The sequence below is a fragment of the Hakea prostrata genome, chromosome 9, assembly GCF_041222555.1.
Source record: "Hakea prostrata isolate BN-2017 chromosome 9, UWA_Hpros_2, whole genome shotgun sequence".
NCBI classification, from domain to species: domain Eukaryota; kingdom Viridiplantae; phylum Streptophyta; class Magnoliopsida; order Proteales; family Proteaceae; genus Hakea; species Hakea prostrata.
In genome coordinates, this window is record NC_142608.1 from 20,666,280 (window position 1) to 20,810,458 (window position 144,179).

General features: G+C 39.2%; 2 protein-coding genes across 4 annotated transcripts; one reads left to right on the forward strand and one right to left on the reverse strand.

The window, feature by feature from the left end:
* The first annotated feature begins 20,756 nt into the window (after nucleotides 1-20,756).
* On the forward strand, nucleotides 20,757-24,219 carry LOC149004973 (glutamate receptor 2.7-like). Its single transcript, XM_089169064.1, is given in 6 exon segments — nucleotides 20,757-21,051; nucleotides 21,197-22,500; nucleotides 22,660-22,969; nucleotides 23,096-23,130; nucleotides 23,132-23,497; nucleotides 23,586-24,219. Coding segments are annotated over 6 exon segments (2,796 nt in total). The 5' UTR covers nucleotides 20,757-20,777; the 3' UTR covers nucleotides 24,093-24,219.
* A 5,487-nt stretch (nucleotides 24,220-29,706) lies between these two features.
* IPT9 (isopentenyltransferase 9) lies at nucleotides 29,707-117,052 on the reverse strand. Of its 3 annotated transcripts, none has more exons than XM_089168010.1 (12): nucleotides 116,723-117,052; nucleotides 116,539-116,592; nucleotides 108,596-108,638; nucleotides 107,594-107,702; nucleotides 81,661-81,859; nucleotides 65,845-65,896; nucleotides 49,921-50,015; nucleotides 48,567-48,661; nucleotides 40,423-40,498; nucleotides 30,713-30,852; nucleotides 30,450-30,629; nucleotides 29,707-30,361 (listed from the first exon to the last, which is right to left on the reverse strand). In XM_089168010.1, the coding sequence occupies exons 1-11, from the start codon at nucleotides 117,005-117,007 to the stop codon at nucleotides 30,521-30,523; spliced, it is 1,257 nt and encodes a 418-aa protein (XP_089024136.1). In that variant the 5' UTR covers nucleotides 117,008-117,052; the 3' UTR covers nucleotides 29,707-30,361; nucleotides 30,450-30,520. The 3 variants fall into 3 exon arrangements, with proteins under 3 accessions (XP_089024136.1, XP_089024135.1, XP_089024137.1); XM_089168009.1 differs by having other exon boundaries at nucleotides 29,711-30,361; nucleotides 65,845-66,070; XM_089168011.1 differs by lacking the exons at nucleotides 29,707-30,361; nucleotides 30,450-30,629; nucleotides 30,713-30,852 and adding an exon at nucleotides 31,340-31,461 and having other exon boundaries at nucleotides 65,845-66,070.
* Between the last annotated feature and the right edge of the window lie 27,127 nt (nucleotides 117,053-144,179).

A 144,179-nucleotide genomic window follows, 5' to 3' on the forward strand; every position in this document is an offset into this window, starting at 1 on the left:
AGCAAACTATGAATGTGGAGATGGAAGCATTAGAAAGCAATGGAACCTAGGAACTTGTGAGGTTACCAAAAGGGAAGAAACCCGTGGGGTGCAAATGGGTCTATACATTGAAGTATCAAGCAGATGGATCTTTAGAAAGGTACAAAGCAAGGTTGGTAGCCAAGGGCTACACCCAGACTTACGGGATTGACTACCTCAAAACATTTGCTCCAGTTGCCAAAATGAATACTATCAAAATCTTGCTATCCTTGGTGGGAAATTATGGTTGGGACTTACAATAGCTTGATGTTAAAAATGCATTCTTGCATTATGAACTAAAGGAAGAAATTTACATGGCGGTTCCACCGGGTTATAAGAAGGATTTAGCTACTCATACTGTATGCAAGTTAAAAAAAAAAAGGCCTTATATGCACTCAAACAGTCACCGCGGGCATGGTTTCGAAGATTTTCGAAAGTCATTATTAGTATGGATTATGAGAAAAGTCAAGGAAACCATACATTGTTCATCAAGCACTCATCATTAGGGGGAGTCACGTCACTAGCTACTTGTGTATGGTGATGATATAATAGTGACAAGAAATGAAGAAAAAGAGAAACAAAATTTGAGTCAATGCTTGGCTAAGGAATTCAAGATCAAGGCTTTAGGAAGATTAAAATACTTCCTCGGCATTGAAGTTGCTCACTCTCAATAAGGCATTTTCATCTCTCAACAAAAGTATATCACTGATATCCTTAAAGAAACAAGAATGGCCACATGTAAACCAACAAGCACTCCAATAAATCCCAACAGTAAACTTGGTAATGTAGAAGAACATGTTGTTGTGGACCGCCAGATGTATCAAAGACTAGTAGGAAGACTAATCTACTTGTCTCACACAAGGCCAGACATAGCATACGCAGTTAGTGTAATCAGCCAATTCATGCACAGTCCAAAGGAAATTCACTTGCGTGCAACTCATCGTGTGCTACAATATTTAAAAGGGACACCGGGGAGAAGCACTTTATTCAGAAGGAACAAAGGAATGATACTAGAAGCATATATCGATGTTGATTATACAGGGTCAGCAATAGATTGAAGGTCAACCATAGGATATTGCACCTTTCTTGGTGGCAATCTTGTGACAGGGAGGAGCAAGAAGCAGAATATTGTGGCTCGATCAAGTGCAAAAGCCAAGTTCCGTGCAATGGCTTAAGGAATATGTGAATTACTTTGGTTGAAGATTATTTTAGAAGACCTAAAGGTTGAATGGAATGGACCACTGAGACTCTACTATGACAACAAATCAACAATCAGTATAGCACACAACCCTGTTCAACAATGACTAAAACAAAAACATTGAGATGGACAGACACTTCATCAAAGAGAAGTTGGATAGTGAGCTGATTTGTACACCATGTGTCAACACATAGTCAACTTGCTGATGTACTTAATAAAGGATAATCTTAGAATCATATCGTAATATTTTGTTAGTATATTTAAGTCTAAGTAGATCATATTGTAATATTCTATCATAGGTATTTTTTATATTGTATTTTTCTGTTCTAGGTATTTTTCTCATTTATTCTAATCTTCTAGGTAGGATATTATTTCATATTCTGTAGATAGCAGCTGTATAGGATATTTTCCTATTCTATAGATAGCAGTTGTATAGGATATCTTCCTATTCTGTAAATAGCAATTGTATAGCTTATTTTCCTATTTCGTAGATAGCAGCTATGTATGTATTGATTGTGAAGTTCTGAATAGTACACTGAAGAATTCAATCACTTCAATTCCTATTTGGTCAGTTTCAAATGCAAGAACTCAAGATACAGGCAAGGGAAATGTGATTTTTGAGAAGATTGCTGAGATATAGGAATAGTGATACACTTATGAATGAAAGGTTAACTTTTAAGTAATATTAACTGCTTATAGTTATGTTAGTACCTAGGAGAATCACTAGATCTGAAATTTTTGAAGTTATGAATGTAAATGGACAGAAGGATATTTTGATCAATTTTAATCAAAAAGTTCTTAATTTCCCATATGTTACTCTTCCATAATGGATTAATGTTAAGCAGATGTAACTCATGTGGTATATTTCCTGAGGGTGTCCAGCTAGACTACAGTGTTTATAGGCTCCATTAGATCAAAAAGGCAACTTGGTCATGACTTATGCCTCCATCGCCCATAAAAGAAAATGGTAAACCAGGGACCACGTCTAAAACTATGCACCCTAGCATAAATCACCCACTCTATAAAGACAGCTGATGTAACAAAGCAAATTGCAAAAGCACCTACACTTCCAAGCAAATGGATATTGCCTCAAGCCATCTTTCTGCCATGAGAACGAGTATTAAATGTATATGAACTGTAGTAAAATGTATCTAGAAATAGCACTCTTCCATGATGTTCAGTTACGGATCCAAGAATCCACATTCCCTTTTAAGTACTTTAGAAATGCATTTCATATTCAATCAGTATTGTAGATGATAAATTAAAACAAAATTTTACACTCAAAAGAATCCATAGATAAACTAAAGATGAACACCTGATTTAATGATACTCACAGGTTCATTTCACATTTCCATTTACTTAATTCTTATAGTATTGGAGTTCTAGGGCTTGTATCTATTTCTTGCAGCATTTTCCAACATTTCCATCAGTTATTTTACAGCATATTCTCACTTTTCCACGAATTTAAATATATATGTAAAATGCACAAAACAATATATATTACCTAGATGCTTTCTAAAATTCTGCTAAAAAGGAATAGAAATCTCCTACGGAGCTCCTTCCCCCTTGTTCGCGACACTTTACCAAGTACACCATAGCTTGAAATCATATGATTTGTTTAGCCAAATGGGACCCTTTATCAATGATGAAAGATATATGAGCTGTAAGGGTAATCTGGTCATTTCCATTGGGTTAAGTCAGTTCAGTTGAACCGGTTGGTTCACTTATGTTGTATATGTTGTCTTGGTCTGGTTTATTCATATGCGATGCAATTCATTTTGGGGTTTTCTGATTTGGGGATTCCACGAGCTCTGGCGATTTTGTAATGGCGGTGCTTCGACTCTCTTTCTTCATCTCTGCTCATCGTTCTTGAAGGATTTCTGAGGAGCATTGAACGGATTGTGTTCAACACAAGGAGAGGGAGACTCGACGGTGGTTTGAGCATATATGGTTGCCTATTTACGATTATCCTGTGTACAATTTCGTTCCCTGATTTGTAAATCTTCTTTAATCCCATAGTGAAGATCGGACTCCATCCAGAGTCCTGGAGAATAGGTTCAATTGAACCGAACTCCGTCATCAAAGTTCTTGTCTCATCTTGCTTTCAATTTTTTGGTAAATCTAAAAGGACTGAACATGTTAGGTTAACAGATTGTGTTTTCTTGTTGACATTTGATAAATCGAATAGGAGAATCACCATCTGCGACCACAAGTTGGCATCAGAGCCTTGTGGTTGGTGATTCGGGTGACCTAATTAGGGTTTGTGTGAATTGATTTTCAATTCTGCTTGCATTTTCATATCTGTTGTTGTTGCCTATGCACTTGGGTCTTTGATTTTGATTTGTTTTTATTCAGTAATGGTATAATCTATTTATGGGATTAAATTTACATGATCTCATAGGTAATTTAGGTTAAATTATTGAATAAATTTGATTATAACATATATGCTTCTGCTTCTGCTACTATTGTTTGGAGATATATATATATATATATATATATATATATATATATATATATATATATATATATATATATATATATATATATATATATATATATATATATATATATATAATATATATATTATATATATATAAAGATTCGGCTAATGCTACTATTATTTACAGATTAGATTTTTTCTTTATACATATGTTCTGTAAGATTCGGCTGATGCTACTGTTGTTTATAGATTTGATCATATATATGTTTCTGTAAGACTTGGTTGCCGCTTCTGTAACCTAACAGTATGTATTCGGTTCATTATGTATGATTTGTTTTTTGACTCTGTAATTGGTATAACCTATGTATGAGAGTTAATTCTGATCATTTTAATTGTTTAATTAATCATTGGTTATCTTTTTTTGCTAAAATTGATACAAGACTGCATTAGTGTATTCATTTGTTAACTTGGCATTTTATTTGGTTTATATTGGCCTATTATGTTAACAATATGCTTGGTTTAATGCTGTTGAAAATTGTATATGATTAGTTAATAAATTGTGATTGATTAATTCTTGATTATTATATTTTTCAGAATTGTTTACATTAGTATTGTTTGAATTATTTCTTATATACTGATTGGTGTGGTTTATCAGTTTCAAAGTGGAGTTTAGCAAGGGACTGAGTCTACCAAGGAAGGATTCTCCTCCCAATGTGGTTACCACTAGCTCTCATAGAGCTGTAGGTCTAGGTGGAAATCCTAGGTACCTAGATTTGGGAATTCCAATGGGGATTTCCAGGGTAGACATAGAGAAATTTGATGGGATTGGGGATTTTGGAATATGGAAAAGAAAAGTCAGGGCTCTCATGGCACAACAGAAACTCCTTAGGTCTATAGATGATCCAGATGTTTTCTTTGAAAGCATTGACCCTGTGTTGAAGACTAAGGTGATGGATAATGCAATTGGCTGCATGCTCTGGAACATCACCGATAGTGTCATTAGGTGTCTAGATGAAGAGGATAACACCCCTATCAAAGTCTGGACTAAACTTGAAAAGATTTATCAGAAAAAAGAACTTAGGTAACATGATTTATTTAAAAGAAAGATTGTATGGTTTTAAAATGGATCCTGCTATCAGTCTAGACCAAAATCTAGATGTGTTTAAGAAGTTGGTTCAAGATTTGTCCAGTACAGGGGAGAAAAGTAAATTAGATGACCAAGACCTGTCTATCATCTTGTTAAATTCCCTGTATAATGATTATCTTGTTGTTAAGAATCCCATTAAATATGCTTGTTAAAACATTACCCTTGACCAATGTATTGATGCTTTAAAGAATAGGGAGTCAGAGTTGTTGGCTTCCGGTAAGACTAAGGGAAGTGGGGAAAATTTATTTGTCAAGGGCAAGGGCACTTACAAACAAGGAAAACCTAAGGGTAAGGGTAAAGGTAATGACAATCATGCTAATAGCAATAAGGATAATAATGGGGATAATATATCTAATTCTAGTACCAGGAGATGTTATTTCTATAAGAAAACGGGTCACATTAAGAAACATTGTTTTGCATACAAAAGAAAATTGAAAGAGAATGAGATGTCTAATTGTGATATGCCTTCTTCTAGTGGTGGTTAAGCAAATGTGTATGAGGTCTTTTGATGACCTAGGTGCTTTCTTTGGTAGCATAGACCTTGTTTTGAAAACCTAGTTATTTGGATTTCCATGGGGTGCACACTTTGGTATATCCTATTTTGTTCCTTTATACGAGGAGTGGTCTATTTATTTTTAAGGTGTTATGCTTGTGTAAGGAAGTTGTTTATTTAATAAATCTGAGACAACATGTTTTGTACCTGGTTTTCTATTAATATTGGTTAAGATATGCTTTATTGTGTGAGAATTCTTCACCAATTATGATAGTGTTGGCATGTTAATTATTTGTTGTTGTTTTGTACTCTCACAGATGCTCTTATTTGCATTGGTATACATGTCTGACTGAGTTTTGAAATGCTAGAGTGGTAATAGGTGGTGTTGACATGTGTGAGACTGTTTAGTACAATTGGTTGCACACATGAGGGTCCCTATTTCACTTGGTATAGCATTAGGTGTATCCCTGGTGTTTGGAGAGGTTTGGTCTCCATGTTCAGCCTGGATAGTGCTGATTTTGACACAGGTGTTGTCAAGTGTTTGGAGAGGTTTGGTCTCCATGTTCAGCCTAGATAGTGCTGGTCTTGACACAGGTTTTGTCAAGAGGGTGTGTCCTCACATTTTGTTGGGGTTCACATGAGATTCAGGGGATATGGTTCTGTCAGCTTGTATGGTTTGAGTGGGAGTAGTTATTTTTTAAATTGTCAGATTTATGGAGTTGTCTAGTAAGATGAATTGCATTAGTTTTGTTTGCTTGATTATATCATGTTAGCAGTTGGATTTTTATGGCTATTGTGCTGTGTGATTAGACATCTTCAAATTTAGTTGGAGTCTTGTTCATTATTTGTGTTTTGTGAGTTTGATCTTGTAGGATCAGAGTTGTTGAGTCTTATGGAATTTAGTTTTTTTTTTTTATTTTTTTTTTTTTATTTTTTTTTTTTTTTATTTTTTTTTATCTTTGGTTGGTATCTACTCTAGGTGACCTGGATTTGTCTAGTTGTTGACTTGTGCCATTCCTTGTGGTGAGTGGGTGGAGAGGTCCTGGTTGAATAGTAGTAGTAGACCAGTGATGGATTTAGGAGTGTGATTGTCTTTTGGGTTTGTCTTGATAATTTTCATCTTGTTGTTAAATGTAAGACTATAAGAGTGTTTGCGATCCTGAGTTACTCTCTTCATTATTTTATTGGGTAATTGAATACTTGTTGTCTTTCTTTACACTCATGTAGAAGAAAGAACTATTTTGCAACTTCTTTAGGCATTTTAACAACTGAATTGAAAATATGACTTGTTAATGAATCCTGTTGTGGTTTCATGTGTATTCCATTGGCATTGATATATAAGACTTGATGTTTGAATTTTTTGCATAGTGTTTTGCATTTAGGTTTAACAATTGCCTCTAGTTTCTCATTTCATTTTCTGTGCCTATATATGCCTTTATGTGGTTTACATATTGGTTGCATGTTGTATTCCTTTGGGGAAGTTTTAAAATCAGAATTTGAAATGGAAGTACTTGGATCTATTAGGAATTTCCTAAGTTTTGGGATCTACCTGGTTGAGGGGGAGAGATTTGTGCTTATTTGTCTGAGTTTATTCCTTGACAAATATCATTAGAATTTTAACCTGTTGGATTTTATTCAGTTAAAATTTCTTTAGCTGTCATGTGTTAAATATTCTTTGATCATTGTCATGTTCTATATATTTAAATGTTTATTGTTTAAATCTCTCTTCTCTAGTTGTTAAGTTCTCTTATGTATCATGTGATATGTTTTAGACTTGACTTGGCTTATATTGTAAGCATTTGTGTAGATTCATGGGCTATTTTGGCATTATCAATTTTGTTTGGATCCATGTTGTTCATCTATTGATGTTTGTGAGGTTCTGTTAACCTAGGTTGTCTTTGGTATCACCATGGATTTCTTTGAAGTTTACACTTGTCTCTTGTTTAAAATCTTACTTGTTTAAATCATATATTTATTATGCTTTGGCTAGCATGAGTAAGTTTATATGGTGATTTACTTCCTCTTGTGGAGATTGTATACTTTGTTTTTCATTTATCTTTGGTATGGTGATGTCTAGGTGTGTCTTATGTATTTTATCAGGTTTTGCATATGTTGCATTTTTAGGGGAGATGCTGTCCAATTTTTTTCAGCTCTTGTTTTGTTTATCTTTCTTATGAGGTACATGCCTGGTTTGTGTATGTGTACTCTCCATGTTTGTTGGTTGAGTTGTGAACTATGAGTTGTTGTTTATGGGTTTCTCTACCTGTTGCATTTGTTGCATAGTGTGCCTGCAATGAGTCCTTTGGTGTTGCATGGTTAGTTGCACATGTTTAGGTATTTTGCATATTTGTATTTGCCTTGTATTGTTCTTCTTTTCTTTCGTCTTGCAGGTACACTTGGACGATGACGGTTGAAGCCTGGTCTTCTATGGGTATTGTTTTAGGCTTACAGATTAAGGGGGAGATTTGTAAGGGTAATCTGGTCATTTCCATTGGGTTAAGTCAGTTCAGTTGAACCGGCTAGTTCACTTATGTTGTATATGTTGTCTTGGTCTGGTTTATTCATATGCAATGCAATTCGTTTTGGGGTTTTCTGATTTGAGGATTTCACGAGCTCTGGCGATTCCGTAATGGCGGTGCTTCGACTCTCTTTCTTCATCTCTGTTCATCATTCTTGAAGGATTTCTGAGGAGCATTGAACAGATTGTGTTCAACACAAGGAGAGGGAGACTCGACGAAGGTTTAAGCATATATGGTTGCCTATTTACGGTTATCTTGTGTACAATTTCATTCCCTGATTTGTAAGTCTTCTTTAATCCCATAGTGAAGATCGGACTCTATCTAGAGTCCCGGAGAGTAGGTTCAATTGAACCGAACTCCATCATCAAAGTTCTTGTCTCATCTTGCTTTCAATTTTTTGGTAAATCTAAAAAGACCGAACATGTTAGGTTAACAGATTGTGTTTTCTTGTTGAAATTTGAAAAATCGAATAGGAGAATCACCATCTGCGATCACATGAGCAAAGCATGCAGCTCCTTGGTAAAATAACGATATGACATAATATAGACCACTGATTAAATGAACTGAACAAGTATAATGAGAAGATAGTTCTACAAGAATTGTTCCCACAATAGATGTAACCACCCTCTTCCATGACTATGTGTTTATGCCTTGATTTTTTTTGATTTTGGCAATGCCCTAGCTAGTTCTTCATTTCTCATTGCTCCTGATTTGGTAGACGTTAGGATTTCAAAACCTGTAATCAACCCAGGGAGTGAAAGGGAATTTAGAAAGAGGAAGAAGAATAGAAGAAGACAATAGAAGAAGAAAAAGGAGAAGGGAAAAGAGGGGGGGTGGGGGGGGGGGGGAGCTTGCGTGTATGTCTTTTGGCTCTCCCTAGTACTTCATTTATAATGTAAAATCAAGTCTTAGTTTAAGAAAAGTGTCCTAAGTTAAGTTACAACAAAAAGGAAAATTACATATTGCATAGAACCTCCCAAATCTACTAAAAAAAACATTATCCTAGGGAGATTACTTTTTATTTTTTTTTAAAAAGATTATATTAATTTAGAAGCAGTTACATAAGTAGGATTGTAGGTTCATATCTTCATAGCCTACATTTGTCGCCAAAAAAGCCATATTTGTGAAGCATTGTTGGAGCTCAGGGGATGGGAATACATCAAACCTGATTGTTAATGTTCTGTTAGCTAGATTTAATAATTTGTCTATTACAGACAAAGGCCAAAATGTTGTTGTTGGTTTAGGTAGGAGTTGTGCTAGTATCTCCAAGTTACTCCAGACCATTTTTGCTTGAATTCCAAAATCATGCGCAACTTTGATTCCATTGAGCAGTCCCACAAGTATACCTCCTAGTGTGTCGTTAGAATTAATCTTGCTAAAATTGATGGAGATTATATGTCCACCAGCTGCTATCCCCATGCTCCATCCCACGACGTTCACCCGTTTGTTAAGAACCCCTGCACACATTAAAACTACATCAAGCAAACGCGGCATATTATTACATATGTTATCAGCCACCCATGTTATTAGTTGAACTAATAGATGGGTTGTGTGTTTCATCACCTCAAGTTTTGTTTTGTGAAGATCTAACCCACAAATTAATGCTAGACATAAATTTGTTTGGGTCAGTCATTTTATGTGAGAATATCATTGAGTTCCTCGCTTGCCATATAAAATAATAAGTAATTATGAAATTAGAGAAAAACCATTTTGCAGTTGCCCTATCTAGTTGCCTTAGGGAGATTACTTGTCAACCAAGCAAATAAAAAAAATAGAAAGTAACTAAAATTGAAACCTAAGCTAAAATAGAAAGTGATATTCTAATAGTGGAAAAATCTATATTTCTTCCTTTTCTTTTCTCTCGTCTCTTTTCCATGACTCTCTTTGTTCTCTACTCTCTCGTCTCTTCCCCAAGGCTGGGGATTTTCTCTTCCTTTCTCCCTAATTCCTCTACAATCTTCTGATAGTACTTAAGAAATATCTCTCTCTTCTTTGCCCGTCAACAACTCTTTTCCTTTTCCCTCCCAAGAATTGATATTTCAGGCATTGAATTTTTGGATCTAAATTCCTACTTATCTCTTTAGAGCTGATCCATTGACTCTCTTTCTTTCATCAACCCATCTGATCAGTCTCTCAAATTCTGGTGAATATTTGAACTTCAAGTAATACTAATTAAATTTGGCTATAGATCTCAACAATCATAACCATTAGATCCCTTCAGTAGGCAATTTCAGCCCCTGACACAGCCCTTGGAAATTGACCCCTCACCTACAGATCCATATTAATCTACCTGCATCAGATGTACGACGCACAAGGCAATGTGCATAGGAATACACCTCTTGGCTGAGGTACAAGGCCACAAGACATGACTTAATAACAATACATAGATATAGATGCAATATTACCTCATCAACATTTCTTATTTGATCAAGATAGAGAGAGGAGCAAGTCTTTCTGAATGAAAAGTAATAATCAAGTTATCCCTCCAAAGCAAAAACTATTTGATTCAGGGCACTTGCAAATCATTATAGTAGTATATTTCTAGTTGGATCAATTATATTTGCTTCCCAGTTGGGAAATATAAATGTGTCAGGTGGAAGGATAATGCGGCAACTGAATTATTGAATGTCCAAGTAAGGGTCTGGATGTTTGCATGTCAGATTTTATACAATAATTTACCCTCTCATGTGTATCTATGCATGCATTCCCAGAGTAACCAGGGATGCACCCCCTTAATAGTACCAAAATTTCTCTCCTTCCACATGACAAACTAGGTTTGTGCTCAAACCTGATGTGTGAGCAGGGGACTCTACAGCTCCATGTGACTTGCTATGTGGCAGAATAGGTCTTCCAATCGGAATTCCTCCCAGTTGGGCCAAACAGAAAACCTGCTTTATTATTTAAGTAGTGCTTCTCTGTAATGATATTTTCCTGTTTTTACAAGCTATGCAGCAAAGATGTAGAAGAAACACACTACAACGCAACTAATCAGGCAACTCAGCCTTACCCAACTAGATGGGATTGGGACATTGGGTACAAGGAGCCTAGTAGACAAAAAATTAATAACCAAAATAGATTAAGTACCCTACAAAAGATGTGATGTAACCCCCAAATTGAAGGCCAGTTATAGGATCACTCAAATTGAATTCAGCAGTGATAAGGGTTCTTAAAGTTCTGCTCTTAGGGCTTCTTAGGGCAAATCACAGATGAGCAGCAGCTAACTGGGATTGACGGCTATAGGGAATAGACTTCTAAATCCTGTGGCTAGATTTTCTTGACGTCTAGGGATGATTTAGAATTGATGGGTAAGAAGAATAGGGTTTGTCCAGGCTGAAATAGGGTTAGGAAGTAAGAGAGTTAAATCTGATTTGACAGAATTTGATCTTCAGATTTAATTCCCTAAACTAGGGTTTGTAAAATTAATCCTAAATTCTAGGTTTCTAGGCGTTGACTAGGGTTAGGGTTTGGTTAATGTCTCTGATAGAATTAGCTGCCACAGCATTAGATAGCCTTAGAATGTCTTGATTATAATCTCATTCATAGCACTCTTACAAGCAATTACCTCTATGATTCAATGTATTTCTGCGTTAGACTATATTATAATGTATGTGGAGCCTATGGTTAGAGAAGAAGCCTTCAGAGCTAAGTTGTGGCTGGAGAGGCTACTGAGACAAAACAGACAGGAGGCACAGCCCTCCGGTGGCTTTCGTACGCTTCACCCTCTTGGTTTGTCTCACCAGCAATGGATCTTTGGCCTTAACATTGCTGATGGCCATTAATGGCTGGTAAGTTTCATTCTCATGAACCTGCTGATGGCCATTAGTGGCTGGGAAGCTGCACTCCTGTGAATCTCTCTTAACTCCACGGAACAATTTTTCAGATGGAAGGTAAAAATTAATTAGACCTTTTCTCTGTGGGATTAGACTTGGAACATACCAGTATAGAGTAAGCTATACTAGATGGATCATTCTGATGGGGGTCGAATCCACCAAAGATAATCATTCTCTCAACTGAATTTGTATTAATAGTGAGTAGGGTCGAATCTACAGAGATTGGTGAAGATTTATCTCTTGATAAAAATTGGGGGATTTTGAATCAACAAATTAAATAAAAATAAACGAATGTAGTAGTTAACAAGAAAATCAGAATAATAAAACTTTCAATCAATATTTAACTTCAGTATTGATTCTCTCAATTGATCATTGACTTCAAAAATAAAAACTTTAATTTCGGGTAGATTGGTTATGGTCATTGAGGAGGATCAGTCCTCTAACAACCAATCTTTCCCTACTTTATCAATAACCTTCGGATCCGTTCTTTGAGTTATTCCCTAATTAATAAACATAACCTTCGGATCTGTCCTTTGAATTATGTCTATTAATCGCATAAAAAATTGAAAGACACAATCTCTAGTCAATAAACCCGGAAAAGCCTTGTTTATTTAAACTAGGATATACATTCTCATAGCAAACTCTTAAGGGCATTGATTACCCATTCGAGGATGCTATTTGTCACTTATATAAGAATAATAAATGATTATTCTAATTGACTAGGTATTGTATTAATCATAAAACAACAGGCCTCTTGCTTAAGGATTAATACAATAACATAATAAACATTGAAAACACATAATATTTGGCATCACTTTTTATTTTATCTTTTTGAGCTCTAGATAAATCCTTAGGTAGAGTTTTAGTAACTAAATAGTTAACTATATCTGCATACTAGGGAACCTCATTAAGAAAAAAGAGATGCTCATCTGGGAAATTGTCTTGTAGTGGAGATGGGTTTTCACTTGAAATCAATCTACTCAAGTGGTCGGCAACTAAATTTTCTGCACCTTTCTTGTCACGTATTTCCAAGTCAAATTCTTGTAACAAGAGTATCCAACGGATCAGCCTCGGTTTTGCTTCTTTCTTTGAAAACAAATATTTCAAAGCTGCATGATCAGAGTAAATAACAATTTTAGTACCCAATAAATAAGAACGGAATTTTTCTAAAGCAAATACAATAGCTAAAAGTTCTTTTTCCGTTGTTGAATAATTGCATTGGGCACTGTCAAGAGTTCTTGAAGCATAATAAATGACGTGAGACTCTCTTCCAAATTTTTGTCTAAGAACAGTTCCTATTGCATAGTTACTTGCGTCACACATGATTTCAAAAGGGTGGTTCCAATTTGGTGATCTAATAATGGGGGCTGAAGTCAACTTGTCTTTTAAAATGTCAAAAGCTTCCTTGCACACTTTATCAAAGTCAAATGCTACATCCTTTTGCAATAGTCTGCACAAAGGTTGTGTGATTTTGGAGAAGTTCTTGATAAAGCGACGATAAAATCCTGCATGCCCCAAAAAAGAACGAATCTCCCGTACAGTTATAGGATAAGGCAATGATTTTATAATATCAATTTTTGACTTATCAACCTCTATACCTTTTGTAGAAACGATATGTCCAAGAATAAGTCCTTGATCTACTATAAAGTGACATTTTTCATAATTCAAAACAAGATTAGCTTCTATACATCTCTGCAGCACTTTTGTTAGGTTAGTTAGACATACATCAAAAGAATCACCATAGACTGTAAAATCATCCATAAACACTTCTATGATGTTCTCAACATACTCAGAAAAAAATACTAACCATACATCTCTGGAATGTAGCAGGCGCATTGCAAAGTCCAAATGGCATCCGTCGGTAAGCAAAAGTACCAAAAGGACATGTAAATGTGGTTTTCTCTTGATCCTCTGGTACAACCCGAACTTGATGAAAACCTGAAAAGCCATCCAAACAACAATAATGAGATTTTCTCGCTAACCGTTCAAGCATTTGATCAATAAATGGGAAAAGAAAATGATCCTTCCTAGTTGATGCATTCAATTTACGATAATCTATACAAACTCTCCATCCGTTCTGGATTCGGGTGGGCACCAACTCACCATTCTCATTTTGAATCACAGTGATGCTAGTTTTCTTTGGAACTACTTGAACTGGACTTACCCATTTGCTATCTGAGATTGGATAGATCATACCTGCATCAAGGAGTTTTAGAATTTTCTTTTTCACTACCTTCATCATAGGTGGGTTCAAACGGCGTTGAGGTTGCCTAGAAGGTTTACAATTCTCTTCAAGCAGGATTTTGTGCATACATGTTGAGGGACTTAAACCTTTTATGTCTGCTATGGTCCATCCCATAGCCTCCTTATATTCCCGAAGCACTCTAAGCAATCTCTCTTCTTCTAATGCATTCAGCTTACTTGAAATAATTACGGGGAGACTTTTATTATCACCCAAGAATGCATATTTTAAATGATCTGGCAATGTTTTGAGTTCCAACTTGGGAGCCTGCACAATAAAGAGTAAAAGTTTTGTGTTAGAAATAGGAATATTAGCAAAAGGAACATCAACCCTCATAGGTCTAAGTGACTCTAATTCAAAAATAGTATTTTGCAATTCATCATCTATTGCAAATTCTTCTTTTGCAAGCTGCACTTCTTCAAGAGTTAAACCATTACTAAGTGCAATTTTTAACTTGTCTTCATCACAAAAATTAAATGTTTTTTGAGCTAGAGTGTCAATGGCATCAAAAGCATAAACAACATATACATCATTAAGATATCTCATGGAAGCATAGATATTAAATTTAATGATCTCGCCATCAAACTCTATTGTTAATGTTCCATCATGCACATCGATTTTAGTTCTAGCAATTTCAAGAAAGGTCTCCCCAATAAAATCAAACTTGAATTAGGAGAATAGTCTTCTTCCATATCAAGTACATAAAAATCTGCAGGAAAAACTAATCCATTTACTTGAACTAAAACATCTTCTAACACTCTTTCAGGATAAACATTTGATCTATCAGCCTATTGAATTATTACGCCAGCATTCTTCAAAGGTCCAACATTCAAAGATTTATAAACTGATAAAGGCATAACATTAATAGAAGCACCCAAATCACACATAGCCTTCTCAACTTTCACATTACCTATTTTACAAAGAATGACAAACATACCTAGATCTTTGCACTTTGAAGGTAATTTCTTTTGTAACACAGCTGAGACATTCTCCCCCACACTTATTCTCTCATTGCCTTGCAACTTTCTCTTATCAGTACATAATTCCTTAAGAAATTTCGCATAGCGAGGAATTTGTTTGATAGCATCAATTAAAGGAATATTTACCTCAACTTTGCGAAATGTCTCAAGAATTTCTTTTTCCTCTTCAAGTTTTTTTGATTGAGAAAGTCTTGTTGGAAAATGAGGGGGTGTTACCTTAGGGCTTACATGTTGTACAGGAGGTGTTACTTCTTTTTCTATCTCCTCTCTTAAATTTGAATGATGAGCAATGGTTCCTTCTAACTCTTTGCCACTTCTCAATGTCATGGCACTCACATTTTGCTTTGGATTGATAATTGTTTGTGAGGGCAATTTTCCTTGATTCTCAAGCTTACTTATTGAAGATGCGAGTTGACTGATTTGACTCTCCAAGTTTTGAATACTTGCTCTTGTATCCTGTTGGAATTGATGAGAACTAAGAGCAAGAGATTCCACTAATTGTTCAAGAGACTTACCTTGCTTAGGAGCTTGTTGATATTGTTGATCGGACTGCCTAGGCTGATATTGTTGTTGGAAATTATTAGCTCTAGGCCTATAACTCAGATTTGGGTGATCCTTCCATCCTGAATTGTATGTGTTTGAGTATGGATCATATCTTCTTTGTGGTGGACCTGGGAATCCTCCAACAATATTGGCATGTTCATGAGTCTCATCTTGAAGTGTTGGGCATGTATCTGTAGCATGATTTGTTTTGAAGCAAATACCACAAGCCTTCACTTGTTGGATATTTCCTACAACCAATTTTCCACAAGAGAAGTTAGATTATCCAAACGTTGGTCGATGGAAGAGACACTTACCTCATTAACTTTTCTTGGTGGATCATCCCGTCTAGTCCCAAATTGTTGTGTATTGGCAGCCATATTAGAAATTAAATTTCTTGCCTCAGTAGGGATTTTATGTACCAACGCACCTCCATTAGCAGCATCAATCATATTGTCGGATTCCACATATTTAATGTTGGGGACAACTAGCACACAATTGCTTAAATCTTTCCCAATACTCATGAAGAGTTTCTCCATGATATTGTCGGATTCCACATATATCTTTCTTTATAGTAGCAACCCGCGAGGCAGGAAAAAACTTTTCAAGAAACTGCCTTTTCATCTCAATCCAGATGGTTATTGAACCAGAAGGTAAGTAATATAACCAATCTTTAGCTTTTTCAGATAAAGAAAATGGAAAAGCTCATAACTTAATTTGTTCATCAGTTGCACCATGTGGCCTCATTGTGGAGCACACCACATGAAACTCCTTGAGATGTTTATGAGGATCTTCACCTGCAAGACCACGGAAAGTGGGGAGTAAATGAATCAAACCAGATTTTAATTCAAAAGCAACCTCAATATTTGGGTATTCAATACATAATGGTTGTTGGTTCAAATCTAGCATGGCTAAATCTTTTAAGGTCCTCTCATTAATATTATTAGCATCCATGATTTCTTCTTCAAACCCAAATAATCCAATTAAATCAATACTAGAAGATGAAGAAGATGATACTCCCTGAAAATGTTGTTTGGTTTCCTTCCTCAATCTACGGGCTGTTTTCTCAATCTCAGGATCAAATTGAAGTTCACCTCTATGAGTGGATCGAGGCATAAAACAAACAACCAAGAGATTAAGGAAAAAAAATTAAAATAAATAAAATAAAGCAAAAGGAATAAATCTAAAAAAAACCAATCCCCGGCAACGGCGCCAAAATTTGATGGGTGTCGAATCCACCAAAGATAATCATTCTCTCAACTTAATTTGTATTAGTAATGAATAGGGTCGAATCCACAGAGATTGGTGAAGATTTATCCCTTGATAAAAATTGGGGGATTCTGAATCGACAAATTAAATAAAAATAAACGAATGTAGTAGTTAACAAGAAAATCAGAATAATAAAACTTTCAATCAATATTTAACTTTAGTATTGATTCTCTCAATTGATCATTGACTTCAAAAACAAAAACTTTAATTTCGGGTAGATTGGTTATGGTCATTGAGGAGAATCAGTCCTCTAACAACCAATCTTTCCCTACTTTATCAATAACCTTCGGATCCGTCCTTTGAGTTATTCCTTAATTAATAAACATAACCTTCGGATCTGTCATTTGAGTTATGTCTATTAATCGCATAAAAAATTGAAAGACCCAATCTCTAGTTAATAAACCCGAAAAAGCCTTGTTTATTTAAACTAGGATATACATTCTCATAGCAAACTCTCCAGGGCATTGATTACCCATTCGATGATGCTATTTGTCACTTATATAAGAATAATAAATGATTATTCTAATTGACTAGGTATTGTATTAATCATAAAACAACAAGCCTCTTGTTTAAGGATTAATACAATAACATAATAAACATTGAAAATGCATAAATACCTGAGAATTAAAGAAAACTAATAATCCGAAGTCTCACAATTGGCGAAAATCAAACTTCCATTAATCTTGATCGAAAGATTGGAATTAACTAGACATGGAAAAGAAAAACAAAGAAATGAAAATAGAAAACATTGTGTCGTTCTTCCTCAGAATTGTGACTTCCTCTTGTTGTAGCTTGTGTGTGTTCTTCAATCTCTGAAAATATGTTCCTTCTTATAGAGGATTCTTGCCAATTCTGCATTCTTTCTAATTCTATTATTTCCATCGTTCGCTTTGGCAATGCAATTCTTCCCAATTCAGTTGTTTCCTTTCTTCATCTTTTCCAATGCAATGGTTTTCAATTTAGTTACTTTCCAATTCAGCTTCTTCCTTAGATGTCTGATCGCAAGAGAGAACGAAATATTTGCTTGTTGAATTAAGACTTTTTACGAAAATCCTTCTGATTTGGGCAAGATCAAACCTCTAGCTTTGGACATAATCAAATCTTCCATCTTAATTTGGGTGTGATTCTTTGATTTGATTTAAAAATGTGCCAATATGGTTCTAACAATTCTTTTTATAGATTTGATATCCAAATGCTATAATCTCCCCCCCCATAAAAAAAAAAAAAAATTTTTTTTTTTTATAAAAAAAAATTTTTTTTTTTTTTTTTTTTTTTTTTTTTTTTTCTTTCCTTTTTTTTTTCCCACAAATAAGAGAGAAATAATTTTACTGCTCCCCCTAAGCTTTGCATAAGTTCTTTAGATTAGGGAAAATGTTGGTTGCGCGAGGGTGAGGGAAGAGTGTTGTCTGCAAAACGTTATTTAGCTTATGGTTGGTTGTTCATAATCTATACTGTAATATGGATTGTTTGGTATTGAGATTGTGAAAATGCCGGACTTTTAGTAGTTACATATGGACTTAATTAAGATACACAGATAATCTTCTGTGAAATAATTGCTTTGCATTATTTTTTAAAGTTGAGCTGAAGAGAAGCCAGGGCAAAATGGATCAGCATAGGGCTCTGCGATCTGATTGTAGAAATTTACTTGCATGGGAGGGTGTCTATAGCCAGACTGTGTGTCTTGGACCCTTGGTAATCGTTGAATTTGAATGGGGTTCCTAAGGCTTTCAACACTCTTTGCTCAATGCAGTTCAGGTTCAGTACGATAATTTCTCTGGTTCGGTCAGCTTCCACACCACATCAACCTGGATGTGGTTGTAACGATGTTGATGTTGATGTTGTGGTGGGAAAAAAGTATTTTTGCATGCTTATCAAATCTTTGCAGGGGGATAATGGTTCAATATTTCATTTTAATATTACATGAACAAACGTATCAAATACAGCGCATCAGTGCAAGAATCCTACAAGGCTCAAGGCAACCATTGATTTCTCAGTGTAAACTACGGGTTTTGAAAGTTGTTGGGCTAAAAAGAAAAGGTAAACTACGGGTTTGAGTGTTCTTCTTTCTTTATATTCCTTTGGTGTACGACTGACTCAATTCTGCTGAAACATGCTTTCTACGGCGCGGCATGTTGGTGTAGCATTTCTTTATATCCGTTGGTGTTCCACTCAACTCTGCTGAGATGTGCTTGTTTATGGTGCGGTATGTTGGGGTAGCATCTCTGTCCACTAGGAGGCTAGAGAGCTTATGGATTGTGTAATCAGAAATGGTTCGCCCCCGGTGATAGCGAGCGTTACATGGTGCGCCACTGCCTACCGTCGGAAGATGTTTTCAACTCAATTCATTTCTTAACTTACTTGGTTGCCATTGGATTAATACCAGTAACTGGAAATCCAGACATGGACAGGATGGGTAATGACCCTGCGGGATGGAAATTGGAAAAGCTCAAAATTCAAGCTTGATGGTTTTCCTGTGGAGCACATCCCTGGATGATCTTTCTTCATCATCTTTTGTAGACCGTGCCGTCGTGTGGCTGCCGGGTGTGGAATGCAGAAATGGGAATGCACTGCACAGCCTAAATCAGTGGGGAATTATACTGAAAACAAGCTGATCGCTGACCAGAACCATGTAATTATTCCAAAAAATTTAAGTAATTATTTTTGTTTCGTCCATCTCACGCACTGAACTGTTCTATGCTTCGTTCTAATCATTGTTTTAGTTTTAATTAGTTAAAACCTTGCGACTATTCTTCAAGGAAAAATAGATGGTTCTGATGATTTCTTATCCTACTCATGATCAGTTCTGATCCGGTCACTATGGCGGTATCAAGTCCGGGTGATTATTCTGATAGTCGGCAAGGACCTAGATGATTCTTATAGTCATAACCGGTTTACTCTGATTGCCGACGGATTTGACACTCCTTCCATTGCCTATAACTAGACAACCTCATTAGGGTCATAAGTTCTCTGGCAGTTGGTTTCAGTCCTTATCTATGGGATAAAGGTTTCAGTCTCCTCCAAAGATGAGTTTGGCATAACGAGATTGCAGCAATTGTTTTAATAGTACATGGTTTCAATCACCTGACCAGATCGTATATCAAGGAGAACCTGAATCAAAACCGGATCATCCGACCGGTCTGCATCGGTACACTCATTCCATTGTCTATCACGGTATGAAACAACTTGGAGACATAAGTTACTCTGACAGTTGGAATTTAAACAGTACAAAAGCATTATGAGAAGATTGGTAAGGTTTTGTTGGCAGTCTCCATCCATAGATGAATTTGTCCTAAGATCAATTTTGCAGCCATTAGTTCAGATACATTTTGAAAATCCAATCACCTCAAGCAAATACGAATTCAAGGAGAAGCTGAATCAAAATGAGTCCATATCGTCTATTGGATTAGTCATCACACATTTATAATGGAACTGGCACATCTTTCGTATGATAAAGAATTGAAATGTCATAACATGTGATGTCAACCGGGTATGAAAACCATTTGGTGGCAGTAATATGGGATGGAATCAACTTCAATATCCGGATGAATCTCATATAACAAAAAAAATTTGTTAAAGTTGGCCAAAAAAAATATTAGAGTCTATAAAGAAATACATTGTATGGAATGTGAATTACTATAGAATTGTGTCCTGAGGTAGTTGACATTTCATCAATTGATACCTAAAATCTCATTCGATATCATGGGCATCCATAAATAGATAACATTTTTGAAAACTATACTATACCATTTTTTGGAACTATTCAACATAATATAATTTTATGCAGTCAGGTTTGAATTTTGGTATATGGTATTGTTGTTAAATTGACACCTCTAAATTTTATTTCAACCATCTATATTTTCCAATTTTTCTCAAAAAAAACGAAGAAAAAAGGATAAGAAAAATCACGAGTCCCAACTGTCGACAAGTTTCCTTGTATACGGTATACCACGTAATTAAATTATTTTGACAAAGTCAAAGTTTAAACTAATTCAACTCTGACTAATCAGATAATTCTGTAACAACGCAATTTTTGCATGCAACATATATAACGACCAGGGGAAGGAAGAGCAAATTAAACTAAAATCAACTTTGTAACACACAATGAGAATGTATTCTGCAACTCGTCTTTTATTCTTGGTTTTAATTCATCTTCTTCTTCTCTTCCATGGATCACCAACTGAGACCATCCGAAATGAAACTAGAACAGCAAATTTGAACCTTGGTGCAATCATTGGTACAAATTCGCGCAAGGGAAAGGAAGAGAAGACAGCCATGGAAATAGCTATCCAAAGCTTCAACAACTCTAGTAACCAGTATAAGCTAGCCCTCCATGTAAATGATTCAGGTGGAGATCCTCTCCGAACAGTCTCTGCTGGTAGGTAGTAATTAGTTATTTAATCAGTTAAATTGAGCATGTACTACGTAAATCTTTGTGTTTTTGGGAATTGTTGTTCTGCTCTGTCTGGTTGATTCTCTAGAATAACAAGTGTGGGTTTCTTCTTATGTATTGTTTAGTACAGCTGAAGATTTCATCACGAAACAGAAGGTGGAGGCCCTTCTTGGGATGGAAACATGGCAAGAAGCTGCCTTGGTGGCTGAAGTAGGAAACCGGGCAGAGGTACCTGTATTTTCGTTTGCCAGTGCATCTGTTGCTGCATCAGTGACGGCACAGCAATGGCCTTTCTTGGTCAGAATGACCAACGATGAAACCACACAGATGAAATGCGTGGCTGCCGTTGTTGGTGCATACAAGTGGAGAAATGTCATTGCAATCTATGAAGACGATACTTATGGAAGCAATTCAGGAATGGTTACGTTTCTCTCTGAAGCTCTTCAAGATGTTGGCTCTTGGATCGAGCACCGAATGATATTCCCACCTGTGTCGTCGATTTCTGATCCCGTAGATGAAATTTTAACGGAGCTGGGGAAGCTCAACAGTAAACAGTCAAGGGTCTTCATTCTTGTTCAACCATCAGTGTCATTTTCTGTTCATCTGTTCACACAAGCCAAAAAGATTGGGTTGATGGGGAAAGAGTCTGTTTGGATAACAACAAATTCAATTGCCAGTGTCCTTGATTCCTTTAACTCCTCTATCATCTCCTCCATGCAAGGTGTTTTAGGAATTAAAACTTATTTCTCTGAAAATAGCTTATCCTTCAAAGACTTTTCTTATAAATTCAAGAGAAACTTCCGTTCTGAGTATCCAGAAGAAGAGCACTTCGAGCCTGGAATATATGCAGTCCGAGCATATGATGCTATTTCTACTCTGACACAAGCAATGGAGAAATCAATCAACAACGGTACATCAAAGGAATTTCTCGACAGAATATTGTCAAGCAACTTCAGTGGCTTAAGTGGAATAGTTCAGTTTGAAAACGGAGAATTATCGAATTCTCTGGTTTTCCAAGTTGTTAATGTGGCAGGAAAGAGTTACAAGGAGCTTGATTTCTGGACTGCTGAGTGTGGATTCTCAGAGAGCCTCGTTGGTGATCAGTGTAATGGTGCTGATTACAACATTGAAGGACTGAAAGGAGCTGTGGATTGGCCTGGAGGGTTACAGAAAGCACCAAAAGGATCGGAATGGCCTAGTGATTTAAAGCCCCTGAAAATTGGTGTTCCAGAATTACCAGTGTTTGATGAGTTCATCAAAGTGGAAAAGAACAAGAATTCGAACCTGCCACCATTGGTTACAGCTAAAGGTTTCTGTGTTGCGGTTTTCGAAGAAGCTGTGGAGATCTTGAGGAAGACGAAGTATGCTATATCCTATGAATTTGAATCATACAGAGGACCATATGATGATCTTGTTGACAAAGTGTATCGTAAGGTTTGGCTGCTCTCTTATCTCATTGATAAAGCCTAGCTACAAGAGTGTTTTAAACTATATAAATTGCAGTGTGTCTCTGCTTTGAATTTTCTCTTACCATATCTGAATCTGATGAGAAGTGTTTCTAATTTATCTATGTTTGTTTGTGGGTGGGTCAAGGAATATGATGCTGTGGTTGGAGATATAACGATCCTGTCCTACAGATCCGACAAGGTAGAGTTCACTCAGCCCTACACAGAGTCAGGATTATCACTGGTAGTCCCTGTGAAGAAGGAATCCGGGGGTTGGATATTCATGAAGCCTTTCAAAATAACTATGTGGCTAGTTAGTGGCCTGGTCTTGCTCTATACTATGTTGGTGATATGGTTCCTGGAACATCAATCAAGAAATAAAGCCTTCACAGGCCCACGGAAGGATCAACTAGCCACTGCATTGTGGTTCACCTTCTCAACTCTCTTCTTTGCGCACAGTGAGTATATATAGAGGCCATGAAGTGAAGTTTTGCATTTCCGTTTTGCATTTCCTTCATCTCCATTGATTCATTATGCTTACATATAATATACTTACTACTCATTTGGTTAATTAATTGTTACAGGGGAAGAACTTGAGAGCAAATTCGCTCGGTTTGTCAGTGGTAATATGGCTGTTTGTGGTGCTGATTTTAACCTCCAGCTATACAGCCAATCTCACCTCTATGCTCACTGTGCAACAACTCAAACCTACTGTGTCTGAGATCGAGCAATTAAAGAGTAGTAATTCAATTGTAGGGTGTGATAACGACTCGTTCGTATATGGTTTCTTGGTAGAAACACTTGGATTCAAAGAGGGAAACATCATGAAAATCACAGATGAAGAAAGCTATGTCGCTGAATTTGAAAATGGCAACATAAAAGCTGCTTTCTTAGAGACTCCTGGTGAAAAGGTGTTCCACTCCAAGTACTGTAATAAATATACCACTGCAAATGAAACGATCCGTAGATTTCCTGGCTGGGGCTTTGTAAGTAGTTATTAACACTTTTTAACTAGCTAGTACCTACTAATGAACAGATAGATGATCATTAACTCTACTACTTTTCCTTCTACAGGTGTTTCCTTCGGGTTCAACTCTTGCTGCTGATTTTTCCAGAGCAATTCTAGAGCTATTAGAGAATGGAAAGATTGCAGAATTGGAGGAAGATTGGTTGAGTGGAGATAAAAAATGTTCAAAATCAGGAACTGAAGTTGGCAACGGAAGCTTGGGGCTTGATAGCTTTTGGGGTCTTTTCGTTTTCACTGGTGGCGTATCTACCATTACCTTTCTACTGTTTCTCATTAACCAGTGGAGGAAACATCGAAATACTAGAACTCGGTGGCACCGAGCAAAGGATTTGTTACACCAGAAAGGGCAGCAACATTATTCAGTAATGGGAGATCCAGCTTCTGCACAATCAATAGCATCCAATGGGGATTTTAAGCATCTGGGTGAGTACAATGAACCCAACTATCATCAAGTTTCAAGAATGGCTGAAATCGAAATTCAGAATACATCCATTACCAAGTATAATGTACAAAACTTCCTATACATTGTAAATTCAATCATTTTTCTTTTGTAAGTTAAATGGTGAAGGTGACTTCTCACTGTACCTAGCTCATTGTAATAGATTTCAGTATATAAGGTTAGCTCATTTGTTTTATGGAAAACCTTCAATTATATATGTAGAAAATTTCCATGCTTGTTTATCGTTGGAAACCCCTCAATTTGTCAGAGATCATTTGATTCATTTCCCTATTGATTACACCTTCCACATACTTACAGTTTGGAAGTTATAGAAGGCAACCTACTAAAGAAGAAATCACAAAATTAATATCAAATATTATCAGATGCAGAATGGAATTACTTTTCACATAGTCATGATTATTTCTTGTTATATATGTTTTTGCAAATGAGCAACAATCATCTACAGGATCAGTAGGCCTAAAGGTGACAATCTCTCAAGTTTTGAGACTCCAAGGATCGACAGAAATAGAGTCGCTAATTAAACATTTCATGTATCAACTTCTAAATGACGTTATTTCTTGTGCAGTTTTAAATTTTCATTTTTGGTCGAAAAAACATCCATCTAATACTGATCTTCACCTTATCTCTCATCTTCCCAAGTGTAAACCGTCTAAACATACCCACTTAGCTTTTGTGGATGATCTCATGATATTCTGCAAAGATGAGCCCTCTTCCATCCGTTGCCTCCATCATGTCTTCCCTCCAACTCTTTGAAACCCTCATTGGCCTCCATACCAATCTTCTTAAATGTAAAATCTTCCTTGTGGGAGTGTCTCATGCCCTCTCCTCCTCTCTTCGAATCTCTAGGTTTTCCCTTGGCTCTTTCCCTATCAAATACATTGGGCTCCCCCTCGTCCCTGCCCACCGTTGCACCCCGATGCTTGATCTTATCTGGAAAAAAAAGCTACAACTCCGGAAAAGCAAGTTTCTCTCCTATGTAGGGAGGTTTTAATTGATCAAATTAGTCCTTCAAGCCTCCTACATTTATTGGAGTAGAATCATTGCCCTCCCCAAAGCCATTATGGGCACCATTAATATATTTTTTGTAGATTTCTCTAGAAAGGTAAAAAAAATAAAAAAAAAACCTTAAGGTTCCTTCACTCCATTAGCTAGTCCAAAATTATAACATTTTTATGAGTTGACAATGTTTATTCTTACCTTTTAAAGAACAACTCCTTCTAGACTGCCTCCACCCGCTCCCCTCAAACTCCTCATGGACCTAGTAGAAACTATTCTCTGATGTAAACATAGATCTAGGGTTAGGGGTAACAAGGTAATTGCCCTAGATTTATGGTAGCTCAAGAAATTCCAGCAAAAAAAGATGAACTTTCTAGGGTTCCAAAGGGTGTTTTCACACTTTAGAAGTTATTCACAATGTGAAAAGGGTTCAGGTTATTTATAGGATTTTGATTTAGGGTTTTAGAGGGTTCAACAAGAGGGAAAGTAAGGGCTAATCCTTGCTGGTTCTAACTTGCACAGAAATTGAATTCTATTGATTTTTCTACCAATCAGATTCGGAATTGACTGAACAGACTCAACAAATCAGTTTTCAAGAACTTTAAAATTTCAGCAAAATCTCAACGGAAGAAGATGAAGCGCAGATTTTTCTAAAGTTAGGGAAGTCAAGCTGATTTGAAAAAAATAGTAGGGGGGCCGTTCCTAGGGCTCATGTTGTAACAACCCCTGTATTTCTAACCTAGGATCCGTAATGCAGGTCCGAGTACCTGAAGATCCAGCCGGAATAAGTTGTTGAGTATCTCGATTGAAGTCCACAACCTATACCCTGAGTCCATAGATCTAGATTCTACTGATGAAGAACCTGCTTTATTGGGAATCCGAAGAAGAACCCGTAGAAACCTTGACAGACTAGAAAAGCGGATCATCAGTCGGAGTCATGAAGCATTTGAAGATGTTCGGAATCAAGGTAAGAAGTCCCTCACATGTTGTATAGGGTTAGGTTTGAGTTGGAGATCAACCCTTTGAGCAAAGCACCCAAGTACTAAAAAGTACTAGGGGGAGGTTGCTTAAGGCGGTGGATTGGCTAATCAACCGCCCCATGCGACCGCTAGGTTTGCTTGTAGGATTTTGAACCCTGATTTGCTTTTGTCCACTATAAATAAGTAACTTCAACCTTTTTACTCATTCTTATATTCGGGATTACTGTTGTGGACGGTTAGGAGGTAGAAAACACGTGCTGGAAGGTGAGAAAAGCGTGATTGGTGAAGAAGATCCAATCCTTCGTCAGTTTAACGCATCAATCGGAGGTAAGTTGATCCCACACTCTCTATATTCTTTCCTCATCTCTTTGATTGTTATGGATCTATTCTTGTTGATGTGATGGTCAGTTGTTTGTGATGGTTCTATTCTCCAATTTGTGATCTTGATTAGATCATGTCCGAAAACGGATCCTTGCATCCGAATAAAGGATAGATCTGATTGAAGTAAATGATGTGAATATTGAATCATTAGAATTTTAGGGTTTTGGTTGTGCTTGTGTTGTAGGCTCCGTAAAGATGAAATTCGGATTAAGATCATCCCAAAATTGGATTAAAATTGGGGGATCAAAATTCGGATTTTCAAACTTAAAAGTAGTCTAGAATAGGGGCGGTTGCTTATGGCAATCACTTGGCCAACCAACCTCCCCAAGCAACCGGCTGGGTCACAGTAGCTCTGTGAGGTTGGTTATTGCTCTTATTTGACTCATGTACTTAATGTAACTTTGTAATCTATATTTAGGTGATCTCTGAGGTATACTAGAATTGTTGTCGGTGAAGTCTAATTGCAAATTTTTACGTGTCTACAAGTAAGGACACACTCTTATATATATGCGATGATATGAACTATGATGAACTGTTTAATCTTTACATGCATCATTGTTCTTATAACTTGCTGTAATAGTATGATTTAATGATTGGTAGTTGAATATATATTGTGGATCATGTTTAGATGTATTTTAATTACTTTATGATGTTGAATGACTCATTATGCAATGATGAGTTATGATCTGTTGTTGGGCGAGACCGATATTGATAGGTGGGGTGTGACACATGTGATCCTAAGAGAGGTGAAAGAAGCTTGAAAGGGGCTGGGATTGAGAGTTTCCTAGTGGGAGTAGGATGGGCTGCCGTGAGGAAGAGGGGGAAAATGGGAGGGTCATGACGACTAGGGAAGGGGCTAGGGCTTGAAGAAAATTTAAAGGGGAAAGGGCAAGGGGTATTTGTGATTCAATGGGGATGGTTTCCTAGGTCTAACAAGAGAGGAGGGGGATAAGGAGGATATGATGGTGAGGGGTGGTACTCTAGAGTTGCATAGGGAAAGTGAAGGGGTGGGGAGGCTGTAGATGCTATGAACAAGGAGGGGAAGGTTGAGGCTCGGGTTGGGGTTGGGAGTCTTCTACTTACTCGGATGTTGGTGACACTCATTGGGATTAATGCTTTGAATGCTCTTGAAGGCTGAAGGCAAAAGATTAGAATGCTTCGCTAGACAATTGCCTTGCTACCTCTTAGCAGAATACTCAATTCTAATCGACCCAATCTAAAAATATCATTAAATAAAGAAGCTATTTATAGACTGAAAATAAAATACTCCAACTTAACTTGGAAGTGGGACTGAACTCTTAATGATAACGTAACTCTTAATAGATAGATAAAGAATCTTATATTATCTCAACTAACTAATTTCCATTCACTTAGGACTCATTCAAAACAATCTTAATTCAAATTATAATTCTCCAAACAAACCAAACTTAACTCAAATTAACAAATTGGACTCAATGAAAATTCTGAAAAATTCTAAAAATAATTTAAAAAATAAAATAAGGGCCAAAATACGCAAAACACCCCCCAAAAAGGGTTCGGCCAGCTTAAGGTGGCTTCTTGGAGCCATCATGGGGGCCCACTTGAGGTTTTGGCTAGGGGGTCCCACTTGAGGTTTTGGCTAGGGGGTCCTTGTTTTCACACCACTCTCTCTGCCCCCTTGCCCCCTTGCCCTCTTCACGCTATCTTTCTCAATAGCATATGGCTTCAACATTTCTTTTTGGCTTTTTACTTGGCACCCTCTTGGTATTCTCTACCACTTGGCACTAGACGCTCTATTGATCTAGCATTCCCAAGTTTTGCCCCCTCTCTCACTTCCCCCGTGCTAGAGCTTGGTCCCCACTCCCCCTTCCCTTAGGAGCTTGACCTAGGTGTGGTCCCTTCTCCCCCTCGCAACCAACTTCTTTAGCTTCCCTTGAAAAACTTCCTCTTCTCCATTGCTTTTGCTTGGAACCATATGTGTAGCCGTTACCCTCTTGTTTCTTGGGCCAAGCTTCCTTAGTTTAAAGGCAATATCCCCGGCCAAGCTTTCATTGGTTGGAGACCTCTCCCTTTGTCTCCCTACCCAAGCCCTTCTTATCCACCGATCCATCCCTATCAGCCCCTAATGTATATTTTGTGTCGAGGAGGAGACCACCCCACACCTTTTCTTTCCCTGCCCTTTCACTCGCCCCATTTAGATCCGTACCCTCTCCTCTATTTGGCTAGATCTAGGGTCCCTTAGCCTCTGGATGTTGAGTGCCGCTAGTTAAGCTCTACTTTGGAGGTTCTTCAATCACCGACACTATCGAGAAGCCTCTTTTGGGGGCTTGAAGACGCACATTTGGATGGAGCATTTAGTTGGACCTCCAAATCCCTATCTACGAACCGAATTTGGAAAATCATCTGTAATAATATCGATACGGAAGATTTCTACCCGACCGGGTCTGACCCAAATGGGGCTCCACATGCTAGTTAATCGAGAAAGATGCCGATCATCCATGACCAAAAGCATAACATATGCCACATATATAGCAATCATCTTTGATATAGAAGGTCAACTCAGCAGCTGATTGAATGGGACCAACGACAAGGAAGCATGATCCTAGGAGAAACAATAGCCCTTGTCGAGATAACTTACCAAATACATAAAAGGTAACACTTACAATATAAAAGCATAGACATACCCCTCCGGTAAGCAACCAATACACTCTGAGTATAATCTTGTGTAGCTTTTGCATTAGACTTCACTCTGTTCATTATCTGACTTTGCCATCGGAGGCGGTTGCCCGGCACACAAGCCGCCCCGCATCTAACCTTTCTTGTAGGACTCATCGTCCCGGATACGAGAGAAGGCTCAGTCGGATCCATAAGTATAATTGATCTGCATCAAATATTTGCACTAGAATTTCCCTTTTGCCCCACAAATCTCTTGTAGATACCCAAGGAACACGCTCATTGTTGTTACCTAGGCTTGTGATTTCTTCCATGCCTTCTTAGCCCTAGTTGCCCCCCCCCTTTCTTACCCCCTAGTTCTCTTCTTCCCTTCGGTGTTTATATAAAAGAGAGTCACAATGATTTCCTACTATAACATTATGGTCGATCCTATGCTATAGGAATACAAGTCTAGAAGGTGATAATTTTTTGAGTCATAAGACTCGTACGATCAATAGAAGGCCACCAACTAAGGAAGAAAGCCTGAAATTTCTAACGATTGACACGCAGGATGATTTTTGGAATTCCTAATGATGGACATGTTGGATGATTTTTTCTTTTTTCCAACAACGGCACTTAATTTCTATTATAATTTGCTTCGTCACCATTTTTGTGTAATTGTTAAGAAATAAATTAAGTTTTCTGTGTGTGTACTTGTTCCAGAAGGGGTTTATAGATAGGGATGGGTTAGAAGACAGATGTTTTTCATAATCAGTTGTTCGTAAGGGAGAAGGAAGACTTTCAGAGGCAAAAGGGTGGGGGAGTTTTGATAGACGTTTGATTTTGATTTTGTTTGAAGCAGCGGCATCGGATGATACGATCAACCTCAGACATGCTGTAATAGAAGGGGGCTCTGAAGTCGATGACCAATTTCTGGTACGCAGGGTTGATTGGGTAAAGAAAAGGGGTTTGAAGAGAAAACCCCTCTTTGTATTATTACACATGAAGGACCTAAGGCATTTTCTTGGACTTAAAAATTGTCTTATGCCAAAGAAATCACACACACACACATTCAACATGCCAAATCCCTCTCTCTCTTTCTCTTTAGGGGTTTAGTTTTAACTCGATGATCCTCTGAATGCATGTAGAATAAGAGTTCATCAGATGCACTTTATAATTTAGTAAGTAAAAAAGTTGTTCATATGCCAGCAAATAAGTACTATGAATTGAATTAATATTTTACACCGTCTCTCTCTCTCTCTCTCTCTCTCTTACTTCTAATTCTATGGTTCCCTCGAGTGCATTTAGAATAAGACTTCATTGTCAGATACATTTGATAATTAATAAAAAAAAGTGGCAGTTCTTTTCTACAAACCTGCAAGGAATGAAGAATCATCAGATAGAAAAGATGCATCATACAGCTACACACTTGAAACAAACAGAATGAAGTGCTGCATTGTTACCATTTCACTGCAAAAACTAATGTCCTGCTTCTCAGCATGCGTCTGTGCATCTCCATCAGACTAGCAACCTCTCAGGCTAAGGTCTGAAAGGGTTTAGTGGTGCTTGGAAGACAATCCTCTCTTTGTGTTTTCAGAATCCAATCCAAGATATCAGAACAGTCTTCACGACTAATAAAATGTCTGCAATCACTAACAAACATTAGATGCTTGAAATGAACATTCGCTATCAATACAAATTGCTGAAAACATCCACTACTTTCTACCGATTTTTTGTGCGGTAAGCCTTAAGCAAAGAGGCTTCCCTGTGACTGGATTTGTCTTTCTTCATTTTAAGTGAATCCGGCACCATCACCTTTTGACTTTGCTGATGATATGCATCATATATGAAGTTGAGTACCTCTTCCTGCAAAATGCATATGCATCAGTCCAGCATAAGGCAGATAACTGCGGTACCAAATTTTCTTTTTACAGCCAAATGCTGTTTATATTTTGATAAGTAACACTCTTAAACCATAAAGGTCAAATCCTTTCCTAAATAAGTGTAAACATGTACACTAGATTTTTCAAAATATTAGCTTGCATAACAGTTTTTCTGAAAAATATAATTTAACTTCAATTCATGCTTCAAAGCTGTGAAGGATAAGCCTCTAAATTCAAATTCAAATTCAAATCCACCATAACCAACTCTATCCTCAACTGATCTTACCTCCAACCAATCAAGAAGAGTTTGAGTTATGGTAAAAATGTCAATAAGTTGTAGAGTTCTGATTGTAAACAAGTTGTATTTCAAATTCAAATATTCAAATTGTAATTCAAATAATATTAATATACATCTCCCACTCACAGATTTGAGTGTGGAAGAATTCTCTCTCAATTGAGTTCTCCTTCAAACGAAATTCTAACTTGGTATCAGTTTCTCAGCATTTGACCACCATGCACGATCGACCTTCTCTTCTCACCACAACGAGCTTGCTTGCTTCCTCCAGGCCATGTATTTTTCTTTGGTTATGACCTTATAAGAAAAACAAGCTCGAATATCACTCCAGGCAATGTATTTTTCTTGGATATAGCAACTCACACAAGGGTTATGTATAGTATGATCCAACTCTTGGCCGATTCTACATCTCTAGACATGTAATTTTTTATGAAACCAAGTTTACCTTTACAACTGTTGAAATCTTAAGAGAATACTGACTTATGTCAATGTGACATAGCAAGGTTTTATTTATAATAATTGTTTGAATGAACAAATACAATGATACCCGATGTGGGACTAAAGACATAAATAATAAAGACTTTAATAGACCAAATTCCCAACTGGACTCAACTTATGACTTAGAACACTCCCTCTCAAATTGGTGCATGGATATCTATCAAGCCCAATTGCTAAGAATGTTACTGAATGACTTTACACTCAAGCTCTCGGTGAAGATGTTAGCTTGTTGATTATTAGATGTGACAAATGAAATCTAAATCAATCTAGACCCGACCTTCTCCTTGTTAAAATGCCTATTAATCTCTACATGTTTGGTCCTGTCATACTGAACTAGGTTATGTGCTATACTTATAGCTGAATTGCTGTCAAATTTGCTGTCAAAAAACAGTCTCATAAGTCCTTCTAGATCTGCCCCAAGTTCTTGGAGAAGGCCCTTCAACCGTAATGCTTCACAAATGCCTTGAGCTAGAGATCTAAACTCGGCTTCAACATTGGATTGAGCAACTATTGCTTGTTTCTTGCTCCTCCATGACACAAGGTTACGCCTACATTGCCCAATTTGCATCTGTATATGCTTCCACTCTAAGATATTCATGAGAAGAAATCAAGATGCCCTTACCAAAAGAGGCCTTTAAGTACCTTAAGATACGGTATATTGCACCTAAATGTGAAGAGTAAGGGTCATGCATGTATTGACTAACAATGCTAATTGTGAAGGTGATATTGGGTCTGGTGTGTAACAGATAAATTAGCTTCCCAACCAGTTTTTGATAGCTGGTCTTATCAACATTTCTCCTTCCTTTGACTTCAAATGTTGATTCAATTCAGAAGGGGGTTTCTTCTTTCTTTGGTAGGTCTTCAGAGGCCTATGTCTATGTTCCCCCTGCATATCATCCACCAGTTGTTATTGCCCGGTCACTCCATATTCTAAAGAAAAATATGGGGGACTCAACAGTAGGAACTTCAAGAGAAATCTCAAGAAATACTGGAGCTTCTTCACTAACACTCTCCCCTTGAAGAAGAGGAGGGGAACAAAAGAGACCTGCTCCTGAAAAACCACATCCACAAAGACAAAAAAACTTATGAGATTCACAGTGATAATATTTATTGCCCTTCTATGTAGGTGGATAACCTAAGAAGACACATCGTAATCCATGGGGATCAAGCTTACCATGTCTATGATGGTTACGAACAAAAGCAACGCATCAAAAGACCTTAGATGGGACTGTAAAGTTGGCAGTGCGTAAGAGAACCTCAAGAGGACAGCGCTGGTCTAGGATGCGAGAGGGTATTCTGTTAATCAAATAGGTCGCAATTTGAATGGCATCACCCAAAAAATGAGGAGGCACATTCATTGTAAACATAAGGAATCTTGCCACCTCTACAAGAAGTCGATTTTCGCGCTCAGCCACACCATTGGGAGGAGTATCCACACAATTGGTTTGATGGATAAATCCCATGAGCAAAAATAGGAGGGAAAAGGCCCTCCCGAGTATTCAGTCCCATTATCGGTCCTGAGAATTTTCACAACAGCACCAAACTAGGTCCTAACCATATTATGAAAGGGTAAGTGTAGGGGAACAGAAAATGGAATCCTTTCTAGAGATAAAGGAAGAGATCCATCAGCAGGTCCATTAGTTGTTTTAACATTTTGACCAAACGGAATAGATGAATAAGTATGAAAACGAGGATGCACTTATCAAGTGGTCGGTTGCCCCATAATCAATTATCTAGGAGGGATACATGGAGTTGACATTGTGATAACCGAAAATACCTAGGGTTGCTGGGTATCTGATATAGAAGGGATGGCAGATGCTACACTTGCATTGGGAGTCAGTCTAGAAGAGGTTCTGTCAAGCTTGGTCATAATTTGACGAAATAGAGTTAGGATCTCATCTGCAAAAGGAGATGTTGATGTACTTTGGGTGTTTGAAACAACTTGATTAGTAGATGATTGCTGCCCCTACTACTGCTCTTTCCTACTCCACGGGAACTAGTTGGACGTCCATGTAATTTCCAACATTTATCCTTTGTATGACGTTCCTTCCCACAATACACTTCACTAGTGGTCAAAAGTCACCAAAACTAGACTTAGGATTACCAAAACCAGCAGCTAACGCAGACCTATCAGCAATTTTGTGTATGTACCATAGCTATCCGTTGATTGTCCTCTGCATCTACCATGGCATAGGCTTGAACCAAGAGAAGGCAAAGGCTCTTTAGAAAGGTTTTGTGTGCGAATTTGATCAAATTTTATATTCAATCCTGCCAAAAATTCATAAACTCTCTGTTTTGTCTTCCCATTGTAGATATGCAATTGCACCTTTAGCATTCTTTGGTGTAAACTTCCCATAGAAATCTAAAGTCTGGTAATATCCCCGAAATGTGTTACAGTACTGAGAAAGAGTAAGGTCCTTCTGCTGTAATTGATTAAACTTCCATCTAATTTCAAAGCATTTTGCATCATTGCCTATTATGAAGTATGTATCATCAGCAACTTTCTAAACAGTTGCCACATCAGGAAGGAGGAGATAACTCTCTGCTATGCTTGATTCAATGGAGTTGATGAGAAAATCCATAACCTAGCATTCATCTATATACCACTTGGAAAGTTGCAAACCAGGTGTAGAAGGCTTGGTAGAAGTCCCATCAAGATGGCAGTAAGACCACAAGCACCAACATCAAGGAAAACTGAATGAGACCATCTATGATAATTTGTCCCATATTTGTCCCATTGAGTCTCATAGTGGTCATCTGAAGCGGAGAAAACTTATGATCCCTATTAAAAGACATGGGAGACTCTTCAGATGTACTAGACAAGGGAGATGTGGTGGAATCACTCATCGTAGGAATAAGAAATCACTCATATTTACAAACAGCTCCCTGAAACTATTTGAATGTACAAAAAGCTCCACAAAACTATTTGAATTTGCAAAAAGAGCCCTATAGAACTATTCAAATTAACAAAACAACCCCCTATGAATTCTTAGAGCCACGATCCATCTCCAATAGGTAAAAAATAGGATTTTTCAGAGAAGAAAAAAATTATAATCATGGAAGGAAGTCTACAATGGTGCTAGAAACACCCTCAACAGACATCGATGGTTCTAGGAACATTCACAAGATCAAGTTAGGTCAAGCGGAAGGTTCTAAAGGGACTTTTCTAGCAATTATCGAAGGTAAGAAGGGAGACAACCGAGAGGTATTTTTGCTTAAATAGGATGTTGATCATCCTAGGAGAGTTGTAGCATCACAGGAGAGTTAGAGTCAATTGCTAACTGTAGGAAGGGTAATTGGTTTATCAATTTAGGTTGGAATGGGGTTGAAGGTTAGGCAATGGCTATTATTAGTGGTGAAGGGCTATCAGAGGTGTCGATGATGGTAGGTGTGGAGATTCAAAGGCGGAAGCTTTTTTAGAAATTTTCTGACTTACCAGGAATCTACGATGTAGTGTTGATACTCTAGATTTGGCATGGCTTTGATACCATGTTGAAATCTTGAGAGAATCCTGACTTATGTCAATATGCAGGGTTTTATTTATAATAATAGTTATGAATGAACAAATACAACGATATCTAATGTGCAACTAAAAACAAAAATAATAAAGATCTCTTTAATAGACCAAACTCTCAACTGAACTCAACTTATGACTTACAACAACAACTCAACCTCCCAACCACCATTCCCCCTCTCACTCCAATCCCACCATAGTTACAGCTGATAATCTCATTTCAAATTCAAATTCAAATTTTGAAATCTCCCATTCCACCTGAAATTCCACTCCAAATTCAAATTTAAAATTTCCCACCCCACCCAAACTTCTAATACAAATTCAAATTTTGAGCTCTCCAATCCCACCCGAAATTCAAATTCAAAATTTGAAATTTTCATAACTCCATCTCAACCATAGAAGAAAATTCGACCAAAAATTGTCGAAATGTCTGCATTTTTCAAAAACGAAACAAAATTTCAATTATATCGGAAAAGTGTCAATTTTTGACCGAAATTTCGGAGATTTCGACCGAAATTCAACTATTTCAACATTCCAACTTGTTTTTCCTTAGTTTTTGTTGATTTCAATCCCATTTTCACCTAATTTCCACGACTCATTTGCCTTCAAACACCTCTTTTGCCTCCAAACACCTCAGCCCCAATAGCTACAAAGGAAACTCCGGCAACAATAGAATGTGAAGCCTGGGCCATACCCAACATTTCCAAACTTCCCTTTTTTTATTTTTGTTTTGTTCATGCCTTAAATGATCTTGCATTGCTTTGAAATTAATATATGTTTAGCCTAGGACTATGATTTATGAATGTGTTTTGTTAAACTTATCCTTTTATTATTTGCCACCATTTTTTTCATTTTCTGATTTTAATAATTATTTTCTAAAATTATGTTTTTGTATTTTATGTATATATGATATATAAGCTTCAACTTAATATATGTGAGACACCATCACTTGATCTAGTCGGTCATTTTATTTTGTTGACTTGTTGTATATGTAACCATTCTACCAAACAATTCATGTATGCTGATGATTTTATGCATGTATGCAATACATTTTGCACTTGTCGAAACCAATAATTTGTTAGTATACTTGAATGATAAATTTTCTTTTTTTTTTGGCAAAATACTAGTTCCATTTTGTTTATTATGCTTGAAATAGGTAGTATGCAAGAATCCAAATCACTTTGAGTCCATATGAAGCCCAAAATTGAAATTCCAATTTCCAGAAAAAAATGTCCAGTTTCGACCGAAACATCAAAATTTCGGCCTTTTTGTAAGGTCAAAATTCCTATTTCGGTCGAATTTTCTTTCTTGATCTCAACCTCCCACCGTACCCGAGACCCTAGCTATAAGCCACTTGAAACCCTAGCCCATAACCCACCTCCACCATCCCAACCAACTTGACCTGAACCTTGCCATGTGCAAACCAGATCCAAAACGGGTCATCTCAAAGCTATCTCTAAACTGAACCTCCTAGCCACCTCCCCTGAAGCTAATCCTTAAACCAAACCCACTTTATATACCACTGCCAGTAAAGTTTCCAAATGAAGGCTTGCTATGAGCGAAGAATTTGATGCTCTCTTATGTAATAGTACTTAGAGTCTAGCATAGTTGTCAAAGCGTCCGTCTAGGCGCGCCTAGGTGGCAAAACGGTTTTTCAACTGCTTTGTTTTGAACCGCTTAATTGACATCCAATCTGCGAAAGAACTCCAAGGCCCAAAGTGACATAGAACCTATTTTTTGCTTCGGGGGAGCTGCCCACACACCCCAGCTGGGGCGGCCTCCCTGGACCCCCGCCCACTCATCGGGGAGTGGGACCCCATGCCCGTTGGCAACAAAATGTATTGAAAAGTAGTTGCATTGAAAACATTTGACCCAACCGCTTTGGTCACCTTATTGCCCCCTAGGAGCCGCTTTGTCGCCTAATTGCCTCACTTGAGCCCCAATCGCTTTGGTTGCCTTGCAGCCTTGACAACCATGGAGTCTAGTTCCTCATCAGCTCCACATGAATTTGGATGAAAATAAATGGGTTTACAGAATCAAACAAAACATTGATGGCTCTGCTTCACGTTATAAGACTCGTTTGGTCACCAAGGGATTTAATTAGCATAAAGGAATTGATTATTTTGACATTTTTAGTGCCATTGTCCAACCTCCTACGATCCACTTGATTCTATCTCTAGCAGTTCCCAAGGATGGACTCTTCACCAATTGGATGTTCAAAATGCATTTTTAAATGGTGAATTATTTGAACAGATTTACATGGTTCAATTACAGGGTTTTATCGGAAGCCAACTTATGTATGTACCTTCAGAAAGCTTGGTATGGTTTAAAACAAGTCCTAGGGCGTGGTCTTATCTGCTTGGCAATTATTTACTCACTCTGGGATTCTCACAGTCTTCTTCTAACAAGCACTATATTTTCGACTTCATCACGTCAAACTATCTATCTTCTTCTATGGACGACATTGTCCTCACTGTTCTATGGACGACATTGTCCTCACTGGATCTAGTTCTTTTGAGGTTAATTATGTTATTAAAGCCATTGGCAAAGAATTCGCCATCAAAGATCTCAGTTAAACTATTTTTTTAGGGGTGGAAGTTAGTTGCTCACCTCAAGATCTACATCTTTGCCAGTCGAAGTATTCTTTAGATCTTTTGCGAAAGAAAAAAATATGCATAAAGCCATCACCAAAACAACCTTCAAGGAACCTCCCCTCTATGATGATCCATCCAAGTATAGAAGTACAGTGGGTTCCCTTTAGTATTTGACTCTCACACGCCTTGATATAGCATTTGTTGTCAATAGGGTTTGTCAATATATGCATCAACCTACAACTGATCACTGGGATGCGGTCAAACGAATTCTTCATTATATAAGAATGACCCCATGCGATGGAATTCTATTTCGGCCCACAACTAATCTCTCTCTCATTGCCTTTAGTGACGCGGACTGAGCCTGTTCAACTACTGATCGACTTAGGCCCTACCATGATCTCTTAGAATTCCAAGAAACAACCCACTATGGTCCGCTCCTCTATAGAGTCCGAATACAAAAGGGTTGCTAATGCTATTGTTGAGTTCATATGGTTATGTCAATTACTACGTGAACTTGGGGTTGTTACTTCTGTACCAACTCTATACTGCGATAATATTGGAGCCACTTACCTTGCTGCTAATCCGGTCTTCGATGCACAAACCAAACACATCGAGATCGACTATCATTTTGTTTGCAATCAAGTTGCCACATCTGTCAATCTGGTTCGTTCCCATAGGAGACCAAGTCGCATACATTCTCACCAAAGGCTTATTTGCTTTGAGAAGAGTTTGAGTTATGGTTAAAGTGTCAACAAGTTGTAGAGTTCTGATTGTAAACAAGTTGTAATTCAAATTCAGATATTCACATTATAATTTAAATAATATTAGTATACATCTCCCACTCACAAATTTGAGTGGGGAAGAATTCTCTCTCAAACAAAATTCTAACTAAAGCTTTGTTTTAGGTTTTATGGTGGTCATCCATCCCATTCTCTTATTGTCAATGATTTGGAATAAACCTCTCACACAAATTAAGCAATTCAAAATTTGATGCTTCGAAAATTTGGAGGATGTTAGCCACCTTCCCACATATCTCGTCTCGACTTGAGGTAATCCTACATTTAAACACCTGTTTGAACCAAAATCTCGGTCAAACCAAGCTCTCGACTCAACCGAGATCTTGATCAAGATATTATGTTCTCTAGATTCCCTTTCGAGTCTCCTCTTAAGGTCTCACGAAATAGAGATCTTGCCAAGATCTCGCGAGACCTCGAACCATGCTATGGGGGAGTGTTAGAAGTACATCTCACGAGAGAGATCTTGGAATTAGCACCGGGTGTTAATCTCAAGATCACTTAATGAAGGACCTTTCAGCCCTTTTGGTACTTGTCCCTATTTTTCCATCCCTACTTATGTATCTCCTTTTAGTTCTTGAGCCTATCGTTCCATCCCTATCTAATAAATCGAATTGTAAGTACCGCTGGTCCAGTTCTTTTTCTCTCCCTATGTTATTTTATTCACATTAAAGGATACTCAAGACTCCAGTTAGACCCAATTTCAACCACCAAAATTCATTATAGTCTTCGGAATGACTATAGAAAGGACAGGCATAACAAATAGCTTGTGCCATTCTCAGTTTTCATGTACAAAAGTCTCAATCATTTAAACTTAAGGAAGTCCACATTATAATCATCTCTATTTCTTTGTTCACAAGATAAAATTTTCATCAGAGTTAATATGGTGAAGACTGCATATAGGACTTCAATGTGGGATAATTAGCACACAATTTAGAAAAAACAAGAACACCAAGAGTAATTGCGAGTAACAGTCCTTAAGTCCAGTTCCTTGATTCTGTAACTGCTGCATAGTTGTCAAGGCGTCGCCTAGGTGTCGCTTAATCGTCGCCTCGGCGTCTGGGCTCCTTCGGAGCGCCTCAAATTGGCGTCGCCTTATTTTTAGGCAATAAGGCGTCCGCTTTTTTTTCTTTCTTTTTTAAATCACGAGAAAGATGCCTAATCGAAGGCATATATTGAAATACTTATTAGATTCCGATTGTAAAGTATCTATTGTTTGAACCTATATGCATATGTATAATGACGCTACATGTGATCAAATGTTAAAATAAAAATAAAACAAACAAAATTGAAAGAGAATAAGTTCTTGACTCAAGTCTCACACTCTCACTCTCACTCTAATCCCTAAGCTCTTTCTCTCTTCCTCTCTTATTCTCTTCCATTCCCGCAGCGACACTCCGGCAAGCAGTGGCCAGTGACAAGCAACTTCTTCTCTTCCTTTCTTCTTGCGACTTTTTATTTAGGACCTATTATGTGTGGTTTGTAGTATGTTGGATGACTTGAGGTAGTCTGATATTAGTTTTTTTATTATATAAGATATGATAGATTTAGAGTGAATGAGATGTACACTAAAAATTTCACTTAAAAAGCCTCAACCGCCTTAAAAGCGCCTCAGAGGGCGCCTCGTCAACTCATCGCTTCAATTAGCCTAAACCGCCTTGCATCGCCTCGTCGCCGTGACAACTATGAACTACTGTCCATGCATGCCATCACAAATATGAAAATACACTTGTCACAACTCGTATATGCACATGCTGGTATGCATATGCAAGCAAATGCATTGAGCTAACAACTCCCCCAAGCTCTAGCAAAATAATCCATAGTAGAAGACCTGCCAACCAAAAGCAAAGTGACATACCATTGGCTGTGAAGCGTCAAGCCAGTCATAAAGAAGCTCATTCCTGAACCATGTCAATTGCCTTTTTGCAAAGTTTCTGTACAAAAGGACAATAAACTGTAAGTGCAAGAGGTATTCTAATGGATATAATAGCAGAAGTAAGTTTTGAAAGCAGAGAGGATATGTACAGAAATTCATTCTGTCAATTGCACACAAGCATACCATTAAATGAAAACAGTAAATTACACTTTGAGGAACCAGATATTTTAAGAACTGCATTTTGGGTAAACAAGCACAGTGCTGATAAGTAGGTGTCAACATATGACGATGAAATGTATATATGTGGCATTTGTTTCACTTTTTTCACCTTTCATTAGGCGTACATCATTTTAGATCAAGGCACAGTCTGATTTATTATCAATCAATCGGTTGAGAAAATTGTACCTAAAATGATATGATTCAAAAAATAACATGTTGATATTTTAAACATTTCTTTTGGATTCTGACCATTCAATTAGCATTTTAAATCTTTTAAATAGATAAGAGGAACATGGGGCTTTTTTTGGTCATCATCATGTTCACATCGCATTAACAACATTTCTGCTTGGTACGCCAAATGTAGCTTTTAAATGTCAGGTATTTCAGACGTAGCTTCCTTTAATGGTGAATACATCATGTGCAATTTAAAAAAGATCTAACAAAAAATGGAAAATGGAGCACACTAAGGGAGAGCATAGGAATATAAAAAAATAATAATAATAATAAATAAATAAACTTCTAACAATAGATCCCACCACCATAAAGGCGGAAGAACAAGATGTGTGTAACACAGCATGGCATGGCTAAGAGTGGATTAGTGAAAAAGAATAGCATACTTGACAAGGTGCTTAGGTGAACCAAGACTTTGGACTAAGAACTAAAGCAAAAAGGCGCCAACTACGCACCCTACCACAGAAACAACATTACAAATAGAATCTGTGTTCACTAATTCGCGATTACATCTAGCAAAATCAGTACTTGAAAGTTGAAACCCTTATGAATATATAGTACTATTGGCAACAAAGTTACAAAAATATCAAACCCAATAAAAATGAATGAACACATGCTCCTATTAGCACTAACAACATCAACGAAAGGAAAACAAGACCAATAAGAGAAAATAGAGAGAAGACTTCAGGGGATGACACATGGAACAAAATTCGACCGAAATCAACAAAATTTTGGGTCGAAATGCCTGCATTTTTTCAAATCGAAACAAAATACAAGGATAGATACGAAAAGTGTCCTATATCATATCGTATCAATTGAAATTTCGGTGATACAATATGAAATTTTGACCCGATACTGTACCGAAACGACACAAAGCTATGTTATAAAGTATCCATCTTTGACCCATTTTTCGACCTATTGCCATTTTCAAGCATACCGAGCGATATCGCCAAGACATTTCGACCCTTTTTATTTTTTATTTTTTTTATTTCTCTTGCTTTCGTCCCTCCTTTCACCTAACTTCTACAACTCCATTTCATTCAAACACTAGATTTGCTCCTTCATTTGTGCATTTTCTCAAATCTTGCAAGGTGAGTAACCAACTTCCACATTTTTTTATTTTTGTTTTGTTTGTCCCTTAAATCTTCTTGGATTGCTTCCAAATTTAGGTACGTTTACTTTAGAGTGTTGATCTATGAATTTGTAGTGTCAAAATTAATTTTTTATTCTTCCTACTATTTTTTTATTTTTCTGTTATTAAAAAGTATTTAGTAAATTATGTATATTGCTAAAAATGTATATGTATAGTAGATGTATGAGCTTTAAATTAATGTATGTGAGTGTTGAGACACCAAATTGCTGTGATGGTGTTGAATCAATTTTTTTCTGGTAATTATGTAATTTTACTGTATTTAATATATATTTAAATAATTAAAAAATATTAAATATTAAAAAAACTAATTAGTTTCTTTTTTAAATTTAAAAATAGGAGAGTATTAGTGGAAGCATGTATGCAATTTTTGGAGCATCTTGTGGAGCTTTTTAAGATAGTGTGTATTTTATATATTTTTAAATGATTTATATATATTAAAAATACTTATATATATTATATTTAAAAATAAGAGGTTATTATTAGAAGCATGTATGTAATTTTGGAGCATATTATGGAGCTTTTCAAGATACTTAGTGTGTATTTCTTGTATCAGGCACTCTCTTTCAAATATGTCAGACATGGCTTGGCAATACGGGAGGCCACTGACAGTTGATAGGAGGAAGAGCAAGTGTAATTACTACAAGAAACAAATAGGAGGAGGTGGGGCAACTAGATTGAATGTGCATCTAGCTGGTGGAAACAGGGATGTAGTAGGGTGTCAAAAGGTGCCTGTAGAGGTCAAGAAGGCAATGGCCTCATATATTAGTGGGGGGAGCAAAAGAGGAAAGAGAAGAGAACACAGAGGGAGGAGTTCGAGGATGCATGCTTAGATGACATTTTAGATCCCAAGGATTATGGTCTAGATGAGCCAAGAGAGTATGGATGTGACCTTGAACTAGAGGCCGAACAGATCAGGAGGGCAATAATGATGAGTAGGGAGCAACAGAGGGTTGATGACATAAGGAGGCAACAAAGGTCTCTAGGTTGTGGGTCCTCTAGAGAGCCAGCAGGTATGGGAGGCACAGGCAGCTCCCCATTCGACTCCCATGATAGACAAGGCATTTGCCGGTGAAAGTAAAAGAACTGGGCAATCCAAACAGCAAAACATAGACAATCTACGGTGTACCTACTGCAAGAAAGCTCGTCACACAGTGGAAAGATGCTGGAAACTTCATGGTAAACCTCCTAGCCTAGAGTGGGGGCACAAAATAAAGCAATCTGGAAATAACGGTTAGGTGCATGTTACATTTGCACAGCAACCTGAAGCCACTAATAAAAAGGTTGCTAGCCTTAATCAGGAGGATATAGACTGTGTAAAAACTCTTTTGAGCAACCTTAACAAAAAACCAGGTATTTTGGCATATTCAGGTGAGTTTCCACTTTCTATTGGATTAATTATCTTTGGTAATTCTCTTCCAAGCCCCGAGATCATAGATTTAGATGCAACTAACCACATGACACACTCACTAACTCTATTCACCAAATATTCTCCCTATCCAAGTAGTAGGAAGATAGCTACTCTAATGACTCATTAACCACTGTGGCGGGAATTGGCAATATTGAGCTCCACTCATCCCTAACCTTGAAAATGTCCTACATGTACCTAGACTATCTACAAATCTCGTTTCTGTAAAGAAACTCACAAAATTTACATTGTAATGTAGTCTTTCACCATAGTCATTGTGTATTTTAGGATAAGGAATCAGGAAGGACGATTGGACATGCTAGAGAAAGGGATGGAGTCTACTACCTTGAGGCACCAAGCCAATCACATGCTACTATGGCAGTCCTCCTCAAACCAGTAAAGAAAAAAATTTGGCTTTACCATCACAGTCTTGGACATCCTTCCTTTAGGGTACTCAACCTTTTGTTTCCTTCTTTGTTTCAAGGCATACGTGTTAATGAGTTTCACTGTGATGTGTGTGAGCTAGCGTGTACCATTTCCTTTAAGCAAGAAAAGAAGTTTCATTCCCTTTTATCTCATTCATAGTGATATTTGGGGTCCTTCTAGAGTTCCTAATGTGTTTGAGGAGGTGGTTCGTGTCATTCATTGATGATTGCACTCGTGTCTCATGGATTTTTCTACTTCAGAAAAATCAAACATTAGTTTTATTCTTCCCAACTTCCATTCCATGGTTAAAAACCAATTTGGAGTTAATATAAAAATATGTATATTTTAATAATGCTAGAGACTATTTCAATCAAATTCTAACTCCATTCTCTTAAAGGGAGGGATTATACATGAGTCATCGTGCATTAATACCCCACAACATGTGTGGTCGATTAGACTCGATTGGAGTTGCCGCATCCACATCTTCTCGGCCAGTGTTTTTTTTTGTGTCACCCAGGTGCTTGTCCAGATAAGAAAGCCATACGCTTAGTTAAACGCAAGCAATTCAATTTCTTTATCAACTAGGAAATTGCTTTATCTTAGCACCCTTTCTTTTCTCTTAGCTTGTCATAGCTTACTTCTAAAAAAATCATGTAGCCTCAGTGATGACTGAATAAGCCAAAAATTATCATTATTGAGGCGAGGTCCCCATAACATAAGAAAGTCGTGGAGTGCATAAGCCCCCTGTGAGATTGGGGCTACTTTGTTGCTTGACAAAGAAAAACAGCCGGTTAAAAGATAGCAAATCATTTTTTATCTTTTTTTTCTTAAAAAAAAAAAAACATAGAGGCCAGCTTGATAAGCTACCCTTCCTCTTGATCTTAGGAGCGAAGAGAAACATCTCTCTTTAATGACTTCCACTTCTTGATCCCGGCTCGGAAGAGTGACTGAACAGGTCCCTATTGATGAACGAACGGGGTAGTTGAGTGGAAAAATGGCCACCTTCTTGTTGTAACTAGAGCCTCCCTATTCCAATACAATGTGCCTAAGTCATTTTGGGGGGAAGCAATCCTCACAACAACTCATATCATAAATCAACTGCCTTCAACAGTCTTAGGATTCAAGAGTCCAATGGATGTCCTTTCCCAGTTCTACACAAACCTACAAACGACAAAGAAACCTTGTTCCTTGAATTTTTGGGGAGCGGGGTAAATTAGATCCTAGAGCACTCAAATGTTTATTCATAGGATATTTCTCCACTCAAAAAGGCTATAAGTGTTATCATCCTCCTTAAAAAAGGTTCTATGTTTCCATTGATATTACTTTCATGAACATAAGTCTTATTTTTCCACACCTCATCTTCAAGGGGAGAATTCAATATGGAAGATAAGGATGGAAACTTCTTACTTAACTTAGAGTTCACTCCCAAATACTTCCCTGTGTCACTTGTGTCAAACTGTGAACAACCTGAACTTGTGTCAAACTCTATATATGTCAAACTTTGAAATGGAAGAGCCTATTTCTAATCTTGAGCATGTGAGATTTGGCAAAGGAAAGGCGTTCCCAAGGAAGAAGAATCTTTCCCAAGGAAGAAGAATCTTGTGCCACAATCAATGCAAGTTCAAAACTCCAACCCAAATTTTGAAAATGAGGTTCAAATGACTAATCCTTCACTACAAAGTACAAACCGAATCTGATGTGCCCATAGATTGTAATGATCAAGACCTTCCTATTGCCATTAGAAAAGGAACTAGAGAATGCACAAAGAAACCCATGTACCCGCTTGCCCAATTCTTGTCCTTCAAACACTTTTCCCCATCTCATAAAGCCTTCCTTGTAAGTTTAAACATCATTGTCATTCCTAACACCTTATCCAAGGCTTTATCCAATAAGGAGTGGAAGCAAGCAATGAATGTGGAGATGGAAGCATTAGAAAGCAATGGAACCCAAGAGAACTTGTGAGGTTATCAGAAGAGAAGAAACCCGTGGAGTGCAAATGGGTCTATACATTGAAGTATTGAGCAGATAGATCTTTAGAAAGGTACAAAGCAAGGTTGGTAACCAAGGGCTACACCCAGACTTACGGGATTGACTACCTTGAAACATTTGCTCCAGTTGCCAAAATGAATACTGTTAAAATCTTGCTATCCTTGGTGGGATTATATGGTTGGGACTTACAACAGTTTGATGTTAAAAATGCATTCTTGCATGGTAAACTAAAGGAAGAAATTTACATGGAGGTTCCACTGGGTTATAATAAGGATTTAGCTGCTAATATTGTATGCAAGTTAAAAAATGCCTCATATGGACTCAAAAAGTCACCGCGGGCATGGTTTGGCAGATTTACGGAAGTCACAATTAGTATGGGTTACAAGCAAAGTCAAGGAAACCATACATTGTTCATCAAGCACTCATCATCAGGGGGAGTCATGGCACTACTTGTGTATGGTGATGACATAATAGTGACAAGAAATGAATAAAAAGAGAAACAAAATTTGAGTCAATGTTTTTCGAGATCAAGGCTTTAGGAAGATTAAAATACTTCCTTGGAAATTTCTAGCTGCTCACTCTCAACAAGGCATTTTCATCTCTCAACAAAAGTATATCACTAATCTCCTTAAAGAAACAAGAATGGCCGCATGTAAACCAACAAGCACTCCAATAGATCCCAACAGTAAACTTGGGAATGCAGAAGAAGATGTTGTTGTGGACCGAGAGATGTATCAAAGACTAGTAGGAAGACTAATCTACTTGTCTCACACAAGGCCAAACATAGCATATGCAATTAATGTAATCAGCCAATTCGTGCACAATTCAAAGGAAATTCACTTGCATGCAACTCACCGTGTGCTACAATATTTAAAAGGGACACCGGGGAGAGGCATTTTATTCAGAAGGAACAAAGGAATGATACTAAAAGCATACACCGATGTTGATTATGCAAGGTTAGCGGTAGACGAAAGGTCAACCACAGGATATTGCACCTTTCTTGGTGGCAATCTTGTGACACGGAGGAGCAAGAAGCAGAATGTTGTGGCTTGATCAAGTGCAAAAGCTGAGTTTTGTGCAATGGCTCAAGGAATATGTGAATTACTTTGGTTGAAGATTATTTTAGAAGACCTAAAGGTTGAAAGGAATGGACCAATGAGACTCTACTATGACAACAAATCAGCAATCAATATAGCACACAACCCTGTTCAACAATGACTAAACCAAGCACATTGAGATGGACAGACACTTCATCAAAGAGAAGCTGGATAGTGGGCTGATTTGTACACCATATGTGTCAACACATAGTCAACTTGCTGATGTACTCACTAAAGGATTGAGCAGCTCAGCATTTCAGAATTGCATATATAAGCTGGGAATGGAGAATGCCTATTCGGCAGCTTGAGGGGGAGTGTGGAAAATCTTAGAAACGTATCGTAATATTCTATTAGTATATTCTAGTCTAAGTAGATCATATTGTAACATTCTATCATAGGTATTTTTCTTATTGTATTTTTCTGTTCTAGGTAGGTTTCTCATTTATTGTAATCTTCTATTCTAATTTCTAAGTAGATTTCTCATTTATTATGATCTTCTAGGTAGGATATTATTTTATATTCTATAGATAGCAGCTGTATAGGATATCTTCATATTCTGTAGATAGTAGCTGTATAGCTTATTTTCCTATTTCTAGATAGCAGCTGTGGATACATTGATTGTGAAGTTCTGAATAGTACACTGGAGAATTCAAACACTTCAATTCCTATTTCATCAGTTTCAGATGCAAGAACTCAGGATATAGGCAAGGGAAATGTGATTTTCGAGAAGATTGCCGAGATATAGGAATAGTGACACACTTATGAATGAAAGGTTAACTTTTTAGTAATATCAAACGCTTATAGTTATGTTAGTACCTAGGAGAATCACTAGATCTGAAATTTTTGGAGTCATGAATGTAAATGGACAGAAGGATATTTTGATCAATTTTAATCGAAAAGTTCTTAATTTCCCATCTGTTACTCTTCCACAATGGATTAATGTTAAGCATATGTAACTCATGTTGTATATTTCGTGAGAGTGTCCAGCTAGACTACAGTGTTATAGGCTCCAGTAGATCAAAAAGGTAACCAGGTCATGACTTATGCCTCCATCACTCATAAAAGAAAATGGTCAACCAGGGACTACGTCTAAAACTATGCAGCCTAGCATAAATCACCCGCTCTATAAAGACGGCTGATGTAACAGTAAACTGCAAAAGCAGCTACACTTCCGAGCGGATGGACATTGCCTCAAGCCATCTTTCTGCCATGAGAACGAGTATTAAATGTATATGAACTGTAGTAAAATATATCTACAAATAGCACTCTTCCATGATGTCAGTTATGGATCCCAGAATGCACATCCCCTTTTAAGTACTTTAGAAATGCATTTCATATTCAATCATTATTGCGATGGTAAATTGAAACAAAATTTTACACTCAAAAGAATCCATAGATAAACTGAAGATGAACACCTGAATTAATGATACTCACAGGTTCATTTCACATTTCCATTTTTACTTTATTCTTACAGTATTGGAGTTCTAGGGCTCATATCTATTTCTTGCAGCATTTTCCAACATTTCCATCAGTTATTGTACAGCATATTCTCACCTTTCCACGAATTTAAATATATATGTAAGATGCACAAACAAAAATATATTACCTAGATGCTTTCTGAAATTCTGCTAAAAAGGAATAGAAATCTCCTGTGGAGCTCCTTCCCCCTTGTTCGCGACACTTTACCAGGTACTCCATAGCCTGAAATCATACGATTTGTTTAGCCAAATGGGACCCTTTATCACTGATGAAAGATATATGAGAAAAGCATGCAGCTCCTTGGTAAAATAACAATATGACATAATATAGACCACTGATCAGATGAACTGTAGATGTATAATGAGAAGATAGTTCTACAAGAATTGTTCCCACAACGGATGTAACCACCCTCTTCTATGACCATGTGTTAATGCCTTGATTTTATTTTATTTTGGCTATGCCCTAGCTAGTTCTTCACTTCTCACTGCTCATGATTTGGTAGACGTTAGGATTTCAAAACCTGTAATCAACCCAGGGACTGAAAGGAAATTCAGAAAGAGGAAGAAGAATAGAAGAAGACTTAAGAAGAAGAAAAAGGAGAAGAGAAAAGAAAAGGAGGGGGGGGGGGGGGAGCTTGTGTGTACGTCTTTTGGCTCTCCCTGGTACTTCATTTATAATGTAAATCAAGTCTTAGTGTAGGAAAATTTCCTAAATTGAGTTACAGCAAAAAGGAAAATTACATATTGCATAGAGCCTCCCAAATCTACTAAAAAAGACACTATCCTACGGAGATTACTTGTCAACCAAGCAAAAAAGAAAAATAGAAAGTAACTAAAATTGAAACCTAAGCTAAAATAGAAAGTGACATTCTAACAGTGGAAAAATCTCTATTTCTTCCTTTTCTTTTCTCTTGTCTCTTTTCCATGACTCTCTTTGTTCTCTACTCTCCCGTCTCTTCCCCAAGGCTGGGGATTTTCTCATCCTTTCTCCCTAATTCCTCTACAATCTTCTGATAGTACTTAAGAGATATATCTCTCTTCTTTGCCCCTCAACAACTCTTTTCCTTTTCCCTCCCAAGAATTGATATTTCAGGTCTAGAATTGTTGGATCTAAATTCCTACTTATCTCTTTAGAGCTGACCCATTGAGACTCTTTCTTTCATCAACCCATCATATCAGTCTCTCAAATTCTGGTGGATATTTGAACTTCAGGTAATACTAATTAACTTTGGCTATAGATCTCAACAATCATAACCATTAGATCCCTTCAGTAGGCAATTTCAGCCCCTGACACATTGGAAATTGGCCCCTCACCTACAGATCCATATTAATCTACCTGCATCAGAGGTACCATGCACAAGGCAATGTGCATCCACACCTCTTGGCTGAGGTACAAGGGAACAAGACATGAATTAATAACAATAGAGGTAATAAATTGAAAATAATAATAATAATAATAAACACAAAGAATCTGAGGCATACTTGTCTATAACCTATTGCTCGAGTGGCAGAGTTTGAATTTGGAAGTAGACCCATATCGAGAAGCCATCTAGCCTCAGACAGTATTCCATCGCTTCCTGCAGTCAAGAAGTGCTGTCAACAAAAACAAGTTTCAAATACTTTTTTTCCCTAAAATGACTCAAGTCTCTACAACAAAGAAACTTGATTGTTTCAAGAAACATCAAAATTTTCACAGGGCACATCAATCTTTGGGAGGGTTTTAGGTTCATGACCATCCAGAACTGACATTTTCAGCTAATATGCAGTCAGATTGGTCACATAAATGTGTCCTTGCAATCAACTAAAAGGTGGAACATATGGTTGGAATTATCAGCTAGGGAAGTACTGGACCATATTTTTCTAATGTATTTTAGGGGCATTTCCCCCTCTAAGCTTGCATTAGAACTTCCATGTATAAAAGTATAAATAGGAGGGGCATGATTTTATTTCGACTTGATCAGGGATCTCTGTTTCTCAACAGCTATTTTATTTCACTTGTCTCCCTCCCCTGTTCTTTCATCAAGTAGATATGATCTTTCCCCATTCTCAACTCAGATCATATGTGCATGGAAACATGTGGATGTGAGTTATGAGTACATAATGACCTGAAGTCAAACAATACATAGATATAGATGCAATATTACCTCATCAACATTTCTTATTTGATCAAGATAGAGAGCAAGTCTTTCTGAATGAAAAGTAATAATCAAGTTATCCCTCCAAAGCAAAAACTATTTAATTCAGGGCACTTGCAAATCATTATCGTAATGTAGTTCTAGTTAGATCAACTATATTTGCTTCCCAGTTGGGCAAATATAAACGTGTCAGGTGGAAGGATAATGAAGTAATTGGATTATTGAATGTCCAAGTAAGGGTCTGGATGTTTGCATGCCAGATTTTATACAATAATTTACCCTCTCATGTGTATCTATGCATTCATTCCCAGAGTAACCAGGGATGCACCCCCTTGATAGTACCAGAATTTCTATCTTTCCACATGACAAACTATGTTTGTGCTGAAACCTGATGTGTGAGCAGGGGACTCTGCAGCTCCATGCGACTTGCTATGTGGCAGAATAGGTCTTCCAATCAGAATTCCTCCTAGGTGGGCCAACCAGAAAACCTGCTTTCTTATTTAAGTAGTGCTTCTCTGTTATGATAGTTTCCATTTTTTTACAAGCTATGCAACAAAGATGTAGAGGAAACACACTACAACACAACTACTCAGGCAACTCAGCCTTATCCAACTAGATGGGACTGGGACATTGGGTACAAGGAGCCTAGCAGACACAAAAAATTAATACCAAAAAAGTAGAAGAAAAGACAAACTCGAGGATGTTTGATCAAATTGTAGCTAAGAACAAAACTATAGCCGCTCAACATTTGCCTTTGTCCTCAAGAAGAAAGTGTAACACAAAACCAGTGTCTTAGCAACAAAGTCCAACTAAGTGCGGTTAGTCAAGTGGATCTTTAGATTCTTTGCTCTCCAATCAACTCAACTTGAAGTTATCGAGGGAGCAAGACCTAATCTAAGCATGTCTATACCACTTCCCCTGTGGTTATTCTAGGCCTAATTAAGCACTTGTGGTTCCCTGAATCTGAATCAGTTTTCTCCTTCAAATTGGGGCATTCAAAGGCCTTGGTTGAACATGCCCATTTCACCTCAAGTGACTCTCTCTGAGTTCATCATGGATTAGAGCTACTCTGGTCTAGCTTTGATATGCTCACTCCTTAATTTATCCTTTCTAATTTTGCACACATCCTTCTCAACATCCTCATCTCTAGACACAAGTTATCTACTGGCACTTTTTGATTGCCAAGAATTCTGCACCATACATAATACCTGGCCTAATGACAATCCTAAAAAAATTTCAGCAGACCACAAAAAAACTCTCAGACGCACTTCTCCAAGTAGGTCCCAAAATAAAATAAAAAGAATCACGCAAGCCTTGGTGATGAATATTACAACTTCTTTTGTGTAAGGTATACAGCACTAATACACCTGATCACCTGACACTAAGAGAGGTAGCAGGTAAACATATATATGCCCCTACAGATTAGGAACCATCATGGATACCGTGCCACTCCAACATAATTTCAACCAAGATATCACTAAAATGCAATATTGAGACATCTCAAGTATTCAGAGTGGATTTTCAGTAGGGATGTAATTGGATAAACCACAACCTGTTTCCGAATTGACGTTCGTATCCATTTAGCAGAATCTGAACCCTTCCAACACTAATTGAATATGGATATGGTAATCCCCCTTTCTGACCAATTATTATCTGATTCATTTAGCACCCAACTAACTTACATATCTGCTTAGTATCCAATTGTTCCATTGCTGTAACATCTAATCATAACTTTAAAAGAGAGAAAAAAAAGAAAAAAAGAGAGAGAGAGAGAGACCTTCAAAGAAAATCAAACATTAAAAGAAGAGCAGAAGAAAATGTAATTGCTAAACTCTCAAGTCTCAACCCCAACTTTCATCAAAAGAATAGTAAAGACATGAAAAGACAGTAAAAGAATTTATACTCTGTATTTATATCCATATAGGAGAGTCTGTATTAAAACAATACTATTAGATTACTGTCAGAATCCGTCTGAAATCTGATAGGATATTTTTTGAATTCGGCCAAATTTAATTGGATATGAATATCGGTACTATGGTAGTACCACTCTCCAAGCCAAATCTGATCCATTAGATCCCTATTTGTCAGACAGGTCAATCAGGATTGCAATCAGTCAACCCCGAACCATCCTATAGCTGCTAATACCTCACAGTGGCAGTCAGCGATTATGCCGGAGAGGCACATCCTGATCTCATCTCCGATACCAAGCTTTAAATTTTCTGGCATAATGCCTTCTCAGCTGTATAGCTTCTCAAGTTGACTGAACTCAAAAGGCTTAAACCACTCTCAAGTTGACTGAACTCAAAAGGCTTAAACCACTGCACAAGTCAAAAGGCACGCCCTACAACTCAATATCTTCACTGCCTCATTCTCTATTTGCCTACAACCAGGTCCCATACTTTCTTTGTAGTTATTTAAAAGTTAAAACCAATAACTTACTACTTTAATAGTCCTAGAATACCATCACAAGCAAATGACAGAAAAGGGAAATTTTATGGAGAATTTGATTTAGAATCCCACAAAATAACATGGCTGGAAATTCTCATTAGACATTCTTATACAAGATCAGCTAATATAAGTTCCAATGTCAAAACAGTGTGGACCGTGGAATGATGTAGGCCGTCCTAAGAGTACCCACAAAATTTAACATTTGCAAGAAAGGGATAAAAACAAAAACATAAAGTCAAAGTCTGGACAGGTTGAAATTTTTTTACCACTAGATTAGCTGTCTTTTTCGGCAGGTATTTCCTTTAAAACATCATCCATTTAAACATTTACTGCAGAAGAATAAATTCAAGTAACAGGAAGTAGCCGTATGCTCAAGCACCCAAAAAATCTTAGAAGGAAAAGACGGCAAAGATTCCCACATCTCAAATTCCATGAAGGAAACAGACAATGCATTAATGCTACAACATGGTATTTTAATGTACAAAAGCAACAAGTTCAATAAGATATTATTGTAATACCCAAAATTAGGAAACCTGGATGTTTTTTAATTATATAAATTTTCACATTAGGGATGTTTAGTGATTTTCAGGGGTATCATTTTAATTATTCACCCTAGGGACAGATCTATACTTTCATAAACATTATTCTTACCATCAAGTGTATTGGAGGTTATAATTGTAAACAAGAGATTTAAAAAATAGAGTATCTTTGTTTTATAATTTAAATATTAGTTGCGAACTTAGCAAGCAAAATGAACATTTGGCCTAGTGGTTGAGGCTTAACACTAATTTATTAAGATGTCCCAATTTTAGGTCTCATAAAAATCGAAATTGACTATTTTTAATTATTCTCCTAGACGGCTTTTATAAACAAGAAAATAAATGAAATACAAGAAGAAATGGGAGAAAATTAAATAAAAAGAGGGGTAAAATAATATAACATTAAACGAGTAGGATAGGATAAGGAGTACAACTTAATAGGAGTTAGGTGTCCTAAATGACAGGAATAAGAGTAGCGAATGAGTTGGGATGCTTCATTTTTTTTTTTTTTTTTTTTTTTTTTTTTTTTTTTTTTTTTTTGGGGGGGGGGTCTACTCAAACCATTCCCATCCCCCCCCCTCAGGTTGAGTAATAACCAAGTGTTTTACCCCTTTCCCCAATGAATTTGCTCGTTTCAACAAGTACCCGATGTTGGTTATGCCCGGAAGAGAGAAAACAAAACAACAACAACCACCCTTGTCTTAACTAAATGGGGTCGGCTACATGGATTCTTGTCTTCCAATCAACTCTATTTAAGGCCATACTAGATACGAGGCCTAAGCTACACATATCCTTTCTCACCACTATTCTTAAGGTTATCTTAGGCCTAGCCCTAACTCTTCTAATTCCTTCAATCTGGATTATATCACTTCTCAACACAGGGGAATTTACAGGCTTCTATTGAACGTGGCCGTGCAACCTCAAACGACTTTCTCATAGCTTACCACTTATTGGAGCTACCCTCAGACAAACTCTAATATGATCATTTTTTATCTTATCCTTCCTAGTTTTGCCACTCATTTATTATAGCATCCTCATTTTTGCTACACTGAGTATTCCTATATGATTATTTTTAACAGCCCAATACTCTGCACCATACATCATAGCTGGTCGAGCGACGGTCCTATATAATTTTCATCTGAAATTTGAAGGAATACGTTGATCACCCGTGTCGCTGAATGCACTCTCTACTTCATCCACCATATTTTAATTCTTTGGGAAACAATATCCTCTATATCACCTTTTTAATTATGATTGAACCAAGGTACCTGAAATAGCTACTTTGAGGAATCTCCTTAGCATCAAGTTTCACCACCTCATCGTCTGCCCGATCATGACCAATTTACGAACTAGATATCATGTCTTCATTCTAGTTACTTTTAAGCCTTTTAATTCCAAAGCTGCCCTCTAGGATTCTAACTTGGTGTTAATCCCTACTTGAGTCTCATCTATTAACACAATATCATAAGTAAAAATCATACACTAAGGAAACCCGTCTTGAATGACTTTGGTTAATTCATCCATTATATGTGCAAATAAATATGGGCTTAAAGTTAATCCTTGATATAGCCTAACTGTAATTGGGAATTCGTTACATTGTCCCCCCCCCCCATTGTTCTTACACTTGTGACTGAACCATCATACATATCCTTAGCTATGTCCAGATAGTTACTTGTAACATTTCTTTTCCCTAGTGCTTGCCAAATCAACACTCTAGGGACTATCATAAGCTTTTTCTAGGTCAATAAAGACCATATGAAGATCTTTCCTACATTCTCTATACCTTTTCATAAGATTCCTAATAAGGTAAATAGCTTCCATTGTAGATCTTCATGGCATAAACCCAAATTGGTTCTTCATAGTTGTGGTTACTTGTTTCAAACAAGTGTCAATTACTCTCTCCCAGCATTTCATAGTGTGACTCATCAGTTTGATGCCTCTATTGTTATTACAACCCTGAATATCTCCTTTATTTTTGTAAATTGGAAACCACGATGCTTCTCCTCCTTTCATTTGGCATATTCTTTGTGCCCATAATCTTATTAAGCAACTTGGTCAGCAAAGCTAGCCCGAAGTTCCTAATTCCATTCATCTATTGGGGTTTCATCGGGACCTTGCGTCTTGCCTACTTTCATCCTCCTTAAAGCTTCCTTTACTTCAAACATCAAAATTCTCTGCATATATGTTTGAAAATTGGTCCCTAGGTGATGGATTCCCATATAGATTAGGATCCACCACATAATCTCAACCCTTGAAATAAAAATAAAACATGTAATGGACCATAAGAGTCACATGCTGAAATAGAACTTTAAAAGTAACTTAAACTCTAATAAGCACATGCTTAAATTCCATTTTAATACTCTAACTGCCACATCTACTAGAGTTTAAAACTGTTGTAAGTCAAGAGTTTAAGTGAGAAGGGTAGTTTTGTTTGTTAGGATGCTTTATTATTTTAGTCCTATCGGGTATTGTTGTATTCTTTTGTGCATCTACTGTTATAAATAAAAGGCATGCTATGCCACGAAGACATAGGTCAGTTTTGTCTAACTCTTCCAACATAGTATCAAAGCCAATTCTGATCCATCATCATGCACTATTCTCCTTCTCATCTTCCCTCTAAATCACAGAGCACCAAAAAAAAAAAAAAAAAAAAAAAAAAAAAAAAAGAGGAAAAAATCCTCTGCAAAAGGAAAATATTTATCACACAGGGAAAATATTTATCACACAGAAGAGTTCACTGCTTCTTCTTCTCCTCTACCCCCTGCTACTCCAGTCTTGCCTAATTCCACCTACAACCTAGATTCGACCCCCTGCAACCCATCACTGCAACTTCCCTGCTTTCCATTCAACCTACGGCAACACGATGCACCTGCAACTCCTTCTCTACATTGACCAGAACCATTACTGCCTTCCTCTTCTTCTTCTTCTTCTCCCTTTTTTTATTGCAACTCAAGCATTATGGTTTCCTCAGTCAAAAGAAGAAGATAATAAATAGTATTGTTACAAAATTACCCTTAACCAAAACCCAACCAAACCAGACCCATAACCAACCAAACCATGGTCAGACCACCCAAACCTCAAACCATGATCATTTTCACCCTTCTAGGCTCCCTTTTACCGTAATACAAAAATAAATAAATAAAAATAGAGACTTATTTTTGGTAGTGAGTATTTTTTTTCCCTCCCCTACCAAAAAATGTTTCCTTCATCCTTGCTTGATTAATGGTTCCTGCAATGGCTGATCAAACTACACCCAACTCTAGTATATCTAATGATTTTTTCGTTTCCTCTATTCCTTGGGATCATAACTTTCCTCTGCTTAAGATGACAATTGTCAAACTGAATGGGACCAAATTCTCTACAGTGGTCTCGTTATGTTTCTCTTGTAGTTGGTGCTCATGGCCTTATTAGCCATTTTGATGGAACCTCTTCCAAATTTTTTTCTTTAGGTCCACAATAAACAAAGTGGTAACAGATGATTGTTTGGTTAAGGGATTTCTTCTAAATTCTATTAAACAAAGCATAGCAGAGAGCTATCTTTTTCTCCCCCATGTTGCTAATATTTGGAAGGTTGCTCAGGATACATATTCCAAAGTAGGTAATGATGCACAGTGTTTTGAGATCCAAAGAAAGATCCATCAATTGCAATAGAAGGACCTTTCTCTCTGTATTGTAATACACTTAGAGGGTACTATCAGACATTGGATTTCTATGGGAAATTTACACTAACAAATGTTGTGGATGCCACTTCTCAAAAGTGGGAGGACAAGCTTCGAGTTTATAATTTTCTGGCAGGTTTAAACATAGAATATGATCAGATTCAGTTACAAATTCTTTCTCAAGAGCCTTTTCCTTCTCTAGAACAAGCCTATAACATGGTTGATACAAAGGATAGTCGGCAAATAACTATGGTGCATACATAGACTCTTGATAGGTCCGCATTATCTATTGGTTTTGGCAATAATAAGCCTAGATCCAATGATTCATGACCACCTGTGAAGCGTGAATATTGTGGGAAGAACAACATACAAAGGAGAAGTATTGGAAGTTACATGGACGCTCAGCAAGTTCCCTCAAAGGAGGTAAAAGTGGAAATCGGGGCAGCAATCCAGCATATGCAAATCAGGCTATTCCGAACACCCAGAGTACTCCAGCACCTCTTTCCTCAGACAATATCCAAAATCTTTTATGTCAATTGATGACCAGGCTTGACGAGTCCTCTTCTGGGTCAAATCCCAGCACAAGTGTAGCCTCTGCCTACATCTACCACTGTCCCAACATCCCACATGTATTTTTGGCTATCATAGTGTCAATTCCATTTATCCCTCCTATATAATTGACTATGGGGCAACCGACCACATGACAGGCTCATCTTCTTTATTTCATACTTGCTATTTTATTCCTTTTGCTCAGGATGTTCAAAAAGTTGATGGATCTGTCTCTTATTTCTAGAAAGGGTTCCATTATATGTTCACCTACCCTCACCTTTTTCTCTATATTTTGCATGTTCCAAAATTTTTGGTTAACCTATTGTCTATTAGTATTCTTACCCGTTATATGAACAACAAAATAATTTTTTTCCACCTCATTGTGTTTTTTAGGATCTAAAAATCGGGCGTATGATTGGCAGTGGTAAACAAAAGGAGGGGGGGCTCTACTTATTGGACGGCCCTCCATCTACAGTCTCTACATCATCCTCTCTTGCGTAAGTGTCCTTATTGTAGTGGCATAATCGTCTTGGCCACATTGCTTTACTGGTTTTGTCTATACTATTTCCTAACATAGTTAAAAAATGTAATCTTCAATGATTTTCGATGTGATGCTTGCAATTTAGGCAAGCAAACTAAACTTAATTATCCCATTTCTTATAATAGAAGTAAAGTTCCATTTTCTGTTATTCATTTTGATGTGTAGGGTCCCTCTTAGTTGTGTCTATATGTGGTCATAAATGGTTTGTTACATTCATTGATTGTTGCCTAGGACTCTATGGGTTTATCTTTTACACCAAAAAATTGATGTGTTTTCCTGCTTTCAGAATTTCCTTAATATGGTTAAGACCTAGTTTAGGGCTATCCTAAAATCCTTAGGATTGATAACAGGACGGAATACTCAAGTGGGTCCTTTCACTTTTATCTAGTTAATCATGGAATTATACATTAGACTAGTTGTGTCGATACTCCACCTCAAAATGGGGTTGCTAAACGCAAGAATCAACATCTTCTTCAAGTGGCATGATCTATTATATTCACTATGAATGTGCCCCCTTGATTTTGGGGTGATGCAGTCCAAACCGCCTCCTATCTAATTAATAGGATGCCTTCCTGAGTATTAGATCAGTGTTGTCCACTTGAAGTTCTTTTAGGGACAACCAACTTTAGAGTTCCTCCTAAGGTCTTTGGGTGTGTTGCCTTTGTCTGGAACCACCATAGTCATGGTAAGTTAGATCCTCGTGGGTTACGGTTTATATTCTTGGGTTACCCCTCTACACAAAAGGGGTATAAGTGTTACCATCTTGGCTCGCGTCGGTTTTCTATTTCTATTGATGTTGTCTTTTATGAACAAGTTCCTTTCTTTTTCCTTACTCTTTTTTAGGGAGAGAGTGTTAGTGAAGAAGCTCTAGTGTTCCTTAAGATTCCTCCTAAGGTTCCTAATGTTGAATTTCCTTTGGCCGATTCTCCTTTGGAAGATGGTGACAAAAACAACTAGTGGATGATGTGCAGGGGGAGACTAGACCTCCTCTGAAGACCTATCAAAGAAAGCAGAAAGTACACCCTTTTGAGCCACGCCAATTGGAAGCACCGGCTCCTAGTCTTGACTCCTCCTTGTGAGCCTGTCTCTAACCTTGATTTACCTACTGCATTGAGAAAGCAGCCACGTGCTTGCACTATACACTCCATTTCTGATTAAAAGCTTTATTTCCTCTTTGTCCTCCACCTCTATTCCTAACTCATGGCTCAAGGCATTTGCGAGGTATTATGATTGAAGGGCCTTCTTCAGGAACTTGGGGCAGATTAAGAAGAACCTATAAGGTTGTATTCTGACAGCAAGTTAGCCATCAGTATAGCCCATAATCCAGTCCAGCATGATAGGACTAAACATATAGAGATTGACAAGCATTTTATTAAGGAAAAGGTTGAGTCAGGGCTGGTTTAGATTACTTTTGTCACATCTGATAATCAGTGTGTTGATGCATTCAAAAAGAGTTTTGAGTGTCAAGTTGTTTAGTGGCATTGTTAGCAAGTTGGGAATGATAGACATATTTGCACCAACTTGAGGGGCAGTGTTGTAAGTCAAGAGTTTAAGTGAGAAGGGTAGTTTTGTCTGTTAGGATGCTTTATTATTTTAGTCCCACATCGGGTATTATTGTATTCTTCTTTGCATTCTACTATTATAAATAAAAGTCATGTTATGTCACAAAGACATAGATCAGGATTTCTCCAACTATTCCAACACAAAAACAACTAAGGATTCAATAACCGACTCAACTACTAACTTAACATAAACTTCCAAACCAAATTGGACTTTGTAATTAAATTGGAATTAAATTCCAGCAATCAAATAGGGCTTAAAATGCCTAAAATACCCCTCCTAGGCAGTCCGGCCATCCTAGGGAGGCTACTTGGAGCTATCTAGTGGGCCCACTTTGGGTTTCGGCTAGGGGTAAGATTCGTGGTCATATCAGCTCTCCCCCGCTTGAAGACATTCATCCCCCATGAATGGTTGATTACTGTTGGGACTATCTTCACACTAGGCCTCTGTGGAGCTTTGCTTGACTGGTTATCATGACTAATTGGATCTTATCTAGGATTTTGCTAGCTGGTGCGCATGGTCTGTCTCTTCTGGCATCTTCAACTAGAGGGATAGGAGTATGATCTTCTATCCTTCATACTCAAAGATGCACTTGTTCTCTCGGCAAGGGATAGTTACGTCTTCATCATAAAACCATGGCCTTCTTATGATGATGTCAGTTGTCTTATTGGTGATGACACCAAACCAAGTTTCATCAAAGTAGGAGTGTAGAGTGACTGGGATGAGGTATCTAGTAACCACATCCAACTTCAAATTGTTAAGTAATGCTACCTCGTAGGGTTTGGGATGCTTCTTCGGTTGGAGTCCTGCCTTCTCTATGAAACTCTTTGACATTGCCTTGGGCTAGTGCAATGAGTCCTCCTGCTCTCAGTCTTGTGTGAAAGATAGAGTTCCTCTTTCAATCTTCCTTTTCAATAGTAGTCATTAGGATCCTAGAGACCAGATTGCAATGGACTTCTGGATGTAACTTATTTGCATTGTACTTCTCCTCCTCAACTCTAGTGGTGGACATTCTTGGATCTCTTAAAAAATTGACTCTGACTGGGGTAACTCTAAGACTGCAAGCCCTCTTCTCTTAGGCCACTCTCTAAAGAAGTGACCTCTTTCATTACAATAGAAAGACTCGCTAAGGTTGTTGCTGAAGACTATCCCACAATTTTTTGTTCTAAAAGGATTTGTTACCTTGAGTGTTACAGTTGTAGTGGGACTGTAGGGTTTGGCGACAAGTGGATCTCTTTTTTAGTTTTGACCTCCCTACTTCTTTTGTGCTGAGAGGACTCTACATGGAGAGCCTTATCAAATAGGTCTCTCAGAACTACTATGTTAGTGACTTCCAAGACTAACTGGACCTTAGACTTTACTCCAAGTTTGAACAGGGTCATGGTCTAGAGCTTGCTTTCTTCGGTGCATGTTCTAGAAGCTAGGGAATCAAACTATTGGATGTAATCAGCAACAAACAGTGTACCTTATTTGAATGTGTGGAATTGCTCTTGCAACCTAGCTTTGTGGCACTCGCGAAGGTATGTTTATGTAAGCTCTCTGCACATCTGATGCCATGCAGTGGGTTATTTGCCTTTGTAGTCTCTTTCCATCATACTCCACCAATCTTGGGCGGCTTCAACAAGTTTGGTTTTGTCTAGCTGCATTTTCCTATCCTCAGAGAGATTGTACCAATCAAAGTAATCATCTAGGGTTACCCTCAAGTTATAGAAAACCTGTGGATCAAGAGATCCATTGAACTCCTTCAGTTCTAACTTTATCTTGTGCTGATCTGCACCTCTACTCTATTCATGACCTCCATTAAGAAGTAGGCCCTCAAGTATTCTTCCAGTGAGGGTAGTGCTACAAGTGGCCTCCTTTGTTGCCCATCGTCATTCTTATAACGATCAAAAATAGAGTTTTTCATACCTTGATTCTCTAGTGTGGCCGTTTCTATCTCTGGACTACATAGGGTGATATGGTTATGGTCCTTATGGATCATCATCTATGTACCTTCTTATGCCACTTTCTCCTCCATGGGGCTTACATAGACTTGTGAGTTAACTCTAGGTGGTTTTTTTTTTTTTTTTGGGGGGGGGTGGGAGAGGGGTTTGGGTGTTAGCATAGGATCTCCAGTTATGGCCCATTCTAGATTGATGACCCTTAAATTCATCTCTGTCATCTATGTAAGTATCTCTTGTTGGGCCTTAAGAATTTGCAGCAACTTTGTATCAATGCTTAGCTCATCCATAGTGACTTAAGACTTCTAGAAGTTGCTGGCAACTACAATTAATATCAATTGATGTGAATCCAATTCTAGGACTAGGGTTTCTTGAAAAGATTCCCTAAAATTAAGGATCCGCCTAGAATCTTCTAGCAAATAACTCAGTAATTGTATGGGATACCAACAGGTTGCTCTGAAATAGATGGGAGTTGGATGGAAATACTAGGGAATAATAGATGGGTTCTCATGAGATGATGGAAATAACCTAAATTTTTAACAAACCTAATGGGTTGGGACCAATCGGAAAAAGGACTTAGGGTTTCGAAATAGAATTGGATTTGAGAAAGGATCCTAAGGATGGATATGGGTTGAAGGGAAAAACTAGGAAATTGACAGGGAAACAGTTCAAGAATCTGAAAATCTTGGGCAACTTGATTCTTTCTCTTCTCTTTTCCTACCTTTTTTCTTTCTTCTTCTTCTTTTCTGTTTTTCTGTTGCCGCAAGGAGGGACAGAGAGAGGGGCCAGAGAGGATTGGGAGGGACAAAGGTGGGGTCATAGGGCAGGGGCAGGGTAAGGGAGGGGCCTAACAGGGTTGTAGGGGGCAGGGGGGAGACGGAATAGTGGTGTAGTGGGGGTCTGGGTATGCTGCTGCCCAGGTCCACCAGCAGCGGAAGCGGTGGGAAGGTTTGGCCAGGACAGGGGAGAGGCAGGGGTGACTTGCGTGGGCCTGGGGAGGGAAGGGCCTAGGGGAAGGAGTAGGTGCTGCTGTGAATGCAGGGAATGGGTGGGAAGGGGCTGCAATGGGGTGGCTGTGTTTTCTAGAAGCTGTGCAAGAGTGCACGGGAAAGGGGAGAGGGGAAGGGTGTGATCGCCTAAGAGTGCAGGGGAAAGGGCTGGGACTTGTGTATACTTACTTGGAAGCTTGCTGTGAAGATTAATGGCTGCTGTTGAACATGACTTTTCTGCAATTATCAATAGGTGTTGATCCTTGAACAAATCTTACTTAACCATGGCCCCCTCAACAAGGAACCATGATCCTTAAATCAAACTCAATTTTATTCAATAATCAGACTTGAGTTCCAAAGAAAGAATAGGCTCTTATTTATAGCCTACTAAAAGACTCTTAACACTAAGTGGGAATCCTTTATAGATTAGGATCCCACCACATAATCTCAACCCTCGAAATAAAACAAAACATCTAATGGACCATGTCACAAAAAGCTGATCCACTTACTTATGCTCGATGGTTCGACCACAGTCAATTCGGGAACACTCAAGCCGACCAAAAGTACCAAATGAATCATGGTCCAACTCTCCAAATAAAAGGATAAGAATTCCATTCTCAGTAAACCAAGATAACTGACTCGAAGTTCATGTTCCAATCGAATTCTACAATCACAGTTCAACAAATACTCTAAATCAATAGAAGAGTTCCATTCGAACTATGACACTGGACAGGAAAAGGAACCTCTCTAGAAAACCTATAAATACTACTGCATCTATCAGTCGAAGGTAAGTATTCTGGAGTAATTATTTCAGACTTTAAGAAGTACATGGACTTCTCGCTCTCTCAGACTCTGCTCCTCACTAACTAGCTTGTCGGAGACGATATTTGACCAACACAAGTCGAGCACGTTTTTTGCAGGTTCATACGTTCGATCGGTCGAGCAGGATTCTGCATCAAGAGAACATTATAGTCACATGCTGAAATAAAACTTCAAAATAACTTCAACTCTAATAAGCACATACGTAAATTCTATTTTAATTAGAACTCTAATTGCCACATGTGCCAGAGTTTAAAACAACCAAAGACTCAATAACCAACTCAACTGCTAACTCAAAACAAACTTCCTAACTAAACTGGACTCTGTAATTAAACTGGAAATTAAATTCTAGCAATAAAACAGGGCAGAAAATGTACAAAATACCCCTCCTAGGTGCTTCAGCCAGCCTAGCAAGGCTTCTTGGAGCTATCTAGTGGCCCCACTTAGGGTTTTGGCCAGAGGTAAGACTTGTGGTCACATCACTCTCAATTGGATTGAAGCATTCCTTTTGATTCACCTAGGACATCCTTAGTCACCTTCCTAATACATATAGCCATCTCGTTCCACATTGCATTGGTGTCCCCCTCACATTCCCACTTTCCTTGTTTGACTACTTTATTATTGAAGGATTCAAGCAATCTCCTTTTATATTCCACCATCTTATCCTAGGATAGTTAACCCCACACCTTTTATATGTTTGAGGAGTTAGGCACATATCTAATACCACTAGTCTATGTTGTGCGGTTACGCTTTCCCTAGGTATCACCTTGCAATCCTTGCACAACAATCTATCACACCTTCTAGTTAGGAAGAAATCTATTTAGCTTCTGATGTCCACTTTTGAAGTTAATTAATTACTCCTTTATAGTTTTAGATAGAGAGAGAGGTTAAAAATAAAAATAAAAAGAGAATCTTGAAGGATGAAGAAGAGTTGACTAAGGAAAGAGATGTAAAGTCAGGATAAATCTCAAATAAATAAGAAGGAAGAATCACGAAACAAGAGAAGAAGAGGAGAAGTTGTAAGTAAGCGTACATCATATTTGTATGGTTTGTTGATTTGGGTGTTACTTGGTATACTTATCATCGTCAAATTATGTAAAATTGCAATAAATTATTATAAACATGAGTGGCATGTGATTAATCATGTGTAAAATGCATCTTGTTTTACGTGATGGATAATTGTCAAAGCTGCCTAAACGCTCTTGATTACTGATTGGATATTTTGGCATGAGGGTAGATATATTATGCTTAGGCATGTGTTGCTCAAATGTGGAATCAGCTAGAGAGTTTGAGGATAAATAGACTGCACCGTACCACTGTAGAGTTCTAGCCAAAGAGATAAAGTGTTTCATAGGGCCGTGGAACATCCATTGTCACACAGTGGGTGGCAAAAGGGTATACATACTAGTCCGAGTGGATGACTTAATGTACACTCAGTCATAGAGTGGGTGACAACAGAGAGTGAATGGTCACAGAGTGGGTTACAACAGATTGGAACGATGTTTCTCCCATGTTATGGCAGTGACAGCCTAATTCCCTCAGTGCTGGCTTAGATTATAAAGAGTAGTTATGACCAAAAGTTTTTTGTGAAAGTGCTGTTTTGGGAAAACCAAAAGTATCTTGTGGACAAATTTGAGAAAATCGAAAAGTGTTTTGTTTATTCATCTGTGCTTCTTGGCTGTTGTTTCTGTGGTGTACTCTTATTATATTATGCCTTACTGGGCTATTCAATTTTACATGAAAATTTATTGAGATAAAAGCATGCTTTGGTGGAAGGTTCAAGGGTGATTCAAAAATTTATTTTTGTTTTGTTATATGGATGTAATAAGGAGCAATTTGAAAGGTAACTTTGATAAATTGAATTTGGAGAATCTGAGTTGGATAAACATTAGACTGCCACCAGTAAGAATCATTTGAAAAAGTTATTCTTTGATATTTAAATTAGCTTATTATTTGATATTTAAATTGGCGACTCAAATTTTATGATATGTTTTGGATGCTTCCATTTGGTATTGCTGATCTCAGGTTCATGTCCATGAGGGTCAACCCTACCTTTATTCTGGTTTGGGTCACCATACATATGGACCCACCAAAAGTAATACCCTAACAGGTGTGATCGATTATTGTAGAATTGACTGACCCAAATTGAACTGAAACTTCTAAAGCATTAAACATACAACAATAAATGTTTCCAATGAATGCAGCTTTATGGAATGGAACTAAATACCTGTAAGCATGTCCTCACAGCGCCAATCAATCATTCTATAAAGATCCAATCTCTGAGTTGAAAGGAAAAAGCAAATGAAGTCATAATCCAAATCCTTTGAAAGATTTTCTCCAACCCCATCAGCAGAATTATTTCCAACCCAAGATGTTTCTGACATTCTAGAATCAAAACGTTCCTTGAAAGAATCATATGGCACTTGGAAAGTAGATGGGGGTGATCCACTAGACTGACGCACAAAAAGAAAAAACAAACAAATGTCAGAAATTTAAAGAGGTACCCTCCATATTCGAGAAGTACATACCTAGCACAAAGTAAATTTAGGGAATGAAACTCAAGTGGGCAGGGAAAGGTGCCTCAATGTGAAACCGAGGAGCCATTTGAAGTCATTTAACCTCATTCAAAGTCTGGCTTTGGCTAACCTCAGGCTGGAAAATCTGAACCCCAAACCCACCCTGGCCTGGACTGTGAAACAATAGTTTGGTATTTATAAAATTTTGAATATTCCAGTGTCGAAGTGGCTAAATGAAATGGTTTGCCATACATAAATATGTTTCAGCTGAATTCCAGTCTAATATTTCGTTTCATCAATATCTCTGTTCCAAATATTCTTACATATCTGATTTAAAAGCATAGTTTCAAATAAATCCATTTATTTTGGTAGTTTAGACAGAGAACAGGGATAAAGCCAATTTTTATTTAGTTTTTCTATTTTGACCAATCAATGAAATGTAGGGTTGGAATGAGTACTTGGGTAGCAAAGGAAAACACAATGTTTTGCTGTCTTGTTACAATATTTCTTTGTTTAAATGCATTGAACCAGATACTCCTTGTTGAATGCACTGAACGAGTACTTAAACCAAACCCGTAAATATTTTGACTGAATTTTCAGTTTCAGGTCGAGACATTTTGGCTGGGCTAAAAACAGAAATCCTGAACCTTGTGTAAAATCCATGCCAAAATATAAATAAATAATTACCACAAAGAGATGCATTACCTCAAGTTTGGAGATGGTAGTTAATATGGCTTAACACAGGAGAGCTTTGTACATAGTTATCTGGTTATAAATGTTAACAGTACCGTGATTGCAGATAAATCAGGAATGGGAAAGCCCAGGCTTTGGCTTTGACATAACCCGACAGGCTGCAATTTGTTAACCTTAAGCCAGCTCACGGGCCAGAAAAACCACCCCAAGCACAAAAAGATTGGACAGGGCCTGGGTTTCGGATCCCAGTTGCAACGACATTATATCAAGGGAAATTTTCTTTCTCCTTGATGTTATACTCTAGTTACTTTAAATTTCACATCAAAAGTTCAACCGCTGATTCCCCTCCTTCACCTCCCCACCCCACCAAAAAAAAAAAAAGTGAACTCTTACCGTCTTACATCTCCCCTACTCTTTCTAAATGTCCAAATTACCCTCCACCCACACCCTGACCCTATCACCCCACCCCCGACCCTACCTTACCCACCCCTGCTGCAATGCCTCCCACTCTACAAATCCCCACTACCCACACCCTGACTCTACCTTACCCTCCTCTATGAATCATCCCCCTGACTCTACCTTACCCTCCTCTATGAATCATCCCCCTGCCTCTCCTCTCTCACACTCGCCTCCCCCAGCAACCTTCCCCAGCGCTGTTACACATCCAACCCAACAAGGTCCCACCTCTCTCCTTAGTCCTCTTCTCACCGTGCCCCCACCCAAACCTGCCATAGACCCTGCTACCACTCCCACTGCACCATACAAATCCCACCGCAATCCACCTCGTAAATACCTCCTCACTCCATAAACTGAAGGCTGTAAAGAAACATACATGTAGTTTCAAATCTATATGAATGAAATTGCTTTCTGAGAGCACTTCCATTCACTCATGTGAGGGAGAAATAAATTATAAGAGATGCAAATGTGTAAGAGACTTGTTTTCAATAATACCAGCATATCCTTATAGATTATCCAAAATTGGGTATGTTATGAATCTCGAAAAAAATGAATAGTGGTCTAATTGGCAACTATAAGGTGAACAAGAATCGTCTCAAGGAGGTTTTAAATATCTGTAACATTAGGCACCTCAGCATTATTCATTTTCATGAAATAATTGAATGTAAGACTGAGTAACTTTTCTCTTTTTTCCTCCCTTCTTTTCATTCAACTTGGTTTTCAACTTTTTGGTGGTACATGTGTGTAACTCATATTTTGCATTGCAGTGATTGAAGAAGTTGTTAGATCTTCAAACTGCAGACAAAAGTTATCTTGCTCCGGGGAACAGGCATAGTGGGGATCTTGCTTCTTACATTCATTGTCAGTTTGTCACTGAAAATTTTGGATGCCTGGTAAGCATATCCCAGGCAACTGGTCATGGTCTTCATCACTAATCTAGAGTTTCTTATTTTGGATGGGGGCAGGGGTAGTAATCACAGGATTGCAAAAGGGGGTGGTAATGCAAAGAGAAATTGGTTCACAATGTTCTATCTCAGAACCAGGTCAATTGTTGGTCCAAGATCAACACCAAGCAATGACGCAAAAAGCATGCAGATAGCCTGGCCAGGACCTACCCTGTTGTTTAATATGGAGTTCTATTTCTTTTCCCTCTATGTTCAGTTATCTTGAACCAGCTACTGGAGAAGATTTTTGGTATTGCTAATGTGTCTTTTAGATGTCCATAGAGTCACCAACTTGCTTGGTTTATGATTTCTATATATTGGGGGTCGATGTCCAATGCAATGGGTTTTACTTTCCTAGGTAGTATCAATTAGTCTTATAGTTTTCCTAGCTAAGTAGTGATTCTTGCTTGGCTGCAGCTTTCTACTTCTTGTTTTTGTTTCCTATGTCTAATGGTTTGTTAACAACATACGGGTTTCAGTTTCTAGGTGTGGGAATCCAAACTTGTCTTGAGAAATCAACAGTCTTTTAATTCAAGAGGCTATTTGTACCTCCTCCTGAGCTATATAATTGCATCATGGGATGCTATCCTAACACCCAGACTTTTTTTTTTTTTTTTTTGGTGGGGGGGTTGGGGTTGGTCTAGTGTGGGTGGGTTAGGAGTTGGGGGTGCAGTTGGGTTTTTTTTTCCCTACCCCCCCCCCTTTTTTTTATTATTTTGGGGGGGGGGGGGGGTTGGTTTGGGAGTTCGCAGTTTTTTGAGAACCCAAGATACAACAGTGAGACTCAACAACCCAAGTGGCAGACCTACAGATTGGCCTAGGTGGAACTCTCAACACTAATAATCTGGTGGAGCTCCATGATGTATCCAGCCCCCAATGAGCCCAAAAGAGCCAATAAAGGGGCCCAAGTGGCGAAGCCCATTTGGATGTTGGGCCAAACCAACGGGGGCTGAATTCTATCCAAGGGTAGAATGGTCAATTTCCTACCCTTGGATCAAACTTAATTAGTTGACTAAATCCACTTTTATTTCTGAATTTTAATTCTATTTTTATTTTTGATTTGGAGTCTTGGTAGTTGAGTTAAAGTAGGCATTTTCTTGTTAGTTTTATAGGGTTTTTATTTTAGGAAGTCCAGTTTTAGTAAGTAGTTTGATTCCTATTAAGTAGAGAATTCATTAGTTGAGTCTCGGTTACTTGGGAACCAAGTTTCATTGTTTGAGTCTATTTGGGTTAAGTGGCTATAAATAGCCTAGGCTTATTGTAGTTTGACAGATTGAATGGTTAATGAATTGATTAAGTGAAAACTTGGCTTGAGAAGTCGTGGGATCCCTGGGAGGGTGACCTGTGGCTGGGTATGAGTTATTGTTTCTGCATAGTTCAAGTTGTTTCTTCTTCTTCCAGCACTCAAGCAACAATCACAGCAATCTTTCTCAACATACAAGTATAGCCCCTTTCTCAAACCCTAGAAACCATCCTCCTTTCTCCTTCTTCCCACATTTTCAGATCCCAACCCAACTAGAACTATCTCATTTACCCCAAAACACCTCATTATACTCTCCCTAGAGTCTCCGAAGCCAATAGTTACAAGTCCTAACCTCTATTTCCCCAAACCTGTCCTATTTTCTGAGTTCTGAAATTTCTGCACTTCATCTTCTTCAATTGAAGTCAAGGAATTTTAAGAAATTCCAGAAATTTTCTAAAACATCATAAACTCCTTCCTACATACCTAAACCTGATTCTGAACTGCAAAATAGTCCTTCACTAGTGCTAAACTGCAGAACAACAGCCCAATTCCCCAAACCCTAACCCTAGCCGAATCCCAATTCAACTAGGATTGTAATAGTTCCATTTTAAAACAAAAAGGGAGAAGAAAACGGATCGGTTTACTTTTGACAAGGGAATCTAAGCAATTTAAGTTTAGGGGAATGAGAAATTTTCTCATATATGTATATTTTTAAGATATGCATGATTTACCACTTCAGTGGTAATCACATTATGCGGGGTCCACCATAGATTCAATTAGATTTTATGTGGGGTCCACATTTTCTATTTATGTAGATTGAAGGAACTAGAAGAGTTAGGGGCAGACTTAAGATAATCTTAAGAGAAGTGGTGAGAAAGGATATGCACAACTTAGGCCTTGCATCTAACATGGCCTCAAACAAAACTGATTGGAAGGCAAGAATCCATGTAGCAGACCCCATTAGTTGGGACGAGGCTTCTTGTTGTTGTATTTGAGATTTGGTTATTAATTGCCATATGAAACGCTATACGTGAAAGGGAGATTCAAGGCTTCATTTACTCAAGGCATGTATCTAAAGATGGTATTCTACAGCAACAATATCTACCTACTTGGTCTGTAGTAACCCATATTGTTTTTTATCTATCTACTTGGTCCACAATAACTTATAATGCCTTTAGGGCCTGTTTGGTTACGCGAATCCAGAGATTTGAAATCTCTGGATTCACAAATGGGAGATTTATACCTATTTGGCTGTGTGAATCTCTAGATTCATGAAATCTGAGATTCACATTTTTACACTAAAAACGTGAATCCGTAGATTTATGGGTATGAGGTGAAATCCAGAGATTTCACCCATACTATCAAAGCGTTCCAGATTTGAACCATAATTCAATAAAAAATTTTAAGATAAATCGATTCTCCAAAATTCAAACTAACCATTTATTCACCTTTTTGGTCAGCAATAATGTAGCCACGAGATTTGGTTGATTTGAAATCTCTAATTCAATCTCTGTAACTGTCCTTTTACGGTTTATCCTTTTACCTACCTACCTACTTGTTCCACGATGTCCCCACACTACCTTTTATTCACCTTTTTGGTCAGCAATAATGTAGACTGTCATTTTACGGTTTTACCTACCTACTTGGTCTACAGTAACCCATACTGCTTTTTACCTACCTACTTGGACCATAGTAACCCATACTTTTTTTTTTTACCTACCTACTTGGTCCACATTAGTCAATATTGTTTTCTACCTACCCATACTTTTACCTACCACTTGCCTTTTTGCAATAACTTATGTGTCGACATCCCTACTATCGGCATTATTTGGATAGTGCCTTTGATGCTACTACTTGCCTTTTTGCAATAACTTATGTGCCAACATCCCTACTATTGGCATTATTTGAATAGTGCCTTTGATGCTACTATACTTATGGAGTTTGTTCATCTTCAACAATGCCAATTGTTCTCATTATTGGATGGTTCGTTCGACATGAAGAATTAAAGATTAATTTTGTAAATTGCAGTTGATTATCTCTTGGGTGAAGTTCTCTTGGTGTTGATTATCTCCTGGGTGAAGTTCTTCTAGTGTTTATTGGCATCTACTATTGCTACTTGTGTTCAAAATGATGGAGTTTTTAATATATGTTCCTGTTATTCCAAGCATGGTATGAGATCTCGCGAGATATCTCAGTTTCTTGCATAGTTGTTAAGGCGTCGCCTAAGCATCGCCTCGGCGTCCGGGTGCCTTCGAAGCGCCTCAAATTGGCGTCGCCTTATTTTTAGACAATAAGGCAACCGCCTTAGGGTATGAGGTGTCGCCTCAGGTGCCTCGGACGCCTTATACCTCAAGGCGTCCGCTTTTTTTTTTTTTTTTTTTCCTTTTTTTGAATCACATGAAAGATGCCAGATTGAAGGCATATATTGAATTACTTATTAGATTCCGATTGTAAAGTATCTATTGTTTGAACCTATATGCATATTTATAACGGAAGCTACAGGTGATCAAATGTTAAAATAAAAATAAAAACAAACAAAACTCGAAAGAGAATAAGTTCTTGACTTGAGTCTCACACTCTCACTCTCACTCTAATCCTAATCTCTTTCTCTCTTCCTCTCTTCTTCTCTTCCATTCCCGTGACGATACTCCAGCAAGCAGTGGCCAGCGACAGGCGACTTCTTCTCTTGGTTTCTTCCCACGACTTTTTATTTAGGACCTAATATGTGTGGTTTGTAGTATGTTGGATGACATAAGGTAGGCTAATATTAGTTTTTTTATTATATAAGATATGATAGATTTCTAATGAATTAGAGTGAATGAGATGTACACTAAAAATTTCACTTAAAACGCCTCAACCGCCTTAAAAGCGCCTCGGAGGGCGCCTCGTTGACTCATCGCCTCGACTAGCCTATACCACCTCGTATCGCCTCGCCGCCGTGACAACTATGGTTTTTTGGTGTAGTGAGACATGATGGGCAGTGATTCTAGAGGTTCCCAAATCTCACTACGAGATCTTGCCATCTCGCGAGATCCCACCCTTATAGCTCTCGAGATGGTGAGATGGTTCCTTTTTTTGTCCAACCTTTTGGTTCAAGGAGTTTTAAAGCCACAATCTCATACGAGAGAGGCCTATCTCACCTCTCTCTCGCTACTCTCGCCTCCGTCCCGCTAATATCTCGCCCATCTTGTCGGAAAGTTGAGTTTTGGCAGGATTTTTTTGGGGATTCAGTTGGTATTCAACTTCCAAGCACCTTTAACACATATCTACAGCTTCAAATTAGCAACATTTAAGCTCATTTCAGCTTTCATCTTCAACAAATGTAAGATTATTGCCCAAAACTTGAAATTTGCAAATGCTATGTTGTACAATAGGTGTATGCATGTGATGTAAATATATGTTGATCTACTAGTGCAGATCTACACTTTATATGAAAAAATTTAACTTTCTGATATTAATTTAATTTCTGTATTTTAATATTTAAAAAATATAATTTCTAAAAAACTAATTAAAATTAAAAAATATAGAAAAATACTTATGATATGAGTGTGATTCTAACTTATGTTGGACTACATTGAGAAGGCTAAAACCCCATGTAGTTCTATTTTTTATTTACATGCTTGCTGTATTTTTTATTTAAATAATTAAATAAAAAATTATTAAAAAAATAATATCTATTGAAAAATTATCTCTTTTTTTTCAAAATGATGTTTATGTTATGAAGTTTATTTTAAAATACAAACACGTCTGTTTGGGCATTGTATGTATGTTATCTTAGAACAAAGTGTGTCTTGTTATTCTATAAATTGTTTTTACATGCTTTTAATTATGTATAAATGGCAACTAGTGGAAGTGGCACTGGCAGAGGGGCCCAGGACACTGCTTGGCAACATGGGGATCCAATGATTGCCGACAAGAAAAAATCCCAATGCAAGTACTATTATCTCAAGACCTTGATCTAGTGGTTCAACCAGATTGAAGCAACACTTGGTTGGTGGCTACAAAGATGTTGCCAAGTGTGCCAAAGTTCCTTATGAAATGTAAACAAGCAATTGCAGCAAGTCTAAAGGGAGGGAGACAAAGAAAGGATGAGAGGGCATAAAAGCAAAGGGAATTTGAGGATGCAGTGCTACAGAGACCTTTTGTTGATGTTGATGAGGAGTCAGATGACAATGAGGAGATGAGGAATATGGGTATTGAATCAAAGTCCAAATGGAGACACATGAAGGCTGCAATGGAAGCTAGCAAACAGTCTTGACAATTTGAGAATATGAGGCAATATGAATAGTCAAGAGGAGTAGGTGGTTCAAGGTCAAGGTCATCCATGCCAGCTAGACATAGTTTTCAAGAAAGTGGGGGAAGTGAGAGAACTCAAAGGAGGAGGAAGACTGCACATTTGGATGCCACATTTCACCAAGACTCCACCCTCTTCAGGCATCAAGACACCTATCAAAGAAGCATCCCATATATGTTTGCTAGAGGTAAAGAAGGCGGTAAGGAGGAGGAAGCTAGGGTGGCAATCTAGAAATTCATGCTCTACAGCAACATTGCAGCCAATGTAGCCAACACACCACACTACCAGGTGATGATCAATGTAGTTACTAGGGCAGGTGTAGGGGTTAAAGGCCCAACAGCTTGGGAAGTGATGCATAAATATTTACCAAAGGCAAAGAAGGAGGCGGAGGACTACAGTGGTTCATTGAAGGAACAATACGCAACATATGGCGTTACTATGATGGTTGATGAATTGACTGGACCTACTAGACAGTCCATCATTAATTTCATGGTGAACTACAATGGAAAGACAACCTTTCCTTAAGTCAATGGATGTGATGCCCCGCATCTTTTTATGTTATTATTTTATTATTGGGTATGAATGCTTCAATCTTTATGATTATTAAAGGAGCATGATGATTGGTTTAATGGTTTAATCAAATGGTTCGAGTGCAGTTAAAGAATAGCTTAAATGAGACTAGATTCCAATTGATATTTTGGTTGAGGTCAAACACCGCTTGTGGGTCCTACAACAGTGGAATTAGACTGAACTAAAAACGAGGAATCAATATTCGCACCTCAAAGTGGGCCCTGCGTAAGATAATATAGTGGGCCCACAAGCCCATAAAGGAGCCCACTATTTAATTAAAAATATATATACATATAAATAATATGCTTTATATAATATAATATATATATATATAGTTAAGGTTGATAAAGTAAACAAGAGAAAGGTATTATGTGTGGAAACAGAAGTGAGTTAAGAGAGAGAGAATGAATAGAAAGGTTTATGCGTACAGAGAAAAGACAGAAGAAGAATTAAGGAGAGAGAAGAGACTTTATGTACAGAGACGTGTAGAAGAAAGTTGGGGAGAAGAGAGAAGAGAGGACGCAACACAAACATACCAGGGAGAGATTGAGAGGAGAGGAAAGAGAAAGTAAAGAGAGAGAAAGGTTGCGAAAGTTTTGGCTGCATATCCTAAAATAGCCGATAATTATTTGGATCAAGACACACACATGGAACAAGAACATGTAGGTGATAGAGCAACCTATGTATGTTATAAGTGGGTGATTCCACTAAGTAAACAGGTAGCATTCACATGTTAATATAGAATTGATTTTATTTACTCTTACACAATTTATGGAAATGCATGATATATTGCTATGTGAATGAAATAGAAATGCATGGGATCAGATGACAACTTAATGACTTGATTGAACTACTTGAATTGAAATGTCAATAGTATTCTTGAGATGTTGAATTATAAATTGAAATGACGCTTATGCTTGTTAAATGTAGAATTATCATGCTCTCGTATTTAAATGATTGGATTGTATGAATTGTGTCTAGTTTTATTCAGATAAGACTAAGTGATGATTGAAATACAAAAGGTATGTTGAAATGAACAGAGCATAGTAATGCAATATTGAAATCAAATGTAAAAAGAGTAAAAGAAAAAGAAATAAAATGTTAATGGCTTATGTAAGTCCTAGTACTTAACGTACACAAATGGGAGGGCATGAAGCGGCTTCTGTAAGTCCTGGTACTTAGTGTACCCAAATGGGAGGGCATGAAGCAAGACTGAAAAGTGGAAAGATATACTAGATTGATGATGGCTTTCTGTAGAGAACACCTAGCCTTGTGCCAAAAGACTGAAAAGAGAATCTTAATGAGAACCTCTAAGACTGAGACTGATGCCACTTGTGTGGTTTAGACTAATGGTGCTCTATCTATAGGTAGCGCTTAGGTGTGGTTTAATAATGAAAAAGGAAAAGGAAAATGAAAAGAAAATTGGAATGCATGATTTTATATGACTTTGAAGTGATAATTGATGCATGATGAACTGCTAGACTTACTTACATGGTTGTCTATATTGCTTACTTGATGCAAAGCTCACTATTGTAAATGTTGACGGGTCCTCAGATACATGATAAGGGCAAGGGTGCTGCCACCTGACAATGCCTTTAAAGTGGAAGATGGAAACTCTTTTTCTTTTTTGTTGCAACTGATGTTTGTTTAACTAGACTGCGGATGTATATATTCCTTCGAGACTGTATGTACTTAACTAGATATTGTTGAAAGGTCAAATGTAAACATAACAGAACTTTAAGATGTATACATATGTTTATGAGTCAAACTGTCAAACAGGTTGTCTGTTCCTTGAAAATGTTTAGTTTAGCATCTTGTTTTAGTGATTATGAACAGGCTAATAATGTAAGGAACTGTCACGTGCCCTAGTTGAATGTCCGTAATGTGGGCCCCACCAAGCCTGTGAAAACTGGGGTCGTGATAGTGGATGCCTCAGATAAAGTTAAAGATGTTGACTACTTTCACAAGCTTCTTAAGCAAGTGGTCCTCGAGGTAGGGCAAAGAAACGTTACCCAAATTTTCATATATAACGGTGCTAACTTCAAGAAAGCTGGTGAAATGTTGATGAAAAAGAAGAGCAGCAAGATCCACCTCTTTTGGACACCATGTGCAGCAAACTCAATTGATCTCATGTTGATGGACTTGGGGAAGAAGAAGTCGATCAGTGGTGTGGTTGAGAGGACGAGAAGGGTTAGTAATTTTATTTATAACAATGGTTATCTGCTGAAGATGATGATGAACTACTGTAAAGGTGATCTAGTTAGACCTGGATTGACTAGATTCACCACCAACTATGTGACTTTGAAAAGCTTCCAGAAGAAAGTGGTGGGTCTTCGACACATGTTTGCAAGTGAGAAGTGGTTTAGTTGCCCCGGATCTAACCACTCTGATACAGTAGCAGTCCAACGAACCATTGCTGATGATTCCTTATGGAGGGAGCTGAATAGGACAGTAGGCATTTTAGAGCCTATTGTGTTGTTTTGATGATGGTGGATGCGGAGAAGAAGCCCACGTTGCTCGTTGCCCTCCAACAAATGAGGGAGTTGGCTAGAGCTACTGCCTCTAGCTCCTACAAATCCTACTCGAGGATCATTAATGATAGATGGGAAATGCACTTAATGCATCCTTTGCACTTAACTGGTGAGTCACTTTAATTTTTTGTTATATACTTTAATTTACATTGTTATAAACAACTTGCACTAACCAAATTTTTTATTTCCACAATACAAGCTTACTACCTCAACCCAAAGTACCACTACAAGAATAATCTGGGGCATGGAATAAATTTCGATCGAAACGGTTGAAATTTTGACCGAAATCACTGCATTTTTGGAAATCAAAATGAAACCTTCAAGATTTTATTGAGATCAGCAAATTTCAACATTTTGCAAGTTTCGACCAAAATTTTTTAAGTTTTGACACTCCAACTTTTTTTCCATGGTTTTTGTTGATTTCTATCCCATTTTTACCTAATTTCTATAACTTCTTTGGCTTCAAACACCTCTTTTGCCTCCAAACTTCCCATTTTTCTATTTTGTTTTTTCATGTCTTGAATGATCTTACATTGCCTTGAAATTAATTTATGTTTAATCTAGGACTATGATCTATGATTGTGTGTTGTTAAACTTATTTTTTTTATTATTTGCAACCATTTCTTTTTTAATTTTCTGATTTTAGAAAATATTTTTAAAATTATGTATCTTTCAAAAAAATACATATGTATACATGATATATGGCTTCAACTTAATATATGTGAGACACCATCACTTGATTAAGTTGGTCATTGTATTTTGTTGACTTCTTGTATATATAACCATCTATCAAACAATTCATTTGTTAGGATAGTGTACAGATCGGGGTGAGTGTGAGTTAACGTACTCGTACTCCTAGCTTCTCCGATCTGTGATGAATCTTCCCCAAAGCAAAGGTCTTCCATCACGTGCCACCCAACCGAGCTCCAGGATTTAGCCTTAGTGGCGGGTGGACCAGTCTTCTTAATGAGGTTAACATAGTCGGGCCAGCTAGTAAAGGCATCACTTAAATGATAAATTTTCAGTGGTTTTTTTTTTGGCAAAATATTGTCTATTGTGTTTATTATGCTTTAAATAGGTAGGACGCAAGAAATCAGATGAAATGGAGGTAATATAAGGCCCAAAACCTAGGGTCGAAATTTTAAGAAAAAGTACCAAGTTTCAACAAAATTTTCCATTGAAACCTAGAGATTTCGGTTTCTGCCTGACCAAAATTTGCACCATGTATGGGGCTTAATGCCAAGTTGATGAATGTGATGAAAGACATGGTGGAGAAATTTGTGCCAGATCCCATCATGCAAGGAACAACTAATGGAGAGGTGAGACAAGACGTGGTGGAGAAGTTCGTGCGAGATCCCATCATGCAAGGAACAATTAATGGAGAGGTGAGAATTTATTCAATTGTTTCTTCAACTTCTTGCATACATAATACAATAATTAAACAATTGGTGCACAAATTAGGGAGTTCAATGATGCCTCTAGGAGTTTTGGAAAGCCTTTTGTGGTTGCAACTTGGCATAAAACTGATCCTAGTAAGTAGTTCATTACTATAAGCGATAAGTCTATAAAACTATAACCTAAAAGTATTAAGTATTAAGATTTACTTGCCTAATGCATTATTATATTTGGTTATGTAGCTGACTGATGGGGTTATATGGATCTAGTGTGCCAAATCTTAAGGACATAGCTATTAAGGTCCTCTCGCAGACTTTCTCATCCTCTAATTACAAGAGGAACTAGAGCACATTCTCACTCATCCATAGTAATGTACAAAACAAATTGGGGAGTAAGAGGCTCAAGGACTTAGTGTATGGGCTTTACAACAAGATGTTAGAGTAGGGCACATACAAGATGATATGGATGACGACACTCGGGACCCAATCGAGTTGACTTGTATATTCCAGGAGCCCCCCACAAAGGATGAGGAGGATGATGTCATATATCAATGGCTTAGGGATCGGGATGCCCCAGTGTTGGATTGGCCAGGAGAGCAACTAGATCCTACTATTGTTGCTGCCATGGGCCAGATGCTGTGGTTAAGAGTATGTCTTCTGATGAGGGTCAGGTTGTTGTAGCTGCAGCAGCAGGACCAAGCATCCTATTTGTGGAGCCACCTAGTCGACTTGATACAACTGATGTGAGGTATAGTAATGGGAGTTCAGATGATGTCGATAATACCATCCCTCCAAGTCCAAGTGGACCAAGTCGGCCTTTGAGTCATGGAGGCAGTCAAGCTGGTGGTGTTGCTGGTGAAAGTCATTCATGCTAGTCAGCAAAGGGGGTCACCACCAAGTCCAACACATGCGACACAGGACACGGGTCACAGTTCTCCTACTGCCAAGACTTATACTAGGAGTAGGAAGACTAGATCAAACTGAGGACAGAGGAATGATGATGCGAGCATGCAGGATCTTGTATTGAACATAGGGAACATGAGCGCAAATTATAGCCACAGTGGTTCACAACAAAGAGTTGGCAATCATTAGGTACCTATACAGGGATTACACCACTGGGTCAGATTACACTAGCTACTATTTTTATGGAGGTCATGCTATTCCTCAAGACCCTACACCTAGAGAGTATGCATATGAGAGTGAATGTGGGCTATTGACTGAATGGTCTAAAAATCCCTACCCATATATTCAGCATCAACACGAACTGCAAGAATAGCAGTGGCTCTTTCAACCACCCACGACTGATGGTTACCCCAGATCCTATTCCTCCAGTATTCTGACATAGAGAAATATCAAAGCCACATAAACCTATATGCAATATACTACAGTGATGAGTTCACTTGGGAGTCATATGTGGCCACCGTTCAGAATCAGTTGATGGCTAATGCTGAGTGATACCAACCAGTAAACCAGTCATCAAGTTTCAATATTCAAACTTTAGACGTTTACATGTGCAATTGTGTTACTTGTATACAACTATTTAGTACAAGTCCTTACCATTGATTTCAATTGAATATGCGGCTTTATATTTCTATTTATATGCATGGAGGACAATGATGTTGTGTGGCGACATGGTGTCCTCGCGAATCCACAGGGCCAAAGGATCACATGCAACTACTATGGAAGAGCCCTCTATGGAGAAAAATGTCGATTCAAACAACACTTGGCTGGTGGGTATTGTGATACACCCATGTGTTGCACTATCCCTACTCCTATGAGGGAATATATGGTGGCCCACCTCATGGAGATGGAGGGCTGACGTGTAGCTGTCAGTATAAATCGTGGTTGTGGACCTTGTAGTCATGGTGCTACTAGAGCTGGTGGTGGAGTTGATGCTCGAGAGCCTGGAGTTGGTGGTGGAGGTTAGGATCTTGATTGAAATTTTATGATTTGATCTCATTTCATGATTGTCTTGTGCTCTTGAGAACTTATGACTTAAAGATTATGACTTACTAACACTTCCAATGGTTGTAAAATTTTGAAGACATTTAAGTTCTTTGATGTATTTGATAGTTGATACACTAACTTTTCATTTATATACCTTAAATGTTCTACATTACATGTTGTCATACCTTGCATTCTTCAATCCTGCAACACTTCGATTTGACACATAGGTCGACTTAGAAGACATACTTAGGGTTATTTTATCACAAATCCAAGGCCCCCAGTGTGTTCAAAAGGCCTCAAATGGGCCAAAAACCAAGATTTAGCCTAATCGGGACCCTAAAACCCATCGAGATGTGACACCGAGTTGACGCAAAAAAAAAACCCACATCTCGGTCAAGATCTTGGGTTTTTAGTGTAGCGAGATCTTCTACCATGATTCCAAGCTGGATACTCCAGCTTGAGGGGGAGTGTTAAGATATGCATGATTTACTACTCGAGTGATAACAATCCATCATAGATTGGATTAGATATTATTTTATTTCATTTGTTCCTATTTATCAGATTGGATATTACTTTCTATTTTTATGTAGCTTGACTAGCAAGCAATACTTAGGGAGATTTGTTTCCTTTCCTTCTTGTTGCTTGGGTATCGAGCAAGTCTATTTTAGGAAAATAATATTTGAAGATCTTGTAACCAGATTTAGGGATATTTTGAAGAGCTCTCTAATCTGGAAACTTTTCAATAATAAATACACTGTTGAGGGGGAGAGCTGCATCCTACCCAACTCTGCATTCCCTCCACCACTTCTCTCTTCTTTCAGCTCTCTATTATTTCTAGTTATTTTAATTTTAGTTTTGTTACAAAAATAAATGACTAAATACTTCACATTGCAACAACAATGACTCAACCATCAACATCCAAGCCTTAAGAAAAAATATGCACACTAGACAAAAGCATCTTTTTAGTAGTGTGGTAATAGTTGTCAAGCCAAAAGGCAAATCAAGGAGGTCGAGATGTGTCAAAACTTAAGTCAACACCAACCAAGGCACCCTTGAAGAAAACACTTGGATGCCTAGAAGACGCATTGACAACCAGTGGAACTATTATTATTTTCAAAAGCATCTTTTTAGTAGTGTGGTAATAGTTGTCAAGCCAAAAGGGAAATCAAGGAGGTCGAGATGTGTCAAAACTTAAGGCAACACCAACCAAGGCACCCTTGAAGAAACCACCTGTATGCCTCGGAGACACATTGACAACCAGTGGACCTATAATTATTTTCAAAGGGGGAAAAAATAATAATTTGTTAGTGTCAACCACATGAATAAATCAGCATGCAACACAGTCACACTGAGAAGATCCTTCCAAAATGTAAACTGTGAAAAACTAGTACGATAGATAACAAAGACTAAAATTCATCCCACAAAAAAATAAATAAATAAATAACAAAGACTAACCATGATAATCTCAAGGCTGCGCCTTAGGCGATACCAATCATTGGCAGCCAAATACTGAACCTTTGGATCACCAGCTTTAACTACCAATTGCACAGCAGCATCCCAATTCCCATTTTCCTGAAAATCCATGAGCTCCAAATGTGCTTTAGAAGCGATCTCTGGAGAAGCTTTTGGAACTTCTGGCTTTCCATATACATACCTTCCAGTTAATAAAAGATTTGTCAACTTCATGCATCAAAGGACTAGCGTCCTGATGAAAAATAGATCAATAATTTAAATTTAATTTTATAAATGCTTCAGAGTTAAAATCACACTGAAGTTCCAAATATATCCATACTCAGTAGTGAAAATCCACGACAACCAATAGCAAAAGTGGAATCTTTTTTAAAAGTAGCGAAGTAAAGCATCACACTAAAAGAACTACACTGGAATTAAATAAACTAATGAAGTCTGACTTAAACAAAAATAACAATTAAAATAAAATTTAGATCTCCTCAGCTGGTTTGTTAATGGAAGAGTAAGTCTATGTTTTTTCTTTCCTTTTCGAGTCATTCAGGATTGACTTTAGTCCCCCTTCTGAGTCAGATGCTATCTTAGTCAAACTCTATGAGTATATAATAGGGGTTACAGCCTGAAGTTGACAAATGACGAGGATGTATATAATAGGGGTTACAGCCTGAAGTTGACAAATGACGAGGATGCTTTCCTGCTAGTAAGATTACGGGTTTCAGGCTACCTTGTGTGGATCCTAAGAGGTTCTGCAGTAAATTCAGTAGCATGGTTCAAGTGGATTCCTGATTGGAATCTTCTCTCTTTTCTAGTTTGTGTTCTTTATCTAGTTTGAGGTCAGCTTTCAAGTTAATGCTATCTTTGGCTGAATTTTATTTTCAAATTGATTTGTTAAAAGAAGTCAATAATTAGACATTTGGCCAAAGAATTGAAATTGTTTGGTTGCATCATTTAAAGTATATCCATTTATAATAAATTTAAATTTAATTCTTCAAATTCAATCTGCTGGAGGGTCTGGGAAGAAAGGAGATAGCGGAGGGAGCTGACTCAGGGGATGGTAGTGCTGCTGAAGGCAGCAAGGAGGGAGGGATGAAATGTACTGAGAGTGGAAGGAGTCGTCTGAAGCTGCTCATTTTGTAGGCAACGATGACATTGGTAGCTCTAAACGAGGCATTGCCTGGAGTGCTCTCTTATTGGATGGTACAGCAGATTACTCAAGTGAGGTGGTGTGCTTAAAGTACATTGAGCCTGGCAGCAGTGAGGATTTGATAGGAGCTGCATATGACCTTGCTACTGTCAACAAAGAGAAGTAATGGAGGAGACACTTATCGGTGGCCAGCCAAATGTTCTCTATGCAAAGGAGATGCTATTGAAACAATAAAAGGGAGGGTTTGATAGGAGCTGGATATGACCCAGCATATCACCCTTGTGGGACACTTATTGGTGGCCAGCCAAATTTTCTATATGCAGAGGAGATGCTACTGAAACAATAAAAGACCTCTAGGCACAATTGCACACTCGTTAGAGAGTGGATCATTTGTATTCAAATTTAATCTGGAGGCAAAATTGTTGGGAGGTTTTAGGGCATGTTTTATCCAGAAGCAAACATTGTTAGAAGCTAAAACCCAGTGGAGGTGTTGGAGAAAATTGACCTCCATTCTGTGCCAATATGGGTTTCTTTTCCAAAATTGTTCCTTCAGATCAGTTAGTTTAATATTAAGAAAGGAATATTACATAGAAAGGCCTTCTCCTAGAACACCCCACCCCCAAAAAGGCATTCCTTCCTAGCTAGTATACCAAGTAGGAAATCAAGCCAATTACAATCTGTAATAAACATGTGCTTCCACATCCTTCTGTAGTAGGTCTTTCAGTTCCCTAGGAATTTTTGTGGCTCCCATTGCAGCTAATTGTGCCTCATGTGTTCCCTTGCCATGTGATATGCTAGATGGTTTTGTTATTTCTAAACATGATTAAATTCCTTGTCGTGAAGCATAGCTGCCACCTACTTTATTCTCTCCCCTTTGTTGCCTGAATTCTTCACGGTTGTTGAGTGATCCCATTGATAATATCAATTGCCAACTTTGAGTCAGATCTTGTAGAGTGATTTGAAAAATCCTTACTTATGTCCAAGTGACATGGCAGGCCTTTATATATATTAGTAGCTTTTAAAGAAGGAAACAAATATTCCCGATGTGGGACTACTACAATAAAATATCCAAACAAACAATTCTACCCTTATTAATAAAATACTACTAATACTACTGCCTTACAACACTCCCCCTCAAGTTGGTGCATAGATATTTATCATGCCCAACTTGCCAATGATACTACTTAAGATTTTGGTACTCAAACTTCCATTTAAGAATATAAGCTCTTTGACTGGCAGAGGTAACAAAGGTAATATGGATCAGTGCAGACTCAATCTTCTCCTTGATGAAGTGCCTATTGATCTCCACATGCTTGGTCTTGTCATGTTGTACTGGATTGTGAGCTATGTTAATTGCTGATTTGCTATCTGAGTACAGCTGTATAGGTGTCTCTGAATCTGATCCAAGCTCTTGAAGTAGGCCCTTTAACCATAACACTTCACAAATACCTTGAGCCATTGCTCTAAATTCGGCTTCAGCACTGGATCTTGCAACCATGGAAAAATATATTGCCGAAAATCGGCGAAATTTCGCCGATTTTCGGTAATATCGGTGATGAGCAATATATAACAGGCCCCAAAAACAAATTCCTTGAAGTCGCCGGAAAATCGGCGGCGAACCAGCGAAAGTTTAGCGAATCAGCGCTAACCTCAGACTGAAATGGTGAAACCTCAACTCAAATCGAATCGATATTGTTTTCTAATCTTTGTTCACAAGAATCCAGTTCCAAAATCAACCTAATTTGCCTACCATTATTATTAATAATCTGAATTCAAACTCCACATCGAAACGGCGAACGAACAAAATCCAACAAATTAGCATTTCAGCAAACCAAGAGGAGGACCCATCAGCGTAACTGGCAACAGAACCTCCACAAATCTAGAGTCTCCAGATCTGCCATATCCAAGTTGAACCAAAATTTGGGAATCAAAGTCGACAAATCTTCACAGTTGGAGACCCTTCAAGCCTTCTTGCTTTTTAGGTTCCAGGTATTCTATTCAATCGAACCCAATTTAAGATAAAAAGCTTAAACAGATACCCAATGCAGAGGTAGAAACAGCGGTGCAGATTTTCCAGTGGGAACTTCGAAGGGAAATTGAAGGCCATCCAAGAGAGATTTCTGGCAGACCTCATCATATCCTATGCCGTGGAGAATCAGGAAGCAATGCCTGAACACCAGAGCAAAAGCCAAAAGCATGAACCCCTGTGAACGGCGAAACCCTCATGCCCATACTTGAACAGTGGCGGTTGAAGCAGCTCGAACTTTGGAGTGATTTCAGGCGAACTTTCAGCAAGATTTCGCCAGTTTGCCTGGTTTGCCAGGTAGCAAACCGGTGAACTCGAACGAAATCTCGCACCCTGCTTGCAACCACCGCATAGTTTTTGCTCCTCCAAGTTACCAAGTTGCCTTCTAAATAAGTATAGTAACTAGAGGTAGACCTTCTATCATTCGGACAACCTACCAAATCTGTATCTGTGTATGCCTCAATTTTCAAATGTCCATAGAGGAAATCAAATTTCTTTCCTGGAGTAGCCTTTAAGTATAAGATTATGTAAACTGCTTCCAAGTGTGAGGAGTAAGGATCATAGATTTACTGGCTAACAAGACTGATAGAAAATGTAATGGCAGGTCTGGTATAAGACAGGTAGATCAATTTCCCTACCAATTTCTAGAAGCTCATGTTATCAACCAGTTCAGCTTATTTTGCCTTTAAGCGTAAATTGGGCTCAATAGGAGTCTCAACTGGCTTACACCTTAACATCCCAATTTCTTTCAGTAGGTCTAGAGTATATTTTCTTTAAGAGCCTATGTCCTTGATTTCAAATTTGGTCCCTAAAAAGGTCTCTAAGGTTGAAATCTCCTCATCATTGCTACCTATGATCACAATGTCATCCACATATACTAGAAGTACAATTGTATAGGAATTCTCTTTCTTGATGAACAAGGTATGATTTGCATTACTCTGTTTGTAGCCAATGGATATCATAGCTTTATGATATCTAGACTGCTTGAGACTATACAAGGCCCTTATTAACTTGTACACTTTTCCATGGGTCTCAGTGGTAGCATATCCAGGTGATGCATCCGTGTATACCTTTTCTTGAATTTCTCCATGAATGAAAGCATTCTTCACATCTAGCAATTGCGGGTTCCACCCTCACTGCATACTAAAGAACAGCCTGAACTGTGTTCATCAACTAGGGCAAATGTTTATTGATAATCTATCCCGTAGGTTTGGCTACCAATCTTGCCTTGTATCTTTCCATAGTTCCATCTGCCTTGTGTTTGATGATGAACACCCAATTACATCCAACAATCCTTTCCTATAGGCAAAGAATCCAGTTCCCATGTCCAATATTTTTTAGAGCTCTCATTTCCTCATCCATTGCTTCCTTCTAGTTTGGGTAACACAACGTTCTCATTTCCTCATCCATTGTTTCCTTCTAGTTTAGGTGACACAACGCTTTCTACTATGTGTTAAGAACAAAAGTAGAGGACAAAGAGGAAACAAAGCTTTGAGATTTTAGGGACAAGGATTGATACGAAAGAAAATTAGAAATAAAGTGTCTGGTGCATGTAATTGGCCGCTTTCTCAATGTAACTGATAAGTCCAAAGATCAATCAAAAGATGGCTTAAAGATAGATTTACCAAGAATTGTTACCTCAAAACTAGGAGCAGAAGCTTCCAACTAGGCTCACCACAGAAGGGGGATCTTCTCTCACGGATCATCGTTGAGAAGTCTTCAGAGGTCATTGCTCCCCATACACATCATTATTCTGATCCATCAATTGTTCCTGTCCAATCACTTCATCTTCCAAAGGAGAATCATCAACAGGAATTTCAGGTGGAATGGCTAAAGGAGCAACAAGGACAACCAAAACATCTTTACTAGTCATGGAACAAAATTCGATCGAAATTTCATTAATTTCGGTCGAAATGTCTCCACTTTTCCAAATCGAAACAGAATACAAGGATAGATACGAAAAGTGTCCAGTATCGTATCGTATCAACCGAAATTCGACCCGATATTGTAACGAGCTGAAATGATACAACGTTATGTTATAAAATTTCCATTTTCGAGCTGTTTTTCTACCTATCGTCATTTTTGGCCATTTCGAGCCATATCGCCTCAGACATTTCGACCATCTTTTCAACTTTTTTTTTTATTTCTCTTGATTTCATCCCTCTTTTCACCTAATTTCTACAACTCCATTTCATTCAAACACTAAATTTGCTCCTCCATTTAGCATTTTCTCAAATCTTGCAAGGTGAGTAACCAACTTCCTCATTTTTTTTATTTTGAGCAAATTGCACTGGCACCCCAAAATGGAGGCCTTAAAGCACTAACACCCCACTTTATGTTTAAAAAGCACAGAGACCCCAAAATTGGATTTTCATTGAATATATTTGTCCAATTTGTCACTGAAAACCTTTCAAACACTGTTTATTATAAGGATAAAAATAAATAGTGATTTAACTGTTTTCAATGCTAAATTTGACAAATATATTCAATGAAAATCCAATTTTGGGGTCTCTGTGCTTTTTAAACATAAAGTGGGCTGTCAGTGCTTTAAGGCCTCCATTTTGGGGTGCCAGTGCAATCAGCTCTTTCATTTTTGTTTTGTTTGTGCCTTAAATCTTCTTGGATTGCTTCCAAATTTAAGTATGTTTACTTTAGAGTGTTGCTCTATGAATTTGTAGTGTCAAAATTAATTTTTTATTCTTTCTACTATTTTTTATTTTTCTATTACTAAAAATTATTTAGTAAATTATGTATATTGCTAAAAATGTATATATATGGTAGATGTATGAGTTTCAAATTAATGTATGTGAGAGTTGAGACACCATATTGCTTTGATGGTGTTGAATTAATTTATTTCTATTAATTATTTAATTTTACTGAATTTAATATATATTTAAATCATTTTAAAAAATTAATTTATGTTTTAAATTTAAAAATAGGAGAGTATTAGTGGAAGCATGTATGCAATTTTTTGAGCATGTTGTGGAGCTTTTTAAGATAGTGTGTATTTTATATATTTTTAAATTATTTATATATTAGAAAAATACTTATATTTTTTTATATTTAAAAATAGGAGGTTATTATTAGAAGCATGTATGTAATTTTTTGAGCATATTAAGGAGCTTTTCAAGATACTTAGTGTGTATTTCTTGTATCAGGCACTCTCTTTTAAAGATGTCAGACATAGCTTGGCAACATGGGAGGCCACTGACAGCTGATAGGAGGAAGAGCGAGTGTAATTACTGCAAGAAACAAATAGGAGGAAGTGGGGCCACTAGACTAAAGGTGCATCTAGCTGGTGGAAACAGGGATGTAGTAGGGTGCCAAAAGGTGCCCGTAGAGGTCAAGAAGGCAATGGCCTCATATATTCGTGGGGGAAAGCAAAAGAGGAAAGAGAAGAGAACACAGAGGGAGAAGTTTGAGGATGCATGCTTAGATGACCTTCCAGATCCCGAGGACTATAGTCTAGATGAGCCAGGAGAGTATGGATGTGACCCTGACCAGAGGCCGAACAGATCAAGAGGGCGATGATGATGAGTAGGGAGCAACAAAGGGTTGATGACATGAGGAGGCAACAAAGGTCTCTCGGTTGTGGGTCCTCTAGAGAGTCAGCAGGTATGGGAGGCACAAGCAACTCCCAAATCCCTTTAAGGAGTCAGAGTGTGAGGCAAGAGGTTCCTATCCCACGGGCCCCTACAAGGGGTCAAATTTCGTCAGCACATCCTATAGATCCGGATCTGGAGATTCTTCACAATGATCTGGCCCTATTTAAGAGGCCTGAGCATAAGTAAAGAAAGTTGAAGCACTTATAGGGGAGTGTGAAGGAAAAAGTGGGGATGGCTTTCCCCAAATGGGCTTATTACCATAGTATTCCAGCACACACAGCCCAAGGGCCCTACTATAGGGATATGATTGAGGAGATAAGCAAGGTTGGGAGTGATGTACAAGGACCCACTCCTTATGAGATATGTCTATTTGCCTAAGCATAAAGAGGACTTAAATGAGTATATTAAGGGATTAAAGCCCATGTGGGCTCATTATGGAGTGACTTTGATGGCTAATGGTTGGACTAGTCCCTCTAGATAGTCCATCATCAATTTCATGTTGAATTTTGATGAGAGGACAGTGTTCCTCAAGTCAGTAGATGCATCCGGTGATAAAAAGGATGCAAAATATATTTATAAATTATTAAAGCAAGTGGTGAAGGAGATTGGAGTGGAAAATGTGATCCAAATTGTGACTGATAATGACTCGAACTACAAGAAAGCTGGGTTGAAAATGTAGGAGAATTCCAAGTATTAAAACAATATAGTATTAATTTTCATTTTTAAATACATATATTTACATTACATATTTACATGTTTACATTACATATTTACATGTACACTTTATGACTTTGTAATTTGTAATGATGCCTTGATGGATGGATAGATACAAGCTCTTTTGGACTCCATGTGCTACCATAGTTGTCACGGCGACGAGGCGATGCGAGGCGGTTTTAGCTAGTTGGGGCGATGAGTCGACGAGGCGCCCTTCGAGGCGCTTTTGAGGCGGTCGAGGCGTTTTAAGTGAAATTTTTACTTTATGTACATCTCATACACTAATTCATTATAAACCTATCTTATATATAATAAAAAAACTAATATTAGCCATTTAGCCTACCTTAAGTCATCCATAATACTACAAACCACACATAGTAGGTCCTAAATAAATTCCAAGTATCATACTACTTGGAGTAGGTTGTATCGACTAACCGGATAGCGAGTTCGAGTATGAAAGATGTTGAATGACCTTTAAACAATAGTAATCAAATACTACTTGGAGTAGGATAGGATGCGGGAATCATATAGCGGGTTCGAGTATGACATCGAACATTACATGGATAACAACCACGTGAAAGTCACGGAGAAGTAGCTATGTCACAAGAACCATAACGAACTTTAATTGCAATTTGCAAGTCACAAAGAAGTAAATAATTAGTTAATAATCTCCAAACAGAAATTAAATAACGAGTAGCAACTTATAACATTGTTAAAACACAAAAGAAAAAGAAAAAAAGCATGTTGGCGACATACCGTCGCCTGAGATGGTGAACAAAATCACCGGAGGCCGCTGCAAAACGTTAATGAATTAATGTTACAAATGATCCCATGTATTCCGTGTAACATTTGTATAAGCATTCAGCCATTAGATTATTCCCAATTGGAATCTAATTTCCAATTTATTTTTGGCCTTTGATTTGGAAAAAAAAATGGTGGTTTTTTAAAATCCCATAAGGCGGTCGCCTCAGGGTCTGAGGCGTCCAAGGCGTCCGAGGCGCCTCGAGCTCGAGGCGCCCGCCTTATGGGCTCCAACTGAGGCGATACTCGCCTCAGGCCCTCTAAGGCCGCCAGGACGCCAAGGCGACGCCTACGCGACGCCTTGACTACTATGTGTGCTACTCACTGCATGGACTTAATGCTCAAGGACATCGGAAAGGTCAAGCTTATGAAGAAGACCGTGGAGCAAGCCCGACAAGTTAGAACCTTCATCTATAACCACACATATGCATTAAAGATGATGAGGGACAAATGTCAGAGTGACTTAGTGAGGCCAATCATAACCAGATTTGCTACTAATTGGATAGCACTGCAGAGCTTTGAGAGTAGGAAGATTGGCCTTAGGAGCATGTTTGCATCAGATTAGTGGTTTAGCTGGGAGGGTTCTTCATCCGTGGGAGGAAGGAGAGCACACTTGACCATACTCGATGAGACTTTCTAGTATAATGTGAGGATAGTGGTGAAGATGCTTGAGCATGTGGTGCATGTGTTAAGGATGGTAGATCAACAGAGAAAACCTACTCTACCACATAAATTTGTTGTGGTAAAGAGGATGAAGCAGCAAGTTGCTCAGGTCCACCTACATGGCAACAAGAAAGTCCTCGAAATCATCCAAGTTAAATGGCAGTCTATGTTGCAGCATCCACTGCATAAGGCTGGTGAGTTGTTAAGTCTAGTATTCAATTTAATTTTCATTATGTTATCACACTATTAAGCATTAACTATTCCCTTTTAATATGACATACTTTTTCTTACACAGCATACTATTTAAATCCCAAGTACCATTACAAGGACAATCTTAGGATGAGGCAAGATTTGATGGATGCCGTCCAAACTGTAGTGGAGAAGTTGGAACCGGATCCATCTAAACAAGCAATCATCCTTATGGAGGTGAAATAGTGATTTGAATCATTTAATATTCACAATTCATAGTTTTATACTAAGTCATTAACCTAGTAACTAGTTATTGTTGATTCTCTTTATATATTAGATAGATAAAGGCATTTAGGGATGCCACTGGGAGCTTCGGTCGTTTTGTGGCCGTATCAGGATGGGAATTTGCCCCTGGGTGTAAGTTCATTCATTTATTTCATTATATATTTAATCATTATATTTTATTTTTAATTTAGTTATTTAAGTATTGAAATGACTTGGAGTCTATGTTTGTTGCAGCTGAGTGGTGGTTGTAATTTGGACGTGACTCACCCCACTTGAGTGTGATTGCAAGCAAAGTGCTCTCCCAAACATGTTCTGCCTGGTTGTGAGCGAAAGGAGCACCTTTGAGCCTCATTCACTCAAAGAGGCACAACCGATTGGGTGTGAAGCGTCTAGAGGACCTTGTCTACATACACTATAATATGAGACTGAGGCAGGATCATATTAAACGGGGGATGGACAAAGAGAGTAACAATATCCAGTTGGCTAACATATTTAAGATAGATGATGAAGATAACCTAGTAGTTGATTGGATCAGGGACAGTGGAGAGCCATTGCTGGAAGAGGAGGGAGGTCGTCCCAGTAAACAAATTGCAGAGGAGATGGGGGCTGATGTGGAGGACTTCATGGCCCAAGAGGGGAGTGCACATGCAGCGCCCGCCCGTCCCTTTATGCCACACCCTAGTGCATCCACCCAGAGTGAGGATTTGATTGTCTGGTCCAACACTGAGGATGATGTGACTCACGCCTTTGGCAATGACGACGATGGTGATGATGATGACAATGACGATGATGATGATGGAGGGGACGAGGAGGGTGTTGGACCTCGTGATCAGGATTCAGCTGATCCTAAGGATAGACCACCACCACCACCAGTACGTGAGAGTCAAAGGGGGAGGACGAACACCGATATTCATAGGCGAGAGTCAGTTCACCCACACAACACAAGATTCAGACCATAATGGAGCTGCATCTCGAGGCCAAAATGTTTCCTTACATATTCGAGGAAGGGAAATGGGAGACAGCACGGCTATAGCATAGAGGACACGCCATCATATGGATCCTATTGTCCGGCTAATGCCGAGAGCTTGCTGGGATCTATGAGATCGATGAGCATTGATGATTCTAGAGACTCCTCCACCTTCAGAGGATCCGAATGGCATAGGCCTGTAGAGTCGCATATGATACTGCTATGGAGAGTATTGGTTCTACTAGGTCGACTTATGGAGCTTATGGTTATGGACCATATGGTGTCCCTCCTAGCTATCAGACTCAGGGTCAGCCACTAGTGGAGCCATATGGTTATGGAGCTTATGGTGTCCCTCCCACTGTCACCTGTCAGAGTTTGCCAGTGGAACCTAATTGTCAGTATAGACCTTATCCTTATGCTGAAAGCCAAGTTACTCCTTCATTTGTTGAGCAAATCTTCCACTCTATTCCACAGCCACCACCAGCCTTTCCATATGCAGTTGAGCCAGTTCCTTATTCAAAGATTCACAACTTCCCACCATCAGGAAATCTTAGGCATGTGGATGAGGCCACGTACAAAGCTGCAGTTGCTAACTACGTCGACAAACTATATGGGGCAAACATCATGGGACTTGTATTGTCATTTGTATGGGGTGCAAATGGAAGAGGGAGACATTAAATAGAGTAGACTTGTAATTGGTAACATTCTCACTTCTTCTCATATGTAGTATATACTTGGAAAGTAGGATGTTACATTTTCAATAGTTTTTTTGGTAAACTAGTAGTTCTATAGTGTTTATTATGCTTGAAATAGGTAGTATGCAAGAATCCAAATCATTTTGAGTCCATATGAGGCCCGAAATTGAAGTTCCAAAATCTGGAGAAAAAAAAAGTGTCCAGAATCTGTCGAAATTTCGACCAAAACATAGGAATTTCGGTCTTTAGCAAGGTCGAAATTCCAATTTTGACCGAAATTTGTTCCTTGTTACTAGTACACTCCCCCTAAAGAGGTGTAGCAGCAAAAGAAAGGAATTTGTTCCCAAAAAAATCCATAGAAACAAACATGCGACGAGATGCATGACAGTAACACTTATAGGCTTTCTCGGTGGCAAGATAACCTAGGAAAATACATCGTAACCCACATGGATCCAACTTACCATAGGGATGACAGTTTTGGGCAAAGGCTACACATCCAAATACTATATGGGGTATAGTAAAGGATGTTGTCCCTCAAAGAGCCTCAAGGGGACAGTGTTGTTGCAACACTCGAGATGACATTCGGTTGGTGAGATATTGCAGTAAGGATGGCATCCCCCAAAACTGAGAAGAAACATGCACAGTAAACATAAGGGAGCATGCAACCTCAAGAAGGTGTCTATTTTTTTAGGTTCAGCAACCCTATTTTGCGGTGAGATCTACAAATAGTTTTTGGATAATCCCATGGTCAACTAGGTAAGAGGAAAATGCCCCACCTGAATACTCAGTCCCATTAGCAGTGCGTAGGATTTTTACCATGGCCCCAATTGTGTATTAACCATTTGGTGAAAAATTTTGAAACATGAAAAAAAACATCACTTTTATAGTGGCGTAAGTAAGCCCACGTGGTTCTAGTGCAACAATCAATAAAAGTAACAAACAACCAATGTCCAAAAATAAAAGCAGTATGAGATGACCCCACACATCATAGTGAATAATAGAAAAAGAAAATTTACTATAATTATCTGAAATAGGATAAACATGCCTAGTTTACTTAGCCAAAATGCAAGCATCACAATGAAAGTCGTTCAAATTACAACCCTAAACTAAATCAAGAAAAAGCCTACATAAAGTGGGTAAAGGAATGTGACGTAAATGGTGATGCCACAATAACAAAGTGAAAAGAGTGGGACAAGCGGAACTAGAGGCCGTAAAAGAAGTTAATGGAGACCCGTCTAGCAAACAAAGCCCCCCTTGCTGTTTACCAATGCTAATTTACACACGTCTCCAGGTCTTAAAATGCACAGAAGGGAAAAAAGGTTATTTTGGAGTTTATAACACAAGTGAGGCTACTAATGGGCAAAAGAAAAAAAAATTAGGAACATGCAAAACAGAAGATAACTTTAAGGAAGGAGAACAGACAATGGATCCCTTTCTAGAGATAGGAGAAAAAGAGCCCCCCGCAGTTCGAACATAACAGGTTAAGGGAACAAAGGAAAATGTATGAAATAAAGATGAATTACCAATCATATGGTCTGTTGCCCCAGAGTCAATTACCCGAGAGGGACAGGTCGAACTGACACTACGACAATCGAAGATACATGTGGCAGACTGTGGATCTGAAGGGGGAACAATGGTAGAAGCAACACTCCCACTCGAAGTTGGCGCAGAAGAAGAGATATCAAGCCTAGTCATCAACTGATGAAGGTGCTAGAACTTGTTAGAGTACTAGGTGCTTTAGAATTGGCTTTATGACAGATGCTTGATTTCCTCCCCAATTTGCATTCCTTCGTCCTCGGGACAACCATGCAGCTTCCAACACTTGTCCTTGGTATGACACTCCTGACCATAATACTCAAATTTAACTAGTGTACGAGAATCGCCTATATTGATCTTGTTACCACCTGTACCAGCCACCAACGTAGATCTGGCAGGCATGTGAGTGTGCACTATTGTAGTCATATAACTGTCCTTAGTGTCAACCATAGTATATGCTTGCTGCAATGATGGAAAAGGCTCTCGTGAGAGGATTTAAGCACGTATTTGATCATACTCAATCTTCATGCTTGCCAAAAAATCATACATGTGAGGTTAGTGTTCCCACGTCTGATAGGCAAGCAACATCAAAAGCACAAGTTGGGAGTAAAATGGTAGTAAAAGTCAAGGGTCTGATAGCATCCACGAAGAGTGTTGTAACACTAGGATAGAGGAAGTTCCTTATCTTGCAGTTGATGGAGTTTTCACCCAATCTCAAAGCATTGTGCATCATTTCCTTTGAATAAGTCTCCTTAACAAACCTTCTAGATCGTGGTAGCAACAGGAAGAAGAAGAAATTTTCTGCAATACTTGGTTTAATGGAATTAAAAAGGAATCCCATAACCAAGAATTCATCAGCCTCCCACATGTCTTGTGTTGTACCAAGAGAGGAGGGCTTTACAGATATCCCATGAAGATAAGACTACGAGCACCAACCGCAAGAGAAATAGATTGAGACTAGTGAAGATTATAGGTCCCATTAAGTTTAATTGTGCTCATCTGAAACGAGGAGAAATCACGATCCCATGAAACAGAAGAAACGGGAGTCTCCTCCATATCAGATGTACTAGAAGAGGCAGAGGTTACTGAATCATAAACAGCATGAACAAGTAACAAGGATCCCTTGGTAGGAGAAAAGTGCTACCACCAAGGGAGAAGAGCCATAGGTGAAGAAAAATGGGTTTTAGAAGACAGAAAAAGGGAAGAAGGGAGAGACGATGGGTCAAAGAGGATTGAGGCAGGGTGGTGATACCTCTAGGGGACCTTGCAAGAGGTAGCGATGGCCCTAGAGGCTATCACTAGTTGTGGCGGTGATGGGCTAGCTAGTGGCCGCCCTAGAGACTAGGAGCTAGCAATGGCCTCTAGGGACTATCGCAGGTGGCTGAGGTTGCCAGCTAGAGGCAACACCCCTAGAGATGTCATTGGGTGAGGAGTACTGGGGTGGCCTGTATGGGAAGGGGGGGAGAGAGAGAGAGAGAGGTGGAAGAAAGGTGGTAGGTGTTTCTTAGTTTTAGCGTTTCTCAAATCTGAGGATCAGATTTGTGCCTTTGATACCATGTTGAATGATTTGAGAAATCTTGACTATGTCTCAGTAACATAGCAAGCCTTTATATATATTAGTAGCTTGTAAAGAAAGAAACAAATATTCCAAATGTGGGACTATTACAATGAAATATCCTAACAGACAATTCTTCCCTTATTAATAATACTACTAATAATACTGCCTTACAACAAATCTAATGGAGATGTTCGTCCTACCTTTTTGGGTACAGATTTGAAGCCCTGAAAGGGATAGCCTGCATCTCCACTGACAGCATTGATAACTCATCTCCGCTTCCTGCAAAAGCCAATATAGTGTCTCTGATACGCCCCTGATTACACAAGTGTATCAAAGTAAGAAGAGACAGAGACAAACATTAGAAACATTGGCTGAAACAGGGCAGAACATAGATGAAACAAGGGAGATGTGGTAGCTACACCAGCAGCGGGTGTAGAGGGAGGCCAAGTGGCATCCCAGGAGTGGGCAAACACCACCATTCTTATTATGCACTAAAAGACAGAACTGTAGGCCAGATGGCAGCAGGACAGTGGATAAGAGAATCAAGTTTTTTAGAGTACCAGGGGAGGGAAGAAGAATATAAGGGGAATAGCAGAGTAAGAAAAGGGGGAGGAAAAAAGAGAAAGGCAAGTTGATCTTGCGGGGAGAGGGAGCCTCTCAGGAGAAGGGAATGACCTTCTGATGTTAGTACAGTTTATCTTATTTCTGTTCTATCATTCCAAGAATTAGTTAGCAGATGAAAGAGTTTGTTGTAGTGATTCAAGTTGGATTGTCATCATAATACTTATGCAATGATATTCAGCTTCCCTTATCTATTAATGTTCTATATTCATTAATATGAGTAATCCTTGCTGCTGTTAAGGAGTCGATAGGAAGATAGGTTAGGCTCGTAAGGAGGGGTCCTAACATTCTGGTATCAGAGCACGTCGATTCAGGGAATGGTAAGAAGTAGAATGGAGTCCAAAGTTGAATTATTGGAAGACAGTGTGAAAATAGACAAGGTAGAACAAAGTCAGGTGGCATTCATGAGTGAACTGAGAACATACCTGGCAAAGGGAAAAGCCCTAGAGATCGATAGTCCATCACCTGAAGTTACTTTGGGAAGGCAGGCTGAAACGGCACCAACATCCGTGAGGGACAACTCGCAGAGTGCCGTCGTACAAGAAACACCACGAACCACAACTTCCCTAGGGCGTCGCGATTTCTTTCCGAGGTATCTGGAGTTACCTATTTTCAATGGCGAAGATCCAAATGGATGGTCGGCTAGAGCGGAGAGATATTTTGGGCTGCAAGGGCTCACTGATGCAGAAAAGTTACAGGCAGCGTTGATTTGCTTCGAAGGACCTGCAATTGGGTGGGTACAATTCCGAGAACTACAGAATCCCTTCCATACGTGGGAAGAATTGAAGCAGGAGTTGCGAAAGCGATTCGGTTCATCACAGGCAAGAACACCACAAGAGGCGATCATGGAATTGCGGCAAGGAAGCACGGTTGTTGAGTATCGCAACCAATTTGAAGCCCTTACCGCCGCTGCCGGAGCCAAGGAAGAAGAATGGTTACAAGGGGCATTTTTGTCTGGACTAGGTGATGAAGTTAAGGCTGAGTTATGCCTATTTCAACCTAAAAATTTAGCCCAAGCAATGGATATGGCCCAATCCATCGAGGCCAAAAACAACACCCTTCGTGGGCTTAAGAAGCTTCCAGTAGCGCAGCCCATTAATGGTTGGGGACAGAATACGGCTCGAGAACTTGTATCACTGAACCGAACAAATCCTATAAGTTCACGGCCCAATCAATCGGGTCCAACGACTCAAACCAGTACCGGTTCGAATGTGGTTAATCAAACCAATGTAGGGCAAACCACAGTGAATAGTTCGTCGTCTTCGAAAGGGGTCTCGTCTGCTACATCCGGCGGTGCAAGTAGCAATAGCAGTGGCCGTCCAAAGTGGTTGACACCTGAAGAAATAAAAGTGAAGATGGATAAAGGCTTATGCTTCCGGTGCGATGGTCCCTATAGTCGTGGTCACCAATGTCCATTGAAACAACTGAAAGTTTTGCTTCTCCATGAAGACGAAACCCAGGGAGGAACAACGGTACTCGCAGAGGCACCTATCGAAGTTGGGGAAGAGCCACCTGAGCCTTTGACGGAAACTGAACTATCATACACCTCTCTCACAGGGCTTGATTCACCACGTACGCTGAAGTTAAGAGGATTGATTGAAGGAATTCCGGTGGTGTTGCTAGTAGACTGTGGCGCAACACACAACTTTATCTCACAACAACTGGTACAACAGATTGGGTTGAAAGTTGAAGGGAAGAAACAATTTCAAGTCACTTTAGGGGACGGTAAGCATGTACAAGGCCAGGGAGTACGTCGGGATATTGCCATATGCATCGGAGATGTGCAGTTTGTCAGGGAGCTCTTACCATTCGAACTTGGTGGAATCGATGTCATTTTAGGAGTGGAATGGCTTTCATCCTTAGGAGATATTCAAAGCAACTGGAAGCTCCAAACTCTGAAGTTCAAATGGGAGAATAAACCAGTGACACTAAGAGGGGATCCTGCACTACTCAGATTGGAGACATCTCTACATCAACTGTGGAAGGCAACACAATAAGAAGAACCCAGGGACTTACCGCCAAGAAGACAGCAGGATCATTCAATACGTTTGATCGAGGGCAGTAACCCACCAAACCTCAGGCCATACAGGTACCCACATTCACAAAAAAAAGAGGTGGAGAGATTAGTCAGTGAAATGTTAAGCTCTGGACTAATTCGACCCAGTGTAAGTCCATATTCCAGTCCAGTGTTGTTGGTGAGGAAGAAAGATGGAGGATGGAGGTTTTGTGTCGATTATCGGGCACTTAATAAACTCACAATACCCGACAAATTTCCTATTCCGGCGATAGACGAGTTGCTTGATGAATTGGGGGGCGCACAGGTGTTCAGCAAGCTCGATCTCAGATCCGATTATCACCAAATCCGAGTTGCTGAAAATGATGAAGAGAAGACTGCATTCCGCACACACAATGAACATTACGAGTTCCTCATAATGCCCTTTGGGCTTTCGAATGCACCAGTGACTTTCCAGGCACTAATGAACGAGGTATTCCGTAAACACCTACGTAAATTTGTGCTAGTGTTTTTTGATGATATTCTTGTCTACAGCAGTACCATGGAAGATCATTTAGATCACTTACGGTGTGTTCTATACATCTTATCACAAAATCACTTGGTAGTGAATCAAAAAAAATGCTCCTTTGCTGTCACAACATTGGATTACTTGGGGCACATAATTTCTGCTGAAGGAGTCTCAGCAGATCCACAAAAGATCCGCTGCATGGTCAAATGGCCACTTCCAAAGAATGTCCAAGCACTTAGAGGATTCCTTGGTCTCACGGGGTATTATCGGCGATTCGTTCGGGATTATGGGAAGATAGCCACACCACTCACCAAGCTGTTGAAGAAAGATGCTTATCAGTGGGATGTTTCAGCTACTACAGCCTTTGAAGCATTGAAGGCAGCAATGACTTCCGTACTTGTACTTGCTATGCCTGATTTTTCGAAAGAATTTGTGGTGGAAACGGATGCATCGGGCATAGGGTTAGGAGCTGTCCTCATGCAAGAAGGGCATCCTATCGCCTATTGGAGTAAAGCCTTATCACCACGAGCCCGCGCCAAATCAGTTTATGAGAAAGAGTTAATGGCAGTGGTGTTACCAATTCAAAAATGGCGCCATTACCTCTTGGGAAGACACTTCAAGGTTCGCACCGACCAAAGGAGTCTCAAATATCTATTGGATCAAAAACTCATGGCCGAAGATCAGCAAAAATGGATTATGAAGTTATTGGGGTTTGACTTCGAAATCCTTTACAAACCAGGGTGTGAAAACAAGGCTGCCGACACACTATCCCGACAAATGGAGGGCCCAATCCACTGTTCTAGTCTATCTGCAGCAATATGGGAAGGTGGAGAAGAATTAGAAGCTGAACTTCAGGCTTCTGAACACTATCGGCAGATGATACAGTCATTACTTAGTGGTTCGACTGCATTTTCAGATTATAAGTTGAAGAAGGGGACTCTTTTCTTTAAAGATCGTTTGGTCATTCCTGAGGGTTCTAAAATGATTCCTAAATTGTTGGCTGAATTTCACTCTACTCCATTTGGGGGCCACTCCGGCTATTTTCGCACCTACAAAAGAATTTCAGCAGTTGTGTATTGGATAGGTATGAAGAAGGCTGTCAAAAATTATGTGGCCAGTTGTGACACATGTCAACGAAGCAAACATCAAGCCATGAAACCAGCAGGGTTGTAACAGCCTCTCCCAATACCGGACCAAGTTTGGGAAGATATCAGTCTAGATTTTATCGGTGGATTGCCTAAAAGTCGTGGTGGAGACACCATATTGGTGGTAGTGGATCGACTTTCGAAATACGGACACTTCATGACACTCACACCCATATTAAGCAAGAGAGGTGGCTGTAACCTTCACCAGGGAGATAGTAAGGCTCCATGGGTTTCCAAAATCCATTGTCTCAGATCGGGACAGGGTCTTCATGAGTAACTTTTGGAAAGAGCTGTTCAGTCTAGTTGGGACCAACCTGAAATTTAGTAGTGCTTATCATCCTCAAACAGATGGCCAAACGGAAGTGGTGAATCGAGGCCTTGAGATATATCTCCATTGCTTTTGTGCGAGACAACCAAAAAACTGGATCACTTGGCTTCCTTGGGCTGAATATTGGTACAACACTACATATCATTCTTCCACCAAGATGACACCATTCCAAATAGTCTATGGACAGAAGCCCCCACCTTTACTCAAGTGGGAAGGGAATTCTTCCAAAGTAGCTGAAGTTGACATTTACCTGAGGGAACGGGATTAGATTATAGCTGAGCTGAAGGACAATCTGAGGATAGCCCAAGACCGTATGCGGTCTTCTTCAAATCAACACCGACGAGAGGTGACTTATCAAGTGGGAGAGGAGGTTTTTCTCAAACTCCAACCATACCGCTTCAAGAAGTTAGCCAAACGTCCCAATGAGAAGCTCAGCAACCGATACTACGGTCCATACCCCATTGAAGCACAAATTGGTCCGGTTGCCTACAAACTTACACTCCCACCAGACTCCAAGGTACATCCGGTGTTTCATGTTTCACAATTAAAGAAGGTAGTGGGTCTCAACATCACAACTCAGCCCTTACCAACATGTCTAACCGAAGATGGGGAACTTCAACTTATCCCGTAGACACTCCTAGACATTCGCTACTCAACTAAGGGGTCATTGGAAGTACTGATTCCATGGCAACAGTTACCCAGTTGTGAGAACTCCTGGGAAGATTTTCGTGAGCTCCACAATCAATTTCCTGAATTTAACCTTGAGGACAAGGTGAAACTGAAGGGAGGGAGTGTTGATACGCCCCTGATTACACAAGTGTATCAACGTAAGAAGAGACAGAGACGAACATTAGAAACATTGGCTGAAACAGGGCAGAACATAGATGAAACAAGGGAGATGTGGTAGCTACACCAGCAGCGGGTGTAGAGGGAGGCCAAGTGGCATCCCAGGAGTGGGCAAACACCACCATTCTTATTATGCACTAAAAGACAGAACTGTAGGCCAGATGGCAGCAGGACAGTGGATAAGAGAATCAAGTTTGTTAGAGTACCAGGGGAGGGAAGAAGAATATAAGGGGAATAGCAGAGTAAGAAAAGGGGGAGGAAAAAAGAGAAAGGCAAGTTGATCTTGCGGGGAGAGGGAGCCTCTCAGGAGAAGGGAATGACCTTCTGGTGTTAGTACAGTTTATCTTATCTCTGTTCTATCATTCCAAGAATTAGTTAGCAGATGAATAGAGTCTGTTGTAGTGATTCAAGTTGGATTGTCATCGTAATACTTATGCAATGATATTCAGTTTCCCTTATCTGTTAATGTTCTTTATTCATTAATATGAGTAATCCTTGCTGCTGTTAAGGAGTCGATAGGAAGATAGGTTAGGCTCGTAAGGAAGGGTCCTAACAGTCTCCAGTAGCTGATATGATCACTCCTCCATCTGAGGCTACTGATTCTGTAAGGGCTCCATCACAGTGTAAGGCATGTACATAGGAGGCTCGAAGTAGGGACTCAAGCTTTCCACTCTACTAGAATGTTCCACTTTTCAGCTATATAATCAAACTTGGCATTTCTTTGATCCAATAAATAAATAAGACTTGCCATTTCATTTACAAACAATGTAGGCAGTCCCACAAGTTGCCTCAACATCCTCCACAATAGCTGCTACCAACTGCACCTTTTTTCTGATTTTATCTCTGAAGATTCTTGAGTCAGTCCAAAGGTCTGTATAGTTGCACAAAAAGCCAGTTTAGCTGCTAATCCAATCATCCATTGGTCAAAATGGTGTTTCACCAAAAGGGCAGCTTCAGTGACCCCTTTTATAGCTCTTCTTTCATTTGTAAATTTGGTGAACGCACAATCCTATACCAAAGTACTGAAATGCCACTTGAAAAAGAGGTGGCGCCTACTGTCCGTTCCTGCCCAACAGAGACAGCAACTTTGATGTTCTGGTGTTTTCCTTTAAAACAAATTGTCTATAGTTGGTAGTACATCTCTAAGACACCTCCAGACAGTAAAGGATTGTCTAGGAATATTTTCAGCAAACCTACTTCCTTCCACCAACCCACCTCCTACGCTTCTTGTCGAATGGATTCCCAGGCTGACTGTGGAGAGTCCTGTGGCTGTACCTTTCCATACCACTACCTTAGCATAGCCCTTGCTTAACCTGTCCACCAGAGGGAGATCTCTCCAAACACCCATCAGGACTGCAAACTCTTTGCATAGTCTTACCAATCTCCATCCACTAGAAATTTGCCCACCTTCTGCATCTGCTGGGAGACTACATTGAGTATGATTCTTTTCCAACCTTTCCATTTCATTGTTCGTTTGCTCCATGTTTGAGTGCAATCAGTTGTGTTAGTGCGAGACCTTTGGTTACAGATCAGACAACCAAGTTCATGGAAAGACCGTCTTATGCTCAAATTTGGGTGGAGGTGGAGGCGTCATAACAGCTTCCTGAGTATATTCTTGTTCAATGTAACAAGGGGTAGAGGTTCATCAGCAAGTTCTTTCTTAGTGGAGGCTTTTCCATTGCTTATTCAGTTTTGGGCACTTGAACACCAAGTGTGCCTCAAGAACATCTGAAATCAATGGAGGCCAAGCTGCCAAAAATCTAGCTTACCAGAATATGAAAGTTTGGAGATCAAAGGACGCTGAACCCAAGGAGAACCACAAGGAGAAGGGAGAGAAGAGGGGTGGAGATGATTTGGATAAGAACATCCACATGCCAAAAATTAAGGAGACTATCTGCCTAGGAAAAGAGAAGGCTTCAATGGAAACAACCAATATGCAGTCCTTGCAGTAGAGGAGATTGACAAGGATGGGAAATTTAGGTGTTCTAACACTGGATTCCTTTCAAAATTGGAGAGAAAAAAAATGACACAATGCATGGGAACCTAGCATTGAAGAAGAGGTGTTGGGTGAGAAGTCTCAGCTTTTTATCCATTGTGGGATAATGAAGGTTGAAGATACTTTAGGCAGGGATGTAGAGATAGAAGAACACTCTACTAAGAAGGGCTGGGCGTAGAGAAGGGGAACTTGTTTTTTATTTTTGAAAGGGAGAATCAGAAAGTTATTATCCTGAGGTGGAGGTGGAAGAATCAAACTCTAGGAAGGAATCTGAGGAGGACCATGATGATGGTTTAGGGATCTTGTAAAGGAGTTAGAAAAAAACTATCAACGGGACAAATTAGGAGCAGGTTAAAATCAAGGAGGAGATATTCATGAAGACAAACTCTGGCATCTTGCCTGAGAATCCGGGGAGAGTGCACACAGAGAAGAAAAATGATTCTGATTTATTGAGGCTAGCCAATAAGGAGGCATTAGATGGAGCCGACATCGAAGGAAGGAAGATAAGAACACGTTACAAAATGAGATGCGTCAAACCAGTAATAGGGAGGCGGCATCCTCTTTTTTGCAAGAAAAAAAAAAAGCAGCACTCCAACCATCCCCTTAAAGCTTTTTTTTTTTAAGTAAAAAAAATCTTTAAAAAAAACCGATGACAGATATTCAGGTAGCTTTGCTAAGGACAAACAGGAGGGCTAGAAAGCAAAGGGAAGTGGAACTATCGAACCAAACAACCACATAAGGTATAGCGAATCATCTTACAAAGGTTACTTATCAACTCAATCGATGAGACTCAGCCAAGGAAGAACAAAACATAGATCATGGTTAAATTCTGGTTATAAACCCCAACCATAATCTCTCTAAGGCTGCGTTTGTTTGCTGGAATAAAGGTGTGGTGGAAAAAAAGGGGTGGGAAAAATCTTGAAAAGAGTGCAGATTTCTTACTTTTCCCTTAAATCCCAAAATGGTAGATTGTTTGGTTGCTTGGGGTGGGAAAGTGAGAGACAAGTTTCCTTGATTCAAGGAAACTTGTCTGCTGATGTGGCAATCCAACTTTCCCACCCCAAGCCATTTTAAAACCCCACATATTTGGTGGGACTTTGTGGGAAAGTTGGGAAAAGTAAAAAAGTGGGACCCACCACTATTCACTTTTCCACAAAACCCTTTCCTTTCATTTTCTTCTCCCTCACCCCACTACACATGGGACCCATATGTTTTTTTTTCCCACCCCACCTTTGCAAACAAACGCAGCCTAATACAATTCAAAAAAGGCAAAAACAAACTAGACCATCAAATGGATGAAGAATGGTCAATTTTTAGTGCCAATCATTGTTGTCAAGGACTCAAGGTGACCAAAGCAGTTGGGGCACCACCTAAGCAATTAGGCGATAAAGCAGCACCTAGGCGGCACGACCAAATCTGTTGAGGCAAACGTTTTAAATACAACTAATGTAAACCCAGTTTTAGGGTTACGGGTAGTATTGAAATTTTCCTAAAACCAAGGGCTGCCCAGGAATTTCCAGCAAAGAGAATGGGTATCCTAGGGTGTATAGGGTATTCTATAACTTGAAAATCCTGCTGTAATGTTAACTCAGATCTGAATTTTCAACAAAAAACAGAAAACTAAGGTTTTGGGGGCGTTTCAGCTCGGGTGGGAGAAGAGCTGAACTTGCTGTCCCTGATGTTCAGACCTTGTTTTCTTGAACATAGGGAAGGACCTGACTTTCAGCAGTTTTATGTTTCAGAAGTTTAAACTTAGGTTGCAGAAGTTCAGAGGAAGAAGATGAAGAGCAGGAATTCTAAAAGAGCTAGGGTTTGAGGGTTTAGATAGAGTAGGATTGGGGTCAGAAGTGAGTTGCATCCAAGGAGGGGGTAAGGGAAGGCAAAGGGGAGTGAGTATTAGGGGTTTAACAGGGAAGAAGAAGCCAAGCGGGGAGGGGAAGGGGGAGCCATAGGGTAGGGGAAGATGGGGGAGGGCCTGGGAGGTGTCGAAGGGTTTAGGGTAGGGGAATAGGGGAGTTGCAGGGGTGGAGGAGGCTGCGGTTGAGGTGCAGCAGCAAAGGGGATGGGGTTCCCTAGGGGTGCAGAACAGGGGACAGGCAGGAGAGGGGCAGGGGTAGGGAAGGCTTGTGTGGGTAGGGAAGAAGAGGGGAAAGGTGCTGGGGTTTACTTGTTGGAAGCTTCTGTAGATGAATAATGGCTGCTGTGAATTGAGAATAGCTACCGGTTGTAACTGAAAAACTCTTCAAAATCCGCTGTGGACCTCCCAGAGAGAACCACGACCCTGTGTTCCACAAAGACTCTTAATTTTGTTTAATCAAACTTAAGAATTAGAAAGAAAGAGTAGACTTATTTATAGCCCACTAAAAGACTTTAAATTTAAGTGGGATTCCTCTATAGATTAGGATCCCACCACATCAATCATAACGAATGAAATCATAAAATTTAAAAAAGTCTAATGGAGCCTAATTGACACATGCAGAAATGAAATTCTAAATAACTTAAAATTCTAATTAGCATATACTAAATTCTAATTGACATGTGCTGGACTAAGGACTCAAGGACTATTATCTTATCCACATTGGACCAATTCAAACACAACTTAAACTAAAGAACAAAACTCAATTAGGACTCTAAGACTAAACTGGAATTAATTCCAGCAAGTAAAGAAGGCTGGAAATGCCCTAATACCCCTACTAGGGGGTTTGTCATGAGGGTTTCTTGGAACCATCCAAGGGGCCCCACTTAGTGTTTCCACCAGAGGCTCTTTGTGTTCACATCATCAACTACTTTTGAACTTACAAATTTCTATTATAAGCTAAACAAACATTTAATAATCATAGTTATGAAAGATTGTCCAAAGAAAAACACAAACATAAGTTCATCTCATCAAGCATCATAACATATGACTATGAACTATATCAAATTATAAATATGAAAATGAAAGTAGCAATTATACTTATCTCTATGATAGTGTGATGCCAAATAAGTACCTTGTGCCTTTTTACCCGACTTTTTTTAAACGAATAATTTTTGAATCTGAATGGGAATTTGATATGTCCCTTTTTCACCAATTTTTTCACCGAATACGATAAATTAATAGATCACACTATTCTGAATTCCAAATCATTCTCCATTTAATGATTTATTGATTCCCGAATCCGAATGAATAACTATTAGATTCATATATGGCTTTGTAGAATAAAATTTGTTTAAAAAAATTATGTACAAAACATAAAAAAAAATGACCGTTTAGCGCCTAGGCAGCAATACAGTGCACAAGGCGACAAAGCGGTAGCGCCTAGGCGATAAAGCTGCTGAAAATTTGCATGAAAAAAAAGGGGTTAGAAATATGGCAGTTCAAAAACTGCCTAGGCAGATGCTTTACAACAATGGTGCCAATGGAATTAAATGGGCCACAAGCTTAATAACTTTGGATTTCAGTTTCAATCACTAAGGGTGAATAAAATTTATGACAATGTTTGGCATGATTTGTCCACCCTATTTATGGGAAATAAGGAACAGAAATTGAAATTTTCAAATAGCCATGATACTATTCTGTTATATTGATTTCACAACTCTCTCTCTCTCCAACCTGTCATCCCTTTTCTACTATGCACAACTCCTAGCCCTTCTCTTCTGCATACTTTCCCACTCCATGTTTTCTAGAACTCTTCATGCACAGAGCTTGTCACTGAGGAACCCCCTCCTCAAAAAGCAGGGGGTCTCAACCCTGGATAACATAGGTTTTGTAACTCTAGTCCGTTGGCAGGACTTATACCAGTAAATTTAAGCACTTGACCTAAAATTCAGGCTGATCAGAATTTGATTCAATTGAGTTATTAATTTTTGTCATAATCTGATTTGTTCCTTTTTCCCTTCTATACTGTGTCTAGGACATTTCTGCTGGTTCAGGATTACTCCTGCACTGGTTCAGGTGCAGGACCTAAGAAATTTTCCACTGCAACTTGGTAAGATTTTCAGGTTCAGGTTACAAATTAATCTAGAAACTCTTCACATCTACAGCAAGAAGAGTCAAAGTGCACATGAGAACTGACATGCTTGGTAAAAAAATGTCATGTAGATTGCAGATAGTGTGGTAGACTCCAGCCTCTTGTGATAATGTTAAGCAATCATTTCAAGCTTCTTTTGAGATAATTGACATTGAAAGGGTCCAAGAAAGTCATAATTTAGTAAAGGCTCCACATATCACCAATAAGTAAACATAGAAAGTGAATTCCTAAAAGGAGGGAGACAATGTAAAATACGAACTAAAAACACACCATCGTAAGTACAATCCAGTCCCACCAGCAACTATAGGAACATGCCCATTGTCAAGAATATCTCTTGTAGCTCGCCTTGCATCCTCAAAGAACTGTCCAACAGAATAATCTACAATTGCAACAAATATTATCATTTAAACTTCTAGCAGGTGATTCCAAGACTATAAACGCAGAATAAAAGAGAAAATGCAATTCAAATAGGTAATAAGTAGGCCAGAAAACGAATAGAAGAAATGCAAAGCAAGGCATTTCCATGTTTTAGAATTTGTATCTTTTTAAGTATGAATGTTGAACCAATTGTAGTTCATGATATGATCTCATTTTTCAAACAAACAGAAGAGCTTCAATGACAAATACCTAGAAGGCCCTCCATACCACACGAGGCTCACATATGAGCCATATAAAATTCAAAAAACAAAAACAACAACAGAAAACACATCTCCAATGCATCTAGAACAGGAATAACCCCCATATCCATGGTTGTCAAGGCAAAAAGGCAAGGCAATGCTATAGAGGCCAATGAAAACCAAGGTGACACCAAGCAAGGCAACAAGGTGTTGTGTAGGAAACAAGGCGACCTTGACCCAAAAATGGGCCTAGGCACCTAGGCTAACCATGCCCATATCTACTTAGATTTCTACACTTTGAGGACCAATATATTGCAATGTTCAGAGCTTTCTAAGCTACCATAAAATAGAGTAATGAATGATAACTAAGGCATAATAATTTCAATGTGATCCAAGTGACCGCAGCTGCAAAAAACAAATCTCAAATCTGACTTTGATGCTGCACTAATCCCAAAATCCCTTGGGCTAATCTTAGCATCTTGTTTTAGAATGCTGAGAGAAATCATACATTAGAAAGAAAAACATTACCTAAACACAAGTTCATAATGTCTGTCAATCAATAGAAAGAACTTCAAGAGCCATATATGATAAATATATATAGATCAGACTTGTAGCAGCATATAAAATGGATAAAACCTACATCAATTTGTAATACCTTCAGATGGGTGCAATATATCAACCAAATTGTGTGGCACTTCCTGCAAAGATGTAACCAAAAACCAAGAAATGCATTTGTCAAGTGATTGATATCAAACATGGGCTAGAAAACACTTGATTGCAGCAGATATGCTAAGCTAAAATCAAGATTTTTTTCACACTTCAAAAGTTTCGGTGATTGGTATCATTATACATTAAAAACAAGGAGTGTGGAATGACAAAAACTTTATCCTAGTAATTTCTTAAGGATTAAAAATAATGAAAAGAAGATGAGAAATGGTGTATTCTACTTAAACAGCTTTATGTATTACTTCCTTTTGAATGTTATAAGAATACTTAACAGCAGAAGCCAAATGATTCTTGTTCACACAGTACATTTGGTAGTGCCTGTGTGTTGGTCATCATTGTTGTCAACACAGTGCATGTATTATTGTTGACATAATGCATCCTAGTACTGTACAGGATAATTGGGTCATGTATGGTGGCATTCTAGGCAGTTACAGACGTCAAAATGGTATAGAAAGATTCTAGATGAATTGGATAAGTTGGTAGCCATTTGGTAGTGAAGAGAATGTCCACATAGCTCCTGAAGTGAGTAGGTCATCCGAAAGGCATTTCTGTCTACCACATTGGTGAATGTCACTATGTCAGCCAGAGAAGTCAGTGGGGTTTGGTACGATGTTGATACAACACACGGGTGTTTTGGTCATTTGACAGTATGTGGCTTGTTGGTTGTGACGTTGGAGCATCCAGGCCTATGCTGGAGTATGAGATACTTTGCATGCAGCTTATACTAAGAGTGTGCAGCATATATTGTAACCATGCAGCTTATACTGTATGATAACAAAGAAATACTATGAAGAGGTACAAAAATACTGAGAAGCCACTCAAACATACAGTGAGGAAGCAACAGAGTACTGAGAAGTGACATGGGAATACGAATTACGATATGCATTATGGGTTTTGTGATTAAATATGTGTATCGAAAGGCAGCAAGTTTGAGAGAGCATTTTCAAAAGTTCAGACAACTTTACAAGGAAATGAAAACTGAAAATTTCTGTCATCAAGTCCTCTTCAAAACAAGATTGGAAGCATACAATTTCAAGTTGGGATGATGAAGTTATGTGGGCCCAATAGGATGAGGGCCAAATTCCAAGATCCAAAAAAGAAATCAGCAGGCAATCAGGGTTTGTAAGACCCTGCAATTAGGGATTTAGGGTTGTTTAAGGGTTTTAGTTGTAGGGATGACATACTAGGTAGGGTTTAGAGGCTTAGGGTGAATGAAATACAACCCTGAACCTTTCTGTTTTTGGTTTTAGACTTGAATTCCAGAAGTCTAGGTTTGTGGGCAATTAGGGTTTCTAGGGGGTAGTTAGGGTAGGATTAGGATCAAGTGCTAGATAGAGGATGGGGGTTGTGATTCTAGAAGTGGAAAGGATATGCTGGAGGGGGATTAAGAGATATGGGATTTAGGGTTTTGACGGAAGAGGAATAGGGCCAAATGGGTGGGGAGGGGAATTCGAGGAGTGCGATAGAAGAGGGAAGAAGGGGGAAGGCTTGGTGCGATGGAGGGGTGGAGAATGTTGGCTTACTAGTTTGATTGCTCGCAGAAGAAGATTGGATAGAGGAATACTAATAACCTTATTGCCACAGGAAACTCCTGCACTTGAGAACCCTAGAATCCTACTGATCCCCCTGATCTCTGTTGTAACCCTCCTTCAATTATTTTATTCATCAAAGCTGATTTGGTTACAACCAATAGGCTGTATTTATAGCCTTTATTGAAAGGCTCCTACTAGAGCTTAACTTTGGAAGCAAAACAGAAAAGGGCTCTTATTTTAAGAAGGAAAAACCTATTTAAAATAAGACTCCAACTTATTCTAGATTGACCTAAACAACAACATAAAAGTAGGACTAGACTCCTAACGAAATACGACAGCACTAAAGAAACTCTATATTAAATAGAACTCCTAGGCAAGGACTGCTAATTGACTTCACATAGACTGACTCAAGAAAGAAAAGAACACAGTTGAACTTCAAATAAAATTCTGCTTGTAACAAGACCTAAGTGGGCCTGACTGGGATGGTCCCACACTGCTGGGGCTGGGCCTGGTCTTCCAGTGATAATAAAATAGAGTTATGGTGATTCCCGTTTATCTGCTCAAGATGAAGGATATTTTTAAAATCCCAAATATATTTGGAGTTCCTGTAAAAATCTGTGCTGAATTTGATGATGTTCCAAGTTATATTGGTAGTGCCTGTTGATACAGATATTTAGTCACAACCAATGCTCAAATCGGAGGCTTGGAGCTATAACAAAGATGCTAAAGCCAATATTTTAATGGGCTATTCTGATTGGTTATGGACTGAAGACACGTAGTCCCTGATTAAGAGCGCTGGCGTCGTAAAATAAGCATAAGAGATCTTGTTTTAAAGGCTCCCATTGTGCTCTAGAATGAGACAATGCAACCATACCGATCCAATGGCAGAAATCCATTTCACCTTTTGCTGCAGATCAAAGGGCTATGACTGATCTGTGCTTGATCGACCTAGAGTAATTGGAAAATGGCCTGCTAATGAGCCCTTGATACTTGATAGTTTACATCTAACGAGGCTTGACTCATCTGACAGATATTATTAATGCTTTTCATGAAGATGCTAATCTAACAGCTTACAGCATATGCGTCAGTGCACATGTGAAACATGTGACTAAGAGACATCTTTTTTCTTTTTTTTTCTTTTTTTTTTTTTTTTTTGGATTAGGAGCTTCTTATATACCGGAAGGGGAATGAGAATATTAATGCCACCGAATGGGTGCGAACCCAAGACCTCCCCGTGGGAGGTTGGGCCTTTAACTGCTTTACTAACCCACCATTGGTGACTAAGAGACATCTTAGTGCAGTGAGCATTCAACCTGCTTTCCTTGAGATTTCATTTGGAGGCCTACAGACAGCTGAACTTCAAATAAGTATAATTTCCTCATCCAAACTTGCATTTGAGTGATTCAAGTTGCAGATTTTCAAGCGATGAGAGCTTCATCCTCTAAGGGAGAGAAAATATAGGGGTTATTCATTGAAAATCACAGATTTCTTCCCAACCCTTTGTGAAATGCATTCCAGACATCACCACTCATCTTCTTGTATATCTGAAGACATCTTGAAGTGCCCTAATGGTGGCTTTGCTCCATCGAATGCTTGAGTGATGCATTTTAAGTAAGGTTTGGTGAAGAAACAGAGAAAACCTTTTTTTCCTTTTATTCTAAGCACTTGAATCCATCTCTATTTACATTATTATATCTATAATCCTTCGCCTACCAAAATGTAAGGAACACATTGTACCCCAATTTGCATAGATCATTGTACAAAAAAGGGTGCAAAAAAAAGGGAATGAAGAAAAGAGGAGAGTGTAGAAGAAGAGAAGAAAGAAGAAAGGAAAAGGAGATCTGTGCACACAATGTGTTTGTGAAGACACTAAAGAAGAAAAAGAGAGAAAGAAAATCAAAGAAAGGAAGGAAGAAGGATGAAGAGATTGATAAACCGAACTGTGTGTTTCCTATGCAGCCAAGGAACACAGACTTGGAAGATTCATGTGAGCTACTAGCCTACTAGTGATCTCATCTAATCTCCAGAATACCAATGATCAGAGACAATGCATACAGTGAGATTTCTTTTATCTCATGTCATTTTGATTATGCATATTCATCTTGTATGCTAGATAGGTTAGGGCATTTTAAAATATGCCTAACTTTGTATATGACTAATATTGGGTGCTAGGAAACCATTCGGGTTAAAATCATTGCCTCTACTTTTAGAGATAGAAGCAGGTTGGATGTCCTGAAGCATTGGTTGGACTAATTCATCTAATGCCATGGGTACGGCCTCCAAGATATATTCTAGGTAAATGGGTGAAAGACCTAGCCTTTGTATTTTTCAAAAGGGAAACTAGTGATGAGCACACACTAAGGTCTAAGTAACTATTATGAAGGTCAACCTAGAGAAGGGGTGAATAGGCTGAACTAGTGGAGAATACCATATGATGACAAATAAATACAAATTTAAAAATTAAGCAATAGAAATAATGCAAAAAAAAAAGGCACACAATGATTTTATAGTGGTTCGACTCAATTGAGTCTACGCCCACTCCTGTTTGACCTTAGAGAGATTCCACTAGTGACACCCTTTCCGAAAAATGGGGGGACACAACACCCTCACAAAATTGAATTAGGCAAAGACTATCCAATGCAACTAATAAAAGAAATTGGATGAAAAGTTATCTAGGGTGTGGCACAAACCCTTGAATGTATGTAATGAATATCAATAAAGGCACATTGGGTCTCCCTGTTATTTGCTTCTCGGCGGTGCTTGAGGAAGATCTCTTTCAGTTCGGCTGCATTTGTTTGCTGGAATAAAGGTGGGGTGCGAAAATTCTTGAAAAAAGTGTAGATTTCTTACTTTTCCCTTAAATCCCAAAATGGTAGATTGTTTGGTTGCTTGGGGTGGGAAAGTGAGAGACAAGTTTCCTTGATTGGTGATGTGGCAATCCAGCTTGTCTGGTGATGTGGCAATCCAACTTTCCCACCCCAAGCCATTTTAAAACCCCACATATTTGGTGGCACTTTGTGGGAAAAGAAAAAAAAAAAAGAGACACCCCCCCCCCCCCCCCCCCCCCCCCCCCCCCCCCCTCCCTCCCCTCCCCCCCCCCCCCCCCCCCCCCCCCCCCCACCCTTTCTTCCCCCCCCCCCCCCCCACCAAAAAAAACCCCACACCACCACACCCCCCCCCAAAAAAAAGAGGAGGGAAAAAAAAAAAAAAGGGGTTTAAAAAAAAAAAAACTGGCTAAAAAAAAAAAAAAAGCCAAAAAATCCCTCCTCTTTTTTCCTTAAGGGGGTTTTTAAGGACCTGAATGAGGCTACTTAACAAGGTGGAATAACTCAAGAAGAAAAAAGGGACTTTGAATAAAAGTTGAATAAGAAACAATACATTCTACCAGCAGTAGGTGATTCCTACGGCTACCCAAGAGCAATAGCTCTCACATAAACTTTCTCAATGCTCAAAACATGTCTCTTCTACTCTTCCTTCCCCCTATTTATAGCAATTACGTTCCTACAGTATTAATTAACAGAATCATCCCAATTCGAATAGGACTCTTCAAAAGTAACCTGAATTCGAATAGGACTCTTCAAAAGTAACCTGAATGTAATATGACTCTTCAATCTAATCCTAAAAAGTAACCTGAATACAATAGGACTCTTCAAATCTGCCAATCGTTTCCTTCCCTAGAATTTAGGGATTTACTTTCCCTGTCGAGTGTAGACTTGTGTTACTAGGGACCTATCAATACTCCCCTCCAACAGTTTCACCTTGTCCTCAAGGTGAAAATCTGAAAATCTCTTCTGCTGGGGTTTAATGGAGTGGGCTTGACCCAAGGGGGTTTCTTTGGGGGTCTAGCGGCCCAGTCTTTGTGTTGGGTTTGTTTGGGCCTTAAGTTTGAGACGAAACATAACTGATTGAGGCCCAAATAACACAATCTTTGGCTCATAGGGATTGGACCAAACCCATGAAGCGGTTTGAGGTGAACCGAACCAACCCCAAAAACCCTAATACTCCATCGTCTTCTTCTTCCTTTCCTGCGACGATTTGCTGCAACCCTAGCTGCCGCCTGAGGTTTTCTGTCGGCAGCGACTGAGCTCTTCTTCTTCGATTCAGCGGCAAGAGTCCTCGCAGCCCCGACGTTAATCCGGTAGGCATCGACACCCGAAACTCTCATTCGAATCGACTTGGATTTTTCAACGTGTACTTTCAAATCGACTTCGGCTACGTTTGTCTCAACCACCATACTGTGGTTGTCCAAAGCTGAGATGGATTTCTTATCGCTCTCATCTCTGAACTCCATTCTTAAGGCCTCCGTGAAGTTCGCCCAATCCAGTTTCTGCCAGTGTCTCCGGTAGACCCAATCTAACGCATCATCTTCCAGATGTTCGAGTGCTACTCCAAGCCAGTGTTCTTGCTGAATCTGATGTTGCCAGCAGAAGAGCTTGACTTCAATCAACCATTCCTCCGCTCGTTCTTCGCCTGGAAAGATCGACAATGTCATCTCACTTCCCTGGGATCGTGAATGCTCTGATACCATTTGTTAGGTACCTGAATGAGGCTACTTAACAAGGTGGAATAACTCAAGAAGAAAAAAGGGACTTTGAATAAAAGTTGAATAAGAAACAATACATTCTACCAGCAGTAGGTGATTCCTACGGCTACCCAAGAGCAATAGCTCTCACATAAACTTTCTCAATGCTCAAAACATGTCTCTTCTACTCTTCCTTCCCCCTATTTATAGCAATTACGTTCCTACAGTATTAATTAACAGAATCATCCCAATTCGAATAGGACTCTTCAAAAGTAACCTGAATTCGAATAGGACTCTTCAAAAGTAACCTGAATGTAATATGACTCTTCAATCTAATCCTAAAAAGTAACCTGAATACAATAGGACTCTTCAAATCTGCCAATCGTTTCCTTCCCTAGAATTTAGGGATTTACTTTCCCTGTCGAGTGTAGACTTTTTTTTTTTTTTTCCCACCCCGCGCCCACCACCCCCCCCCCCCACCCCCCAAAATTGGGTTTTGATTGGGTCCCAACGGATAGAAAAGAATCATATTTTTGAATTGTTGGTCAACCAATAAACCATGTTAGTCGACCGGCTGAAAGTAGCTGTTAAATATATAGTCGTCAAAAAACTTGGCAGCTTATCAATCCCTTGTTGATTGACGGCACTTCAACTGTCACACTAGCAGTCAACAAGTAGCCTGTCGGCCACAACCGATAGGCCACTGGTGATGCTAACAGTCGCTCAGGCTTAATTGCCTGACGGTCGACCATTACATCGACCTACAGCATTTTAGGGCTTCCCAATAATGATTTTTGAAATCGGTCAACTGCCCTAAAGTTCAACCTAACAGTACTCCATGCACATGCAATTTTTTCAAAAATATGGATATGCAGTTTATGCATTTATAAGGTGCCACTCGTCTTAGTCTATGTGCATGGTCTTGATTGCTTGATTCTTCTTCATTCTTAAGCATTTCCTTTCCTTCTTTTTGTTCCAAGATATTGGATGATCTAAGATCCTTATCATTGACAATCATGTTTGCTGGCCTTCCATGGTAGTAGGAGATACTCTAAGCTACTGGCAGTGATTTTGAATTCAAATCAGTATTTGAAGCCGGCATTCTATAGTCGTGGTAGATACTCTTAGCTGTTGGAGGTGAATTTGAATTATTTCCTTTTATCATTGTTGTGGTCGAACTAGGATTTGATCTGGTCGAACACCTGGTCCGACCAGACCACCATGACTCAAAACGAACCTGAGTTAACTCTTGGGATAAGATTAGAAGTTACGAGAGATAAGAGGAGGAATCCATGTCAAATTCTATCAACACTATTCAAGTGGAGTTCAACTAGCCTAAGAGAGACAGATTCCTGGTACAACTCTAAACAAGAACTACATAGGTCGATCAAAGAGAACTATATAAACACATATCATAATCGATATAAGGTATGCGCTCTTAAGTTACTCTATTAACTGAGATATTGGGTGATAGAGAGGTGGATCCTTTTGTTCAGAGTGAGTTAACTTGTTCGTCGAAGAAGATACTCTGACCACGTTGGTCGAGCACGTTTTTGCAGGTTCGAGCGATCGACCAGGAGGGACCGAATTCTGCCACAACAATCATGTTGGCCGGCTTTCTATAGTTGTAGTAGACACAACTAGCTGTTGGAGGGGATTTGATAAGATTCAAATCAATATTTCTATCGTTTCCTTCTATAATCTAAATACATCAATTGGGGTCGTCCGTGATTCAAACTAAATAACTACTTGTATGTCTGAGTACCCAAAAGAAAATTAAAATAATAAATTATTGCGTGAGTAAAAGAACACAAGCACCTTCCTATCGCTCAACGAAGGCTTTGCAGATCCAACATCGAGTCCTCGGTATACCTGCAACACAATCCACAGCACAGTTTCAACCGGACATATCAGTTTCTTCTATCGTAGTAATGTCAATTGACTAATCTTTAAAGATACAACTAGTACTTCCAATTTCTCACAAAGAAGGGGGCATGCAAACCTGGACAGAGTCAGCGCTTATGATTTCCCCATTGAGTCTCTTTGCAAGCTCCAAGGCAAGCTTGCTTTTACCGGCGCCCGTAGGTCCAGAGATGACAATGACCTTTTCCTTATTCTTCTTATTGTTCTTCGTTATGTTTGCATCTATGGTGGAGGTGGTGAAAGAAGTGATAGTAGCTATTGAAGAGCGATGGCGAAACGAGAAGGTTGGGTTTGGGAAGAGAGTGCATTGGGAAGAGGAGGCCAACCTGAAGCTCCATGTCCGTAGCGCAACTCCGCCACTCATTTGTGAAAATGCCAGAACGACAAGAGAAACTCGGACTTTGGCGCTTTCAATATTCAATCAAATTTAAGTTTTTTTTGGTAAACACAATCAGATTTAAGTAGGTCCTGAAGAAAGGATTCGATTTGGTTCGAAATTGAAATTGAACCAAACCAGACAGAGGCCTCTTTTGGAAATCAAAATCGAACCTATAAATGTTTGGTTTTTATTCAATTTATATACATCCAATTGTTTATTCGGCTTTGAGTTTGGGTAACAAGGTACCTATTCTACCCAAAAAAAAAGTAACAAAATAACCTGTTGTGGAGAGCATATAGCCCGAGAGGTCCCCTACGAGAGACTCAGAGAGCCCCTCGGGAGGGACACATCCACCCACTCGTATACTCCCCTCCCTCGGGAGAATCAGAGAGCCCCTCGAGAGGGACACATCCACTCAATCGGGTAGGTGTGCTCCCCTCCCTCGGAAACTCAGAGAGCCCCCACTCGGGTAGGTGTACACCCATCCCTAAGGGGGCTCAGAGAGCCCCTTAAGGAGAGAGCACACACCCACTCGGGTAGGTGCGTAATATCTCCTTAAGAGTCATACTTGAAGTAAGTTCAAGAAAACCTTCAATACTAAGTCCAAGAGTGACGTTGAAGATGACCAAGTCAAAAAGGTCAGTTGCAGATAACTACTCAACATATCCGTTCCGAGACTTGGGGAGACGGATAAGTGAATAACGGCTCTATTAGGCCTGCCAAAGAAGGGAATGCGCTTCCTAAGATCTCTCACCCACTCTTCAACATAATAGGCGAAATACAAGGAGACGCCGCATCCAGGTATCTTCTATATAAACCTTCATCCTACAAGGAGAAAGGTACGAGATTCACTTTACCATTATTCTCTATGCCTTGAGAACTCTCTCTCAAGGTCTTCTATTGTTGCCTAGACTAACTTGGGCGTCGGAGGCGGTTCCCCGGCCAAGACTTGGCCGGCCAGTTCTTGTTTTCTCTGTGAGTGTAGGCATCTCAGCTATTCTTATTTGGTTGGAGAAGCCTCCAAGAGGTTATCCAACTATCCGGCTCTCAAAGAAGTTCTAAACACAACAAATTGGCGCCGTCTGTGGGAAACGTCACAAAAGTCATGGCGAGACGTACCACTAACTAAGTGACGAATTCCAATCAAGTTACTACTCGAGGAAGAGAAAAAGAGATGGAGAACGAACGTATTGAAGGACAGGTTCTCCCTTCTCCAGATCTACAAGTTCTAATTCAAGAGGACGGTCAAGAAGGAATTCCTGAGATTCCTCCAAGAACCGTACCAACTCCATTTGGAGAAGGAGGTTCAGATCAACCCCCAATTCCGGCAACAGTTGTTGATTTACAAAATATGCAAAGGGAAGTCCAACAACAAATGTTGGAACTCCAAGGAGTTGTTCGAGGTTTAGTTCATCAAGTCGGGGTACCATCCAGACCCTCTCGAAATACACAAGAATGACGAAGGCGTGAAGCTTCTCGTCGTACTCGAGGTAGGCAACGCCTAGGGAATGATGTTCGAGAAAGGCAAAACCCTAGGGGACCCAAACAAACAGTCGAACGTGTTGGAGAAAGATCTCAAGGAGTCCATATTGAATAACCACCTCCCCAAGGAAATCGGACTCGGGGAAGTGTGTTCAACCATTTGGCCGGGCTCAGGCAGACTCAGGATTTACCAAGAAGAGAACGTCGAGATGAAAGAGTTCGTGAGCAAGAAGGCGAAAGCCAAGGAAGAAGGGAAACAAAATCTGATAACCCGAGAGGGTCGGTCAGCCAATCTAGATCTTCTTGTGGACCTACTTCCCAATATTCAGATCTTGGAAGTGTTCGGTCTCCGCAAGGCGTCAAGAGACACATGGTCTCGGGAGAAGATTAGAAGTGTCACATCCCCCCAGCTGGTACCTTAACTGACATACCGAGAGTGTGATCCACAGCCCCGAAGATCAAGTATCGAGGAAATCATCCTCCCACATATCCAATAACATAATCATAAATAGGAAATAATCAAAGTTTTAATATTATAAACAAAAGATTTAAATCAGGAAATAAATAATCAATATAATCAGAGTGTGAAAATGATACCAAATGTAATCACATCAAAAGAAGTAGAGAGGCGGAAACTCACTCCACAGCTATAGCAGAACGTAGTACGTAAGTCTAAAAAGAATTACAACTGTTTCTAAAGAAAAGCAAGAATAGAATGTTCAAAGTAAACTACACGTTTTCTAATCTATAGATGACATCTTCAAAATAGTGGACTTCATCAATCCAATAGAGATGTTCCAGCTCTACATTACGTCTAATCGTAGTACGCAACTTGATCACTCGAGGGATCATCAGTGTTGTCTTCATGGTTGCCAATACCTTGCGTGTAGTACGCTTCTTCGGCTTGCGCTTCATCGTACTGTCCTTCATAGTAGTCAGTACCTATAGAATAATCTAACAAAAAGATTGTACAAAAGGAGTGAGTTCGATTGAACTCAGTAAGGCAAGTTAACTCATAACAACATAAATAACATACAACAGAGCATAACAAGATGCAATGAAATATGAAACAGATCATGTATGTATGCATCTAAACTTTATGTATGCTGGTCTCTATTGGCAGACATGCTTTAAGTCATAGCACCGTACTTCTTTGGGAAGGTCTTAGTCACTCGGCTCCGGTTGGTAGTGGGTCCTTCATCCCTCTCAAACAATCCATGGTTGGGGGTTAAGTCACCGCTCTCTCACATCACCATTGGTCTAAGTATTGGCGCATGTTAGGGTAAAGCCTAGCCCAATGCAAGTCATCTACTCAATCACATCAACTCAGATCCAGATACATCCATTCCTCCCCTCTCGGGATCCTTTCCAGTATCCTTCACACTAGAGTCAGCGTATTCCCTCTCGGACTACGGACTCATCAACCCTATTGGTTATCCACATATGGTAAATGGGAAGCTCTCATATCCTCTCACGGATATAACTCACCTCACCGGTCTTGAGCGCCCATGAGCCCAAGTCTAATCATATGCAACCCTCCAATAAATGGCCCCCACAATGTGATTCCCGTCCTCTCACGGGTTGGTTACCGGTCTTGAGCGCCCGTGAAGAATTCACTAGTGCTTCCCCAAAGAAAGAAGAACCCAGGAGAGTTCTTAACTTAAGATAAGTTCAAGAACCCGAGAGTGTTCTTAGGATTAAGAAGAACCCAAGAGAGTTCTTGACTTAAGAAAAGTTCAAGAACCCGAGAGCATACTTAGAATTAAGAAGAACCCAAGAGAGTTCTTGACTTAAGAAAAGTTCAAGAACCCGAGAGCGTTCTTAAAATTAAGAAGAACCCAAGAGAGTTCTTGACTTATGACAAGTTCAAGAACCCGAGAGCGCCCTTCAAAGAAAACCCAAGAAAGTTTTACAAAGGTTAGATTTCTCTAAGGCATTATGCTTCGGGAAACACTCGGGTATCCACTCGGGAGAAATCTCAGAGCTTTCTTCAAACAAAGAAAGCCCAAGAAAGATTTATCAAAGGATGGATTTCTCAAGGGCATTACGCTTGGGAAGACGCTCGGGTTGCCCTTCGGGAACATTCCCAGAGCTTCTTTTGAACAAGGAAGAACCCAAGAAGGTTTTTGAATTTAGAAAGGTTCAACAACCCAAAAGAGTTCAACGAATAATGAAGAAAATCTTCAAGTGACAGAAAAACTAAGGCAATATGCTAGGGGCGTCACTCGGGTTAAAACTCGAGGGGTCAATCGAGGTCATGATCGACAAAAACTTGAAAGAAAGAAAAGCATAACGCCTCAGTTATTAGCATACAATCTCAAAGTTGAAAGGTAACCATCAATTCAAACTTCAAAATATATTTGGCCATGATGACCAATATTACAAAAACAAGTTGCAGGAAAATAAAAACAAGTTTTCTTTCACATAAGAAAGCTAATTCTCGGGAGGGTCTTGCTCTTTGGGAAGGCGGAGAGTTGGTTCAACAAACTCAGTCTCAAACTCATCTTCGGGAGTTTCCTTAACCACGGAAGTCTCCCTTTCAGAGCTATCTTCAGTACCTTCTTCTTCAACTTCATCAACATAGAGGAGGGGATCAGGAGGCCTAAACGGTTCCTTGCACTCAACCCCCTCGGGCAAAGCTTTCTCAAGCTTCTCATATACCCTCCCGTCCAACATCCTAGATAACTTCTCGGGGTGAGGAAGATCAACTTGTTGAAGAACCAAAGTAAAAGCATCGTCAAGACCAGACGATAGGAAGTGATGGAGAGATCAGTCTGAAGTTTCTTGAATTGGGTAGTGCCAAAGTAGGAAGTGATAATCTTTCTATGAACGAGGTTGGGAACTTCATCAACATGAATAGGAAGCTTCCCGGCATTCACTTCAGAACGAAGCTGGTGAACGAGGGACTCCATTTCCTCTTTCCTGCTCGCAAATTCCTCCTTCTCCTTAAGGGCCTCCTCCAAGTCTTTTTTGGCTCGGGAAAGCTCTTCTGCAAGAATTGATTTTCTTTCTGACATTTCTCTCGTCTCAGGCTCTTCTCCTCATCTTGCTTCTTCAAACACTCAACGTTCTTCCTCATGCCAGAAAGCTCTACATTGGCTTGTCCGTGGGCTCTCTCAGCTTCTCGGAGTTGATCAACGAGATGCTCAGAATGAATCATACACTCTCCCATGTAATGCGCTCCCCCCGAGAAATACCTGAAGGAAATTTGGAATATCAAGTTATAAAATTTACCTTAAGAACTGCATACCTGGATAACTGAAGAAGGGGAATTACCTATAGGCGTTGGCATAAAATTTGTCGTTAGGAAGAGTTTTCGGATGTCGATCCGACGATCATCCTCAAGGATCATCCCTTCCAAGAAGCCGTGATCGAGCAGAGCATGGATGGAGTCCCCAAGAACGGTGTCGTTAGGAACCAGTTAAGTTGGCCATCCCGCCCCCCCGGGGAATGAAGACTGGGGAATGCCAACGATGGGAGGATTAGCTGGGATCCTCGGGGACCCCTTCTCTTGGCGGTTTTCTTCAAATATCGGTTGGGAACCCGAGGCCTCTTTGGTGGTGGTCTTCTTAGCTAGCTTGCGGGCGAAGGCTTCTTTTGTGGAACCACTAGCAGCCCGAAGAGCATTGATATCTAGTTTGCTGGACACTACAAGAACAAACAAAGAAGATTAGAAGAAACAAAGCAAAAGAATCAAAGAACTTAAGAACGACGAAAGAATAAGGGGCTCACCCGGAGAGAGACCCCACAACTGTAAGATGGACGGATACTCAAAAGAGTACCCATGAATTGCGGCTGAATCCCCCTCAACCCGAGTAATCCTTTCTAAGGCCGCTCCTTCAGTGGTGGATAACTCAACAAGCTTATTAGCTTCTTCAAGTTCCACATTCGTTTTCTTCACAAAGGTAGTTGGGAAGGACGGCTGGACTGGGGGCTTGTAGAAAAAGAAATGATGTCTCCACCCCTTGGTGGATGTCGGCATAGTGCCCGAAAGGATTATATTGCCCTACCAGTCAACCATGTCAGTTGCCCGACGGTTAAGAGAAAGCCAACCCCGCTGAGATTGACTCTTGACTTCGAAGAATCGATGAAGAAGGGGAAAAGTTGGCTTAACTCCAACATTGTTGCAAAAACCAACAAAGCCAGTTACATTTCTCCAACCATTCGGGATTAAGTTAGAAGGAGATATCTCATAATGCTCGAGTAAGTCTTCGATAATCCGCTGTACCGGAAGACGAAGACCTCCCAAGAAGGCATCAAAGTAAAGGGAGGATGTTCAGGGGGCTCTCCAACCCGACTAGACTCGGATGGGAGAAGGAAGGAATAGTCACTAGGAATTTCACAGGAATCCTTCAAGCGCTTAAGATGGATTTGCTTGATGTCGCAAGGGTAAAATTCAGGACCCGAAAGCTTTCGGTCATAATCAATATGAGAAGGGGTTTTCGGCTTATTCTTTTCTGAAATGCCTCCTCCGAAAGCAATTCAACATGGAGAAGGGGAAGCCAACGATTTCTAGAATCCGAAGGACGAGAGAGAGGGGGATGAGGCGAAGAATGCTTCCGATGAACAACTCGAGATCAGGCAGGAAAGGGTTGACTAGTCTTCTCAACTTCTTGACGTTCGGAAGAAGGAATAGAAGAAGGCTCAAGGTTAATTAAGTCAAGTCCTAAGTCAGAACACAAGGGTTCTTGACTAATCGGGTCATCCCTAGCTAAGTCAGCCGCTGCTCTCATAACTTCTTCAGAATTTGCATAGTCGGGAAGGTCTTCTTCACTGGAATAATATACATAATAGGTTCGAGATGAGGTTTCGGGACCCGAAACCTCGCTGGCGGGAACCTCCCTAGGGGAAGACGGTCGGGCTAATTCTTTGCCTCTCCTCGACTTATCCATAATTGCAAATATGGAAAAGGAAAAGAAACCGAGAAGGGATAGAAGAGACTTACTGGTTGGAGAGTTGAAAAGCAAGACAAAGAAAGCAAAGACTAGCGGCGCAATGGAGGAGACTTGAGAGACACGCTTGCAAACAAAAAGTGAAAATGAGGTGACTCCTCTATTTATAGTGAGAGTGAGGAAATGAAAGGGCACAATCTAACGGCCTAAGATCAATCAAGGCGACGGTTGAGATCAAGAATGCTAAAGGTCGTGATCCAACGGTTGGCGATGAAATGGACACAACGGTTGAGATTGAGAAGACAAAAGGTCATGATCTGATGGCCGAGAGTCAATGACTTCAACGGTTGGGATTTTGTCACCGTTGGCATATCAAGAGTTGCAATGAAGAAACGGTTACGACAAATCAATACGACGGTTGGAAGTTAAGAATAGCAACGTTTTAAGAAGACTTTTAAAGAAATGACTTTCGTCATTTAAGATGACATATACCCAGAAGTCTCTAGATAAAAACTTTGACGAGAAGAAATGCGAGAAAAGCATTCCATACGTTCGAGAAACCAATCACACGGAATGGGGGGCTCTATTGTGGAGAGCATATAGCCCGAGAGGTCCCCTACGGGAGACTCAAAGAGCCTCTCGGGAGGGACACATCCACCCACTCGGGTAGGTGTACTCCCCTCCCTCGGGAGAATCAGAGAGCCCCACAGGAGGGACACATTGTCACACCCCGCCCGCCGGGCCCGGTTAACCGCCCGACAACCCGTGGGTGCGAACCGTCACAGGATCCATGGTTTTAGTTTATCAACAGTAATAAATACAAATACAGATAATCAAGAGCAAGAATAGTGCAATAATTAATAAAAAGGTTACATGAGTCCAAATACTCCGATAAATATCCAAGAAATAATCAAAGGAAAGAATCAAGAATCAAATGTAATATCGAGTTCAGCGGAAGCAAAAAGAATAACTAAATAATCTTCATATTCAGGAGGCTTCATGCTCTGCAAGTTCATGTATCACTGTCTGTGCCACATCAGCTTCAAACGAGAAGGCTCTTTATACGAATCATCTCCAACTTCCGACGTTGTGCAACCATCTGTACAATTTATATAATACATACAATGACAGGAATGAGTTCCAACGAACTCAGTAAGGAACAAGCAATTCACATATATATGTCAATACAATCCACGAATGCACATATGAAATGATATGGATGATATGCAGAAATATGAATGCTACTAAGATCTAACTATGCAAGTCTCTAATGGCTGACATGCTTTAAGATATACACCAGCCTCCTCTGGGTAAGTCTCATGATCACTCTGATCTGGCAAGGACTGGTTACCTCTGTAGGGATCCTGGGCAAAGGGGTAAGTCCACACCTGGCTCTCAAACCATGGCTAGGGGTTAAGTCAACACTCTCTCACCACGACCATTGGCAATGAGTACTGGGGCATGTCGAGGTTTCTAATCCAATGCAAGTCATAATGGTAACATACTATATGAAGTCCAGATACTTCCCCTATGGCACCAACCAACTCGGTTCAGTATCCTTCGCAACCTAGGAGTGAGAACCCTCACGGACTGGCTACCGCTGTTGGACTCCACTCCTTAACCCTATGGTCATCCACATATTATTGGGGCGGATGCTCTCATGACTCCTCACGACACCCGGTCCGTTCCTTAGACGTCCATGAGCCCAACCCTAACATATGCAACCCTACCATTACATGACCAACAGTGGACCACTCAGTCTCCGCAGGGACTAGTTACCGCTGTTGGATGAAACATAGTCACGGGTCACCCGGCTTCAATTCCCCTGCCGAAAGGGTAATAGCATGTGGGGTACCTAGCCATGCAATTCTAGACTCTCCTAAATATGTCATCCAGTAATCATGATAGTGCTGGAGACATCAGCAGGCATGTGTCCCATTCCACATCCTTCTGATATCCCAAGCTAAGATATCCCAAAGGAATACCCCTTCCATCACAACTACACTACAATCACTCTTTATCATACCATGAACAGTTTTGCAATATCATGAAAGATGAAGTACATCAAGTAATACCACAAACAACAAGTGTACAATAAGATTCACATGCTTTATACAATTACAACAAGTTACATGATCAAAGAATAGTAAATAGAACAACAGAATCATCATGTATATGTAATTGCATATAAATAAGAATGCATGTCCTTATCTGTAATTATGTAAAACTCCTTTAACTTGAATTCCAGAAACTATTATAAGACTTTAACTTGAAACAGAGAACACCTAGGCATAGGGTTACAAGAATATATAAGAGTCAAGAGTCAAAACAAATCCAAAATCAAACTTACACAGACACCGGAAACCGGCCGGTCGCTTGAGCCGGTCGCTTAGGTTAAGCGACCGCCACTAGTGACCGCCCCAAAAACATAGAGTTACAGATCCGAAACTCAGGCTTCTGATCATCCGTTTTCAATCTGGATTTCGAGTGATCATGGCCAAAGTCTCGAATCTAACACTCCAAGAGACACTAGGTGATAAGAAACCTAACAAATACCATAAATGGATTACCCAGAAACTTTCCCCTTGACTAGATCCATCCATTAACAAATGCAGGGATTCGTTTATGGACAGGATCTCATCAAGAACATTGGAAAGGGAGTACAACAAATCAAATGGGTAACCACTAACAAAAAGGAGATGGGTTCATATCAATTAGAGGTTAAAAAGAAGAGAATTGCAGATGGAGATTCATTACCTTAATCAGAATCACCAAGAATAGAAGAGAAAAGGTTTCATATCATTAACAACACTTCAGACCTGAATCCCGTACGTTTCCACAGCCGCCTAATCGCCCAAAATAGCAATCCCGAACATAATAATGCGTTAATAGGGCGAGGGATGCTATTTATAATGAACAGGGGGCAAAATAGGGCAAAACCTCGAAAACAGAACCGGGCGGTCTGTAATATCCAACCCTATTCTAACCTTGACCCTGACCCGGATCCACTGTTGTATTCAGGTCCGAGGACCCGAAGCGGTGGAAGAAGAGATTTATGGACCATTCTGATTGATGATCATGATTCGGAGACCGAGCCCATGGACATTGACAATGATACCCCTTGCTTAAATGCATTGTCAGTGTTTAAGGAAAGTCTGCGCATCAGAGAAGATTAATATGGTTGATGTACCAAATGACCTCCTGTGCACAATCCGAAGGTATGCCCCGAAACTATACTTCTTGATTGAATTGTGGAAGAAAACCTCACTCAATTTGACCTTGTATAGCATTTCAAATCCCTACTTGAAGTTGCTATTCTAAACCTGAGTTTTCTGCTGAAAATATTTTGGTCGATCATTTTGGTCGATATCATCGACCAAGGACCATCGACCAAAATATCCCAGTCTACCAAGTTAATGATTCCATGGAATATTCCTTTTCTATTTAATATGATCTCGAGCCTTGAGCCTTTTGCAATCATTTTTCTCACCTGGGAACGTGGGGAGAGCTTCCCAAAGCAGCTCCTTGGTTAGTGTGAAGGGTATCTCATCAAAGACACTTAGTTTATCATTGATTCTTGTCTTCATCTTCCACACTAAGGTATGACTCCTCCTTCCACTCTCTACCCTACCCTTTTCTACTATTTTCTATTGTCATCTTGCTGATGGGACATTTGGAATGGTGCTGCAACCTTGCAACCACCACTCCAAGTGCCTACTCATGCTCAATCCATGATTTCCTTAGCCATTCATTGATGCTAATGCTTATATCTCATGCCTGGCATATGTATTCCATGATTTACCTATTAACATCATACCATTTGATATCAAACTGAGCTATAGAGTGTATTATGTTCATGTTTAACATTGCCATATGATTCCAATCGAATTTCTATTAGTTCCTCTAGCTATTGCATGCTATTCCTCATCAATGTAATCAATTCCAACTCATGCCATGATGTTTATCACTTGAACTTGATAGCTCAAATTGGGGCTTTTTAATTAGACCATTGGATTGGGTTAATTCCTTGATTTATAGTGTCCTACTACTGTTGTTAAGTATGCCTCCAAGTTTCAGATTGATCCGAACACCGGAAGACTCATTTCGGACCAAAATCCCCAAAATCCACTATTCTGCCCCAAGGACAATTTTGGTCGATACTTTTGGTCGATACCATCGACCAAGACCATCGGCCAAAGTTGTTGCTGACAGCAACCTTGGTCAGCTTTGACCCAAATGACATCCGATCTTCTCGACTTCTTTTCTAACTTATTATTGATGTTTGTTTAGGGCCTTAACAATTCTATTGGACTATTCTTGGTATTCTCAATTCATCATCAACTCATCCAAGGTAAGGATGGTTATATCCATAAACATATAAGTCATCAAATATTGAACTGTGCTTTATTTAAAGAATGAAATCCCTAAATTTCCTTTCAATCATTATGAGACTGTTACATATGTGTTAGAACAGTAGCATTGAAATCTTTATACTTCTGTTGTGTTACTTTATCATTTTGATTTGCTTATGATTATAATGATTCGTTTCAATATCATGATTTGATTACTATTGTGAATATGCATTGGATACATGAGAAATGATGAGATTTGATGTGTGATTGCTTACTATGACTTGGGATTTGGAGAGTGTCCTACTGACACTTCTGTCTTTGGGCATCGGAGGGAATAGTATGGGATGTTCTCCGATGGTGCCTATCGACACTCTCCCGAGTTATTGGATGACATACATAGGATTGTCTAGTTGTGTGGCTAGGTTCATCCTTGTCGTGTCAGACCCGAATCGGAAGGGCATTGCGACCGAACAACCCGTGGTAGTGTATGGTTGGATGGGCGCTCTAGGCCGGTAACCAATCCGGTAGGGGACATAAACCATGCTACGGATACCTGAAAGGGGTCATTTATTGGTAGAGTTGCATATGGATAGACTTGGGCTCACGGGCGCTCAAGACCGGTAACCAATCCGTGAGAGGACGTGAGAGCTTCCCGTTTACTATATGTGGATGACCAATAGGGTTAATGAGTCCGAAATCCGGGATTTCGCTACTCTTGTGTGAAGGATACCGGAAAGGATCGCCGGGGGCGAGGAATGGACGTATCTAAATCTGACTTGACCGACTGAGTAGATGACTTGCATTGGGCTAGGCTTTACTGTGACATGTGCCAGTACTTGACCAAATGGTGATGTGAGAGAGTGGTGACCGATCCCCTTACCACAGCTTTTTGATGACTTTACCGATCTTCCCCGGGCATTCCCAAGATATGGAAATGGGAGAGTGACCGACGACCCGAGAAGTACGGTGCTATGACTTAAAGCATGTCTACCCTAGAGACCAGCATTCATAGAGTTAGGCTCATACCTGCATCATATGTTCCATATCACATTGCATTATTATATGTTTTGAATGTGTATGATTTCTAATTATGGAATAACTTCCTTGCTGAGTTCTTCGAACTCATTCCTTTTTGTGCAAATGTTTTAGATTACATTCCAGGTACCGAAGATTACGATGGCACCTCCTATGAGGCGGACTATGATTCCACATACTACCCTCCGGGTAGTGGCGTCGGTGAGGATCCGTATATTGGAGCCGAGGAGGATTACTATCTGCACCAGGGTTAGCCCCACAGTTGTGCGGGAGCGGCAGCACTGGGTTTACTTCATCCGTACTGTTGAGGAGACTACCATTAGTATAGAAGAAACCCTAGCATAGTGCCCCATTCCCCTGGTGTATTTGTGGAACCTTGGATATTGTAATTAACTTGTCTTTGAATTATTCCAGTGACACTTGGATATGTAACTAACTTGATTTACTTCTTTTCCGCTGCTCTGAGAGGGTGGCTACCACACCTTCTCACCCTTTATGATTTTGATCACACTTTATTATTATCTATATTTCGCACTCTGATTTAGTTAATCTTATCTTATTCATGATACTTAGTATTAGCTGTTTTTACCATTGATTATTACTGTTCATGATTGTGTTACCATGTATGTGGGAGGCATGGACCTCAGATCATTGATCCTTGGACTGTGGATCACATCCCGGGTATTAGTCGTTCTTAGGGTTTCAGATATGGTTACCTCTCATGAGAGTTGGTTACCTCCCATGAGAGTTACCCATAATTAACTCCCACAAAAACAACCCAAGATAGATAAGGGAACATCTCATTAATATTTCAAAATAAAGAATGGAATTAGGAAGGGTTTACCAATGAGAGAAAAGTAAGGTTCACAATTAAAGTGAAAGGAAAGACATTCAAATCATACAATTAGGGATTTACTAACAAGAATCCGTGTATCCCACGGAAAGACTAAGGAGAATAAAGATTCACCCTTAGGGCAAAGAATTTACAATCAAGAAAGGTTTTGGGGAGGGTCCAATGAATTAATAGAAAATAAAAGGGTTGCCAATTGGTTACCCTCTCATGAGAGTTACCCAAGAATTTCCCCTCAAAATCTCTCCCTTTTGGTTTCCAATGGTCCAAGGAATAACAAGGATCAACCCCTCAATCATGAGAACACAAGGGAAGGTCATGGTAATAATATGAGACCTTCCCCACAATCATAAAGATAGGTAGAAAATTAGGGAAAGTATCATTAAGAGCTTTGGTGGAATCAAATTCAAGAATCATCGCCATATGGCTTTCAAGAACATAGAGTGAATTCTGGAATTCACTCTGGGGCTAAAAGAATTAAAGAAGAGGTCATTACAGCAGTGTTGTCACATCCTCCCAGCCGGTACCTAATCTGGCATACCCGAGAGTGTGATCCACAGCCCGAAGATCAGGTATCGAGTAATCAACCTCCCACATAAACAATAACATAATCATGAACAATAATAATCGATGTGCGAAAGATAAACCATAGATCCAAATAAGGAAAGAATGAATCATATATAAATCAGAGTACTAAATATAATCAGAGTGTCTAAATCAGATAAGTAAAGTGAGGCGAAATCCCACTCTACAACCAGCGGAAATGTAGTTTTAAAAGAGAAGAAATAGGATAGAATCTAATCCCAATAGCAGGTACAATAGGTAACTAAATTGTTCTCAATCTTATAGACAATATCCCTATAAGTATAAATCTCATAAATGGCACAAGGGCACTTCCACTCTATGGTCGGACTAAGCATCGTACGGAGCATAACCACTCGCGGAATCTTCAGTGTAATTGTCGTAACCGCAATCACTTTCCTGGAGATATGCCTCTTCTCCTTGCGCTTCTTCATACGAGCAAGTCATGATACTCGAACCTCGTAGAATAGTCTAACAAACATTGTACAAAAAGGAATGAGTTTCAAAGAAACTCAGAGATGGCGCTTAAATCCATAATAACATAAATGGCAGGATTACAAAACAAACATAAATGCAATATGGTATGAGACAAACAATGAATGTATGAATCTAACTCTATGTATGTTGGTCTCTAATAGCAGACATGCTTAAAGTCATAGCACCGTACTTCTTTAGGAAAGTCTCATTCACTCATCATCAGTTGGTAATGGGTCCTTCATCCCTCAGGACATTCCATGGCTGGGGTATAGGTCACCACTCTCTCACATCACCATTGGTCTAAGTACCGGCGCATGTCAGGGTAAAGCCTAGCCAAATGCAAGTCTTCTACTTAGTTACATCAAGTCAGATCCAGATACGTCCATTCCTCGTCCCTGACGATCCTTTCCGGTATCCTTCACACTAGAGTCCTCATAGTCCCTGACTACGGACTCATCAACCCTATTGGTTATCCACATATGGTAAACGGGAAGCTCTCACGTCCCCTCACGGGTTGGTTACCGGTCTTGAGCGCCCGTGAGCCCAAGTCTATCCATATGCAACCCTACCAATAAATGGCCCCCATAATGTGATTCCTGTCCTCTCACGGGTTGGTTACCGGTCTTGAGCGCCCATGAATCCCCATTGCTACCACGGGTCGTTCGGTCTCAATACCCCTCCGATTAGGGTCTGACATAACGGGACATCCTAGCCAAACACTACTAGACAGTCCTAAATATGTCATCCAACAGTTTAGGAAGGTGTCCAGAGGGCATCTCCGGAAACATCCCATAATATTCCCGTAGTAGTCCTAGGACGAAGTGTCGAAAGGACACCTCTCCTTTCCAAACCATACTTAAGCATACACAAGCATCAATTCATAACATCACATATATGGTAACTTCATATATGGAAAGAAATCAATAATTACAATCAACTTGTATATAACTGGTAAGTAAATCATACATGAGTCAATTGAATATAAACAAGTAATGCTACTGATATCAAGACAGTACCACAGTAGTATAACATTATAAGAATCTAATTAAAGAAATAAATTAACAAGATTCAAATATAGAAACTAAGATATGCAATTTATGTTGTTAAAGAAGTAACCATCCTTACCTTTTATAACTTGCAAAGGAATCCTAAGAAATCAAGTAAGATCTTGACAAACTTGAGAAGAAGGTCCTAAACAAGTGTATACAACATATTAGGAAAGATCCCTAACGAAAAGATATCAAAACATCCAAAACAGACCAAATCTGAGTTGCTGTACTCATTGGTCGATTGGATTGGTCTATCGTCCCATCGACCAATCAATCGACCAATGGAGACAGTGGCCTACAAAATCAGAGTTTTAAGAATAGAGAACCGAATTTGGTGGTTCAAAAGGGTACTAAACAAGGGGTAAACTACATTGGTAGTATCCTAACATATAGAGGACCTCAAAACACTAATCGAATCAAGTTTTCAAGTTACAAATTCGGAAACAAAAAGTTACCATAATTAGATCAATCATGGTTCTTGAAGAATTCAAGATAGAAATCATAGACAAGAACAATAGGAGAATGAATCATTGATTCAAATAAAGATATCATGGAAGGCATACTGTTGGTAATACATCAAAAGTAATTCAATTCAATTAATTGATGGGGAAAAAATTCCTTACCTGAATTCGCTTTCCCTTACTTGAAGTATTCGCAGCGGAAGTCTAGATCCACGTTCTCGTTCCACCACCAAAGGTTTACCGGCGAGATTCCTCAATCACAGGGAAAGGGAATAATATCCACAACCCAAATGCCGTGGATTAATGGAATGAAGATCGAATACTAGCAAAGAAGAAAAATCTAAGCCTCCGATTCTTAGAGAGAGGGAGAGAGAGATGGAGCCGCCGTTTCTCAGAGATTCGCTCGTGCGAATGAATCACTCTGTTACTTACTCACTAATGCGGTGGTTACTAAAATATATAACCTATTTTGTAACCGCCCTAATAGTGAGTTTCCAATATTGCCCTTGGGCATTTAATTTATTAATCAAATTAATAAATTCCAACAGCTCCCACTTGCACATGGGCAAGTGTTAATCTTTCAATGTGTCCCAGACACACTTGTATATCCCAGATATACACATTCAATCTCTCTGCTATGTATCCCAGATACATAGACCTCTTGTGTCCCAGACACACATGCATATCCCAGATATACATATATATTGATCTCTTCACTATGTATCCCGGATACATAGACCACCCGTGTCCCGACACTAATATCCACAAGTCATACTGGCAAAATGGGTTGTGCGACCGGTGATATACTGCACGCGTGAGCCCCAAACTAGAAACCTTCCCGGAAGGCCGAATGGCACATCACTCATAGAAACAAATCAAATAAGCATTAGTATAACACAGTGTCCTAGGTTTATTCAAACTCACCGGACTAAAGGTATCTCGATCCCTCCGAGAGATCACCTTCTTGTCCTTAAAATGTTCACTACTTGTAACACATACAGTTGGCGCCAAAGAAACACTTTTTAGGGTGCAGTTGAATCAAACCTTTCCTTTCGCCCGGACCATCACTACACTTAGGATTGACTCCTTTCCCGGTAGTGCCCCTTTAGGTCGAATCTATCATGACCATAGGTAACACCCCAAAGTAGCCACATCAACCCTTCGTTTCATGATGTCGTCGAAAGTTACTAAGAACACTAATGGACCATAAGGTCCAGGACTCACACAATGAGAGGAGGAGCGAGGGATCCATCCTCTCATTTCCAATGATCGCTAAGCACACATAGTATGATATATGTGCTATGGTGGAGCATTCTATATACAATAGAACGTATGTCCATCTCAACACCATACAGGTCTTAGTCCAGTCGCAACCCCTTGCGCCTAACCCGAAGTTTCTTTATTGTCGCCACCCTAGCGCCACATAAAGTACTCGCACTGCTCTCTATAGGCAACATGAATAGTGGGAACATTCATGTCGATTCTCTTCACAATAGAGAAACTCATCTTGATTCCAAATCAAGGCGACATCATGATTATGAATTGACCTACACAAAGTCATTCACAATCCGTCTCATCTCTCGCTCGCCTCCAAGGCGCCAGAGGCAAATGCTCGTGTGAGTGAGCCATTCTCTTGCCTATTGACATATGTTGTTTTATGCTAGAAGAAACACAATCACACGGAAAGTGAATAAAAAAGCTGCGAATGAACTCATATTATTCATTAATAAGAAAGTCTCAATACAAAATAAGTCACAATCTACGCAAGCCCAAGGATTTTACATGAGAAATAAAAACATCCTTGGCTATAGGTTTGGAAGAGGGTCACTACCATCAAACTAGTAGATATGTGCTTAAGTACAACTTTCTTTCTTGTTGTAATGTCTCTAACAAAGTGATATCTCAATTGTATATGTTTGGTCTTCCCATGATACTTGGGGTCCTTGACATAGCTAAGAGCTGCCGTACTATCACAAGTAGACAAGGGCAGCCTCTTTGGATGTCATCACAATCCCGATATGTCGAAGGAATCTCCTTAACCAAACAGCCTCTTGAACCGCAGCTGAGCATGCCACATACTCTGCTTCCATGGTCGAGAGGGATATACAAGCCCGCTTCTTGCTACACCATGAAATGGCCCCGCCATTCAGCAAGAAAGCATATCCGGAGGTTGATTTGCGCTCATCGATGTCTCCAGCCCAGTCGGCATCACTATAGCCAACTAACCGCAAATCCGATCCTTGGTAACACAACATGTAGTTACTCGTTCCTCTGGAGATATCTCAATATCCTCTTGATCGCTTTCCAGTGCTCTATGCCCGGGTTTGATTGGTACCGACTAACCAAACCCACTGCATAACAAATATCCGGCCTAGTACACATCATAGCGTACATAAGGCTACCCACTGCACTGGAATATGGAACTCTTTCCATCTTGGTTTTCTCCTCTGGAGTCTTAGGACCCATATCAAGGCTCAAATGCAAACCCTTCTCCACTGGAGTATCAATTGGTTTGCGTTGTGCATCTGTATCTCGTCAAGACATTGTCAATATAGGTCTCTTGAGATAAACCCAAGTAATCTCTTTTGCCTATTTCTCGACAATCTTGACACCAAGCACATAGCTTGCTTCACCCATGTCCTTCATATCAAATACGGAGGACAACCATTTCTTAATGGTTTCCAATAGCTCCTTGCTATTGCTAGCCATAAGTATGTCATCTACATATAGTGTCATAATGACATAATTATTATCAGATCTCTTGGTGTAAACACAGTGGTCTTCCTCAAGCATGGAAAAACCATTTTCCATCATAGCTTGGTGGAAGCGCACATTCCACTTGTCTAGATGCTTGCTTTAAGCCATATATGGACTTCTTAAGCTTGCACACTTTGCGCTCAAGTCCATGTGCTTCAAAGCCTTGAGGTTGATCCATATAGATCTCTTCCTCAAGTTCTCCATTGAGAAAAGCAGTTTTTACATCCATCTGATAAAGCTCCAAGTCCAACTGAGCAACAATGGCTAGTATGAGGCGAATTGAGGCAAACCTAACCACAGGGGAAAAAGTTTCCTCATAATCAACGCCCTCTCGTTGGGTGTAGCCCTTAGCCACTAAACGAGCCTTGAATCTCTCAATAGATCCATCCGCCTTTCTTTTGATCTTGAGAACCCACTTGTTCCCAATCGCCTTTCGGCTCGGGCGGCAAGTCAACCAAGTCCCGGACATGATTAACTTTCATCGACTCCAACTCTTCCTTTATTGCTTTTAGCCATTCCTTTGAGCTTGACCCCGCAAGAGCTTCCTGCACGCTCTTTGGTTCATGCTCATCGACTGAAATCATCTCACGGTCGATCTCTTCGGGAGTTACCATGTAGGCTTCATCCTCTATGTCGAAACGTCGACGAGGAACTAGCCCGCGCCTACTACGGCGCAAGTGCATGTCAGATTGCTCACCGTCTAAGGTAGCTATCACATCTGCACTCCCACTCCCACTAGGATCTTCTGGATGAACCCCAGGTTCATTATCCATAATCTGAATCCCTGGAGTGACAAGACCACTATCTTGTATCTCAAAGAATTCCGATGATTCTTTGTTAACTCCTGAAAAGAGATGGAAAATCATTCTCCAAGAATGTTGCATCCCTAGACTCAAGTTCCGTTCTCCTCTCATTCTCATCTAGTCCAATGAAGACATGGCCCTTTGAGGGTTCAGAATATCTCACAAAGATACATTTTCTTCCTCTGGGTCCAAGCTTTCCATATTGGTGAGAAGTAGAGTGAACATATGCTGCACATCCCCATGCGCGCAAGTAACTCAAATCTGGCTTCCTTCCGGTCCACAACTCATATGGTGTGGAAGGAACCGATTTGGTTGGAACTCTGTTGAGGATATAGGCCGCGATCAACAAAGCATCTCCCCAATAAGAGATGGGTAGATTTGCCTGCGCCATCATGGATCTCACCATGTCTAGCAAGGTTCTATTCCTCCTCTCGGCAACCCCATTTCTTTGTGGAGTCCCTGGAATAGTAAGTTGTCTAGATATCCCCTTTTCATCACATAACCATTTGAACATATCGGAGAGATACTCTCTACCTCTATCCGTTCTAAGAGTTTTAATCCTTTTATCTAATCGATTCTCAACCAAGCTCATGAATTTCTTAAAACATTCCAGAGCTTCTGACTTATGAGAAATTAGATAAATGTGACCATACCTTGTATAGTCATCTATGAATGTGATGAAATATGACTGTCCTTTTCTAGTATGCACATTCATGGGTCCACACACATTTGAATGGATAAGTTCTAAAGGAAGAGAGGTTCTCAAAGCCTTTTTAAATGGTTTTCTAGTTGCTTTTCCTGCTAGACATGACTCACAAAGTTGGCAAATCGGATAGTGAACCTTGGCCTAAGAGACCTTCTCTTGCCAACCTGTTCATCCTATCTAAGCCAATATGTCCTAGTCTAGCATGCCACAAATAAGAATCAATACACACGTATTTTGGCAAACAAAAGCATTACTAGAATTAAATGAATAATCAATTGTATCCAATACAATGAAACCATTATCAAGAAAACCATAACCATAAACTGTATCACCCAGATACAAAACCAAAGAATTGTTTTCAAATACAATTCTAAAACCATGTCTTAAAAGATAAATAACGAAACAAGATTTCGCCGAATGTCTGGAGCATACAGCACATCATGGAGTAACAGCGTCTGGCCACCTCGCAAAACTAATTTGCATGTGCCTATGCCATGAACCTCCACGCTTGAGCTGTTCCCCATCGTTATCCTTTTGCTTCCTCTTGGAATACGACGGTATTCCACGAAGCTCGAGCGTTCCCTTGTTATGTGTTACGTCGCACTTTGAATCAACAATCCACAAAGGATTTAGTTCAGCAAGCATAATAGAACTTGTTACATAACAAGATGAGGTATAACACACAAGATACATACCTCTTGCTCAGTGCAATCACGAGCAAAATGACCAGGCTTTCGGCACTTGAAGCAAATCAAAGCTGATTTCTTCTTGCCAGCACTAGTCCCCCTTGAACGCTTGGGCCCACTCTTGTTTTTGTTCCCACCCTGGTTACTTTGCTTGGACCGCTGAGGTTGAGCTTTCTCTCTCTTGCGCTTGAAGCTTCGCACTCTTACTAGTGCTAGCTTCAGCAGCAAACACATCGGTTTGAGGGGTATCGGCCAACATCCGATCCTCATCAAGCTCAAGGTGCTTGGCGGCTTGATCGAAAGTCTTGACCTCATCGGCATGAGTCAAGAAGATCTTCATATGCTCCCAAGTCTTTGGCAATGACCCGATGACTGCGGAGACTTGCTCCTCATCGGTCTTCGGAGCCCACATGCGCTCAACTCACTAATCATGTTAGACATGATGGTTATATGCTGCCTCATGGTGTGACCCTGGCGCATCTTATAACCATCAAAAGTGAGTCCGAGCTGGCGGCCTCTTGTGGTGGAAGTCCCTCCATACTTTGGAACTTCCACGGCCTCCCACAAAGACTTTGCGGTCCTATGCTTCTCATAACGAAGCATCGGGTCATCCCTCATGGAGCTCAGGATTGTAATCCTGGCTACCCGGTCTTTCCTCTTCCAAGCATTGTATATATCAAGGTCCCTGCGATGCTGTGCAGTGGTACCTTCCTCAGGTGGGTTCATGGTCTGGTTTATGGTCTCTAGCATATCCCGCGCTCTTCCAAGAGATATTGCACCTTTCGGTGCCGGAGGTCATAATTCCTCTCATTCAGCTTATCTCCTTTAGTGAGGTCGGCAACAATGCTCTTGGTAGCAGCCATTTTTCTAGAGATATTACATACAAGAATGAGTTCAATAAATCTAGCATAAAACACAACTCATGCAACAACAAATCACACTAGCATAGTCAACCTATGGGATAAGCACTTAAACCAAAAGAGATGCTAAAAAAACATTCAATCAAATTCTCATGCAAACCCACATAGACTTATACACTAGCTTCATTCTGTGCAAGAAACATGATTGATAGACCCATAAATAAAAAAAATAGTTTTATTAAAATAAAACATGCAATCATGTTAAAGCTATGAGGTGGTTCACACAGAACACTTCTACCTCATTAGCTCCCACTAGGCCCCAATAGGCCCTCAATGCCCAAACATCACACAGACTGTCGGGCCATTGGTGTTCAGTAAGTTAGAAACACATTCTGAACTGGACAGACCAATTTCCAAAAAATCCATCTCCCAGACGGACTGCCGTCTGCTCAGACGGAATTCCGTCTGCCTTTTATGCCCAGGCGGATGACCGTCGCCCGCACGGAAATTCCGTCCGGGCATTCTGGATCGGACGGATGACCGTGCGCCAGGCGGAAATTCCGTCGCCATTCTGTGACCAGGACGAATGACCGTCCGGGTTCGGGACTCGTCCACCGTCTGCGGGCCCAGACGGATGACCGTCTCCCAGACGGAAATTCCGTCTGGGTCACTGTGACCACTCTGATAATAGACGTTGGTAATACATCAAAAGTAATTCAATTCAATTAATTGATGGGGAAAAAATTCCTTACCTGAATTCGCTTTCCCTTACTTGAAGTATTCGCAGCGGAAGTCTAGATCCACGTTCTCGTTCCACTACCAAAGGTTTACCGTCGAGATTCCTCAATCACAGGGAAAGGGAATAATATCCACAACCCAAATGCCGTGGATTAATGGAATGAAGATCGAATACTAGCAAAGAAGAAAAATAAGCCTCCGATTCTTAGAGAGAGGGAGAGAGAGATGGAGCCGCCGTTTCTCAGAGATTCGCTCGTGCGAATGAATCACTCAGTTACTTACTCACTAATGCGGTGGTTACTAAAATATATAACCTATTTTGTAACCGCCCTAATAGTGAGTTTCCAATATTGCCCTTGGGCATTTAATTTATTAATCAAATTAATAAATTCCAACAGATACTTAGATCTTCAAGAAAATAGATCTAAGAACATAAATCTAAATAAGGAAACAAAACTTACCATAGATGTATCAGTCATGATTCTTGAAGAAAGCATGGTATGGTAGAAGAGAAACAACTAGTGATTGATAGATCATGGCTCATGTAAAGAAAACACAGCGATTGACTACTAACATGATCAATATAGTAGATCTAAGAAGATCAGAATTTAAATCAAAAGATGAACAAAGACAAGATCATGATTTGATCATGATTCCTTCAAAAGCTTGCAATGGTCATGGTTAAGATCATCGCATTAGCCATTAATCCTTAGGAAGATCATGAGAGACAAGTTCAGAGATGTTTGCAACAGAGAATGCAGCATCTCCTCTACTGTCTCAACTCAAAAAGGAAAGAAAACAAGGATAAAGAAGAAGAAGAGAGTGTAAACATACCTTTTTGTGTAAGAACAAGAGTTTTGACGAAGATCCGTCAAGATAAACACCAAGGATGCAAGGGAGATGACTTGCAGAGGTCTTTGGTTCGTTCCAAAGAGTTTGGAGGCAGAAAATATGAAGTAGACTCGAGATTGGACTTAAATAGAGCAAGCAAGACCTAATTACCAAAGACAGAACCCATTGGTCAAGTGGATTGGTCGACTGGTCCAGTCGACCAATGAGTCGACCAATCAGTTCAGCAACTCCTAAACAGGGAATTGAAGGCCCAGATCAAATCCAATCCTAAAGGGGTTTTGCACACATATCAAGTGACTTACCTAATAGGTAGAAATGCCTTCAAACCATGATAGAGAGCACTCCAAGTCCATCAACTAATCCGATCTTCATCAACACTCATGGATTCAAAGCCAGACACCAAGTCCTCCACTGAGATGGCCCAAAGCTGACTTCTTACTTTACTTCGGGTCACTGGACCTACAAATAACAAAGTTTCCGGGTCAAGGTTAGGGCTGGGTTTCACAAGTGTAATACTCTTCTCAAAATCAAAATATCAGAAGTAGAGAAGAAAGAATGAATTAAAGAAGAAACGAATTGAATACTAACCTTTTAGAAGAGAAACCGCTGAAGAAACCTGAACAGATACTTGAGGATCTTCCTTGGCTTCGAAGGAGAGGATCTAGGGCTTATCCCACGTTCTCCAAAGACTTAGAACAGAATGAGAGTGAAAAACATGGAGTTCCCCCTTTTTAAATAGCACAAAGAGTTCAAGAATTACTAGGGTTTCACCAAACTGACCAAATTGACCCTGTTGGTTGATTGGTTGCCAAAGAGGAGGTTCAAAGGTCGATCCCACGCTATCAAGAGGTTTAGAAACATGGTGGGAATAGTTTACCACGAAATTAAAAGAAATAAAGCTTTTGAAAGCCTTCAAAACAGATATTTACCAAAATGCCACTGCCTGGACAACTTGTTCAAAAATAGGGATTTAATGGGCCTAACTTCAATATTTTTGGATGGGCTTCTTTCAATACATCATACTACTTACCTAGTATGGAGGGATGTCTTCAAAACAGGTCCAACTAAGCTTTAGGTCCATCAACCAAGTTCTTCATCACAAATAAATAGTTCAACTCCAAATCAAATAAGGTTTCCATAAGGAACACCATCATCAATATCCATGGGTTTTGGGTCAAACACCATATCTTCTACTGAGATGGCCCACAAAGACATCTTCCTCATTTTGGGACATTGGATCAACTCGAAGGGAAAGGTCTGACATGGCTTCCTAAGATTTTAAAAGATAGTAAAACTGAAATCACGGTCAAACTTCAAAGTCAACATTAAACAAACCCTACTTCACCCAAAACAGATCGGGTTTCCGGGCTAGATTTGGGCTGGGTGTCACACACATCCACTCAATCGGGTAGGTGAGCTCCCCTCCCTCAGAAACTCAGAGAGCCCCTCTGGAGGGACACATCCACTCAATCGGGTAGGTGTGCTCCCCTCCCTCGGAAACTCAGAGAGCCCCCTCAGGAGGGACACACCCACCCACTCGGGTAGGTGTGCTCCCCTCCCTCGGGAGAATTAGAGAGCCCCTTCGGGAGAGAGCACACACCCACTTGGGTAGGTGCGTATTATCTCCTTGAGAGTCATACATGAAGTAAGTTCGAGAAAACCTTCAATACTAAGTCCAAGAGTGACGTTGAAGATGACCAAGTCAAAAAGGTAAGTTGCAGATAACTACTCAACATATCCGTTCCGAGACTTGGGGAGATGGATAAGCGAATAACGGCTCTATTAGGCCCGCCAAAGAAGGGAGTGCGCTTCCTAAGATCTCTCGCCCACTCTTCAATAGAATAGGCGAAATACAAGGAGACACCACCTCCAAGTATCCTCTATATAAACCTTCATCCTACAAGGAGAAAGGTATGAGATTCACTTTACCATTATTCTCTACGCCTTGAGAACTCTCTCAAGGTCTTCTATTGTTGCCTAGACTAACTTGGGTGTTGGAGGCGGTTCCCCGGCCAAGACTTGGCCGGCCTGTTCTTGTTTTCTCTATGAGTGCAGGCATCTCAGATATTCTTATTTGGTTGGAGAAGCCTCCAAGAGGTTATCCAACTATCTGGCTCTCGAAGAAGTTCTAGACGCAACATAACCCATACTTAATGCTTTGTTATAAAATGTTTTCATAGGTTTATTATGGTTTATTTTGAGGAGGAGAGGGAGAGAGTTTGATGAGAGAGTTTACCGAATAGAATTTAATTTGACTTAGTTTCTCCTTTAAAGGTTATCGCTAATTAAACTTAATTAATTAGTTTTTAGGGGTAGACATATTTTCTGAGCTCTTTTACTCGGAAAAAAAAAAAAGAAATTTATAATTTTGAATAATTTTGGTTTTACAATTGATTTTTTGTCTTTCTCTTTTTTAAGGTTTCCAACAATAATTTGGATCACATCCTCCTCTCATACGCCCGATCAGGGTCAAACCTACAGTGGGGCTGGGGGCTTTTTTTTTTTTAATTTAATTTTTTTATTTTTTATTTTAGTAATTCCTTCATTTTTTTTATTTGTATATTAATTGCCTTATTCTTTTTTTTTTCCAGTTTTTTCTCTTCCTACATGTGAAATATCACTATTTGGCTTCCCAATAATTGAGAATAATTTTTAAAAGGTAAAATAATAGGTATAAATGTCATTCCTAATTAAAAGTCAACTTTTGAGTCTCTATTTATTCTCCTCTCTCTTCTCTCTCATGTTTTCTTCTTATTTATTATCTTCTCTTTTTATAAACGTGGGTTAAAGGAAAATTTTGAAAAAAAAAACTTATTAGGTAATTAAAATGTCATTTCTATTTAGAAACTAACTCCTCAATCCCTATCTATTTGCTCATCTCTCTTGTTTTTTTCATATTTATTTATATCCCTTTCTTTCTTCTTATTTATTCTCTTCCTTTTCTATAAATGTGGGATTAAGGCAAAAATTAGAAAAAAAGAAAAAAAAAAATCTTCTCCACAATTAGGTACTCTTTCTCAATTTTTTCTCAATTTATTTATCATTCTTTTTCTCATTTTTTTATTATTCTTTTTGTTTTATTTTATATTATCTGTTTCTTTAAAATAGAGAAATATATTCAAGACAATAAAAAGAATTATGACAAGATGAGTTATACTCTTTTATTGAGTTATTCATTATATATTTATAATGGAACTAACGTCTTCTTTGATATGGGAATATGAGAGTCTACAAATAAATACAATATATGATTCTTGCACACAATAAGATGTTTTTGATATTGAATGATAGATTGCCACCCAAGATAGAAGGTGCATAGAATGGAAATATTGACTGCCAACATTGTGTAATCTGTCTGTGATCTTCAATTAATATAGGAATGTGAATCACCAAGATTGCATGTTGAAGTGGTTGATATCTTCAATTAGAAGTAATCTATTTGGGAGTAATGGACATCCACAATCAATATTATTCATAACATTCCCCCTTAGATATCCATCAATAGATAATTTACTTCGTTAAAACCAAAAAATCCCGTGGGAAAAAATCTTAATAAAGGAAAAATAGTATACACATCTAAATAATACATCTTGGTAGCTAGCCTTGTTGAAAACCTTACCAAAAAAACTCAGTGGAACAAAACCTTGGTAAAGGAAAAAAGAGTGCAACACATATTTTATTCTCCCTGATGATAACATCATTGAGTTTTTTTGAATACGTATTTTCCATTATCATATATCAGTTTCTCAAAATTTGAATTAAGCAATGCCTCAGTAAATAAATCTGTCAAATTATCATTTGAATGAATTCAATGAACATCAATTTCATCCTTTTGTTTAAAGATCAAGATTAAAGAAAAATTTCGGTGAAATAGGTTTCGTTCTATCTCTTTTGATGTATGCTCCCTTCAATGGAGCTATGCATGCAACAATCTAATTATTTGAGCGAACAATCTCGTAAATACCAAATTGTGGGTTCATACATATGACCATTTTATAGATGCATCTAGTAAAATAATATATTATTTGAATGGTCCACATGATAGGTGGATGGGTCTATATATTTCATCCTATATACGTTAAAAAAATGCAAAATGTTTAATCTCAACTTTAGCTGGTGAATATTTAATAATAGATTTTCTTTGAGAACAAGCAGCACAAGAAAATTTACTTAATTAAATAATCTTCTGGTTCTTCAATAGATGAGAAATGAATTTTCAATAATAATTTTTGTTTGCATCATATTTGATCTGAGATAGTCTAACCGGTCGTGCCAAATAATAAAACTATTAGAATCAATGTTCTTTTGATTTATCCAAGAACGTGTTTCAACTATACGGATATTCGTGTAATACAAATTGAAAGAAAATATCTAACACTTTTGTAGTCATGTATAGATATTCACTCTTACCATCATTTGTAGTCTCAATCTGATAATCATTTTGGCAAATAGCTTCGAACTTAATAAGTTTATTTGATAATTATTACAAAATGATGCATTATTTATAGCCAATTTGATCTCCCAAGTAATAATAGATTAGCTATTCTAGAGCACTCAATCGATGTTATACTACCA

Coding starts and splice junctions, on each gene's coding strand:
- IPT9 (XM_089168009.1), bottom strand. CDS start 117,007: ATGAGTGGCGGAGTTGCGCTACGGACATGGAGCTTCAGGTTGGCCTCC. Junction 66,071..81,660: donor GCAGCCTTGAGATTATCATG/GTTAGTCTTTGT, acceptor TTTGTGCGTCAG/TCTAGTGGATCACCCCCATC. Junction 48,662..49,920: donor GAGCAATAGGTTATAGACAA/GTATGCCTCAGA, acceptor GTATGATTTCAG/GCTATGGAGTACCTGGTAAA.